Genomic DNA, 109,528 nt, shown 5'->3' on the forward strand with positions numbered 1-109,528 from the left:
AGAGTGAAGCTGGTGCTGGCCTGAGTCTGCCCTGCCCCCAGGCCCTGGAACCTGCACAGGGATGTAGCCCCCTCTTCTTAGAGAACATCCAAGGAGTTCCTGGGACCAGGGGGTCTTGGGATAAGTGGTGTCCATGTGTCTGCAGGGTGCGCCTGCCCAGCAGATTGTCCCCACCAGTCGGACTCAGGCCTGCGATGTTATTAAAAAGGCCTGTTTGGCTCTGCCCTCCTTGGCTGGCTGGCTGTGCATCCTACCCCTCATCTTCAACTGTGAACAGGCTCACTTTATCTGGATTCTCAATCTAGTCCCCAGTCTGTGCCTGTGGGGCTGCTGAGCCCTGGGCTCCAGTGGGGCGCAGTGGGGCATCTGAGCAGGAGGACAGGAGATTTGTGCACCTGACCCAGGGATGGGGGAGAACCCTGGCCCAGATCTGCCCCTGTCAGCGGGAGCGTCCCTGGCTTCCCTCCGCCTACGTTCCCAGGCTAGGCTTGTGGCCTCACAGGGAGGATCCGGTAATTCTCCAGCAGGAAGTTCCTGCCCAGCCAGCCCAGGGACAAAGCCAGGAAAGCAGCCCTGGGACCATGGGGACTGCCTCAGGGGCTAGGTGGGGGGCAGGTGAGGGGTTCCTGGGGTCCCTGCAGGCCCTGTCCTGCTGCCCTCGGTTTCAGTCCACTCTGCCATGCCCAGCACCGGGTGCCTCTGCATGTCATGGGTGGAGGAGGTACAGACATCTAGAAGGTCAGGCAGCAAGGGTGGGCTTGAGTTGGGGGCTCACGATGCTGTGCCCCTACTGGCCATGAAAGGGCACGCCCTCACACCGGTGATCCAATGGGGAGGAGGGCCAGCCCACTTTGCACATCCGAAGGTGCTGTTGTCTTGAGGTGCTGTTGGCTCTGGATAGAACCAGGGTTCCTCTCTTCCCTGTGGGTCCAGCCTCTCAGACTCTAGCACACGGGGGAGGGAGATCTCACATTGCCCCTAGCTCTTCTCAAAACACACAACTGCTCTTTACAGACACTGTGTGGCCTTTTCCGTGGCCCACCCTGTGTCTAGCCTGAGGCCTGTTGCAAAGCTGAAGTTCGTGGTGACCTCTCTTAATCATGTGATTGATAACAGCTATTTGTGGGATGGACGGCTTGTGCTTAGGGCGGGGCTAGGGAGACCGCAGTGACTGGCCTTTCCTCTGTAGCCCGGATGAAGGTGATGTCCCTGCCTCCCATCCCCCAGCCTTGGAGAGAGCAGGTGGTCCACGAGTGGGCTGGGGGCTTTGTCCTGCGCTTCCTGGCCCCATGCCCTGGAATCCCTGACTCAGCCTCTGAACTGGAGGCTGGTAGAAGGGCCCATTTAGACTGCCATCCTGAGTCAGCCAGGGAAAGAACCTTATGACCATATGACTCACCTGTGTCCTAATCATTTCCTCCCAAAGTGTTGGCTGTAGGGGAGGGCGGCCTATGCACTCCCTGGTTGCACCTAGACCCCTGCTCTCCCCTGCTCTAACCCCATGAGGATATTTCTCCTCCTTCCCCTTCCTGATAGGACCCAAACCTTGTGCCAGCAGTGCCTGCTTGAGTAGGGAATCCTGGGGCCCAGGGCACAACGGGACGGAGCTCAGTCCCCTCCCTCATTGTCCTGGGTGGGGCCAGCCAGCGGCTCCTGGGCCCAAGCCAGCACTGCAGTGGGTCGGGGAGGCCAGGCCCCACTGAGGCTAAGGCTATGAGGAATAAGGGGCAGAGTCCTTCGTTCAGTAAGAGGGACTCTGCTCCTTTCTCTCCCTCTTTGTCAAGTGAGGATCGTGCCACCTCTGTGCCCACCCCCACCTGCTTCCCATGATCTGTAGGGAGGGAGGTCTGTGCAGCTGGGAGGGGATGGCTGCTGGTGCTGGGGCAGGAAGCAAGCACAGGCATGATGGCCTTTCCCAGCACCTCAGGGTCCTGGGCTGGCAGTGGGGCACGGCTCGAGGACGTGCTATGGGAGAAGGCCCGGCAGGCAAGCGCGGAGGGCTGGGCTCAGGCCACATGGCTCAGGCTCAGGGTCATGCCACATGGACAGGGCCCTGGCGTTTCTGAAATGTTTCAAGGGAACTGCAGATGCATCTGTGGGTCAGACCTGAGGACTGGGTGGCACTTAAAGCTGCCGCTGCCTCCTGGGTGCACAGGTAGCCGTGGGGAGGGCTGCCATGCCCTGCTGTGCAGGTGGGCCCTGCACTGGGGTGCTTGGCTCAGGGTGAGAGGGCTCTGAAACCCAGTCAGGGTGCCTCTCTTTAACTGTCTCAAAAGGGCCAACTGGGATGGCGGTGGCCCTGGTCAGGCCGGGGGTTAAGTCCAGCTGTATGTCAGAACCTGCCAATCTCACGACTCTCCTCGTTCCCCATCTCCCTCTTCTTCCTCCATCTCTGTTGGTATCTGTCTGTGTGTCTCTGTCTCTTTCTCTCTCATTCTCTACAATACCTCCCATCCCCCCACCGCTTTCCCTTGCTTCTCTCTCTCTGTTACATAAAATGTTCCAGGATGGACAAAGATGGAAGAGAGGTTATGTTTGAGGCTTGTCTTGGTGGCAGCAAGACGATGTGGGTGTCCTCTGCATCACATGGCAGGCGCTAAGGGGTTATATAAAACAGGGCAGGATGAATAGGGGAGCGGGGCATGACCCGCCCCACACAACGTGTTGCCTGGGGAAGAGCAAGGGTCTGTTCCAGAACGAGCACAAATTGGCACTCGGTGGGGCACAGGGCAGGGGTCGATCAGACAGGCAATCTCTGAGGGCGTTTAGGGAGTAATTGCTGTTGTGGCAAGGTCAAGCTGGACTGAACTCTAGGGCCCAGCAGTGGTCAAGTCATTGAATGGTGTCTCCCTCATAGTCTTTGTCTCTTGCCTTTTTATCACTGTGCCTCTGGCAGGACTGAGGCCAGAAAGCACTCCCCAGAACCATTCTGAATGTGTTTTGGGGTCTGTGGTAGCTGAAAAAGTCAGTGGGGCGGGGGGAACCGGGTGGGTGGTCCCAGGGAAACGTGGGCAGTGTCAAAGCTGGACCTGCCTGCCAGGGGGAGCTGCCTTTCTGTGGACTCCTGGGTGGGACCTTTGAGGAAGGGGCCACCTCTGGCTCTGCTTAGAGTCAACAGTTGTCAGTCTCGCCTGTCCCAAGGGGGAGAAAGGGCAAAGCCAGCTGTATTATTTTTCAGGTGGGAAATGAGATGATGGAGAGCACACAGGCAGAGGGGCGGGACTGGGCTGGGTTTGAGCCCCAGCTCCAACTCTGACAAACTCATGTGGCTGCAGACAGGTCCCATACCTCTCTGAATCTCAGTTTCCACATCTGAGAAATGAGAGAATCATGGGCTAAAGGAAGTGCTGTTTGGCATGGAAAAAATATTTATTAAGCATCTACTACATCCCATTCTTATTCTGTACACTGAGGAATAGAGTAGTGAACAAAACCTCTCTTTTGAGCATTTATTATTGCCGGTAGGATAAATAATGAACAGATAATATATTGGGGAGTGACAAGTACTGTGCAGAAAGATGAAGCAGGTAATGGAGTGCTGTTTTACAGAGTGATGGGATGGAGAAGGCCTTTCTGAGGAGGGTGTGTGCAAGTAGCACCACCGGAAAACGAGAGAGGTAGCTGTGAGGGTGTTGGGGAGGGCCCGACAGCTGAGAGCTCAGCATGTGCAAATGCCCTGCGGTAGGAGCACCTGGTGAGTCTGTGTGGCTGGGAGTGAGTGGAAGAGGGAGTAACAGGAGGTGGGGCCAGTAAGGAAGGGGGAGGTCCTGTACTTGACTGATCTGGATTTTTTTTAAAGATTTTTATTTTTATTTATTTCTAGAGAGAGGGGAAGGGAAGAAGAAAGAGAGGGAGAGAAACATCAATGTGTGGTTGCCTCTCATGCACCCCTAACTGGGGACCCAGCCTGCAACCTAGGCCTGTGCCCTGACTGGGCATTGAACCCGCAATTGTCTGGTTCGCAGGCCGGCACTCAGTCCACTGACCCTTGCCAGCCAGGGCTGATCAGGATTTTTGAGGGGTTATTTTATCAGTGAGGAGTGACATGATGTGGTTTATATTTCAGAAGTCCCCCTTGGGCCCTGGCCGGGTAGCTCAGTTGGCTAGAGCACCCCAATATGCTGAGGTTGCAAGTTCGATCCTGCTCAGGGCACATACAAAAATCAGCCAGTGAATGCATAAATAAGTGGAACAACAAATCGAGGTTTCTCTCTCACTCTTAAACAAACAAACAAACAAACAAACAAGTAAATAAATAAAAAGTCTCCCTTGGCTGCTGAATAGGGAAGAGACTGTAGGGGCTTGGGCAAAGCTGGGAGGCCACTTAGGAGACTGCTGGATTGGTGGTTTAGGTCACATCACTGGCTGCTGTTATTATTATAAAAAGGGTGCTGACATTGCCAGGGGGGTTGTCTTTAGCACTAGGGTGCACCCCTTGTACCTCTGTGCAGTGGAATCTCCCATCCCTGGCCCAGAGGCTTGAGAAGAAGAGGGGTGACCTTGGGGCCTGGGGCCCAGGAGGGTCCCACTGAAGGCACATAGGCAACCTGGTCATGTGTGGGCAACTGTGGTGGGAGGGTGGCAGGATGTGGTTGGTGCCAGCAGGGTGTGTGGTCACCGAGGCACAGCAAATGCATCCTGGCCAGCATAGCACCCCCCTGCTGAGGTTAGGCCAGGCCAACGTCTGAGAGCCACGCTGCTGAACTAGAGGGTGTTTCTGCTCCCTGTCGCCCTGGGAGGACACAGGCTGGAGCTGGGCCTTCATCTGCTGATTTAATCTGCCCCTAGGTCAAGGATCAAAGACACCTGTCTCATGAAATTCACAGTCAGGGCTGCAGGGTAATAACAGACTGCAACAATAAAAACTGGATGATGATGTTGCTGTAACACAGGATGGGAGACTGCAGAGGAGGAATCCCTCAGGCTTCAAGGAGGGGGCACCATTTTTGACTTGGGCTTGAGGAGGAGAGGGAGGAATCTGACAGGTGAAGGAAAGAGAGAGGCCACACCTGCTAGCAGGATGGTCTGCCCATGACCCCACTTTCCACCTCTCTGCCCAAGCCAGGGCCGTCCAGGACTCTTCCTTCCTGGGCCTCCTTGTTCATTCCATCTCCTCACATTTAACCCTATGCTCCCTGCCATCAACCCCTCTTCACACTGCATTCTTAGTACGTTTGCTGGGGCCCAAGTCATAGCCACAGCTTCCCCATCCACTCAGACCTCTGCCCATCACTGCCAGTCTTCCCTGCTGCCCTCGACTCTCCCCACCCATTCTGTAGAGCTCAGCCTCTTCCTGGAGTCCTCACAGCTCTCTGGCTATGGGACTAATGAGACTCGCTCTCCCCTGCCCTGGACAGAGGGACACACCATGAAGGCCATCCCTGGGGGCTTTGTCTCCAAGTCTGAAATGTCCAACACTGAATGAGCGAGGGAGGGCAGGCTGGAGGGGGACTCAAGGATGAGCTGGAAAGATGGTCAGGGGCCAGACGGCATGGGCCCTGGATGCCAACCCAAGCAGCCTGGCATTTATCCTCAGGCCAGCGGGAGCCACAGAGGGCTCTAGGTCAGGGATAGTGGCATGTTAGGACGTGCAGTGGAGGATGGAGTAGAGGGGGTAGGGACCATTCAGGAGGCTGTCACAAGTGTCATAGTGAGAGGGGTGTGCATCTGAGCTGGGACAGTGGCAGATAGAGTAGACAGGAGGACACTTGGGCAGTGGTTCTCAGCAGGGAGCAATTCTGGAGACATTTTTGGTTTGTCATAACTTGGGCAGACTTGTCTGGTGTAGGTTTCCTCATCCTTAGTAAAGGTTATTGGGAGGATTAAATGGGTTCATACATGCTCAGTGTTTAAGAAAACTATTTAGAAATATTAAGCACTAGGTAGCATGAGCAACTCTCACTTTAAAACATAAATCCTCTGTTCAAAGTCCTGCATTGGCTCCCCACTGTCCAAGTGAGAGCTAAGGTCTTTCAAGGGCTGCCAAGGCCCTCAGCACCTGCTCCCTCTCTGTCTCCACCCCCGTCTCCTGTTGCCCTCTTGCTCTATGTGCTCTGGTCATGCTGGCCTCTCTGTTGTTACTTGGACACACTCAGCCCACTCCTGCCTCAAGGCCTTTGCACATGCTGTTTCCTCTACCTGGAGGCTCCGCCCTTAGGAATTTATGTGATTTACTTCCTTTCCTCCTCTAGGTCTTTGTTTAGTTGTCACCTTCTCAGGGGGATATTTATTAACCACTTATCTTAAAAAAAAAAAAATCCATCTTCCTTCTCCCCTACAACTGGCTCTCTCCCTGTGCCCGTGCCCTGCTTTATTTTTTTTTCAAGTCATTTTCATCATATCACAAATAAATTATCATATATTTAACTTACTTAAGCTATTGTCTCTCAACTGGAATATAAGCTCCATGAGGGCAGACTGTTGCTTGTCCTGTTTGCTGATGTCTCCTCAGGGCCTGGAACCTCACCAGCACATGCCAAGTATTCCTTAAATATTGCTTCAATGAATGAATGAATGAATGAATGAATGAATGAATGAATGAATTGGGTGAGTGAGAAACTCCACCAGGAGTCAGAGAAGTAGAAGGGGAATGGAGAGCAGGTATAATTATGGAGGAAGAGAGAGTCTGAGCGGACCTCTGAGAGGGGCCAGGTCCAGGCATGGCCTCGGGCACAGAGCCTTGCTCATCTGCCCTCCCTAGGCCTTCCATCCTCACCTGCTCACTGGGATTTTCCTGCTCTTCCCACCTGGCCCTGGACATGGTACCCCTAGCCCAGGCAGATGGCCAGGGCTGAACAAAGTGTCCTTTCCCTTCAATAAGCTGTCCCTTTCCAGGGACACGCAGGACAGTAAGTGTCTTGCTGCTGAGGAAGTACCTGAGGGCCTGGGTGGGCTCTGGAGTGGGCGCAGGGCCGGCTGGGGCAGCCACCCTGCCCAGAGACCCAGAAGAGGAGCAGGGGGCAGAGACCGGAGGCCAAGACAGACCCTTGCTCACCACCAACTCCAACACGCACCCATTCCTCACTCATTGACCAAATCTCAATTGACAGCCTGTCAGGAGTACAGCTATGAATGAGCCCCTGGGGATGAGGGGGACCGGGTAACAGGCTGCCACACACGGAGACACTGGCCCGCCTTGGGCACGTTGCCCTGGGATTCCATGGCAGGCAGCGGGGCTGGAGGCCTAGAGGAGCTTCTGGGACCATGGGGACAAGTGGGGTACTAAAGCGGCATCTCCCCTCCTGGCCTTAGGGAGGATTTGGGGGGACCATGGGTTTATTCTGGCTTCCCTGACACCCCATCCAGCCCCCACCCCCTCTCCACAGGTGTTTCCCTAGTTGACAGAGTGCTGCCAGGAAGCTATCAATGGTTTCTATTGATTGACCATAGCTCAGCTTCTCACAAGCCCTAAACCCCGAGACCCCAGGGCCAGAGCCCCAGCCCCTCACACCCCGACAGGACACTCTCTTGAATCACCGCCACCCTCCTGAAGCCCTTTCTTCCCCATGGTCCTGTCTCAACTTTCCCATGGTACCTGCAAAACCTGTATTTGAGGGGAGGAGTGTTTGGTTACTGGACACGACATCTTCTGGAGGGTATAGTAACTTTCTCCTGTCCATCCACACTCTCAAGTGCTTGTATGTACACATGTACACATTCAAATACCCCTGGGGCACATCTCCAGCCCCTCTGCATACCTCACCAGGTTGCTGATCTGCCCTGAGTTCTCAGGGCCTGAGGACTCCTTGGTCCTCCCTGGGACAGACAGGCACGTCTGGAGGGCAGAGCTTTGAATTCTCTGGGCCTCAGTCTTCAAATATGTAGAGTTGGTGCTGGCTTGAGGTCTCTTGGTGTCACCTCAGGGCCTGTGAACTGTGGGGTCCCAGTTAGCACAGGGAAAGAGCCCTGTTCTGAAATGTCACCATAGTTTAAAAGCATGACCCAGCGTCCTTTGGCACACTTCCTGGGGAGGGGGCTTTGTCTTTCTCCCCTGGAATCTGAGAAGGTTATGACTGCCTCCACCGATGAAGTACAGTGGCAGTGAAACTATGTGACTGTGGAGGCCAAGTTATAAAAGGCCACCCAGGTACCACCTGCTTCTCTTGGGACACTTGCCCTGGGACAAGCCAGGCCTGAGTAAGAAGTCAGGCTGCACTGAGATTGCCGAGTTGGAGAGACCACACAGCATTGCTCTGATTCACAGGCCCCGCTGAGCTCCCACCGAGCTAGTACTGCCTGCCAGCCGTGGGAGGGAGCCGCCTGCACATCCACCCCATGGAGCCTTCCAGATGACTCCAGCCTCAGCCAACATCTGATAGCAATCACATGAGACCCCAAGTGAGAATGGCCTAGCCAGGCCCTTGCCCAGTTCTTGACCCATAAAGCTCAGAGCAAAATAAAATGGCTATTGTTTCACACTACTGAGCTTGGGATTATTTGTTTTGTGGCAATAGCGATCAGAACACTGGCCCCACACTTTTCCTGATTCTTCTCATAATCCCCTTCCCACCTGTGTCCCTGGCTAAACCCTCCTGGACTAGACCAAAGCCTAGAGTAGCTCCCTGGGCTCTGGGAATTCAAAAGGGGAATTTGCCCACCTGCCCCCAGGAAATACTTGACTTACTCTGAGCAACTGTCAGAGACCAGCCAATCACCTGACAGTTGAGTTGGTAGCTGGCAGCTCCACACGAGTCACTTCTGTTTGGTCAGGACTAGAGTGTCCCTGGTGCCCACCTCTGTGCTCTTGCTGGCTCTTAGCCAGGCCCTACCCTCAGCCCCTGCCACCCATGTCTCCAAGGCCTGGCCTCCCAGCCCCGAGTCGGTTGGCTGAGCAGGGCTGGAGCTGGATGATGACAGGATAGTCTGTCACCAGAGCACAGGGCTGCGGGAAGCTGGGGCCTTGGTCAATACTAAAATTGGCTGGTGTGGGGAGGGCACATTAGAGACTGACTCAGCTCTCCAGCTCCCTGGAGGGACTGGGCTCCAATTGCCCCCAGTGGCAACTGGATGGGCAAAACATCCATTATTGACATCTATGCCTTCCCTGCCTTTCTACTCCTCAGCTGGCATTTATTGTGGTCACGTCCATTAATTTACATGTCCTTAAATCTTTATCTCAGGGTCTATATCCTGGAGAACCCAAACCAAGGCAGAGATATCAGGATGAGTCCTCGGTGAACTTAGAATCAGGCCTGGGAATGAAACCCACAGAGTTAGGGTGCTGAGGTGCCCATCAGAGAGTATATGTTACAGGGTTAACAATGACAACTGCCTCTGTTAAGCACCTGCTCTGGGCCAGGGAATGGTGCTGGGGCATGATATCTGCTATCTTGCTAAATATTCACCATGACCTAGGGTTGGTGCTGCATTATCTCCATCTAACAGATAAGGGAACTGAGGTATAAGGAAGTCCTTTATTCAAGGTCAAGAGCTAGAAAGTGACAGGTAAGCCTGGAGAGCCTGGGCTCCAAAAAGTAGTGGACCATGTGTGTTGACTGCTTTGGGAAGAGCAGAGGTCCTTGGCAGGACCTCTTGGGATGGAGGACATTTAAGCTGAGCCTTGAAGGATGAACAGATGTTGGGAAGATGGAGAGACCTGGAAAAGCCCTTGGGCTGTGGTTTCCTCATCTGTCAAGTGGACATAATAACAGTAGCCTTCTCACAGGGCTGTGTGATAGAGACAGAAAGCAGCAGTAGGAAATGTACTGTAAGTGCTAATTCTTACTAGTGTGAATGGAAAGAGTGTGAGCTGGCAGATGTGGTCCTGGTTGGAGGTCTGAACATGTTCTGGAGGTAACTTTCCCACTCCAGGTACTTAGGCCCTGAGGGGAGGGAGCTGGACAAGCTTAGGAAGTTAATTAGTATGGGACCCCTGATTTTGTATTTTTCACTCAGGCAGCATGGAATATTCCTCTCCTGAAGAAGTTCCCAACCCTTGCTAACCAATCCCTGAATCTCCTGTCCTATCCAACTAGTAGTCCTCCTTGCTGTCTAATCTCTTTTCCTCCTGCTATGCATTTTATCTGCTGGGACAAAGAGAATGCTGACGGGTCAGGTGGCATTGGAGTCAGGACAGGTGCAGCTTTGCATGGCCCACAGACCATGGTACCGGAGACAACCCGCCCTGGGTGTGGATGTCCACTTGGCTCAAGCTGGAGGGAGCTGGGAGGATGCACTCAGAGGAAAGATCTAGGTGGCAATTGTTGGTGGAGGCTGGAAGCCTTGGCCTCGGGACAGTCCCTGCCCCACGGGGGAGGCTCCTCCCAGCCACAGGGCAGGGTCCCTGAGGACAAAGGAACAGCCCTCTGCCTTGGGCCTAACTCCTGAGTGAACAAAGACCCCCTGGCAGATTGCCTGTCTATGACTTTCTGCAGAGAGAAGGTCAAGCCTGCAGGCTCTGGGGTCACGTCTTCAGGCATGTCTGAGTTTGAGCCCCATCTCTGTCACTTACTAGCTCTGTGACATTGAGCAAATCCCTTCACCCCTCTGGGCTTTCCTTATTTGCAAAATAGGGACATGTTGCAAGCTATACAAGCTTCACCAGCCTATTAGGTGGCTAAGTGTGATCCCTGTCTATAGACTGGGAGCGATCAATTTGCTGTTTTGTTGCAGTCATGTCCCGTCAGCCCTGGGAGCCTCAGTTTCCTCATCTGTAAAAGGGTGGTGACGATGAGCCAGACTAAGTGCTCTAATGCAGCCATAGCACCACCTAGGGGTGGGCGGCAGGTGTGGGCAATGGCTGATTATTATTGCTTCCCCTTCCAGCTCCAGCCCCAAGTCCCTTGTCCTGGGGACCCTCCCTTTCTGCTGCCAAGGCTGGTTAATGTGCTGGGGGCTGCTCTGGGAGTGACAACATTTAGAAAGAGGGTGTAGAATGATGTCAATGCCAACCAAAGGAAGGAGCTGCTGAGGTGTGTCAAAGGCCTGCTCAATCCAACACAGACTCAATCAATATTTGTCAAGTGGCTGGACACAGACCTCCTTACCAGACAGCTTGTCCCCAGAGGTCCAAGGCTGGGTTTGTTCTCTTCAGATCAGGACCGTCCCTCCCAGAGAAAAGCTGGCCCAGCTTTGAAGGTGCCGACCCACAGGGTTTGTGCAGCATCTTGACCTCGGGAAGGCAACACCTTGCTTAGCACTTTAAGGTGCTTCTGAGCAACCCCAGGCTGCCTGTAGAGGTTCGGCTGTCTGGGTGGGAGAGTGTGCTTCACCTTGCCAGGCCTCAGTACAGCCTCTGTCTTCCTCTCAGACTAGCCTAGGAGCTGGTGGGGGAGTTGGGGAGCGGGGGAAAAAAGAGGCTGATTGCTCAGCCCAGGAGTCCCTTCTCTCCCCCTGCTGCTTTCCATCTGGCCAGCAGCCTCCCCCGCTGCCCCAGGACAAGAGCTCCAGTGTCTGCTCAGCTCCTGGGCAAACAGCAGGCCTTTCTCTCCCTCTACCCTTCAGAGTGCTTTGGCCCTGACCCCTCCCTGCCCTCTTGGAAGGGCATGGTACACCCCTTGCTGCATGATCTTTTCCTTCTGAATGTTTCAGAGGCTGGCAAAACTGGTGTAGGAGCAGGTCCTGTTTGATGGCTGAATCCCTTTATTTTGGCCAGTTTGAGCTTTGGCTAGGCAGCCAGGGCAAGGGCCTGCTCGCAGAGCTGCAATCCTGCCAAGGTGGGTGTGAGATGCAGCTGGAGCCCAAGGCCCAGCCCAGGTGCATTGACGTCATCCTGTTGTCTCCTGCCAGACAAAGGCTGCTCCTGCCTGGCCCCAGCCTTGGCCTCAGGGAAGCTTTTCATGCTGGTCCCTTTGCCAAAAAGATCACAGGGCTGATGTTGGTCCTGCCCCCAACCTGCCTTCCTTGTTGCCAGGTGAGGTTTAGAGGCCTGGGCACATTCTCTGAGGCCAGAGCAGCTTCCTCTCACGGTGCAGGGCACCTGTCCTGAGTTTGAAAAGGGATGGAATTCCCTGAGACCTTCTCTTTTCTTGGGGGCTCCTGCCAAGGTCCTGTGACCTGGGCATCAGGAGTGGCTGACCTCACAAGACAACTGGAAACTGTAATCAAACAGCTTCCAGTGTAACCTCCACTGCTTCCCAATTCAGATTCAGAACTCAGGGGGGTATGCAGGCCAGCCCAGGCCCCTGTATCCTTCTGGCCAGTGGGTGTAATGGACACTCTATCTTATTATTAATTTGGGGATGGGACTCAGAGGCCTGATTTGTGGAGAACTCAGTAAAATTTTGTGTCTCATAAATGTCCCCTCCTTGGTCATCCTAGAAAACAAAATTCCACCATTAGAGGTTCATTTCTTTAGATCTCAAGCACTTCTCTTTATTGAGAACCCTGAAGACTATGAAAACAAAGGCAAGTACAGAGAATGTTTGCTGACTGAGCTGAGTGTTTTACAAAGTAGTTACTTATGCTGGATATCCTCTACTCAGCACTCCACGTCCACTGTCTTCTCTTCTGTGCTGGCTCTGTGTCCTGAGAGACCTGAATTCCCGGCTTCCTTACCCACTGAGCCAATGGGAGGCACTGGTGAGAGAGAGGAGGACAGGAGGAAAGAGAGGTGTGGGGTTCATTTGTTCTGTTGATCCTTTTTCAGGCAGGGGTGCTATGAGTCCAGTAGTTGCTAGCTCCAGGGCCCTTACCCCTGCCCACACCTTGGCAAGTCCATCCATTCATTACTCTTCCTTTAGTCACCTACTGGGCATGTGTTGCCAGTTTCCTACCAGGATCTTACTAATACAGCTCTCTCTCTCTATTTTTTAAAGATTTTATTTATTTGTTTTTAGAGAGGGGAGAAGGGAGGGAGAAAGAGAGAGAAAAAGCCGTCTGGTGTGGTTCAGTGGATTGAGCACTGGCCTATGAACCCAAACGTCACTGGTTCGATTTCCAGTCCAGGCACATACCTGGGTTGCAGGCCAGTTCCCCCACTGGGGGCGTGTGAGGGACAGCTGATCAATCTATCCCTCACACAGCAATGTTTCTCTCCCTGTCTTTCTCTTTTCCTTCCCTTCTTTCTAAAACTAACTAAATAAAAAACTTAATTTAAAAAAAAAGGGAGAGAAACATCGATGTGTGAGAGACACATTGATTGGCTGGCTGCCACTCGCATGGTCAGGGCCAGCTCTGTATTCTGATTTTTCACACAGAACACTGACGTGCAAGAGGCTGGGCAGCTTCTCTGTACAGCTGGCAAGTGGCTGAGCCAGGACTCGGTGGTCTTGCTCTAGGACTTGGCTTTTTAGTGATTATGAAGGTGCCTGGGGAAGAGCACACCTTACCTGCCAGCCAACACCTCAGGGCAGAGGAGGGGCACAACCAGGAGCAGGGAGGGCCCTTGGTTTCAGGACTCCAGAACCAGGGGGCTTCTCTCTCAAGAGGTCAAAGTTAGAAGTTGTGGGGGATGACACCTTCTTCTGCAACCAGAGGGAATCCCAGAAACAGATTCTTTTATCTCTTTTTCCACCAGCCCAGGACCACGTGTTAGGCTCAGCTGGCCCCATTCCTAGTCAGCTTCCTCTTCTGTCCCTTGCATGTGGCAGGAGGTCAGCACTGTCTGAAATAGATATGACATGATGACTGGCGCGTGGAGGTGAGGTAGAGGCCAGCAGAACAAGTCTGTCTCTGTTACCGTGGGAGTGTGTGAGGGAGTGAGAGTGTGAGGGAGAACAAGGGTGTGTGAGGGAGAGCGAGGGCGAGTGAGGGAGAGTGAGGGCGAGTGAGGGAGAGTGAGGGTGTGTGAGGGAGAGTGAGAGTGTGTGAGGGAGAGTGTTTGTGAATGTGAGTGAAGGCTCCTGGGGCGGTGGCCCTGACTGTGGCTAAGTAGTTACTGTGGGCTGGGGTGCCCGCCCAGGCCCAGGGCTGCTGATGGCATGGGGAAGGAATTCTCTGGGAACCCCAGTGGGCCTGGGCGGGTACCCCACCCACATCGGGTGACCCGGCTGGGTGGCTACTGCACTGAGTCAGTCCTTCTGGCCTGGCTCTGCCCCACTGATCCTGGCTCTGCTGCCTTATTGGGAGTGAGGGGCTGAAAAAGGCCTTGAGATCTCCCTATTTGTTATCTGCCCCAAACCACAAGATGGCACAGTCAGGGTGGGTTCTATCCTCCCAGTCATAGTTGGGGCTGGGAGGAAGGAGCTTCAAGAATAGTCAGAGCGGAGGTTGAAATCTGGGAAGCTGATGTGAACTCTCCCTATAAGGAGGAGCCTGAGACCAGCAAGGTCTGTACCATGTGCAAAGTCACACAAAAGAGCTGGAAGTAAGTCTCCAGAAGGCAGCTGCGCTGGTGGTGTGGGGAGTATACTGGTGGAGGAGGCCTAGGGTTCTGGCCTGGGAGCCCCTCCTCATACTCCAATTTAGTCATATATATGCCTCACCCCCTCCATACACAGTATTTTCTTCTGAGTCCAGGAAGAGTGTCTGCTCAGGCCCAGGTTGGATGGAGACAAGAGCAGGTGCATTTCCTGGAGGCCTTCCTGCTAGCTCTTGGAACATGGGGGTGATGCTGTGAACATCTTTTTTCTTATTCCTTTTTGGTTAGAGGTTGTAGTTCCATATAGTCCAAAATTCAAGTGTTTAAATAAGAGATATGGTAAAAAGTAATTTCCCTCTAATTCAGCTCCTGCCCCGCAGTTCCCCCTTCTAGAGGCCCCTGAAAGTGCTGGCTTCCTGTGAGCCTTGAGTTTGGGGTTTCTGATGAGAGCTCCCCATTTCTTCTGTTTTTCCTCTAGGAGAGGCTTCTTTTGTGGAGGTGGGGCTGCTGGGTCCGGGGAGACACCCAGCCATGAGTTGGGGCCTGGACCAGGCAGACTGATTGCCATGGGGATTTTGGAAGCCTCATTCCTGGGCTTGAACTTGGCCCCAGCTTAACAGTACCCCACTCAAGCCACTCAGGAGGGGTAGGGCCCATCGGTTTCTCCTTTCTAACTGCTTAGAGCATTTCTCAAAGCTCCCCACTTCCCACTTTGGGGCCCTGGTGCCTGACACCCAAGCTGGGACTCCCACAGTCTCCCTTTATCTCCTGGTATAATTTATATATATATTTCCCCACCCTCCTTCTTCTTGACAGTTCAGTTCCATTCAGATTTGTTTAGCATTTGTAACATGCCCAGCCTGGCCTGGAGACAAAAAGCGAAGTGGACACAGCCTCCTCATCCAGGAGCTCACAGTCTACTGTAGAGGCCAAAAAAGAAGAGATCATTGCAATTCATGATGGCCCATGGTACATTCTATGCTAGTTCAGAATAAGCCATTCCATGTTAAAAAGCCTGACAATACCAAGTGTTGGTAAGGGCGTGATTCTGGGCAGCACACTCCTAGTGGCTGGCAAGAAGGTAAATTAGAGGGGAGAGAATTTGTCAATTCTAGGGAGTTGGCAATGTACCTTTCCTATGATCCAGCAATTCCACTTTCTAAGTTCTCACTCTAGAAGAAAGTTTTTCAAACTTGTTGACAAGTACCCTCAAAAAGCATACACTGTGTTTCAGAAGGCACATACCACACACTTGCCTCAGACCCACTTTTACCCTAATAGTTACTGAGGATGCGTGATGCACGTTGATATTTTCTAATCAATTCTGAGTATTAAAAATGCTGGTCTTCACTCACTAAATTAATTTCATGGCTCAATACATCTCAATCCATAGTTTGAACAATGTTTCCCTAGATATACTCACATGTATGCACAGAGACAAAAATGTTTACTACAACATAGTTGTAATAGCAAAAACTTAGATGGGGCTTTAATGGTTACCAAGAAAATGGATAAACAAATTGTGATGTGGTCAGGAAGTGAACTATCACATGGCAGCTCCATGTATCAAAGTATACACACGTGGCGATGCCATTTATATAATATGTAAAACCCTACAGAGTGATAGCATACGCTGTGTAGGGATATATCCGTATGACACAGCCCCCCAAATCAGGACAGTGGTTAGCTCTGGGCGGCCGGAGGAGAATACAGGCGGGGAGGAGTTCCTAAGGAACTTCAACTGAATTTTTAAGGTTTCATTCTTCAAAAATATATTGAAACAAATTTTGCAAAATATTAAGATTTGACAAAGCTGGAGGAAAGGTACAGGTATATATTTTTAATATATAATTTTTATTTAATATTATTTGTTAAAGTATTTCATAAAAATATTTACAAGGCTTTGGCCTGGGAGCTCAGCTGGATAAAGCATTGTCCTGATACACCAAAGTTGAGGGTTTGCTTCCCAGTCAGGGTGCATACAACAATCAACCAATAAATACATAGATAAGTGGAACAACAAATCGATGTCTCTCTCTAAAATCAATAAATAAAAATTTAAAAACATATTTAGAAGATTGGTGCTCTAGTACTTCAGGGAAGGAGACTTTATTCTGACCATGGGAGATAAAAGGGAGAAATGTGGAGGGAACCACATTGTTGCAGATGGAAACAAAGTCCAGACTCTTGGTGGTTGCAAACAAAAAATTGAATGGACCACACAAAGATAAGGGAAGCAAGCAAGAAAAACTTTCTGGTATTATATAACTGATAAATCCTCTGAGAAACAGGAGAAAGCCTAAAACCAGGAACTCACACCGAGCCAATACTGACCATCAAAATATCTGGGGAAATAAGTGGAAAACCTGACTATCGGAATCCACTAAATTAGAGAGAGACTAACTCCTGAAATGGCCCCATACCTTTCTGCAGCTGAAGTGGTCAGGCAAAACAGCAGGAAAAACCCAATCCAATGAAAGTGGAATGCTATGATCTGTTGTATTTACAGTTTTAACATCACAAACCAAGGGGCATAACCACTTGGCAGAAAGCACATCATTACAGTCAAGAATTGCATTTTACCAGTTAAGAATTATGTGCAGAAATGCAGTCATTAAAGTCACACTAAAATATTTAATTCCAAAACAAACACATATCTTACAACTTCCAAAGTCAAAATCATCCTGACTCACAAAATCCCCATTTCTTCCAGGAACCAAAGGGATAGTAGCTTCAGTCTCGGTTTTCTGGGCTTCATCATCCCAAGATGTGGGAGTGGGCCATCTCTGGCCAGGGTATGGCTCTCTTCTACTGAATGGTTATAGGCTTTATAAGATTTTTACTTAAGCTTCTACACATGCGATTTCCCAGAATCCTTGATTGCCCACTTGGGAAGGAAACCACAATGCTAATTATTATAATGAGGCAAAGGTGAAACAGAAGCTCTGGTGTGCAGGTCTGAAAATCAGGACACTGATTTCTATTCTATCTCCTGCCTCAACATGAGCCCAGGGACAGGGACAGGAGTAGGTGAGGCCTGGGGACATGAGAATGAACACACCCAGACCTTTCTAGCTGGGACTGTTCTGCTGATGGCTTTGTCCATTTTCCCTACATGTTGGTACCATACTCTCCCCATTTAACATATGAGAAAACAAGCTGAGAACCATCACTGGAAAGTGGCAGGTCTGGGACCTATGAGAGTCAGAGCCTGCACTCTTGAGCTATTGACAGGGTAAACAATAATATCAATGGAGCCACCTTAAAATGGAGCTTGAGCTGCCATGCCAGAGGAACTGCCTTGCATGCCTTATGCCTCAAACCTTTGGATGTTAAAACAAGGCAAACAAACCTTTGGCCTGGGCATAAACAACCTTGTTTTCCCAAGAACAGTTTTGCAAAGATAATAAGAAATCATATATGACTACTGGACTGAAACTTAAAAACATTGTTTAGAATTAATGTCACCATGTTATCTTATCTGAACCAATAGAAATGCCTTCTTTCTTATTCACCTTCCTAATTATTCGCTTTTCCTTCTCGTAAATACCATTGAGCTTGTCTCCTAATCAGAACATTATTTGGGCTTTTGCCTGAATCAGTGCATCTCGAATAGCTACTCTTACTGATCTCAAATCAATGCTTGTTACCTCTCACTTTGAAAGGACTTTTATTTTTAGGTTAACAACAGCATGGTTCCTCCTTGAGAAGCAAACTTCATATGTGCCGAAGGTGCAGGGTTGGGGAGGGTGGGGGACAGATGGGGCGTGGAGTGCTGAGCTAAGGCATATAGACTTTATTCTGTGGGTGATGAGGAGATATAGGAGGATTTCAAGCAGAGGGGGAGGGAGTGAACTCATTGGAGCTGTATCGTCTGTCTCAAAATTTTTTTGTAACTCATTGAACATTTCTTTAAACAAAATCTAACTTAGAACCCAGATACAGGGTCCAGCACAAATAACACCGCTTTTTTAGTATGAAATCTTTTATTACAAAATCATAAGCATTTAATTCTGTAACATAACAGTATCACACTCAAGCACATCATATGATATTTTAGGTGAAATGATCAAATTAAAACTATAAATTATTATACCCATATTACTACCCTACCAACCACATTCCAGGAGGCCTCACTTCTGCTGGACCGTGTCTATAAGTGAATTTACAGGGAAGTCAACTTGACAGAAGCAGGTAAACCAGGGGTGGCTCCTTTGGGAATGCAACATGGACATCATTTTCCAGAAAGATACCTAGAAGCAGTGTGGTGGTGGGAGACTGGCACTGATGTCCTGATGGGGACTTCTCAGTCAGATGGCAATTGTGCTTCCTGCTCTGAGGCTTAGTTGGGGGGGGGACAGATGCTCAGAGCAGTCCCAGGTTGAGGGTGGAGGGAGAAGTGGTTGCATGTGCTTTTTTTTAAAAAAAAAAGATTTTATTTACTTATTTTTAGAGAGAGGGGAAGGGAGGGAGAAAGAGAGGAAGAGAAACATCGATGTGTGAGAGAAACATCAATGGGTTGCCTCCTGTATGCCCCCAACTATGCAACCCAGGTATGTGCCCTGACTGGGAATAGAACCAGTGATGTTTCAATTTGTGGGATGACACCCAGTCCACTGAGCCACACTAGTCAGGGCATGCATGTCTTTGGGTGAGATAGGCCTGACCTCTTCCTGGCTGAGAGAACTTGCTGGGTTCTGAAACCATCTTTTGAGACCTGGGAGAGGAAGAGCATGATTCCTGGATGTGGCTGGAGTGAGAAAGACATGTCCTGAGTGCAGCCACGGGAGAGAGTATTGCCAGAATGTCCCTCTTCATCCTCATTGCCTGGGGAAGAGGAAAAGAAAATTGGGCTGGGACTGGTGGCTTGATCAGAGCCTGGTGACCAGCAGAGGCCTGGCAGCCAATATATGCTTATGGAATGAATGCATATATTTTTATTGCAGGGAAGTCAGTGGAGGCCTGATTTCTGGAAGCTAGTGAGCTTGTTCCAGGGGCTGGCCCTTCCCAGAAGTCTCCCAGAATAGACAGCTGCAGTTTAGTACTGTGCCTGGTTGTGGAGAGGAGAATACACATAGGGCTAGGAGTCAGGGACTGGGCTTTGGGCTCCAGTTGCCATGAACATGCTGCCGTATCATCTTAAGGTTGGTGCTCCTTCTGTGGAATTTGGTCATTTCTTCTTGGCATGGTGGTCTGGGTGAGGTTTTCCAAACTGCACTTTGCAACCCATTTGGTACATTTGAAGAAGCAATTTAGTGGGTCACAATTGGTATTAAAAAACAATAAACACTGAACTGGAACAGAAAATATCAGAGTGCATCACAGGTCATAAGGGTAACTATTGTTTTGAGAAACTATTGTTTTGCTTATACACAGATCAAGGTGTGGACTGGCCTGATGTTAAACTTATCTGTTACTGTAGGTACTGTAGGAAAGTAGGTCCTGGTGAAAAGCTGTGAAACACTGAACTAGCAATCTTGCAGGTGTCCTTCCCTCCCACGGACCCAGGGACTCTTCTCTCCCAGCCCCTGAGTCATCAGCCATCGCTCTGCTCTTAGCCGCCTCATCCCTCCCGGGTCTCTCTTCTTCCTTCTTCAGTATTTTATGCCCCTTCTCCCTTTCTCCCAGGGACAAGCCTCCCCTTTCCCAGGAAGTCGGGTGAGGAAGAGGTGGTTCAGAAGGAAGTAAATGTGATCAAATTCGGGTGGCAGTGAGCATGCTATGCCACTGCTTCAAATAAATGTACCAGGAAGCAAACACCCAAGCACCCGAGATCAGAACAGAAAGTAGCGAGCTGGGGTCGCGAGTTTGAAGGTAGGACTTCAGGAGCAAAAGTTTGGCGGCGACAACGCAGCGGGTCACTCCCAGAGGCCGGCTATGGCCTTGTCATTGTTGGCAAGGTGCGCTATTGAACTAGTGAAGGTAGCTCCCCCGCCTCCTCCTTTTTAAAGAAGACGGCCAGAGCCAAGAGTTTGGGAGCCAACTTCTGGGGAGGGAGCGGCTGAACTGATTCGGAAGTTGGATCTCTTTGTACACAGGAATGCGGAGAGAAAAAAAACAAAACCCACCCCATTGCTTCATTTCCCCTCCAAGCCAAAGCACTTTCTATTGTGCAATGAAAAGGCTGTTCACATTGAGAGAAATGAATCCCGATTTGCGATGTGAAGGAATGAGAGAGCCTCTGGGTGCGAGACAGCAGTCTGCTGGGTGCGAAGACAGCCAGGTGGCCGGAGTGGGTAGGGGTGGTGCCTGGCGGTGGCCAGGGTGCTCCCGGGTCCTCCGCGGGCGGCCCAAGGTAGAGCCTTCGGGCCGACTAGCTGCCCCTTTCTTGGGCGCCTACACCGGCTCTCAGTGACCTAGGATGGAAAAGTAGATGGTCCAGGGAACCCAGAGGGCGGACCGCCCGTACAAAGGCTGGGCCTCCAGGGTGGCGGTTCCGCAAGTCTGTTTGGGGATTTTCTGGAGCTGAAACTCCGTCGCGAGAAGCCCACTTTCCTTCGAGTTTCCGCGATCCGGGGGGCTGTAGGGCGCGGGAGGCTGGCCGGCGCACGTGGGTGTCTGGGGCGGGCCGTGCGGAGGGGTGGTGGTTGGGGGCGGGGGGGGAGTCCGGGGTGTGGTTTCCCCGCCTCCCGGGCGGGATTTGCATGTGTGTGTGAGTGTGTGTGGCTGCCCTAGACTTCCTGCTCCTTCTACGCTTCAGGTAGGCGCGGGCTGGGTCGGCGGGCTGGCAGGCAGTCGGCGGGCGCGCCGAGACGCGGGCACCTCCTCACTCGGACGCCACCGCCGGCTCCCAGCCACGCCGCGCCGCGCCGCGCCGCCTTCCGCTCCGGTGGCCGCTAGCCAGCCCCGGCCGCCCCGAGCTCCCTGCTCCTAGGTGGGGGCGCGCCCCTCCCCACCCTGCTGGTCACCGCTGTCCTCCGCGCAGAGCCCCGTCTCGCGCCCTTGGGCGCCCTCACTGCTTCGGCTCCCCCGAGGGCCGCAACCATGAGCGAGATGTCCAGCTTTCTTCACATAGGAGACATAGTCTCTCTGTACGCCGAGGGCTCTGTCAATGGCTTCATCAGCACTTTGGGGTAAGTGAGTTCGAGGGGGCGCGGGCGGGGAGGTGGCGCCGTTGGTCCTGGTGTCAGTTGCCTGCGTCCTGCCTCCGTCCTCCGACAAACGACCCGGACGTTCCCATCTTCAAGGAGCAGGGGAACGACTCGCCTCCTGCTTTTAGAGAAAGGAAGTTAAATGTTTGCCCAGGTAGGAGACGGTGCCCTGCCGGAGTTGGCAGTCTCCACCCTTGAGCGCTTGCCTCTCTGACGGGGCGGAGAAACTTCCTCTGCAGGTGGACCTGGGGCTGGGCTGGTGGGTGCCTGGGGCCTGAGCTGGGGAAAAGGCGTCCGGGCTGGACGTGACAGGCGCTGGGCGTAGGGCGGGGCTGTGTGGGGTGGGTGGGCTCAGCCGAAGCCCGTAATTCTCTATTTCGGGACCTATTGCACCTTTGAGAAGTTGCACCTTTTTCTCGTAGCTCTCTACTGTCCTTCCCCCTTCAGTAGGAGTGTCTTCTCAGCCCTCCCCTTCCAAGCGTCCCAGGCCGGCTGCCCCCCTTCTCCCCGCCTCTCCCTGTCAATTTCCTGCGCGGCTCATCTGGCGCCCCTGGGTCCCTGGTCCCAGTATCTCTGGGGCACTTTACAAATATTAATTAATTCTGGCGCCACCCCCCAGGGTCTGGGCTGGATAAGCAAGAAATCAATTCGAATCCCCGGAGAGGGCCGGGCCTGAAGCAGGCAAAGGGCGGCAGAGGAATTAGGCAGAGGGAATGGGTTCTCTTCAGAAAGCAGTTGGGTGGTCGGGTGAGGGTAGGGGTGGGGTAGAGTGTATTCTCCACCTCTCTCCCCAGGCCCTAGGTCAGGGCCTGCTACCTCTGTCCCACTTTCAGTCAGAGGACCTGTGTTGTCATTTGCTTTTCACCACCCCCAGCCCACCAGTAGAATAAACCCAGTCTCCTTTGCTAACCCTACCTCTCTGGACCCCAGCCAACCACCAGGTGCCTCCTCTCTGGGGGCTTTGGAGGACTACCATAGCACCCTCAGCCCAGAGCTGGCTTTGGACCTGGCCTTGCTCACCCTGAGCTGAGGGGTGGGAGTCACCTGGCTCCCTTGGTGTCTCCCAGTGTTGTTGAGTTTCGCTTTAATAAAGGGAGTCAAACAGGACCGTGGGGTTGGAGGGCTGGCTTTGTTGGCTGAGGACTGAGTAGGAGTTCCCTTGGATCTTGCTTTCCTTATCTCAGCACCCTCCAGGACTCAGTCCCTTCCCCAACTAGATCTGACTTCTGTGCAGGTCCCCTGAGGACAGGGATGGAGGCACATCTGGCCCTGTACCTGCCAGCCTCCTAGCAGTGACAAGGCTGCCCCTCAGGTCAGGGCTGCTGATTGAAGTACGCACACAGTAAACACCCCTGCTAATGCTAAGGGAAGGAGAGAGGGTGGGGGCTGTGGGGGACGAGGGGCAGATGGCGGAAGCTCTCGTCCTAGTGGCTAAACAGCACTGGAGGCTTGGGGGAAATGACCGTCTTCTCTGTTGCTTTGGGCCTGGCTCATGGCTGAGCACCCAGTGGGTGTTGTGTGTGTGTGTGTATTTAAGTCCTTACTTGAGGATATGTCCATTGATTTTAGAGGAGTAGGGAGAGAGAGATGTGAGAGAGAACATCAGCTGGTTGCCTCCCATACATGTCCCAATAGGCATCAAACCTGAAACCTAGGTATGTGCCCTGACTGGGAATCAAACCCACAACATTTTGGTGTATGGGACGACGCTACAACCAACTTAGCGACCCAGCCAGGACACACAGTGGGGTGTTTTTAAGTACCTGTGACATCTAGCAGAATCATCTTTTCCCCTCCCTGCAGGCTTTGTCCCCTCACAAGGGATTCTCTGTTGCTTCCTAATAGTTCCCTCTTGCCTTGGCCCTTCCTGCCTAGGAAGCTGCTTTCTCCAGTCCACTTTGACCCTGGGCAGGATCTGGTGACTTACAAGAGCCTCTGTACTCCAGGGTGAAGGTACCCTCTGCAAACACCTATAGCTCCCAACTTTCTCTTGATAGATGCCTACCCTCCCAGCCTGGCATTCTAGCACCAGCATATGCTAGCCCCAACTTAATTTTCTGGCTTTTTTCACCTACCTCTCAGACCTTCCCCAGAGGTGTTCCACACTCCTCCCAGGCCCTGGAACCTACCCCATGGTCTCTTTACCTTTGCTTCTGTGTTGTTCAGCCATTCTCCACTTGGGTAAATCTGACCCACCCTCTAAGACCTAGTGCAAAGTGGCTTCTTTTGAGAGATGCATCCCCTCCCCACCAAACCAGCAGAATTATCCCTTTTTCCTCTGTGCTTTGCACTGCTTTGTACAAACTCCCCTCTGATGTTCATTGTTTTATTTTGCAATTAGTTGGAGGTTTCTTTGGTCACCTAATGCTGGGCACCTCACCTGGATTAACTGATAAATTACACCATTTGTCCACTCAGCATGCCCACAGGCACTATGTTGGACACTGGGCATTCAGGATCTGATGAGGGAGCTGTGTGTCTCATGTTCTCGAAACTTAAGAGTCAATAAAAGAATGTTTCTAAGCACTGAAAGTCATTACTACTCAAAGTCTAGTCCTTTGGTAAAGCCACATCAACATCACCTAGAAGCTTGTTAGAAAAGCAGAATCTGAGACCCCTGCCTATTCTGCTGAGTCAGAGTCTGCATGCTGGTCACCAGGAGATTTGGTGCCTTAAAATGTGAGAAGCATTTCTCCAAGTTACTCTCGGCTCCATCCTCACCAGGATCTTTCTGCCTCTATCCTCAGCTCTGGCCCCCTTTTGCCTCCACTCTGGCTGTTGGTGCCCATGTCTGTGAACCCTGGAGGCTGATTTGACTGAGTTCTCATGTTAACCCAATGCTTGATGTCCAAGAGATACCCACAAAGGGCTAGGTGAAATGAATTTTTTGGAGATAGGGGTGGCCTTGGAGGACAGAGGGGCTGGCTCAGCTGGGAGGTGGGAAAGAGGGCAGTGTTAGAGGGGGTAGTCTGGGGCAACCTTCAAATTTCAGCCAGGCTCTGCAGGATCAAGTGGAGGAAGCCAATTAGATCTACTTGGATAATTAGAGCTTCCAGTGAAAATTGTACATTAACTCTCAGGAGGGAGGACAGGAGGGATCTGGGGAGTGGATCCTGGAGGCAGTCTAGTATGCCTTGGCCAGGAAGGCAAAGCAGGCCTATGCCTGTTCTTGGCAGGAGAGCGTGGCCAGGGCCACTACCTTGTTCCTAACCCCCGATGGGTGGCAGACACCAGGACTAGAGAGGCTGATTGGGTCTAGTGAAAGGTGAAAGATTTGATGTGGCTTCCGGCCAGTGACTGCAGGAAACTGGCCCTGAGTGTGTACTGTGGGCCCTTTTCAAGTCTTAACATCCAGTCCCTTGAAGACCTCATTTTATTGCTCTGAGGCATGGCCCGTGGACCACAGGGGAGTACAGGTGAGCTGTTCTTGAAGCTGAGCTCCCAGCATTTGTCACAGTGCTTCTGCGCACCCACACACCAGCGTGTTGGAGCACCATTTGGGTGCTCTCAGGGCTCCTGGACCTATAACACCAGGGCCAGGTGGTCACAGGGAGTAGGGTCATAAGGGTCCCCCACTTGGGGTTCCCTGTCCACCTTGTAGCCTGATCCACTTCCCCAGGAGGGTCGGTACTGAAGGTCAGGATCCAGAAAACATGGAGGAAGCAGGGTTCTTTGGAAAAGACGATAATGCTGGGAAGGATGGAAGGCAGCAGGAAAAGAGGAAGACTAACTATGAGATGGATTAACTCCATAAAATCCATGAACATGAGTCTACAGGAGCTGAGGGGGGCTGTAGAGGACAGGAGCGTGAATATCACTCACTCATAGCCTTTTCAGGAGTGGAGTTGACTCACTGTGAGAAAACATCAACAAATGTGGAGGAAGCCCCAGGTCAGCAGGGTTGGGACCCTTGTGTTGGGAGCCAGGGCCATGGCTCCCCTGCTTTTTCACCACTCTCTGGGTGATTTGGTAAGGCCCTGCTTTCTCAGAGTGTCTCCTTCAGCCTGGATGTCCTCTGTGGTGTTTTGTTTGCAAACAAAATTACCTGAGGATCCCTGGGGAGTATTTCAAAAAAATTTCATCTCTGAAGTCCCATTTCAGACCAACTGTATCAACATTTCTAGGGCTGGGGTCTGAGGGTTGGACTGCTTCTCGGGTGATTTTAATGGCTTCCAGGGGCTGGGATCCCTAATCTGAGCACAGCCCCCCCCACCCCCCTCCCCGCCCACTGGCAGGCTGACATGTCTACCTGTTGGGTCTACCTGCCTTTTAGTCCAGAGAGTCCATCTCTTAGTCTTTGTCAGATTTCATTAAGTCAGTGAACAAACATTTACTGAGCACCTACTATGTGTTGGGACACTGTTCTAGTCACCAGGGAATCAGTGGTCACTGAGACAGAGTTTCAGCCTGTTCTAGTCTGCACAATGGAGAGCTGGGACAAGTGGTCTGTAAGAGCCCTTTGGGCCTTCTTTCTCTGAGACCCTGGAATTAAGGATGGGGCACCGCCCCTCCGGCGCAGACCACACTCCTTTGAAGCTGATGTCAGACCTGTCCTTGGCTGTCATTGTATTGTGACTTCACTGGAATGAGCTGATTTACCCTGTCCTATGCACCAAGGCAGGGGCTTGGCCTCAGCTGGGCCAAGCCATGCAACGAATTTTTTGAAAATACCTTTTTTTTTTTTTTCCCCCTTAAAATGCAGTATATGCTCCATGGAGTTAACCTGGAAAACTCAAATAAAAATTATCTGTAATAATACCACTGTGACTTATATTCACATTCTGTATGTGGACCTAGTCTTTTCACCTACACAAACAAACATTTACAAAATGATATGAAACCGCACATAGGTCTTCATACCTTGTCTTTGGGGGGATATATTAAGATGTATTCTCCCATGTCAGCACTCCGCTGTTAGGGTTGCATAGCATCCCATGGTATGATGCACCTGAATTTGTTTAAGTAACTCCAGTGTTGGGCATTCAGGTATGAAACCAGAAATGCCAGCGTTTGCGCTGGTGCTGCCTGTCCCCACCAAAACCAATAAGTAGAGACAGGGACTGAATCTTTATGGACGTTTTATTTAGATGACCAACATCTGAGAAGATGGCAGGTATGTACCCTAACAGATTGTCTTAAATTCCATTTTAAACTGACCCTTTTTATAAAGAGAAGAAAAGTGTAGGTAAGGGGTTTGGAATTCAGGAAAGAGGTTAATCAGATAAAAGCTGCAGTCCAGCAATTTTCCTAACATCCTTTCATCTGCTGACTGGTCATTTTCTTTATCTGTGTCCTGTGTCCTGGGTGATTTTTTCTACCTGTGTCCTGGGTGGTGGACTGTCTCTCCCTAGAACACAATGGCTCGGATATCACCTTGATTGCTTATGGTCTTTTCTGGAGCACAAAGGTCAATCGCTTGTGGTCTCCTGGAGTCTGGGTGGGCTGTACCTGCAGTTCCTGAAACAATAGCTTTTTATGGGCATTAGCTACTAGGCTTATTAACTATTAACTTAAACTAAACTGTTCCAACTCTTGAGTCCCCCATCAGGTTGTTTCTCAATTTTTGCCATTACAGGCAATCAGCACTGAACATCTTAGTCTGAACATGCCTGAACACTTGTCCAATTATTCTCTTAGGATAAATTCCTAGAAGTGGAATTCTGAGACCAAAGGGAAGGCACATCTTTTATTTCACAGGTTATCTCTGGTGATAGAGGTGTAGAAATGGGGACCCTGCGCTCCATGGGGTATGGCTCACTTCTTGTTACAAGTTTGAGAATCTTTTACTGGGGGCGTGAGAGAGTAAGACCAGCCTGTGCCCTGGAGGTTGGGTGTCGTGGCTGTGATGGGGAGGGGGAAGTGGAGGGAGGGGCCTTGTGGGACAGAATCAGTCCCAAGGTTCTACCACAGGGCTTCAGGGACCCAGGCCTGGTATGACTCCTCCTCCGCCTAAGGAACCCTGCTGTAGGCCACTTGCTCACTCTGTGCTGCTCTCCATTCCTGAGCCCACATCCCCTCCTGGCTCAGTCCAGTTGGGCTGTGGGTTGGGTGGGCCAGCACCTCGGATTGGAGGTGGGATGATGTGCTGAATTTTAGGGTGGGGCCACACTAGTGTTCTGCTCTCAGCTTAGGGGGAGGTTTCTGGGTTTCGATTACCCCTGAGCCCACATCTGGAGTCCCTGTGGTCCACCCCCAGGCCTGCTCTTCCTACTTCATCCCGTGTGGAGCTGGGAGGCTCCCCCCTGGAAGTGGGGCTGTGAGAGAGGAGGGAAGAAGACACGGAGGAAGGGGAGGAAAGCAGAGCCCAAATCTCCAGTAAGTTTATCACCTGTGAGCCCTGAACCCTGATGCCCTGAGGGTGTCATACTGTTCAGGCCTGGAGTGGCAATGGTACCCATCCCTTTACCTGCAGTGAGGACCCCTGGCTTTAGTGAGGCTAAATGAGCAGGGTCACATAGCAAGAGTCTTCAGAGTGAAGACTATAGGGCCTTTTACACCCGGGACTGGGCACAGAAATGAGGCTGGGCCCTGACAACACGGTGAGCCCAGGGTGTGGGCTGGGGCTGGGTGGGGACACACTGCAGAGTGTGTCCACTTGTGCAGACAGGCTAGAGCAACTCCTTGCAGGGGATTGAGTTGGGGAGTAGAATGATTACAGTATTTTTTTGTAAGTATTTTTTGCAAGGGAGGTATTTTTTTGGCTGGCCGGTGGTCAGAGCCAGGAGAGGCATGGGTCATGAATCTCAGCCTGGGGGCACCTACAGGTGCTCTGGGTGACACCTGTGCACATTTGGTTTGCAAATTGCTGTCAGCCAGCCAGCCAACACCCCCTTGCTCCAGCCTGAAGGAGTGCCTTCTCCTCTGGGATGTGGGTCTAGAAATGGGTGATTTAAGTCATGGAAAGGAGAATTAAGTCTGGGTCTCAGAGATGCTGCTGCTGATGGCAATGGGTAGAGTTGACAGAGGTTTTACAGTTGGTGGCTCAGGCCTTTACTCTTAGTTTGGCTTCTTACCACCAGCCCGAGGCATGAATATAATTCAGGAAAAGTAGAGAGAACAATTTATTTATTTTTAAAAAAAGATTTTATTTATTTTAGAGAGAGGGAAAGGGAGGGAGAAACACAGGGAGAGAAACGTGGTCAGTTGGCTGAGTTGCCTCTCGGCTGCAAGACCTGGCCCGTAACCCAGGCATGTGTCCTAATGGGGAATTGAACCTGGTTCACAGGCCAGTGCTCAATCCCCTGAGCCAGAGGATAGAAAGAACAATTTAGGACACCCGTATATCCACATCTTAGACTTAAAAATTGTCTATAATTTGGCATGTTTGCTGCATCTCTTTTATGCTGAAGTATTTTATGGTAAATTACATACATTGTGTGTTTTCACCTCTAAATGCTTCAGTGTACATCTCTAAGAAATAGGGATATGTTCCTATTTCCTTTTTTTATTGTTGTTCATTCCTATTTCCATAATACTGTTATTACACCAATTCATAATTTCCTAACATCATCCAGTGTGCAGCCCATAGTCAGATGTGCCCCTTTGTCCTCTGTCTTTGACCACTGGTTTCTTTAATTCTGGGTCCAACTGAGGTATACATGCTACATTTAATTCTTATGCCTCTTAAATCTTCTTTAATCTAAAACAGTGTCCTGACCCCCACTTCTTTTTTTTTTTTTAATCATCATCCAAGAACATGCTTATTGATTTTAGGGAGTGGAGAGAGAGAGAGAAACATCGATATGAGAGGAAAAAAATCATATGCGCCCCGACTGGGGATGGAACCCGTCACCTAGGTTCATCCTGACCAGGATCGAACCCGCTACCTTTCGGTGTACGGGGACAACATTCCAACAAACTGAGCCACCTGGCCAGGGCCCCACCTCTTTTTTTCCCACCTGATACTGAGTTCCTGAGACAGGTTGGTTGTGCCATAGACTGTCTCACATTCTGGATTTGTCAGGGCTGCTTTGCTAATTTTCCCAGAGAGCTCTGTGGAGGTAGGAGCTGGGAGGGGCATGCCTCAGTCACCTGGGGCAGGCTGAGTCCAGTTCCTGGGTATGGAGAGCAGGAGAAAGGCCCTGGCCTGGCCCTTGTGTGAGGGGGTGCTGACTGGTGGCCCCTGGTTGCACCTCTTCTCTGTCTCAGCTTTCCCTCTCATCTCTGCTGCTCCCTGTCCCTCTTCTCCTTGGCCTAACAGATACATGTTTCCATGCTCCCAGCAGCCCTGTTGAGACACCAGGACTTGCCAGGGCCCACTCAATCCTGAGTGAGAAATCTAGGCCTCAAGCAGAGGCAGCACCCTGAAGACTTGCATACTAGCCAGGGAACTTTATTTCTGTTGGCCGAAGTTTAGCCATTTTTGCTACCTCCCTTCCTCACTGGCAAGACTCTTGGGATTCTCTGAGTGAGTGGCTTTCTGTCCTTTCTAGGCTCAAGCTCTTTGAAGGGATGAGGCGTGCGTGTGTTGAAACTGCATGTACAGTCTGGCCCCTCGAGTGGCACAGGGTGGAACCTTGGTGAAGAAAGATAGAGGTTAAGTAAATGGGTGTTTGTGCAGGGCTGTGGAAGGCAATTTCTTTTCTCTGATGAGCTAGGGACCCCCAGCCAATGAACCTGGGTTCTTGACCCAACATTCTTCCTCACTTCCGCCTCGTGGGTGTGACTTTGGCTATCTGGAGAAGGGGACTCCAAGGCTCCCCATCCACTACCAGCCAATCCCAGTATTCTGACAGTGCCTGTAGAAGGAGTGGCCTTCCTCGGCTCTGGCCTAGATTTGTGGGGCGGTGGCCAGTGCCCTGAGCTGGCAGTCAGGAGACCTGGGGTCTGGAGCTGGCTGTTCCTCTCACTTGTTGCATGACCTGCACTACTGTTTCCCTCTCCTTGCCACACATTCTGAGCTGGATTGGGGAGGGGCTGTCTAGTGTCCCTCAGGCATTTGCCCAGCCTGTAATTCCTCCAGTGGTTCCTTGGCTGGGGGCTCTCACAGGTGCAGACTTTGGTTCAGGCCTCTGGGATAGTCACCCACCCCAGTCCTAGCTATTCCTTCCTCCTCCTTATCTAATCTTTCCAGTTAGCATTGACCTGACCCACTGCCTTTCCATGGCTCCCACCTGGATCTCAAAGTCCACCCTGGGCAGAATGGGGCCACCCAGGTCCCTGCATACAGTCTACCTTCCCTCTCGCCCTTAGACCAAGCTGCAGGCCCCATGAGCATTTTGGGGACAGTGCCTTCCTCCATGCCTTTCTACAGCAGAGTTGTCAAACAACTTCTCTGAGGGTCCTGCAAGGGGTGGGGCAGTGCAAGGCTGTAGGACATGGCTTCCATCTTCAGGGCACTGGCATGGTGGGTAAGAGCTTCTTGAGCGTAGGCACCACACCCAGTGCATAATCTGCTGATTGAGGTTTTGTTGAATGGAGGGGGCCTGAGTTCTTTAAATTGCCTGGGTGCCCTCTTCTCTGTGAACCTCACACTGGACTGTGGTGAGAACGGCATGCAGTATTGGATATAAAAATGATTTTTAAATTAGAACGTGTTCTGTACATTGGAGGAGCAGTTTTTCTAACGTGATCGAGGCCGGGGTGCCACCAGCCTGCCTTTAGATGAGAGGCAACACCTGTGGTGGGAATGGGCCAGGATTTCTGCAGGAACTTCAAGCGCAACCTTGAAATTGGCCAGACTAGACCGGACTTCAGCGGACAGGTGGGATAGTTTGACCTGTGGGCTGGCGGAGGGCGGGAATAGGCCCTTCCCAGGACTTTGGGCGGAGGCGTCCGCGGTGTGGTGACGGGAGGAGCCACCTCCCTCTGGAGAGCTTGTCTCTTGATTACAGCGCCAGGTGCGTACCGGAAGCCCGACACCAGCGACGAACTAGTTTAATAAACACAAATGCCCCTGTGAAGGGGGGAGTTACGGCCCGGGACGCGGGTGCCACGAGAATGGGGACTGGTCCCTCGGGGCGGCCCTCCGTGGGCAGCCGAGCGCGGGAGAGAAGGAAAGCTCGAGCGCTGGCGGCGCGTCGTCAATCTGGGCGCGCGCCAGGCGGAGCGTCCTGGGTTGGCAGGCGGCGAGTTTCGCTTGGTTGCCAGGGGCGGGGGCGGGAGCCGGACCCGGAGGCCTCTGCGCGCCATTGTGTGTGTCAGGAGGCGGGGCCTGGTGGGGTCCTCGTGCGCGGCGACTCCCACAACGCTGGTCCCTGCACCTGGGACCGCCTCGCACTTTGAATCAACACTTCATCAAAAAACTTACCGGTCTGGTGTCCCCGGCTCGGGCCTCCCTCCGGGCCTAGGGTTCTCTGCAGCCCATCTGATAAGACTTTCCTGCTTACCAGTTAATGGCTTCACGCAACACCCTTCTGGCCCACTCCACCCCCTCCACCGCGTACTGCCCAATAGCACCTTCACAGGAAACCGCAGCCCTAATGAGGAATGGAGGGGAGGAGGCTCTGCTGGGGCGCTTGGGGACTTTTGGGCCTCTCTCAACCTGTTGCAGATGGCGGCCGTTTTTGCCTACAGGCTAGGTCGGGGGCTACCCAGAGCACCAAATGGGAAATAAAAAGATGAGATGTGCAGGGCACCACCCCTAGAGGTTCCTGGGAAGGGGTGCAGAACAGTAGTCCAGAATTCCCAAGCCATGCAGATTCTGCGAATTTACGACCCGCATGTGATGGACGGGGTGTGGAATGTCAGAGCCGGAAGGGACCTCTGAAAGTCCCATTACTGACCTTATTTTCCTGATACCTTAGGGAGCCCCCACATGGTTTGCTTCTCTGTTGTGATCCCTCATACAGACCATTTCTGTGCGAGTCTGGGGTGTTCCCAACCGTGTTTGAAATTCTCCTCCTGCTCAGTCCATCCTCTCCTGTAAGTGGCTTCAGCTTGCACTCCCAAAATACTTTCTAGACCCCTGGGCACTGGGGAGGGGCTGAGTTGGAGACATCAGGGCTTCAGAAGCTGTGCCAGAGTGGATAGGGACAGATGGACACCCACACAATGGTCAGGTAGATTTGTGCCGCAGGGGGATTGCAAATAGCAAGCCAAGCATCTAATTTCTATGTCTTTGCGGGGCACGTGTGAGCCAGACAAGGAGTTGCCAGGGGAGAGAAGGAGTCCTGGTGAGGATGAGATTCTCTGACAGGGAGTCTCTGGGAGGAGCCTCCACAAGGCCTTGTGCACTGGTCAAGATGGGGGCTATAGGGCCCTGCCCCAGCCTCTCCATTCTTCTGTGTGGCTGTCCAGCACCTCTGGCAGTACCAGGTCCCATGCGGTAGCCAAAGCTCTTTCCCCTCCCCCACCAAAATTTATCCTCCTAGGTCCCCTCCTCTCAGGGCTTTGCTGAGAGACAACCAGCTAATCTGATTCACTAATGTCTTAACAGGAAATTCTATGAATTATTCAAAGCTCTGCACAGTTCCTGCCTGTTTTTTCACACCTTCGCTGATTGGCCAAGCTCTGACCTCTCCCTTCCCTGAATTCCCACGAAATCCACAGCTGGTACCACCAGTTGGCACCTATGCATTATTCCTTATATCATTAACTTTTCTGAGTATGTGACTTGTCTGCCTAATAAGATTTAAAATCCCTGAGTCAGGGACCTTATATTTTGCTTTTTATGTACTTCCCTCAGCAGCTAGTAAATTAATTCACTCAATATGTACTTTATGTGTGCCAGGCAGTGGTCTAGATGCTGGGGATATGGAAAGGAGCAAAATAGACATTTCCTTGTCCTCATGTATCTTCCATCCCATGAGGCTGGGGTGACAGTAACCAAAATAAATAAGTACAATATATAGCAGGTCCGGTGGTGATAAATGCTGTGGAGAACAGTGAGGCAGGGAGGTGGGTAAGGAGCATGGGGAAGAGCAGTTTACAATTTTAAAAAGCGGAGAGGAGAGAGGGTGTCCGGGGAATGGGGCATTTGAGCCAAGATCTGAAGGAGCTGAGGGAGGGAGCCAGGAGGCTATCTGTGGGCAGAGGGTTTCAGGGAGAGGGAAGAGGCAGTGCCAGATGTCCTGGAAGGTTTGAGGGGCCTGGAGGAGGGCTGTGGCTGGGGCAGAGTGGGCAAGTGAGGAACCGGAGGGATGAAGTCAGAGAGGTGAGAGGGGTCTTGCAGGCCATTGTGAATTTTTGGCTTTTACTCTGAAATGAGTGGTTCTAGAGTGCTGAGCAGAAGACTGCTCTGATTTGACCTACCTTTTAAAGAGATCCCTATGCTGCTGTGTGGGGAAAAAGCTAAGGGGGGTGTGGTGAGAGGGTTCAGCAGGAGACCAAGGAAAAGGCAGGACAGAAATCCAGGTGAGGGCTGGCGGGGGCCTGGGTGTGGAGGTGGCGACAGTGATAAGAGGTCGGGTTACGCACATATCTTGTAGAACCGCAGGGCTTCCTGACAGCAGGTATGAGTGGAAGACAGGAGCCAAGGGCTGGTCCAAGGTTTTTGGCCCAAGTAAGGGAGGAAGGATGGACTGGGATGGGGAGCACTTAAAGGGGAGCACATTTAGGTAGAAGATCATGAGCTCAATTTTGAGCTACCTAGTTTGCGATGCCTGTGGACATCCAAATGGAGATGCAAAGTGGCAGTGAGACCTCCAGGTCTGGACTTCGGGGAAGAGGAACCGGTTGAGGGTGCGGGGGGAATGCGGGGACTCATCAGTGAATATAAGTGGTGCTTTGAACCCATCAGTGTGGCTGAAATGACCCAGAGTGCAAGTGCAGATGGAGAAGGGGAGAGAGCCAGGGCCTGAGCCCATGCTGGAGGCTGGGGAGGGGGTGGAGACCTAGAGTGTCCTCCCAGCTCAAGCCACCCTCTCACTGTGAGTTTCCCACACAGTGCCCAGGTCCCACACAATATCCAGAAAAATAAACGTGATTTGTAGTATCTATTTCTGGCACTAATATACATGGAGGTTATACCATGCCCATTCTACATATTTAACTTTCAAACCCAGTTTTCTCCTCTGTAAAATGGTGCTAATGACTAGCCCCTTGTGGGGAAGTTGATGAGAATTCAGAGGTAACAGTTGTGAAGTGCTGAGGTAGAGTTAGCCTCTGAAATGGTGGGTTATCATCATTACTTTATTCTTGAGGCTGAGGTGGCATTGAAGACTTAAATGTAGATGTGATGGATGGGTGGGTGGATGTCCTCCAGAGATTCAGGATGAACCCCTGGCTATTGTTAGGAAGGTGCAAGGTGTGTTGTCCTATCTCTGAGACCCAAAGTCTTGTCCCCCCAGTTTGGTGTCTCATGAGCTTCTCATCTGTCCATCTGCCTTTAACCTCTCTCTGCCTCTGTTTCTGATCCTGTTTATCGTTTTGTCTCTTATTTGTCTTTTCCATGTCTCTCTGTCTCTTCCTCCCTCCCTTGCTCTGACTCTCTCTCCCTTGCTCTCTCTTTCTCCTTCTGATTTTGTCTCTCGGTTCCTTTCTCTCTCCCTTCTCCATCGCCCACTGCCCTTTCAGATCTGGAAAGCAGGGTGTTCAGGTTATGGCAAGAGTTACACCCACAGTGTGTGACAGCCCCAACCGGCAGCAGACCCCCACAGGACAGCTCTAGCTCCGGCGGAGGTGGAGGGGTTGTGTGTGTCTCTGTGCTTTTTCCTATGGGCTCTCCCATCCCCACTCCAAGATATCTTGCCTTTTCACCAGGAAAGAGAATGACTTGGTGATGAGAGGTTGTCAGTGATGGAGAGGTTTCTTTGGAGGCCTCCCTGATACCCTGGAATCCCCTGCCCCGAGGGAGGGATGCTGTGGGGAGATGAGCCTTTTTTCTCCTGTTGACCCAGCTGCCTTGTCCCCCAGGCTGGTGGATGACCGCTGTGTGGTGGAGCCTGCTGCTGGGGACCTGGACAACCCCCCCAAGAAGTTTCGAGGTAAGACCTCCACTCCCACTGCGAACTCTCCTCCCAGACACTGAGTCCTGGACCTGGGACTGAGTCATTCAACCCCATTCAGCACCAACTTCGGGTCAGACAAGGCGGCCCGGAGGCCTCTTGCTGTTGTCTGCGGAGACCCCCATGGCCTGCACTGCTGCCCTCTTGGCACTGCCACTTCTCCTTCTTTTCCTGGGGCCACGCCCACTTCTCAGAGCACACCCACTTCTGGCAAGGGCTGCCCCTCCCCCCCAGTTCCCCACCAGCCACAGGGCTTTCTTTGTCTCCTTGACTGGGCGTTTTCTGAGGGAAAAGGAGAGGGAACTCGAATTTCCCCAGGCTTCCCCAGGCATTAGGAGGCCCAGGGTGATAGCCCTTGTCTGTGCTGAGTCTCCTCATCTCATTGGACCTGATGGTCTTCAGGTCCCTTCTCCTGACCCTGGCTTTGTCTTCAGCCCCACGCGGGTGGATGACTCCTGCCCTAGGGAGCTGCGGAGCCCAGACCTGGCTCTGCTGAATAACCCTGGGCAGGGGTTTCTGTGCCCTCTGGTCAGGGGCTCCCCAGCTCCGCTCCAGAGGCCCCAGGGCCCCTGTGAGGATTAAAAGTTATCCTGCTGTCACTGTGCCCAGCCAGGGTAAGGTGTTACTGGGATTGCTTGTGAGGCTGAGACAGCCAGACAGATGCATCCTGGGCGTGAAGGGCAGGTGGGAGCAGGCAGGAACATGCCAGGCCACTGCTGCCTTGTCTGCCCACGTGGCTGCTCCTCTGGGGAGAGATTAGCTGCAATTGCCCTGGAGAGGGATGCTGGGAGGGGAGCAGGATTTAAGATAATCCTGTGGCATCCTTGGCTGTCTGCCTTGGGCTTTGCCCATCCATTGGAGTGCACAGAAGATGGGGAGGGGGCTCCTTCCAGCCTGCAGAGGGTCCCCATGTTTACCATTCAGTTCCTGCTTCCATCACAGGCCTGTGAGTGGAGGCTTTGCGTGGGGACGGGGTTCTTTCTTAGCGGATATGCCTGGATATGTGGAACTGCCTGTGGCACTGGACTTTCCTCACCACCATAGACTCCTCTGCCCTGTACCCTCTCCTCTCATCCTCTTCCTCTTGTCTCTCTTATTTCTTCCAGTTGCACCATCCTCTGCTGTTCCTCACATGTATCAGCCATGCCCTCACTTCTGCACCTTTGCACCTGCTATTCCCTCTGCCTGCAAGGTACTTACCCAAATATCCACGTGGTTCATGCTGTCCGTGACTTCAAGTCTCATATCGTCAGCGGGGCATCCTCTGACCACTCAGTATAAAATTGTCCCTCCCTCCCAATCTCCCTTCTCTGCTTTCTTTTCTCCATAGCATGAATCTGGCTTACTCCATGTGTCTTAGTTATTTGTTTGTTTATCATCTGTCTCCTCAGCTAGAATATCAGCTCCACCAGGGCAGGGATTTCTGTCTGTTTTATTCACTGCTTTATTTGCAGTGTCTGCCACATAGGGGGTGCCCAGGACACATGTGAGGAATAAAATCATGTACCAGCCCCTCCTCGGGCTGCCTCTGCCCGTGCCACTTCTCTCAGGCCTGGCTGCTCTGGGTCTTGTGGACATGACCCATCAGAGTCCTTGGTTGAGCCCACACATGAAGGCACTGGGCTCAGGTTCTGGGGGCTTAAGGGTGCTGGTGCAGGCCTCCTGCTTGAGGCATAGCTCTGACTGCACCTGCCTCTGGGTCCTGAAGGTTATGAATGGATAGAGCAGGGACTCGGGGCTCTCCTGCAGCCAGAATCAGGAAGGCTTTGAAGCTGCTGCTGGAGGGGGCAGATTTCCCCTCTAGCTGAGGGATTTAGGTAACTCTTGGGAAGAGCATGGTGAGAGAGAGAATGATGGGGGTCCCGAGGGTGGGCTGTGCCAGGGCAGAGAGGGACCGGAGCTGAGAGGAGGAAGTGTGTGCAGTCCGCTTTGCGGTGTGACAGGCAGTGACACAAGTTGGTGTGGCAGAGAAAGATTTGCCCTAGAGTTTCAGTGGTTAGAGTTTGGGGCCAAATTTTGATGACAAAAAATGCCACTTAGCAGACGAAATGCTCCTTTGACTCTCTGCCCTCTCTTATCACTCCTTCCCGCTCCCACCTTTCTCGCCCATTTCCCAGAGCCTATGAGCAGGGCCCTCGCCAGGGTCTGGGGGTGGCTCCAACTCACTGGGCCCAGCCAGCTCATGACTCAGCCTCCCGTCTCCTCCTGCCTCTGAGCTGCAGACCCTGGCCTGTGGTATTGTAGGGAGGCGTGCAGAGGTCCCTCTTGGCTGGTGGGTCCATGTTGGAACATTAGAACTTGGCATGAGAGATGGACTCCAGCCTCTTCAGTTAAAAGAGAAAGGTGGAGGGAGAGTGCTGCTCTTTGTCCCCTGACTTCTCCAAATACCCTGGCCCGGGGAAGGTTCCAGCAAGGACGTGGGGCTGAGGCAGGCTTTAAGAAGTTGGCTAGGGGTGGTCAGGATGGCTGTGTCACAAGGCCACCCTGCGGTGGGCTGGCCCTTGCTGGGACGGTGGGCTGTCCCTCTTCCCGCGGTGCCCCCCCCCACCAGTTCCAGGCAGGCTTTCCTTCACCTGCTAAGGGAGAGACCCCCAGGCTGGGCTGACCCATGAAGCACCTACCCATCCTCTCTCTGCCCCTGATGGGTGCCTTGTTTGTGGTTTCAGCTCTAGCCATCTTCCAAGGCCATCCCAAGCCCCAGCATGTTCTGGGAATTTTTTTCCAGAGTCTGCAGAGCCCTGGGAGGCCCAGGCTGCTGGTGTCCCAGTGTGTAGAGCACCAAATGCCAGCCCAGCCTCCAGGACCTCTGCTTTACTGTAGCGGTCTTTGGGTTGTGGCTGCTCTGAATTGTGTGCTGCTGGCTGGCCCAGGGACTGGGTGTGTTCCCTCCCATCCGCCCCTTCCTCCTCTACAGGCTGGAGCGTCAGGTGACCTGCACCTCCCCCTCTACCTCATGGAAGTCAGCGCCCACAGCCCCAGCTACAGCAAGCCCAGCAAAATGTGCAGGGGTTACTTATCCTCCCAGACTGGTGGGGGCAAGCCCTGGGGAGGGGCTGATGAGGTGGCCTCCCTGTACTGGGGTCGCCCCTACCATCCTTCTGCCTCTGCTCTACCTGCTCACCTTCCAAGCCCATTTGTTGGTATTTTTATTATTATTAAGACATCGTCTCTACACAAAAGAGAAAAATAACACATACCTATGTACCCACTACTGTGCTCTATCGAATCCTTTTAACCATGTTTATTTCAGATCTTTGCATCTTTAAAAACATAACCATCGTGTCTGTGGCTTAAGCCCCCTGTATCTTCCATCTGATCTTCTCCCCTCCCTCTCTCTCCAGGGGCGAACACTCTCAGAAACTGGTGCGCGTCATTCGGCGGCCTGTTTTTCTGCATTTGCTACTAAAACAGAGGGCTATATCCAAGAATGTTATAGGGATTGTTTTCTAGTTTTACACTCCTGTATATTAAAGGTAGCCTTCTGTACAAATCTTTCTGCACATTTTTCATTCTGCACTGTTTTTGAGGTTTATCTGTGTTCACCATTGCAGCTCTAGTTCATCTGTTTAATTGCTACATAATAATATTCCAACTGGTGAACAAACTGCAATCCATTTATGCGTTCTCCTGTTGATGGCCACTTAGCTCATTTCCAGTTTTGGTAATTGCCAACTAGGATGTGGTGATTGAGTGTTTGTGCTCATGTGTTCTGAGGGTTGGGGGGTCCTGGGTGGGAGGAAAGGCCCTGCTGCCTTCCATGGGGGCTCTCTCCACTCACCCCCTTCACCCTGCTCACTGCCCCTCCTTATCCCAACAGCCTGTGGGTTCAGCCCCTTTCTCCACCTTTCTCCACTCTTGCTCACTTGGTTTTGTCCCCCTTATATTTCTTCCAGCCCTCTGGATGTGAAGTGCCATCTTATTGTGTTTTAAATTTGTATTCTTCTATTAGAGAAATGGAGCATGTTTTCATATGTTTATTGGCCACTTAAAAATTTGTTCTTGTCCTGGCTGGTGTGACTCAGTGGATTGAGCACCGGCCTGTGAACCAATGGGTCGCTGGTTTGATTCCCATTCAGGGCACATGCCTGGGTTGTGGGCCAGGTCCCGAGTAGGGGGCGCGTGTGAGAGGTAACCACACATTGATGTTTCTCTCCTTCTCCTTCTACCTCCCTTCCTCTCTGTCTAAAAAGAAATAAATGAGCCCTGGCTGGTGGGCTCAGTGGATTGAGTGCCAGCGTGAACCAAAGGGCCACTGGTTCGATTCCCAGCCAGGGCACATGCCTGGGTTGCAGGCTGGGTTCCCCTGCTCCTCGGTAGGGGGTGCATGAGATGCAACCACACATTGATGTTTCTCTCCTTCTCTTTCTCCCTTTCTTCTCCTCTCTAAATATAAATAAATAAAATCTTTAAAAAATAAAAAGAAATAAATGAAATTAAAAAAAATTTGTTCTTAATCTTTTTTGCCTTTAAAATTGTTTTTTAAATTTTTATTTTTAGAGATTGGGGAAAGGAGGGAGAAAGAGAGTGAGAAACATCGATGTGATAGAGGAACATCCATCAGTTGCCTCTCACACGCACCCTGACCAGGGACCCAACTGGCAACCCAGGCATGTGCCGGGACCAGGAACTGAACTGTCAACCTTTTGCTTTGCGGGATGATGCCCAACCAACTGAGCCACACCAGTCAGGGCTTCTCCCCAGCCCCTTTTTTATAAAAGTAACACAAAGACGTGTTCTAGGATGAAGATGGACGCAATGGTGCCCCCACCCCACCCTCACTCTCCTCTCTCCTGTTCCCTCTTCAGGGACAACCATGTTAGAAAATCTGGCTAGGTAGTTTATTCATACAGTTAAAACCTCAAAACATCATGAAAATATAGGTAGAGAGTCTGCTCCCCACCCCGCACCCATTGTCCCTTCAGGTAACCACTTCCCTTGGTTTCTCCTGTGTACCCCAGTGGTCCTTCATGCAAATACAAACATATAGTCAGATGGCCCCTCTTTCCTTACACAGAGGTAACATTCTATGTACGCTGTTCTATTCTTTGCTGTTTTACTTTATAAATCTTACTATGCATAGATCCCACTGGATATCCTTCTATATTTGCATATAGAAATCTTGAACTTTTCCTCTTTGTTTTTTACAAGTTTATTATCTCATGATTCTGTAGGTCAAAAATTTGACACAGGTCTCACTGGGCTTAATTCAAGGTCCTTGCTGGGCAGCATTTCTGTATTTTTTTTTTTAATCCTCACCTAAGGATATGTTTACTGATTTTAGAGAGAGAGGAGTCGGGGGAGAGAGAGAGAAACATTGATTGGTTGCCTCCTGTACGTGCCCTGACTGGGGATTGAACCCACAACCAAGCAAGCCACCTGGCCAGAGCTCGCCCTCTTTCTTTTTCATTTAAGAACTCATTTTTGTTCCATATCCTGGACAAATTGAAACTAGTGTTCCTACCGATTACATAGTTTTAAGCATTTAAAAAATGTTTATTTTTTAAATTGTGGTAAATATTCTTAATATAAAGTTTACCATCTTGACTATTTTTAAGTGTACAGTTGAGGGGCATTAAGCACATTGTTATTTTTGTGCAGCCCTTGCCACCATCCATGCATAGAACTTCCTTCATGTAAAACTGAAACTCTGTACCCATTAAATAATAACTCCCTATCTGTTCCCTCCACCCCTGCCCCTGGCACCCACCATTCTGCTTTTCATCTCTACGAATTTTACTGTTCTCAGTACCTCATGCAGGCAGAATCACACAGTGTTTGCCCTTCTGTGACTGGCTTCGTTCACGTAGCACGGGGCCTTCAGGGCTTACACGTGCTGCAGCCGGTGTCTGCCTTTCTGACCGCTCTCTTATAGCCATAGTGCTTTCTGTTAATATGGCTCTGTTGTACTATTTAACCAGTCCCTCCGATGGACACTTGGGCTGTTGCTAATCTTTATCATTCCTGCCGGTGCTGCATTGAGGACCCTTGTCCCTTGTCACTTGGTACAAATGCAGGTGTGCTCTTAGAACGAAGGACCAGTGGTGAGACTGCTGAGTCAAAGGGTGGGAGCACCTGTGATGCTGAGCAAGCCTGCCAGTTGCCCCTGCTGGGGTTGCACGGTTTTGCAGCTCCTCGGGCAGTGCGGTAGGAGAAAGCAGTCCCACCAAATTCTTTCCACTGTTTCCTTTTCCAGCTACTTCCAGGTCTCCACATGTTCGGCTTATTCCTGGAGAATTTCACACCCTTGTGCCACTCCTCCACTTGTCTCTCCCCTGCCCTCCCAACAGCATCCTGATGCTGTTGTAGCTTCTCCACTGTTGCCTCTATAGACCCGAGTATCATAGTTACACCTGTTTCTCATTCTGTCCACTCCGCATGCACGCTGCCCGCGTCTCCTTCCCATCACTGCCGTGCACACATTCAGTTTTACAGCATCGAGGCAGAATAAACTTTACATTCTCTTTCATAACCACCCTGAAGTCTTAGGTGTTTTGTTCTTTAAGTCTAGTCTAAATGGTGAAAAAAATTAAAAACTGCTGTTTGCATGATTTGTACAGAGCTTACACATTATTGTGAATGTGGGACTTTATTCCCTGTGCTGTTCTTGCCTTGAAAGCCCCTACTGGTGCTTTTCAAACTTTTCTGAATATCAGAACCATTTTGGGGGTGTGTGCGGAATGCCATTAAAATGCATGTTTCCAGGCTCCGTTCAGACTTGCCAAGCTCTCAGGGGGATCTAGGAGTTCCTGCCAGATGATTTATGTAGGAGCAGTGGCTTTTGGAGTGTTAGATACCTTAGTCAGTTTCAGGGAATGGCACTTGATCTTATTTAATAAATGAAGATCCTGTTGTCTGCAGCCTTGCAAGCCAGGTGCCCCCTCACCCACAGGCACATGCTCCTCCCCAGCACACACAGTCTTTACTGTAGGAAGTGCCCAGACCCAGAATTTTCTCCTGGCCTTTGATGCTGCTGCTCTTGTGTGGGCTCAGCCTTCCTCCTCTCTGCCTCTGCCCTGCGGTTTGGTGAGAAGGAAGGATCTGGCCCCTGTGGGGTTCTGACAGGGCTGCTTTTGGGTAAAAAGCACAGCACAGTAAAAGCACAGAGATGTGCATGGGCTGGGCCACAAACATTTCAGAGGCCTAATTATTCACTCCACAAACATTTTCTGACATGTTTGTGGGCAGGGCTCTAAGGGAGGTGTCTGTGTAAGAGAAAAAGATGAATTTGACAAGCTAGTAAGTTTCCAAGAAAGCTAAAGAGGAGTTGGGAGCAGGGAGGGATCACATCTGGCTTCATCCCTCGGGTGGGATCCCAGCGCAACGTGTTTCTCTCAGACACAGCTTCCAACAGGATGCACTCTTGGGCTGTAAAGTCCCATTAATGGGGCTTGATCATCCTTTAACAAGTTGATAGAATAGAATTAGAATGCATCAAATACAGTAAGAGTTGTTAGCATTTCATTAATTCTTTCTTAAGCTCTGTCTATTCTGTTAAATATGTTCAATGAGTTTTAGGTTTGGTTATTGAAGCTTTTTTATTTCTAGAAATTCCATTTGGTTCTTTTTCAGTCTGCTGTGTCACTTTATAGTTTCCTATTCTCTGCAGGAATCCTCAAGTGTCTTTTTTTTTTTATTGATTTAAGCAGAGTAGGCATTTCCAGTTTACTGATGATGTCTGTCTGAAGCCTCTTCATGTCTGGTTCTGGTGTCTGTTTTGTGAGTTTGTTCTCTCTTGTGGCATCTAGTTCTCAAGTGTTCCTGGTTTGTGGCATCTTTAACTGCACACTTGTTGCATTTGAAACATTTGGTATGAGTGATCGTGGAGTGGGAGGAAGTACTCTCCTCTGGGGAGGGTGTGATGCCAGATTCCTGGGGGCACGCCGGGTGCAAGACCACCACTGCCAAACTCAAGTCTGGGGCTTTGCACCACCCAGGGGATTCCAGCAGGGCTGAAGGAGCAGTTTTGAGGGGAGGGTCTCCCACCTGTCGTGGGCCTGGGCTCGGATTTCTGTCCCTGTCACTTGTGAAGCTGTCCTAATAAAAATTAATGTCTTCTGGAATCAGCAAATACCCTCAGGGTGAAAGTAGCTTGGGGGTGTATCTCCCTGGTTTCCCCTTCGACCTTCTGTCCTGACCAGATGATCCTCACTGTCTCATCAGTTCTTTCAGAAGTCTTCAAATAACATCTGTTTGAAAAATCTCGTTGTCAAGTTGTTTTCTGTTCCATAATGGAGTATATCAGAAACCCCGTGTTGTTTCGTGAAAGGGTGACCTGAATATGTATTTACTAGACAAGCTGAGTGACCTGGGGAAACATCTCTCTTTCCTCCTTTTGTCCTGTCTGGACTAGGAGTGCAGGGAGTTGGGCTGTGGGAGCCCAAGGAGACACGATGGCCAATGCCTGTGGTTGCTCACCTGATCACCCCTCCCCTCCATCTCAGAGCCTCTTGCCTTATCCTTTTCCTCCCTTCAAGGCTAAATTCAAGCCCCTCATTGCACATGAGGGAGTCGTTCTGCTTTTGATTGTTAAATTTTTGTTGTTGTGAGGAAATTGTTCTAGATTCATGCGTTCGTGTGGCAGACAGTCCCTGAGCCCTGGTCTAGGGGCTGGGAACACAGTCATGAGCTCTACCCAGCCCTGCCCCTCAGAGCCTGGTGAAGGCGGCAGAAACAAGCAGAGCAGCCTGTCAGGCCCAGAGCTGGCTCCTTTAATATTATGAAGGGGAATCCAAAAGTAATACAGCCTGTCCATATCCATAATTATATAATATAAAATGGGGCGGGGTCCAGGGTCTGACTGAGCCTGGAGCTGGGGGGAGGTGGTAAGGCCAGTATGATGCTCTAAGCATGACAAAAAAAGAGAAATAAAAGGAAAGCAATATATAACAGTCTCTGTCTCTATTTCTATATAGTAAAATAAATACATAAAAATTACAATGTACACGCGTATTTTGGAAGTAAACATTGGGCCCAACTGGAAGACCCAGGGGAGCAGTCAGGGCTTGCCTCCGAGTCATGAGCTTGCAGCCACAGATGCAGGCACTGAAGCGTGGGGTGGCCATGAGCAATACATTTTCTGAAACAGCGAAATCACCTGGTAAAGTTTGAATGATACAAAGTACGGTGTTCCCTCTGTGTATATCGGAGTTGCATCCCTGGAAAATTCAGTGTTTGCTAAAATAATGCCAAAATGACTTTGTGTGTGTGTGTGCCACTCTGGGCCTAGAGCACTGCTCATAGCTGTTCACCTGCAAGTGTGCAGCAGGGCATTTACGGCAGGTGGCACACCAGACAGTCTTTATGCTGCAGGTGTCCAGCATCTCCGTCTTGACTACTAAGTGCCAGCTGTGACCTTATCACTGGGCTAATCAAAATCACCCCCACCCCATTTATTTATTTATTTATTTATTTATTTATTTATTTATTTATTTATGTGGTGGTTAAAATTACTTTTTATTTTATTTTTTCCTTTTTTAAATACATATTTTATTGATTATACTATTACAGTGATCCCAATTTTTTCTCCCTTTTATTCCCCTCCACCCTGTACTACCCCTCCTTCCAACATTCCCCGCCCCCCCACCCAAGTTCACGTCCATGGGTCGTACATATAAGTCCTTTGGCTTCTCCATTTTCTATACTATTCTGACCCCCAATCCCCCGCCGGCTATTTTGTACCTATTTCTGCTGCTTCTTCCCTGTACCTTTTCCCCTATTCTTCCCCCTCCCCCTCCCCTCTGATCTCCATTTCTATGATTCTGTTCTTGTTCTAGTTGTTTGCCTAGTTTGTGTTTGTTTTTGTTTTTGTTTTTGTTTTTTTTTGGTTCAGTTGTTGATAGTTGTGAGTTTGTTGTCATCTTGCTGTTCATAGTTTTTTATCTTCTTTTTCTTAGATAAATCCCTTTAACATTTCATATAATAAGGACTTGGTGATGATGAACTCCTTTAACTTGATCTTATTTGGGAAGCATTTTATCTGCCCTTCTGTTCTAAATGATAGTTTTGCTGGAGAGAGTAATGTTGGATGGAGGTCCTTGCCTTTCATGACTTTGAACACTTCTTTCCAGCCCCTTCTTGCCTGCAAGGTTGCTTTTGAGAAATCAGCTGATAGTCTTATGGGAACTTCTTTGTAGGTAACTGTCTCCTTTTCTGTTGCTGCTTTTAAGATTCTCTCCTTATCTTTAATCCTGGGTAATGTAATTATGATGTGCCTTGGTGTGTGCTTCCTTGGGTCCAACTTCTCTGGGACTCTGAGCTTCCTGGATCTCCTGGAAGTCTATTTCTTTGGCTAGATTGGGGAAGTTCTCTTTCATTATTTTTCAAATAAGTTTTCAATTTCTTGGTCTTCCTTGTCTTCTGGAGCCCCTATGATCCAGATGTTGGAACATATAAAGTTGTCCCAGAAGTTCCTAAGCCTCTCCTCATTTTTTTGAATTCTTGTGTTTTCATTCTGTTCTCACTGAATGTTTATCTCTTCCTTCTGCTCCAAATCGTTGATTTGAGTCCTGGTTTCCTTTCCTTTACTGTTGGTTCCCTGTATATTTTTCTTTATTTCACTTTGCATAGCCTTCATTTTTCCCTCCATTTTGCGACCATACTCAACCAATTCTGTGAGCATCCTGATTATCAGTGTTTTGAACTGGGCATCTGACAGGTTGGCTCTCTGTTTATTGCTTAGTTCTATATTTGGAGCTTTGATCTGTTCTTTCATTTGGGCCATATTTCTTTGTCTCAGCGTGCCTGTTACATTGGGAAGGGCATAGCCTTAGACAGTCACCAGGGGGAGGCAACCCAGGTCCCTGCGATGGGGGTGGGGTCTGTAAAGGAACAATGCCGCTTGCTCGGCTCTTAGCTGGCTTTCAAGTCCCTTCCCCTGCTACCCACAAGCAAATTGATCCCTTCTAGTGCTGATTCCTGGGTGGGTTGGTTTGTGCACATTCTAGGACCCCGTGGGTCTCTCCAGTGGACTCTTCTGTGAGGCTGGGAGTTTCTCCCACTGCCACAACCCCCACAGGTTTTTACCTCCAGAGGTTTTGAGGCTTTCATTTCATGCTCTGGAACCCTGGATTGCACGGTCTGTCTTGCTCTCCAGCTGTTCCTCCCAGTTTATCTGCACGCAGATGTGGGACTGCCTGGTTCACCAGCCCCCACCTCACCCGCCTGGTCTTCCAGCTGCTGCTTTGCTGTGCGTCCTCTAGCCCCGGCTGCCCATTTCCACCCCTCCTACTAGTCTGGATGAATGCTTCTTTTTTAGCTTCTTGGTTTTTGGACTTCCATACAGTTCAATTTTCTGGTTATTTTTTGTTTTTAAATTTGTTGTTGTCCTTCTTTTGGTTGTGAGAGGAGGCAAAGTGTATCTACCTATGCCTCCATCTTGGCTGGACCCACACCCCTATTTAAAAAACTCCCCTTGGTGTGGCCCTACTTCCCCAGCTCCTGCTGAGAGCCAGTGATCTCTAACAAGACAGTGAGATCTAGGTAGTGACCAAGGGACCTAGGAGCTCCAACTCAGCCAGAAGCAGCAGGAGGACTTCCTGGAGCGGGTAACACCCCAGCTTCTTGAGGGCTGAGCAGAACCCCATAAAGACATACTCTCTTTAAGAAACCGAGTGTATGTTTCTGGAAGTGAAGCCCCCTTGTGCTGGTGTTGCCAAGGTGAGCTGGGCATGGCAGCCCTGGGTGGCTCCATCTGCTTTTGGAATTGCCATTTCTCCTTCCCTTCATGGAAGTTATGTCTCCTCTGAACTTTGACTCACTCGGTTTCTCCTCCTGGTGGCACTAGGGGGCCTCTGCCTGCTTGTGGGCTAGACAGAAAATCCAGTTTCACTTTTAGTTCCCAGGGGCTGGTTGGCCAGTTTTACCAGAGCAGGGACATAGCCTTCCTTTTAGAGGGTAGGTGAGAGGGGCTGAAGGAGAGGGCTCCCGGTGCCCGCTCTCCTCCGCCAGTGGCCAGGTCCCGGGCACACCGTCTCTCTCCTGCGTTCCATGCTGCTGGAGTGCTGCGCGACTGTGGAGGCACAGCCTCGGGGCTGTGAGCCCACTCCCTTGCCCAGGATGTGATTCCCTCTTGTGACAGGGAACTTGCTGCCACCCAGCACAGCCCCTGCCCTTGTCAGATAGGCCCAGTCTCCTGTGCCAGCATTTCACCATGACCCCGAATCCTCCATCCCCTCCCACCACACTTTAGTATAAGGTTATCCAACTTATGCCTTCCAAAATAAAAATTGTAATAGTGAATTTGTTCCTGGATTTTTTTTTTTTTTTTTTTTTTTGGTGGGAAAGGAAAGAGGTCTTTATTAAAATGTTGCAAATTTGGGAGGCTCATCTCTTCTGCAAAACACAAACAAAACCTAACTCTTCCCCAAAACACCAAAGCCCAAAACTATGCCCAGAATTCCCACCCCATTCTTATCTGTCCGTTGGAGCCTGAAGCTGCTAAGTAGGCGCTTTCTGGTTTGTTCCTGGAAGTTTGATTGTCCCTGTCTTAGGTCAACTTCCCTAGGTTGGGAGAGTTATTGAGGAGAGGTGTCAGGGGAGTGAAGGAGCTTCGCTCACCCAGGCCAGGGGATAACAGAGGAAGGGGGTGGTTTCAGGGGAAGAGAAACCTCAGCCTGATCCCACTGGGAGCTGGGAGTCACTGGCACACAGACAGTCTCCTAGAGGAGGGGCTGTTAACCTCCCTGCCTCAGACACTGGATGGGCTGCCCCTTGGGAGGGGGCCAGAGGATGTAATTTCTGTCATCTGTGGGCAGGATGGCAGTTGGCCAGAGAAAGATGCAGGTGTGAGCTGTCAGCTGCCAATGTCCATGAGAGCTGGGCACAGAGAGGGCAAGGGGGGTGCCCAAGAGCTTCTGATAAATCTCCTGTGGGGCAGAGGGCACGTGTCCACGTCCCAGCTGAGATCCTGCTTTCAAACCTGTATTTGGGACTTTCCATTCTACTCAATACAGGAGGCTCCAAGATCTGTGGGGTTCTTGTCTCTTCTGTCTCTCACAGGGAGCTGAGGTGGGATTTGAGGGCAGGGCAGGTTGGGGTTTTCCGAAGGGAGGGCCCTGAGCCCCACGTGAACCGATGTCCTCCTTCACTCGCCCTACCATAGACTGCCTCTTCAAGGTGTGTCCCATGAACCGCTATTCGGCCCAGAAGCAGTACTGGAAGGCCAAGCAGACCAAGCAGGACAAGGAGAAGATCGCCGACGTGGTGCTGCTGCAGAAGTTGCAGGTGTGTGCACACAGGTGTGCACCATGTGTGTGCATCAGGACCCCAGACGCACACTTAGGGCTGCTGCTCACCAGAGCTGACGGGCCCCATGGCGGGGTTCAGTGGTTTTTAAAACCCCAATATACAAGAGATAGGTGTTTGCTGCTGTAAATGAGGTGAGGTCGGGGGGCATACTGTCCTCCCAGAGACCCGTTCATCCACACGACCACTTTGTGTGTCTTGGAAGAAGACATCCCTTCCTCCAGGCTTGCACAATGCTATGCCAGGGCACATGGTTCAGTGAGTGGAAGGTGGATTGGAGTTCAGCTCCCACCAGCCCTTCAGCTGGACACCACGGTGCAGTGAACAACCTGTACTGCTATGCACGGAGTTCCAATGGCTCCGAGAACCTGACATGAGAACTAGTCTTAACTCCTCCCCTTGTTTTATAGAGTTGGGGCCTGGAGTCCTTAGAGGGGACTGTGCTGTCCATGGTCATTCTGTGAGTTTGCAATAGGGACTAGATGGTGCCTAGGTCTCTGAGCCACTTTTGGTTCCTTGGACACATGATGGTGCCTGGTGCGAGGGCCTGGTGGTTGCTCATGGGCCTCCTGGGGGCAGTGACCCAGTTCACAGTCTGGGTGGTCCTCTCTGGACAGAGCATGGGGCCCAGAGTTAGGCCCCATGGAAAAAGGAGTAAGAGAGTTTGGGTCCACAACTTTGCAGCCTGCTTTTGAGACCCTACTTTGCCCTGGAGCCTCTACCCCTGTGCAGACCTTGCTTACCTGTGTCCTTTGTCCTGAGGGGTAGGTGTAAGATGGCGGAAGGGTGGCCCTGCCCCGCAGCTGTGAACTGGGCTGGAGAGAGGGGGCTGGGATGGGTTGCCTGAGCTCTGGTATAAATACCCGCATCTCCCTCCCTGAGCTGGGGGCTGTCATAGGCTCCTCCCTGCTGCTGACACAGCCCGAGTCTGAACTGGGGATCTAGCCTGGGCACGGGGTCCTCAGTGTGCACCAACACACATTCAAACTACATGTGGTCACAGCTACACACTGTAGGGCTGTGGAAAGTCACGTGTACACAGTAAGGCCCCCCCCCCCAGCAGCCACCCTCACCCCAGTCTCAGTCATGAGACCAGGGTAATGGGACTGAGGAGAAGAAAGGGGTAGAGGGGCCAGTGCTCTCAGTGAGTGCCATTCTGATGGAGGAGACAGAGTGCCTGCCTCTAGGAACCCCCAGTCAGATGGGGGAGACAGAGCCTGTCCTCAGGCAGCTTGCTGTCAAATGTAACAGAAGTGCCTAAAAAGGTGTCCTTGATGGGATACAATCCAACTCCCTGAGTCCATGAGAGCTGGATCCACCAGAGTGGGACGTAGCCAGTCAGGGAAGGCTCCCAGGAGGCAGTGGCCTGGGATCACACACAGTTTTGGGTGGGAGGATCACAGAGGAGGGGGGTGGAGGAGGAGGAGGCAGTGGCACCAAACATGCCTGCCAGCATGTGGACTGGGGCAGGGGTCCTTTTCTGGGGCATCTGGGGTCTGGTGAGATGGGGGAGGCTCAGCATAGGTGCCTGCCAGGGGGCTCAAGTGCTGGCCAGTGTGCCCTCTTCAGAGAGAGGTGGTGGCAGACCCTAGGCTGCAGGCTGTATGACCTCAGGCTGCCCCTTCACACCGGGAGCCTCACCCCCTCTCGGTAGTGGGAGGGAACGGGCCAGGTGGCCTCTGTATGTCACTCTGGGTGCAGTGTCCGGAGCTGTGTGTGTCGCCTTGTATATGTCTGTGCAGCACGCAGCCCAAATGGAGCAGAAGCAGAACGACACAGAGAACAAGAAGGTGCATGGGGACGTGGTCAAGTACGGCAGTGTGATCCAGGTGAGACCCCTGCATCTTCTCCTGAGGATGCCTGGGCTGCTCTTGGGTGAGGGGTGCCAGCTGACCTACCCTCTGGGGGTTTTGTCTCCAATGGGTGGCTCTGGGACCGTTTCTGTGACTGAATATCTACTTCTGCACGTGGCATGAGTAGCTGTGTCCAAGGGTGTGTTTTTGGTGCAGTGGCCACCAGCACAGATTTTGGAACCATGTGTTCTGGGTTCAGATCGTGGTTCTGTGACTTGGGCAAGTTCCTTAACTTCCTGGCGCCTCTGTTTCTCTATCTGTAAAATCAGGCCAGTGACAGTACTTCCCCCTTGGTTGCTGTAAGATTGCATGCAATGATACACTTAAGGTATTTAGACCAGTGCTAGCTTCTATTTTTGTGATCACCCAGGTGCCCTACTGGTATGTGTTTGTGTGACTGCATGTCTCAGTCTGTTTCTGTGTGTCTGACACTGTGTGCATCCAGCTGTGACCAGGGTTCAGTGGGTCCCCCCAGGGCCTCCTTCTCTGATGGGCTGGCCTCTTAGGGCCCCTCACCCACACCCTGCCTCCCCCCAGCTCCTGCACATGAAGAGCAACAAGTACTTGACGGTGAACAAGCGGCTGCCAGCCTTGCTGGAGAAGAATGCCATGCGGGTGACGCTGGATGCCACGGGCAACGAGGGCTCCTGGCTCTTCATCCAGCCCTTCTGGAAGCTGCGGAGTAATGGGGACAATGTGAGGATGGGGCTGGGTTGAGGGGGCCTGGTGGGAGGAGCAGGCCACAGCTCTAGAGGGGCTTCTATAGGGTCTTTGATGTGGGGAGTGGACAAGGTCATATCCATTTCTTAGAGAGGCAGACTGAGACCAGAGAGGGGCCCGGAGGCTGGGTCCTCCCCACCCTTACCCTGTTCTACCTGTCCCCATAGGTGGTCGTGGGGGACAAGGTGATCCTGAATCCTGTCAATGCCGGGCAGCCTCTGCATGCCAGTAATTATGAGCTCAGCGACAATGCCGGCTGCAAGGAGGTGAGTGGGGTGGCAGGGCCAGCCCTGCAGGGGAGAGGTGACCCCACGCCTCTGAGGGTACAGATCCCCTTCCCCACCTGTCTCCCAGCACTGCCCTCATTTTCCATGCCACAGGTTGGCAGCCTCTGGGCAGCTGGGCTGGTGTCTGAGGGGCCTGGCTGGAAGAAGACACCCCCTTGTGTCTATAGTGGGGCTGGGCTGGGCTGGTCCTCCCCTCACCCCTCTCCAGGCCTTCAGTGCTGCCCACTCCCCAAAGGCTGGGGGTCTGCCTGACATCAGGGGTCTCTCTGCCCTTTCCCAGGTCAACTCTGTAAATTGCAACACCAGCTGGAAGATCAATTTGTTTATGCAGTTCCGAGACCACCTGGATGAGGTGTTGAAAGGGGTAAGAATGGGGAGCCCCCACCACTGCTGCCCTGCCTGCTGGCTGCCCAGTCCCTGCCTCACAGGTCCCCCCTCCTGCCCTGTACCCAGCTGCTCCCTGTCTGACCTTCCTCTCCATGCACCCCCTGCTCGGGCTTTGCAGCCCCTCCAGCCTCCCTCCACCCCAACAGGAGCCTGCTTACCAGCCCCATCCAGACCACCCGTTTTCTTGTCTCTGGCCTCACAAATCCCATTTACTCTCTCTAAGTCCTGGCTGCCCTCAGTTTGCTCTCTTGATAAGGGGATGTCAGTAGACTGGGGTCCCTATCACCCACACTGGGGTGGGCCAGATCCTTTAAGTACTCTATCCCCTCTCCAGCATCTGCTCCATGGATCTGTGCTGGGCTCCCTGCCCTTTGCCCCGTGCCCTCTTGGGCAAGGACATGCGCCTGCTAAGTCAGGGTCTGTGCCCTGGTTCCAGACCTACTGGTGTGGGCACAAGAACATAAGGCGTTGGCAGGCTGGGGGGGGGGCGGTGCATGAGCCTGCAGGCGGCACTGTACTGGGAAATACCTCAGTAAAAACTGGGAGGGACCAGAGCCAAGGGTGAGAGGAGGACTGGAGAGACCGAGTAACCCTGAAAACCAGACGTGGGGCTGGAAAGAGGAGGAGGCTTCAGAGGCTCCTCAGGGGTTGTAGGGGCAGAACCAGCCTATTGGGGTGCAGGCAGTATGTGGAGGGGAAGGTGGGAGGGGCAGATTAATAGGTAGCAGAGAGGGTTGAGCTCCTCAGGTAGGGGGATCAGCAGGTGCATCGGGCCATGATACCTGTTAAAGAGAGGTGACAGGCCCCTGAGCAGTCACCTCAGGAGGCCACCCTGAAGCCTGCATTGCTCCCTTTGCCCTCCTCCCCCAGCCAGGCTGCTCTGTCAGGCTTTCCTGTCCACCTCAGGCTGTCTCACCCTCCTCCTCCCTCCCATCTCCCAGACTATTTCCCACCTACCCAAACTCTCTGCCTTTCCCTCCTTAAACCTGTGCATCGCCCACATCCATCCATCAAGGCTCAGCCTCTGTGCCACCTCCTCCAAGAAGCCTTTCCTGTTATATTTTCCAGCTCCAAATCTGTGTAGAAAAGGAAACATCACTGGGCTGCACCCTGAGGTGCTGCCCAGAGTGGTTTCGGTGAATCTGTCATGGCTCCAATGTTAGATTCCAGGCAACTTGGAAGTGAGACTTAAGCTAACAAAGCCCACCCCTTGTTTGCTGTCACTGTGCACTGCCTGGGTACAGAAGTCACTAGCTTCTGCCATAGTAACGAATCCAATCTTTGCATATTCATTCATTCCTTCATTTACCCACTCATGCGTTCACACCACAGATGTTGGCTGAGAACTCTGTGTCCAGCACAGTATGGGAAAGACAGATAACACTACTTAATGATAATAATAGGCGTGACAGCCATGCCCGGAGAGCCTGCTGGGTGCAGGCGCACTGTGGGAGGAAATGTGGTAGAGAGATGAGCACATGGATTCATGTCCCATTTGTCACTAGCGTGTGACCATCGAAGAAGGACACTTAGCTTCTGTGTACCTGAGTTTCCCCACCTGTAAAATGGGGATGATGATGTATGTGCTCAGAGGGTTAGCGTGTGGATTAGTGAGGAAGCTCAAGTAAAGCGTTCACACAGTAACTGGCATGTGATAAGAGCGTAGTGTTACTTCATTATACAAACTAGAATCCTCACAAATTCCACAAGGCGGTTGTAGTATTCCCATTTTACGAAAGAGGAAACTGAGGCTCAGAGATAGTAAGGGACTTATCCAAGGTCACACAGCCTATATGAGCGGAGCCAGGATCCAAATTTGGTCTTGGTGTCCAAAGTTATGGAGGTGAACAGGCCGCAGTCCCTGCAGTCCAGCTGCTTCAGTCCAGCAGGGAGCAAAGTAAATGGGCACGATGCACCAATAGCCAGTCAGGAAGGGCTCAGGAGAGATGCCCCCAGGTCCTGGGAAGATCCCTCCTGCCTTCATGGAGGGGAGACTTGAGATTGGCCTTTAGAGGTCAGGTGGGGTTTCTAGAGGTACTGACTGGGGAGGGCAGGTTTGAACATGGAAGGCTGGGAGGGCTCTGGGTGAGAGCATGTGCACCTCAGCTGAGGATCTTGGCTGCCTTCTCCTTGCTGGCTCTGGAAGGAACAAGTGGGGCCCAGCCAGCTGTGCCTGCGCCTGGGGCAGGGGGGCGCTGGACCTGGGAGGCTCCTTGTCCCTCCTGAGCCTGCATTCTGCTGCCCGCAGGGAGATGTGGTACGGTTGTTCCACGCGGAGCAGGAGAAGTTCCTGACGTGTGACGAGTACAAAGGCAAGCTGCAGGTGTTTCTGCGCACCACGCTGCGCCAGTCTGCCACCTCGGCCACCAGCTCCAACGCCCTCTGGGAAGTGGAGGTCAGAGCCCTGCTTCTGGTGCCCCGGACCCAGCCCTTCTCTCCAGCTCTGGGCTCCGCCCCTCCCTCTTACTCCCACCTTGGTGGCATGCGGTGGGTGGTTGCCTTCTGTCTGTCCTCTGAGTCCCTCTGGAGCCAAGGGGCCAGGAAGGGTTCAGGAGCTACCTACCCAGAGCTCTCCAGGCCTTCTGTCCATGCTTCCCCCTTTGAGCACCCTCTTCCCAGATAGCTTCACCCCTGTACCCTCTCAGGTGGTCCACCATGACCCTTGCCGCGGAGGAGCTGGCCACTGGAATGGTCTGTACCGCTTCAAGCACCTGGCCACGGGCAACTACCTGGCTGCTGAGGTGAGTCGGTAGGGGGCAAGTGGCATCTGGGAGCTCAGGCTGTGTGTGCTTATGGGCACACGCAAGCATGTGTCCCTTGGTGCATGTACGTGTCTATGGACCCTGGCTTATCTGCAGTCATGCATTTATTTAACAAATGTTATTAAATAATTGCATGATTATAAATGAGCCTAATAAATATTACTGTCTCTACTATGTGCCAGGAGCTGTTCTAAGCACTGGGATACAGCAGTAAGCAAAGTTCCCAGCCCTTGTGGAACTTTGACATTGATGTCTGTCCATAACACACAGGCTTGTGTGTATTGGGGCACTCGTATGTGTGAGTGTGTGTGTGTTCATCTGCGGGTCTATGGAGAAGGGCCATGGAGGGCAGGGTGGGGCTGCCTACCCTGAACCAGCACTGTATGTGGATTTTGTCTTGGGGTGGGGGTCATGTGGGTATAGCTGGGTGTCTAATAGTTCCCCCATTTTGTTTCTCTTTCTAGGAGAACCCCAGCTACAAGGGTGATGCCTCTGATCCCAAGGCAGCAGGAGTGGTGAGGACCCAAGCAGTGCTCTGGGGCCAGGGGAAGAGTGAATGTGCATTGCTTTGGGGGTGGAGCGGGGCACGGGGAGGCCATGAAACCCTGGGAGGTGGGCTGGAGGGAGAAGTTCCCTCAAGTGGGATGCTGGTGGTTTCAGGGGGCCTGAGAGGAGGGAGGGGCTCCTGCCTGAGTTGGGGTCTTCACCCCAGGGTGCTCAGGGCCGTGCAGGTCGCCGCAATGCTGGGGAGAAGATCAAGTACCGCCTTGTGGCTGTGCCCCATGGCAACGACATCGCCTCGCTCTTTGAGCTGGACCCCACCACGTTGCAGAAAACTGACTCCTTTGTGCCCCGGTGGGTAGACGCCATGTGCCTTTGGCCTCAGGACCTGCGTGACCTGTCCCTCTGGGGATTGAGCTCTGAGACATGTAGACAGCTAACCACCATTGAACCCTTGCCACGCTCCGGGCCCTGAGTGTGCCTCCTCTCCAGGGTTCTTTATCAGCTGCTTGCCCCAGTGGGTCTGGGTGCTCAGGAACAGGCCACACCAGTTTGCGCAGGGTACACTGAGTGGAGCGCTGGGATCCCTGACCTGTAAGGCCCCTAACCCTGAGATTCTAGGACGCAAGTAACATGAAGAAACTCCCTAGGTGTCAATCAGGCATTAGCCTATGACTTCGGGCAACTTACTAAATTACTATGCTCTGTCAATTGGGAATATCAAGTCCATCCATCACCTTGCGGATGGGAGAATAAATTGAGCCACTATAGTACCATAATCCCTTACCTGAAGCTTTTGGGGCCCGATGTATTTGGAGAGTCAGACTGCTTTTCATTTCAGAAAGGTAATTATATTTCATAATCAAAGACATGAGTATTTCTGCGGTGAAACGCACGCACATTAACACTAAATGGGATAATAGTCTAGACGGCCTCATTTGTCCAAATGAATTTTGGTCCCAAATTTACAAACAAGCCTTGGCTTTTGGAGCGCTTTGGGTTTGCGGAGCGTGGATGGGAAATGGAGCAGCTAGCACAGGGCCTGGGGTGTGTGCTGGTCTCTCCTCTCTGGTTCCTCGCCTAGAGGGGACAAACCCCTGTCCTGTGGTTACTGGGTGTGGTGCCAGTTGGGAGATGTGAAGGGGCTGGGGATTGGAGGGCAGATGGCCCAGACGTGCCTTGGTACACTCCATGCCCTGCCTGCAGGAACTCGTATGTCCGGCTGCGGCACCTCTGCACCAACACGTGGATCCAGAGCACCAATGTGCCCATTGACATAGAGGAGGAGCGGCCCATTCGTCTCATGGTACAGGCCACCTGGGGCTGGGGGGCTGGGGCCAGGTCCCAAGCTTGTCCCTGAGTGCCCTAGCTCACCTCTGTCCCTGCAGCTGGGTACCTGCCCCACCAAGGAGGACAAGGAGGCCTTTGCCATCGTGTCAGTTCCTGTGTCTGAGATCCGAGACCTGGACTTTGCCAACGATGCCAGCTCCATGCTGGCCAGTGCTGTGGAGAAAATGAACGAGGGCTTCATCAGCCAGAATGACCGCAGGTGGGCCGCAGGAGAAGGTTACTGAGATTTTCTGAGAGGCCTGTCCTCTCAGGGTCTGCATTTCATGAACAAAGAAGTCACAAAGCGGAAGCTAGGCAGGCTGGGCTGGGATGGGGGAGACAGAGGTGAGGACTGGTCCCTGTGGGGTCCTGACTGGCCCCGTGCCCCTGCCTTACTGTTCATGTGCTCCCAAAACTAACCCTGGGATAGAAGTATCACCTCTGTTTTACTGATGATGAGACTGAGGTTCAGCCAAGGCCACACAGTTAGTAAGTGGCAGAATGGAGATGCAGAGACCCTTGCACCAAACTCCCTGCCTTGTGCCCTGTTGTTTCTTTTCAGATGGGTGTGTACTGAGATCTTACTCTTATGGGGCAGTTGGGATTCCTGGGTGGGAGGGGCGAGGGGTATATTTTGAGAGCAGGTCAGCATGAAGCTGGGGAGAGAAGTTAAAGGCCAATGATGGGCTTTGTGCTTTGGACAGCTGTGTCTGGGGAAGGGCTGGTTGCCCATGGAGGTAGGGCGGAGAGCATGAGATGGGTGGTTTGGGGAACTTTCACAGGATTGACACCTCACGCTCGTCACCTCTTATATCCTTTTGTGAAGGTTTGTCATCCAGCTGCTGGAGGACCTGGTGTTCTTTGTCAGCGACGTCCCCAACAATGGGCAGAACGTCCTGGACATTATGGTCACCAAGCCCAACCGGGAAAGGCAGAAGCTGATGAGGGAGCAGAATATCCTTAAGCAGGTGGCTGTGACCATGTGTGGGACCTGCAGCAGCAGACTTTGGGGACAGGGCTGGGTGACAGGAAACAGGGGCCTTTTAACATGAACCTGCCTTTTCCTGTCTCCAGTTGAGCTGCAATCTCTCTGCAGTTTCTCATCACCCCCTTTTATTTTTTTTCATTTTATTTATTACTTTGAGAGAGAGAAAGAGGGGGAGAGAGAGAGAGACATCGATTGGTTGTTCCACTTATTTATGCAGTCATTGGTTGTTTCTTGTATGTGCCTTGACTGGAGATGAAACCCACAACCTTGGTGTGGCGGGATGATGCTCTAACCACTGGAGCTACCCAGCCAGAGCTAGTCATCGCTGCCTTTTAATAAAAAGAATATTTATCGAGCACTTATCATGGGCCAGGCACTGCCCGTAGTACCCTACATGCATTGGCTCATGTGAGCTTATCAACCTGGGGGAGGCCTATTATTATCCCATTTTACCCATGAAGAAACAGAGCCCCACAGAGGTTGGAATACACAGCTTGGAAGCAGCAGGGCCAGTATTTGAACTCAGAATGTCGGGTGTAGAGCTTGTGCTTTAAAAATTTTTTTCTAAATTTTTATTATGTCAGTTATTGAGACAGTACTGAAAGAATAGTAAAGTAAACACTGTACATCCACTGCCTGAATGCACTTGTTACCATCTGCCAGTCTGGCTGTGTATAGCTCTGTGCCTCAACATCCATCCTCTATGCACAAATTTAGAAGTCAGTGCACCACACCCCTAAAGTTTTCAGCATGCACCTCCTGAAAATAAGGACACAGTACTGTTATCACACCTAAGAAAATTAGCAGTAATGCCAAATTCATATCAAATTTCTCTTTTCTAAAAATGTCTTTTTAAAGCTTTTTAAAAAAATATTTTATTTATTTTATTTTTAGACAGAGGGGAAGAGGGAGAGAAAGAGAGGGAGAGAAACATGAATGTGTGGTTGCCTCTCATGCACTCCTGACCAGGAATTTGCCTGGAACCCAGGCATGTGCCCTGACCGGGAATTGAACCGGCGACCCTTTGATTCGCAGGCTGGCATTCAATACACTGAGCCACACCAGACGGGGCAAGCTTGTTTTTTTTTTTTTTGTTTGTTTTATTTTGCATTTTTTTTTTGCACCAGGCTATCCACCTAAAGTTTTCTCACTCCATTCAGTTCTGTCTCTTTGGTCTCTACTCTTTTTTTTTTTTTTAAGGTTTTATTTATTTATTTTTAGAGAGAGGGGAAGGTAGGGAGAAAGAGAGGAAGAGAAACATCAATGTATGGCTGCCTCTCACACGCTCCCCACTGGGGATTTGGCCTGCAACCCAGGCATGTGCCCTGACTGGGAATTGAAGTGGCGACCCTTTGCAGTCCGGCACTCAGTCCACTGAGCTGCACCAGCCAAGGCTCTTTGGTCTCTATTCCAGAACAGTTTTTCACTCTGACCTTTTAAAATGTTTATAATTACATTTTTAAAAAAATGAGATAGGCCTGTGTCTCCTCTTTTAAGCTCTGGCCACTCTGGCCTGGCCTGCCTTTTCCCTTAGCCTCAGACTCCTTTGCAGACATTGAGCCAGGCCCAGAATCTGAAGTGGGATTAGAATGCTCATCGGTGAGGGGTGGGCTGAGGCCAGCAGGAGGGAGTGAGGGCTGGAACTGGAGCTGACGGTAGATGGGCTGGGGTTGTAGTCCAGCTTCAGGTAAACGTTGAGTGGCTTTGGGGCAGGGTCAATTTGGGGCTTAGAGTTCCTGGGATAATTAGGGGTTCAGGCAGGTGTGAGGTATCCCTCCTCATTCTCCCTGCTCCCCCAGATCTTTGGCATTCTGAAGGCTCCCTTCTGCGACAAGCGGGGTGAGGGCCCCTTGGTGCGGCTGGAGGAGCTGTCAGACCAGAAGAATGCCCCCTACCAGCACATGTTCCGCCTATGCTACCGGGTACTGCGACATTCCCAGGAGGACTACCGTAAAAACCAGGTGCCCACCGCCCTCCTGCCCTGGCCTGAGCTCTCCAATGCCCCTGCATTGCTCGCTGGCTTGCTCACTCCCTCACTGGTGCTTTCCTCCATTCAGCAAATATTTACTGAGGCACACACTGTGTGCCAGGCACTGTTTTAGGCCCTGGGGGCATGACAGGGCTGGCTTCATGGGCATGTAATCTGGCTCTGTGCTCAGAAGGGCCTTGTGCTGGCTTTAATGCTCTGTTGCTGTCTTGCAATTCCTCTCTCTCTTTTTTTTTAACAGTTGAAATCAACCCCCCATTTTTTTTAAAAAAAGATTTTATTTATTTTTTAAAGAGAGGGGAAGGGAAGAAAAGACGGAGAGAAAAGCCGGTTGATCATCTCTAGCACACCCCCAACTGGGGACCTGGCCTGCAACCCAGGCATGTGCCCTGACTGGGAATCGAACCACAACCTTTCAGTTCGCAGGCCAGAGCTCAGTCCACTGAGCCACACCAGCCAGGGTGCTATCTTGAAATTCTTAATTTTTGAACAAGGGTCCTGCTGTTTAATTTTGCACCGGGCCCCACAAATTATGTAGCTGGTCCTGCCAGACAGACAAGGTCCCTCCCTCGTGGAGGTTTCACTCTAGTAGGAAGACAGACAGTGCACCAAACAGCTATATTGTATAACCCCCTCTTCTGCCCAGTATGGGCTTCCTCTCCTGGACCCCCGCCTTTCTAGGGTTGGGGCGCCCTGCCAGTGTCAGGCCCTGTGTCAGGCTTTGGGCACTGCTCTGGAGGAGAGCTGCATCCCCGTGATGCCCAGCTTGTCCACCCTGCAGGAGCACATCGCCAAGCAATTTGGGATGATGCAGTCCCAGATCGGCTACGACATCCTGGCCGAGGACACCATCACCGCCCTGCTGCACAACAACAGAAAGCTCCTAGAGAAGCACATCACTAAGACCGAGGTGGAGACCTTTGTCAGCCTGGTGCGCAAGAACCGGGAGCCCAGGTGGGCCCGCCGCCCTTCCCTGCTGTGCTCACTTCCTCCCCCCTGCCCAGGGCAGAAAGTCAGCCTGTGCTGGTGGTTAAAATACTGACATCTGCCTCTGCTGGTAAACTGCCTCCTTTTTGAGGCCCTGGCCTCCCCAGCCACTCCCAGAGCCCCATCCCAAATCGGGCCCAATCTAGCTGCAAGAGGGGTGCTGCCTGGGGAGGCCTGAGGCCCTCAGACCCTCCTCTGGTTGCAAAGTCAGTCCTGTATTGAGTCAGTTGTTAAATATTTTGAATATCACTCCTGTCCTGGTGCTTCTTTTATCCTGATTCCCTGAACCAGCATAGCCTCCCCCTCCCCAGGATGGTGCCCCTGACAGCCTCTCTCTAAGCTTTGGGGAGGGGCCTGGGCAGCGAGCTGGGGAAGGGGAAGGAGGGCTTCGTCCCCTGGGCCAGCTGCTGAGGCCCTTCCCCAAACCCTGCTGTCACCACCCCAGGTTCCTAGACTACCTATCCGACCTGTGTGTGTCCAACCACATCGCCATCCCCGTCACCCAGGAGCTCATCTGCAAATGTGTGCTGGACCCCAAGAACAGCGACATTCTCATCCAGACTGAGTGAGCAGGCGTGATGTCCCCACTCACACTGAGGGTCCTACAACTTGGCTTGCACCCTGCTTGACTCCCCAGTTGCCTCAGAGCTTGGGCCCCATCTGGGTTCAGGCTAGAATTGGCACCTGCGCTCTCCACACATATGTACCCAGTACTTGCTGTGTGCCTAGCTCTGGGCTGGCACGGGGTGGAGGAGGAGGGGGCACAGGAGAAGGAGGGAAGGCCCCTGCCCTTGAGATGCTCATGGTTGGTTTGGGGTTCCAGGATGGAGGTGGGTCCCCATGGGAGGCAGCATAAGAGCCTGCCTGGCTCTCAGTCAAGCTCTGGGAAGATAAGATGATGTGGCCAGGTCTGCTTGGGAGGGCTCTGGGACTGGGGTCCTGCCCCAGCCCCGCTCCCTCTGATGGGCGGCCTTGGTCTGCAGGCTTCGGCCGATGAAGGAGATGGTCCAGGCCCATGAGTACCTGGCCATCGAGTACTCAGAGGAGGAAGTGTGGCTCACTTGGACCGACAAGAATAACGAGCACCACGAGAAGAGTGTGAGGCAGCTGGCCCAGGAGGCGCGGGCCGGCAATGCCCATGATGAGAACGTGCTCAGCTACTACAGGTGCCCTGCCCCCTCCCCCGCCTCAGTGCTTCTGTGCCCTGTGGCCTGCTCAGGAGGCCTCAGCCAGTCCCTGCTGAGGTGCGAGCTTCCGCAGCCTCAGTGGGGCTTCCGTCTCCACCTGCCCGCAGCACAGCCTTCACCAGCGACGCTACCTGAAGGATGACTGCGGGGCCTGAGGAGCGCTGGGTGGCCTAGAGGCCAGGCTTAGCTCAGTGACGGGCCTGAAAGAAACCCAAACCTGTCTCCACACATGTATTGTAAAAACAATAATACTACATAACACTTATCCAATGTTTACTACATACCAGGCACTGTTCAAAGCCCTTCACCCCATCATTCACCTAAGCCTCAACAACCCTGAGAAGCAGGGACTGTCATTACCCTGTGTGAAGTTGAGGAGGCAGGCACAGAGGGGTAAAGGAACTTGCCCAAGGTTACAGAGCTGTGAGTGGTGAGCTGTGGTTCTGGCTTGGAGCCCATGGTAGGTAATGCAGGGCTGAGCCGGAAGCAGAGGGCATGACATCACCTGGTGCCGAGCAGAGCTTCTTATAGTCCACATTTCTTCAGCCCCTACTCTCCCGGTTCTGCCCCAACTCCTGCCTGAGCCTGGCTCCTCTCATTGCAGCCTCTCCTTTTCTTTGTCCCAGCTTTTCTCTCAGCCATCCCTCTCTGCCCACGAAGACCTGTCCTGGTTAAAGCCAGAAAGCACTTTCACCCTTAGCAAGTTGGAAGAGACTTGCAAATGCTCAAATCTAGACTGCTTTTCCTTTCACCTCTCTTACTCAGAATTGTCTTTTCTGTGACAGTGGCCACGCATAGTTTAGCCTAAGTCCCTTTGCCACTTTCTTGACTGCCCACCCAGCAAGCCCAGGCCACGCTAGTAGCCCTCGGTAGCCCACCTGCCAGGTCCTCACCATCCTCTCTGCCCCAAAGGTACCAGCTGAAGCTCTTTGCCCGCATGTGCCTGGACCGGCAGTACCTGGCCATCCACGAGATCTCCCAGCAGCTGGGTGTTGACCTGATCTTCCTGTGCATGGCGGATGAGATGCTGCCCTTTGACCTGCGCGCCTCCTTCTGCCACCTGATGCTGCACGTGCACGTGGACCGAGACCCTCAGGAGTTGGTCACGCCTGTCAAGTTTGCCCGCCTTTGGACTGAGATCCCCACTGCCATCACCATCAAGGAGTGAGAGGGGTGAGGAAGGGTGGGTCAGGTCAAGCTGAGGTGGGACGATCCCAGGGATTCTCATGCCTCACTGTCCCCACCCCCAGCTATGATTCCAACCTCAATGCCGCCCGAGATGACAAGAAGAACAAATTTGCTAGCACCATGGAGTTCGTGGAGGACTACCTCAACAACGTGGTCAGCGAGGCCGTGCCTTTTGCCAACGAGGACAAGAACAAGCTCACCTTTGAGGTGGGTGGGACTCCATGAGGCTCCGGCTTGCTCCTTCACTGGGTGGGCTTCAGATGCTCCCTGGGGTGGAGTGTGGGATCTATGACCCCCCTTCCCTCAGTAGCCCCAGCCAGTGCAGGGGCATAGACTGCTGAGACTCACCAAGAGGGAGGCTTCTCTCCTGATCGTGGAGAGCTCTTTCTTCCCTTTGTCCTCTCACCAGATCTATTCCCCGCTTCCCTGTAGGTCACAGGCCACTTCCGACAGCCACCCCCCTACTTCCTGCATGTCGGTTCTATCTCCCCCACAGTAGCCTCCTTTGCAGGCCTCTTTTCCTCAGTAACTCACTAGGGCCAGGCAGCTCTTGTCTGGGACCCTTGATTCCATGTCCACGCAGCCTCACTGTCTTAGAGGAACCTCACCCTCATTACACCCTCTTAGCCCTGGTTTCTAAGACCTTACACTGGCTTACACTGGTTTCTAGACCTGGCCCTGCCTGTCATGGCCTGTGGGCACACTTTTGCCCTGCCCAGGCTAACCCTGGCCCCGCCCCTTCCCCACAGGTGGTCAGCTTGGCACACAATCTCATCTACTTCGGCTTCTACAGCTTCAGTGAGCTGCTGCGGCTCACACGGACGCTGCTCAGCATCATCGACTGTGTGCAGGGGCCACCGGCCATGCTGCAGGCCTACGAGGACCCGGGCGGTGAGGCTTTGCCGCCCAGGCCAGCCCCACCATCCTCAGTTCCTCCGTCTCCTCTTCATCCTCTCTGATCAACCCCCTGTGCAGCCTGCCTTCTGGCTCTGCTATGAGGGGGTGTCTTTCGGCCCAATCCCCTTCAGCCCAGGCTGGACCAGAGGGGCGTCTGCCCAGGCGCTGTGGAGGTCCCAGGGTCTGGGCAAGATGTCTTCCAATGCAGCTTTGTCTTGAGGGAGTGATGAGGGAGGAGGGGAGACAAAGGCCCTGCCTGGGGAGCTCCTGGTTTGATGGGGAGAAACAGTCCTGCCATGGAGGAGTGTGAGGAGGAAGGGAGCAGCCTGAGGGATTGAGCCACAGCCCTGCCCTTAGGGACACCTCCAGGTGGCATAAATTTCTTTAAACAGAAAGCGCAAAGAGACTGACACCTGGCTTTTAGTGCTTTCTACACAGTGTCCCCTCAGTACCCCATGTTCTGTAGCAGCTGTCATGATGTGCCATGTGAGAATTCTCACTGATTTTCCCACACACTTCACCTTTGCCCTGGCCCTCCCTTTTCTCAGATTTGCTTTAGAGCTTACCTCACGCAGAAAACCTTCCTGGTTTAGCCTTGCGCCTGAGCATGGCTTTGCCCTGCAGCTGAGGAAGACAGAGTCAGACTGGGGGCCCCTGCTTTGCACCTTCTGTGACCTCTCTCTGTTCTCTGCTCCTCAGGCAAGAACGTGCGGCGGTCCATCCAGGGCGTAGGCCACATGATGTCCACCATGGTGCTGAACCGCAAGCAGTCCGTCTTTGGTGCCCCCAGCCTGCCTGCCGATGCCGGGGCTGCTGAGCCGCTGGACAGAAACAAGTTTGAGGAGAATGAAGACATTGTGGTGATGGAGACCAAGCTGAAAATCCTGGAAATCCTGCAGGTGGCTGGGCCAGGAGCATGGTGGGAGGTATTGGGAATAGGGCAGGAGAGTGGAGGCAGGTACGGAGAGGTTGGGTGGGGTGATTCTTCTTAGGTCACAGTATCTGGTACTGGGAGACTCCACAATGGTTGCCTGTTCAGTCCAGTGGGTCTCAATGTGTGGTCCTCTGACCAGCAGCATCAGCCTCACATGGGGACTTAGAAATGCATGTTCGCGGGCCCTGCCCCACACTTATGGACTGGAAACACTGGAAGTGGGGCCCAGTGTCTGTGCCCTGACAAGCCCTGCTGGTGATTCTGGCTCCACCCCCCCGCCCCCCCCCCCCGCCCCCCCCCCACTGCACAGGTGAAGAGAGGAACAGGGGGAGGGAACTTTTTCATAGAAACAGATTTTGAAGCAGAGCTAGAGATTTAAGAGCCATTTTCCTGTCAGGGAAGATGCTGTCTTTCTTCTTCTGGGTCTCTTCTGAGACTCCCCAGCCACACTTGGGGAAGGGGTTGGTAGGAGGGATGAGGACCCTTGCTTTTGCCTTGCTGCAGTGACTTCCATCAGAGGAGGGGGCTTCTGACTCAATCCCAGGCCTGGGGCATCCAGAGCTGAGCCCTAGGTGTGGTCAGAGGCTCTGTGCCCCATGAGGATGCAGGCCGGTCAAGGGTGTGTGAAAACCCTGTGTCCTTACTCCTTACCCCACAGTGGCCTCACAGTCTGCACAGCCCTCGGTTTCCCCCCATCTGCCCCTGGGAGCCTTAGGGTCCATTTGGCCGGGCAGGATGGGAGGATAAGAGTTGGCCTTTGGACCTGGGGAGCTTCCCTTTCCTGTCAGTGTCCGGCCTGGGAAAGAGGCTAAGTGGTCTTGGGGATGTGGGAGTGGCTGCGCCTCATTCTGTGAGGAAGGACAGAAGCTGGGGAGAGGGCAGCCTAGACCTCCCTGGGGAGAAGCGTCTTGATTGTTTTGGTGATGATATCCTGGAGTATCCCCAAAAGCTGTGCTCAATGCTGGAGCGCACCCGGGGTACCTGTCACCATCCCCCACCCCCAGAAGCAGGATTGTTTTCCTGTCTTCAGACCAACCCTCACCCCGTCCTCCCCCACTCCCTTCCCCAGTTCATCCTCAACGTCCGTCTGGATTACCGCATCTCCTACCTGCTGTCCGTCTTCAAGAAGGAGTTTGTCGAGGTGTTTCCCATGCAGGACAGTGGGGCCGATGGCACAGCCCCTGCCTTCGACTCCACCAGTGAGCCCCACCCCTGCCTTTACCCTGCCCCAGGCTGAGGCCGACTCACCCAGTGGGACAACAGCCGTGAGCAGAGGCTTGAGGGGACACTCTGGCTCCCCAGCTGTGCCCTGTTTCCCAGCCTGCAAAGGCCTTTCCCCTCCATGGTCTCACTTAAATGCCATAGTGAGGGGAGAAAGGCAGGAATCATTCCCTTCATTTCCTAAATGGGGAAACCGAGGTCCATAGAGGGGCAGGGATTTGCCCAAGGTCATAGCCAGTCAGGAGCTGAGCCAGACCAGGACCTCCAGCCCAGACCTCTGCTCGCCCCTGCAGGACAGCGGCGCCGCCCTGGTCCCTGCCTGGTTGGTTCATCTTCGCCCCAGGAAGGGGCAGGCAGAGGAGCTGCCACCCAACGGTGTAGAAGGGGGCAGTTTGGGTGTGTCCCTGCTCCCGCACCCCTGTGGTCCCCGTCTTTCCGGCACATGGTTCCCACCTGTGCCTGTCTGCCTCTCTTGCTTCCCACAGCTGCCAACATGAACCTGGACCGCATCGGGGAGCAGGCGGAGGCCATGTTTGGAGTGGGGTAAGGGTTGAGGTAGAGGGTTGTGGGGGGGGGTTGGGTAGCTGGTCCCAACACAGGCATGAGGCCCCCTCAGGATGGTGTGCATTTCACAAGACTGGGCTGGCCTCTCCCTCCTCTGTCATCCCCCAGATCTGTGCTCTGAACCTCCCTTGTCCAATGATATAGGGGACACTTGGGCCCCAGTGACAGTCATGGTCGTTCCCCAGCTTCCATGAAGGGCATCTGTGCCTCTGTGCATCAGGACTTGGCCAGGTAGCTGGAAGGATGTCCCCCACCCCCTGCCCTGGGGATGTGCGGCCTGCCCTTTAGAGGGCTGGAGTCGGGAGAGGGCCAGGAGCCGGGGGCTCCGCCATTTCTGTATCATGCCCTTGCATCAAGTGAAGCCTTTGGACCCCTTCTGAGAGGGCATTTTAAAATTCATAACATAAATCACATAAAATTACAAAGGAAACCTGTGGCATTGAGATACAGTTATCAAAATATTGAAGAAAACAAATCTGAAGTGACAGTTTTCTATGTGCCTGTTTATTAGCACATTAAATAACAAGTTGTGCGAGGGTGTAATTAGTTCCATTCTTTGAAGTGGTGATGGATGTAAACAATTTTTCACAATTTCTGTAACAACTCTAAAGTGATGTGAAACATCTATGATGTTTCAGTGTCACAGGTACTGCTAATTTTTTCTCATTGACGAAAGTGCTACATTTTGGTTAGAGGTTGATAAAAATAAAGATGGAGCTTTTCCTCATATGTGTTCATGGCCCCAGCGCTGTCCATGAATCCTCCTGAATCTCTGCTTCAGCCGCTTAGTCAAGGGGAGTCCTGTGGGACCTGAGGGGGCGTGGGGGTCACTTCGGGAGCTCAGGGCCATGGCTATTTATAAACTGGTGAGAAAATGTCAGTAGTTTTAGCAAATATCACATTGGGCGCCGCGTCTGCTGAATGGGTGCCAGGGAGCGCACCGGCCTCACCCAGCCCGGTGCTGCAGGAAGACAAGCAGCATGCTGGAGGTGGACGACGAGGGCGGCCGCATGTTCCTGCGTGTGCTCATCCACCTCACCATGCACGACTACGCGCCGCTGGTCTCGGGGGCCCTGCAGCTGCTCTTCAAGCACTTCAGCCAGCGCCAGGAGGCCATGCACACCTTCAAGCAGGTGCTGCCCCTGCACCCGGGCCCTCAGGGAGTTGGGGGGGACACCTGAGGACCACCTGGCCCCTGCACCGAGCAGGCAGGCTGCCCTGGCCACGCGCTGGCCTGCGCCGGACACTGGGGGTTAGCAGTGATGGAGGAGGAGCTCACAGCTCACAGCACATTTGGGGTCCTCAGCCTTGCTGAGCTCCTTAGAGGTGAGGGCCAAGTCTTGGGTACTTTTATCTCTTCCCATTCTGGCTCAAGACCTGACATTTCTAATGATGTGGACAGCACGTGACAGTTTGCAAGCTTTATCACGCGCACCTTTGCTAAGTGCTTCAGGTCACACCCGGCACGCAGTCAGTCCTCACTAGGGTTTTGTTATTGTGATATCATGTGGTCTTGGCGGCTCCCTGTGAAATAGGACTGGCATTTAACAAGTGCTTGCCGTGTACTAGGCACTGGGCATTGGGCTTGCCCTTATGGAATTCCTGCAGCAGCCCTGACAATGTGGTTACTCTTCACTGTTGTTCTATAGAGGGGGCAAATCGAGGGAGTTGGGGTTCAGGTCCCTCTTTCAGCCAGCATTCAGTGCCGCCAATATGCTCTGCCTTGCCCTGGTTAGGGTCCGAGTGAACAAGTGACAGGCCATAGCAACATGTGACACGAGGCAGTGAGTAACTGAAGCCAAGCGATGAGGCAGCTCATGGCAGGGGGTGCAAGGAAGGCTACAGCCACAAGGGAAGTCTTCCTGGAGGCACTGGACTTATAAACACTGAGCAGGATTTGACTCAGTGGAGAGGAATGGTGGAGTGGAGTTGCCGGGAGCAGAAGCCTGAACAGGACAGGCACCGGGACTCTATGAGGCAGTGGACCTGGGGTGCCCGCCTCACCAGGCAAACCCATCCTCCACCTTCAGGTACAGCTGCTGATCTCAGCCCAGGACGTGGAGAACTACAAGGTGATCAAGGCGGAATTGGACCGGCTGCGGACCATGGTGGAGAAGTCAGAGCTGTGGGTGGACAAGAAGGGCAGTGGCAAGGGCGAGGAGGTGGAGGCAGGCACCGCCAAAGACAAGAAGGAGGTGTGTGGGGTTGGGGAGAAGCGGGACAGGGCCCTGGGAGGGCTGGGCCTGGCTAACCCCAACCTCCTGTGCCCCCAGCGGCCCAGGGATGAAGAAGGCTTTCTGCCCCCACCTGGGGAGAAGAGCAGTGAGAACTATCAGATCGTCAAGGGCGTGAGTGGTGGCGGTCGTCACGTGGTGGCGGTCCTCACGGTTGGGTCTGCCTGCCCTGGAGGCTTCGGGGGCTTGACCTCTTCCTCCTCCCGGTTCTACCAGCCACTGGCCCTTAAAATAGGCATCTTCTACCTTTTTGTGAATGTGAAAAACAACCCTGCCAAAGTCCAGATGGAATTATTTTAGAGCTGAAGGAATTTAATGAAATTCTCTTTCACAGTCCTATTGGGCTACTTACTTTCATGGCCGGAATTGGGTTTTTAGTGCTCCCCTGCCTTGTTACAGTGATTTGATTCAGTGGCCGTGGCCCCTTCCCCCTTCCTGTCCCCGATTTGAGCTGGGACCAGGCTATGGTGGGTTGGGGGGAGGGGAAGCCTGATGAGGAGGGACGGGGCCCTGGGCTCACCCCTCTCTCCGCAGATCCTGGAGCGGCTGAACAAGATGTGTGGTGTCGGGGAACAGATGAGGAAGAAGCAGCAGCGGCTGCTCAAGAACATGGATGCCCACAAGGTCATGCTGGACCTGCTGCAGATCCCCTACGACAAGGTGACCCCTGACTTCTGACCTCTGACTGCTCAGGGCAGCTTCACCCTAAACCATGACTGGACCCAAACCACTAATACCTAATGCTGACCTAACCCATACTCACCCTGACCTTTTACCTGACCTGTCCCCAGACATACCGTGGCCCCCCAATACAATCTTAATATCATCTCAACCATTGATCCTCTGCCTCTCATCCTGATCCACTTTGACCTTTATTTGACCCCAGCTTCACTCTTGATTCTTGACCTGGACCCCAGCTTCTGTCTTCTTCTCTGGTCTAATCCTGATAGGTTCAGCTTGGTCTTAACTTTTGACCCTCAGCCTCTCTCTGACCTGTAATGTCAACTCTGGCCTCATCCTAACCCCTGACTTTAGTTCCTCACTTGGCCCCTGATTCTAGACTTAGCCTCATCTCAACCTCTGTCCTTTTCACCCCTCACCTTGGCTGACCTTGGTCTTGAAATGTCTCAATCCTCACGCTGACTCTTGACCCTGACATCATCGCAATGCTCACAGGACCCTGACCTCCTTACCTTTGTTCTCCCACTCCAGCCTCATCTTATCTTCTGACCTTTAGCCCCCCACATTCCATATCCTGACCGGGAGGCACAGCTTTTACCTAGAACCCCAGCCCAGATCCACTCCCACACCTTTCCTCCTGGGCCTTTCCTGGGCACAGGAGGCTCAGCATCCTCTCCCCTCTGTGCCCAGGGTGATGCCAAGATGATGGAGATCCTGCGCTACACACACCAGTTCCTGCAGAAGTTCTGTGCGGGGAACCCTGGCAACCAGGCCCTGCTGCACAAGCACCTGCACCTCTTCCTCACGCCAGGGGTGAGGGGCAGGGCGGGGCGTGGGGCAGGCTGGCAGGAGGGCGGGGCAGCCCAGACCCCCTCTCTGATGGATGCCTGCTACCCAGCTCCTGGAGGCAGAGACCATGCAGCACATCTTCCTGAACAACTACCAGCTCTGCTCCGAGGTCAGCGAGCCTGTGCTGCAGCACTTTGTGCATCTGCTGGCCACCCACGGGCGCCACGTGCAGTACCTAGACTTCCTGCACACTGTCATCAAGGCCGAGGGCAAGTACGTCAAGAAGTGCCAGGATATGATCATGACTGAGGTGAGGGCAGGGCCGGGGGTCACATGTGTGCTTGGGTGGTGGGCACGGAGAGGGACTTGAGTGGTAGGGCACAGAACCTGGGCGGCCAGGCCCAGAGTTAGTGGGCCACGGAGGGAATACCGGGGTGCTGGGTGTGGAGGGGCTGCAGAGGCAGGTCCAGCAGAGCTTAGGCTGCGGACTAACAGAACTCAGATAACGGGCCTGAAAGAACTCAAACATGCATTCCTTCATCTATCATTTATTATCATTGATTTAAAAGTCCTGAAGTACCAGCTTGGTGCCGAGGACCTTGTGTACGTGGGGAAATCAGTCGAGTATAAGCTTGGGGGTGGGGGGTGGGGGCCATGTCCTTTGTGCTCATTGCCAAGGCCCCAGCACGTGGCACATTGGGGGTACCCAGTAAACACCTGATGGCTGAAGGCATGAAGGGTGGGGGCTGAGATTCAATCCGGAGGAAACATGGTCTCACAGCAGTGGGGTGGGCAGGAGAGAAAGGAGCCAGCACTAATGGGAGATGGGGGAACTCGCAAATGACACACCGTGGACTGGAAGTGCTGTGCAATATTCATTACTCACTGCTGTTAGTTGCTGTGGACAACATAATCGCTGACGGGGGAGGTGCGCTTGTGCTCCTTGATGGTTTAAATTACACACCGTGGGAACACGGGGGAGGGAGGAGTGAGCTGGTGGGGTGGGATTAGAAAGGTGCCTCTGAGACAAGCCCAAGTGGGACCTGTTTCCCTTAGTGGAAGAGAGGGTGCTTTCTGGGTCCAGGGTTTGGTGCCCCTGATGGCAGAGGGCCCCAAGGGCCAGGAAACCCCAAAAACTCAGGTAGGGGAGGGTTTCCTGAGTGTTGGGTGAGAGCAAGGGCCAGAGTCCCAGTCTCTCCCTGGTAAGCACAGGAGAGGGGTGGGGCCCAGGGCCTGCTTGCCTGAGGGGTCTGACACGTATCCGCCCCCTGCCTGCAGCTGACCAACGCAGGTGATGACGTGGTAGTGTTCTACAATGACAAGGCCTCGCTGGCCCACCTGCTGGACATGATGAAGGCTGCCCGGGATGGCGTGGAGGACCACAGCCCCCTCATGTACCACATCTCCCTGGTGGACCTGCTGGCTGCCTGTGCGGAGGGCAAGAACGTCTACACTGAGATCAAGTGCACCTCCCTGCTGCCCCTGGAGGACGTTGTGTCTGTGGTGACGCATGAAGACTGCATCACTGAGGTGGGCCTGTGTCCACGTGGGGACAGTGGGGACTGGGAGAGGTGGCTGTGGGTGGGGGAAGGCTGTCGGGGATGGGTGCTTGAGCCAGGCCGAGCAGCCTATCAGCCCTGGGAGGTAGAGGGAGGTGTGGCAGTGGATGGGACTTGGGAGGGTGGTGGGGATGTGCGCAGAAAACACGGGCGAGGGTTTGGTGAGGTGCAGAGACAAGAGCCTGGGCAGGCGGCCCTGCGTGTGCCCCTGACATCCCACCCCGGATCCCCAGGTGAAAATGGCCTATGTGAACTTCGTGAACCACTGCTATGTGGACACAGAGGTGGAGATGAAGGAGATCTACACAAGCAACCACATCTGGACACTCTTTGAGAACTTCACCCTGGACATGGCTCGGGTCTGTCCCTGTGGTGGTTGGCAGCACAGGCAACCTTCAGGGGTGGCAGTGGCGGGCCCATGTGTTGGAGGGCAGCCCCAGGCATCTGCCTCTCCTGCCGCAGGTCTGCAGTAAGCGGGAGAAGCGCCTGGCTGACCCCGCCCTGGAGAAGTATGTGCTGACCGTCGTGCTGGACACCGTCAATGCCTTCTTCAGCTCCCCGTTTTCTGAGAACAGCACCTCCCTGCAGGTGAGCCTCTCCTGTCTCTGACAGCTTTGCGCAGCAGAGAGGGAAAGTCAGAATACATGTTCATATTTGCTGGTTGTGCATAAAGATATTGTGGAAGGTTATACAAGAATACTAGTTATCTATGCCCATAACAAATTACCCCAAGGTTTACAGTTTAAAACAAAAAACGTTTCTGATCTCACAGTTTCTGTGATCAGGACTAAAGTGGGAGCTGTACTGTACCATAGGACAGGAATGCCCAAGTTCACCCGGTGTGATGGATCCCGGGGTGGCAGGGGAGGCCTGGCTGCGCTGACTCACCGAAGTCAAGGTGGGCGTGCTGGCCACAGTGGACAGCCGAGCCAAAGCCGAAATCGGGAGGGTGACACACAGAGAACCTCAGTGTTGGTCGTGGTGTCCCCAGAACTGCAATAGGTGGGCTGGCTGGTGAGCAGAGCTTAGACTCCACTCACGGAAGGAGTCATAGCCCCTCAGTCGATGCTCAGACTTCACAGCCGCCAAGCCCCAGAATGAAACAACCAGGTTCCCTTGGGGAAGGAGCCACTCCCCCTGCAGGAAACCAATGGAAGGGGCTGCCTACAGGTGGAGAGACAGGGGCGCAGAGGGGACAGTGCTGCTGAGAGCGGTCAGGAAAACGTTGGTCCCCTCACAGCAAGGCTGGGTTTATTTTGACACCCGTGTGTTTGGGCCCTGGGATCTCTTTGGGACGGTGGGACTCTGGTCATTTGCATCAGCATTCCCTACCTCTCATCCGCCCCAGGGGCAGAATGTGGGGAATGGGGATGGGGTCAAAGGTAGGGATGAGGCTTCTCAAAGTGTGCCTTTTTATTACCTCTTGGTTTTTGAACCACGTAAATATATCACCACTTCACATCAATTTGTTTAAAAATCTTTTAAAGTAAGAAAAGGGTCAGCAATAGGGTTGTAAGCCCCAGACCTGGACCTTGGGATTTCTCACGGGGCTGCCGTGAACAGTTGGCAGGTTGTGCACAGAAAGGGGGTACCTTTTCCCCACTGGCACAGACACGTGGTAGCTGTTGGAGCCTGCGCCTCCGCCCATGCCTGTTCTCAGTGGGCTCTGGGCCCTGGGCGGGCTGCCCAGGGTGGAGGGTGGGCCAGGCTGCAGCAGCTGTTACTTCTCGCAGACACACCAGACGATCGTGGTGCAGCTGCTGCAGTCCACTACGCGGCTGCTCGAGTGTCCGTGGCTGCAGCAGCAGCACAAGGGCTCGGTGGAGGCCTGCATCCGGACCCTCGCCATGGTGGGTGAGTGTGCTGGGGTGCTGGCTGGCTCCCACCACCCCTCCTCTCCCCGCACCCCAGGGACACCTGCCTCACAGCAAACACATTACCCCTAAGCTCACCCGTCCTCTGCTCCCAGGTGCTTCTCAGTAAGTCCTTCTTGGTGTCTAACTGGCATCCTGGCAATTGAGAAGCAGCTTTTTCCCCTGAGTCAGCTCCCTGGAGGAGAATGCTGGGTGATGTTCCTCAACCAGAGTTACCCGTGCTTGCACATGGTCTCAGGCAGGAGGGAGGACTGTAGGTTGTTAGGGAGAGTGGGGAAGTGGAGGGGTCAGGCTGGATCCAGTGTGAAATTAAAGAGGCAGAAACTCCCTCTTTTTATCCAAAAAGGGGAAGAGGGTACCTCAGTCCAAGTGGGGCCCGGGTGGGGTTCCCTGCACCCAGAGCCTCGGTGTGGTTCACCTTGTTCCCCAGTATGGCAGACCTGGGCCCGGCCCCTCTGGCTGGCTAAGCCTCTCCACCCTCTCCCCAACCAGCCAAGGGCCGGGGCATCTCACTGCCCATGGACCTGGATGCCCACATTAGCTTGCTGCTCAGCAGTGGCATCAGCTCTGTGGCTGCCGCCCAACGGAGCGCTTCCAACTACAAGGCTGCCACGCGGACCTTCCCTCGAGTCACCCCCACTGCCAACCAGTGGGACTACAAGAACATCATCGAGAAGCTGCAGGTGGGTGTGAGGTGTCCACCACAGGAGTGGCTTTGGAAAAGCGTGTTCTCAAGGAACACCCCTTCCTGTGCTGCCCACACCCCCAGGAAAGGGGGCTGCTCAGCTCGGCCCCTCCTTGGAGGCTGCTAAGTGCAGGCTGGGGGAGAAGACTAATGGCATCATTCTAGGGGAACCAGGAGAAATCCAGGAATCCGCTAGTGGCTTTGGTGTTCATAGAGGGTCAGGACCCCCCACAGTCCTGGCAGCACCTTTTTGTATATGCCATGCACCTATATCTACGGTCTTGGCCTGCAGAGGGTGTGTGGTGGTTTATTACCCCCACGTGGCAGGAAGCAGGCCCAGAGACGGCGAGGGGCTTGCCCCAAGTTACAGGACTAGAGGACAGCCCGCCGTTCCCAAGCCAGATGTCATGCTTTGTGCAGGGCGGCTCAGTGGGCCCAGGATCCCCGGATCTGTGCAGGGCGATCTGTGGGGCTATTTAGTGTTGGGGTGCAGGGATGGCAGGCAAGCTGCCATCACCTCGGGCCTGGGGGCCTGCATCTTGCATGGCGGTGACCCGGTCTTGCCCACCGCAGGACATCATCACGGCCCTGGAGGAGCGCCTGAAGCCCCTGGTGCAGGCTGAGCTGTCTGTGCTGGTGGACGTCCTGCACTGGCCCGAGCTGCTCTTCCTGGAGGGCAGCGAGGCCTACCAGCGCTGCGAGAGTGGGGGCTTCCTGTCCAAGTGAGGGGGACACCCTGGTGATGTCGGGCAGGGAGCCTGAGACAGGGAGGGGCCTAGTGGGGACCAGGATGGGGCGGGGGTGGGTGTCTGGAGGGAGGCAGTGGGACTGCCCCAGCGTGCCCTCCTTCCCGCTGCCAGGCTAATCCAGCACACCCAGGACCTCATGGAGTCGGAGGAGAAGCTATGCGTCAAGGTGCTGCGGACCCTGCAGCAGATGCTGCTCAAGAAGGCCAAGTATGGGGACCGGGTGAGTGCCAGGTGGCCCACACCAGGGCACAGGGGCCAGGACTATCGGGTCAGTGGTTAAAAATGGTGCGAAGTGCACTGTGGGGCCTTGCTCCTTTCCCCCAGGGCAACCAGCTACGCAAGATGCTGCTGCAAAACTACCTCCAGCACCGCAAGTCCAGCTCTCGGGGGGACCTTCCTGACCCCATGGGCATCGGTCAGTACTGCTTCCTCCACTGTGCCTCTGGGTGGCCTGTTTGCCCAGCCCTGGGCCCTCCCTCCTGCTCTCCCGCCCAGTAGCCCCTCTCAAGCCAGTCTTCCCACTCCAGGCCTAGACCAAGACTGGTCAGCAATTGCGGCCACCCAGTGCCGGCTGGACAAGGAGGGGGCCACCAAGTTGGTGTGTGACCTCATCACCAGCACCAAGAACGAGAAGATCTTCCAGGAGAGCATTGGCCTGGCCATCCGCCTGCTGGATGGCGGCAACACCGAGATCCAGGTGTGGGGTGGGCGGGTGCGGTGTGCCAGGGGGCTCACCTCATTTTGGTGGTGAATCCTGCTCAGGAGGGGGGCAGTGTGCCAAGTTACTGAGGCCCTGGGGCCTTGGCTGCTGCGCTGGGTACCTGTGGGCAGCTCCACTGCCCACATCTGCCCAGTGTCATGTGGTCACTCTTCTATCCATGCACACTTCTCTGCTGCAGCCAGGTGTGAGCCTGTCTCCCCACCATCCTGCCCTCCATTATATCCACCATTCTTGCCTCTCAGCCTCTGCCCAGGCCTCCTTCCCTCCTCTTCCACATCCTCCTCAGCCTTTGGTGCCCAGCTAGAGGCCTACCTCCTCCAAAACGCCCTCTCTGGTTGCTTTATCCCCATTCATTCTTCCATTCTTTCCATAGGCCTGCATCTAGTGCCTTCTTTGTGCCTGGCAGTGTTTTAGGCAGTAAATATTCAGCAGTGAACAAAAGACAAAACCCACGTGCTCTTGGCACTTAAATCCCAGTGGTGACAACAGTCAATAACTAATCCCTACGTAACATGGAGGGCATGTCAGACGGTGATCATTCAGGCAGGGGTATCTTACATGGAGTATCTGGGAAGACCCCGGAGGTGAGCACGTGGACAGTGGACAGGGTGCACCAGGCAGAGCAGGCAGCTGACACAAAGGTCGTGAACAGGAAGGGGCTTATGTGGCTGGAAGGGGTGGAAGAGGTGTGAGTGGTAGAGCCCGGGGTCAGAGAGGTGGCAGGCCATCACGTGGCCTCGTGGGCACTGTGAGGCATGGCTTTTCCTTTGAGTAAGATGGGGCCATTGCAGGGTTTTGAGAGAGAAGGGACGTGACTTAGATGTCAGAGGAACCCCTGGCTGCTGTGTGGACGCAGATGAGGGCCAAGGGCAGAGGCAGAAGGTGGTCAGGAGGCTAGTGCCAGCCTCCATCTTCACAGCTGCAGCGGTCATAGGCCCTTGGTTTTCCACCCCCCGCCCCAGCCAGCCCTCGTCACAGGGTGCAGGGGCGTCTCTGGCTCCCTTGCCTTGTTGGTTTGGGCATGTCTGGAGGGCCCAGCTGTGCCCCATCCCTGTCCCTGCTGCATAGGACCGAGGCCTCTCGGGCCTCACTAAGGGCTGCTTAGAGCCAGGCCCCGTGCTGGGGCTGCCCATCCCCCCACTCACTGCCATGTAACTATCCACCCCTAGAAATCCTTCTACAACCTGATGACAAGTGACAAGAAGTCAGAGCGCTTCTTCAAGGTGCTACATGACCGCATGAAGCGGGCCCAGCAGGAGACCAAGTCCACAGTGGCTGTCAACATGAGTGACCTGGGCAGCCAGCCCCGAGAGGACCGGGAGCCAGCAGACCCCACCACCAAAGGTCGGGGTTGGGCCAGGGACAAGGGGACAGCGTGGGGGTGCTGGGTGGTAGGGTCAGAAGGTGCAGGGGCAGGGCATCACGGGTCAGGGATAAGGGCTTTGGGTACACAGAGGGGGCTCAGGGTGGGAACACAGGGTGAGGGTGAGGGTCCGGCACTCCAGCAGCTCCAGCCTCACCAGGCCTTGCTCTGCAGGTCGTGTGGCCTCCTTCTCCATGCCTGGCTCCTCCTCCCGCTATTCACTGGGCCCCAGCCTGCGCCGGGGGCATGAGGTGGGCGAGCGTGTGCAGAGCAACGAGATGGGTACGTCTGTACTCATCATGCAGCCCATCCTGCGCTTTCTGCAGCTGCTGTGTGAGAATCACAACCGGGACCTGCAGGTGAGTGCCTTGCCACACACCCGCCCCTTCCCCACTGCCCAGCCAGCCTGTGTACCCCTTCCCCTGCCATCTGGCCTGGGCACCTCTCCTCTGCAGCTGATGGTACCCCCAGCCCTGCAGCACGCAGGATTGGTCCCCTGCCTTGCCACATCCACCTCATCTGTGCTCTGCAGAACTTCCTGCGCTGTCAGAACAATAAGACCAACTACAACCTGGTGTGCGAGACGCTGCAGTTCCTGGACATCATGTGCGGCAGCACCACAGGAGGCCTGGGGCTGCTGGGGCTCTACATCAACGAGGACAACGTGGGCCTTGTCATTCAAACCCTGGAGACTCTCACTGAATACTGCCAGGGCCCCTGCCACGAAAACCAAGTGAGCAGCATGGGGCATGAGCAGCAGCTGGGTGGTAGCATGGACGTGCGGGAGGATGGAGCAGGCTGGGAAGGGGAGGGGCTGAGGCCCCTGGAGCTACCGCAGTTCTGAGGGGCCTGGGCCCTGTGTCCCTGCACTGCTCTTGCCAGACCTGCATTGTGACACATGAGTCCAATGGCATAGATATCATCACTGCGCTGATTCTCAACGACATCAGTCCCCTATGCAAGTACCGAATGGATCTGGTGCTGCAACTCAAGGTAGGGCCCATGGCAGCCCATGAGAGTGCACAGGTGTGCATGTGACATGTTACATGCACGCTGGCATGTGTGATATGGGCACCATGTTTACCAACATGTGATGGGTGCAGATTGCATGTGTGCAACATGTACGTGTTTATACACACGAGTGAATGTGTGAGCAGCTACTCTAGAAGCAAACATATTCGTGGTTTACCCAAAGGCCTCCTGTGTATGTGCCTGCTGTCTGGGGGGTTGAGTGTACCTGCCACAGCGTCAAGGTGAAGGTGGCCTGTGTGTGGCCTAGATATGCAGGACGCTTCTCAGCAAGCCTCGGGTCAGTGGGGGGTGGGGAGGCTGGGAGAGGCTTTTATAGAGTATTCAGCAGTAAGGAAGGGGGCTCTCAGACCTTGGACTGTCTTCCTCCTTCCCCTAGGACAATGCTTCCAAGCTGCTCCTGGCTCTGATGGAGAGCCGGCATGACAGTGAGAACGCTGAGCGCATCCTCATCAGCCTGCGGCCCCAGGAGCTGGTGAGGCTGGCCTGGCAGGCACATGGGAATGCGCCCCTGCTGGGGTGTGTGGGCATGGGGATTAGGGCCCAGCCTGCCCTACACCCTCGGAAGAGGGCATTCAAACAGGCACTGCCCCGCCAGGTGGACGTCATCAAGAAGGCCTACCTGCAGGAGGAGGAGCATGAGAACTCAGAGGTGAGCCCGCGTGAAGTGGGCCACAACATCTACATCTTGGCACTGCAGGTACCAGCCTGACCCCACGGGCCCCACCCCTGACAACCCTGTCCCCCAGCAACTACGCTGCAGTGACTGCACACTGCCCTCTCTCAGCTCTCCAGACACAACAAACAGCTGCAGCACCTGCTGAAGCCTGTGAAGCGCATCCAAGAGGAAGAGGCTGAGGGCATCTCTTCCATGGTGGGGATTGGGACAGGGCTGGGCGTGGGGGTGGGGCTTAGGTCTAGGGGTGGGTGGCGATTTGGTGAAGTGGGGTGGGGCCAGAAACTCGGTGGAATTCTGGCCTGCCGGTGTGGCCTGGATCTGAGTTAAAAGCAAGGATCAGTGAGCCAAGCTGGAATTGAGGGCCTGGAGCTCAGGGGTGAAAGGAGGATTTAGAAGCAGGAGCAAGGCTGGAGCAGGTGGGTCTGCACCGGGTCGGCAAGCCCAGAGCAGGACCTAGGGTGCACCTGGGCAGGACTGAGGGCACTGTCATGGGATTATCTGGACATGGCTTTCCCACTCCCTCCTACCTCCTTGGGGCTGGGGCTGGGCTGCCTGGGGATGCCGCTCACTGGGGTATAGTTCAGAGCTGGGCTCCGGCCTTGTCAGGGGATGCGTAGCCTGACCTCAATGCCCTCATGACCCCCAGCTCAGCCTCAACAATAAGCAGCTGTCGCAAATGCTCAAGTCCTCAGCACCTGCGCAGGAGGAGGAGGAGGACCCCCTGGCCTACTACGAGAACCACACTTCCCAGATTGAGGTGGGGACTAACGGTGGTAGGAGCACAGGGAGTGAGGGCCATGAGCTGGGCCCTTGGAGGCCTCAGCCCAGGTGCGACCGTGTTCCTATACGCGCCCAGATTGTGCGGCAGGACCGCAGCATGGAGCAGATTGTGTTCCCAGTGCCTGGCATCTGCCAGTTCCTGACAGAGGAGACCAAGCACCGGCTCTTCACCACCACGGAGCAGGATGAGCAGGGCAGCAAAGTGAGCGACTTCTTTGACCAGTCCTCCTTCCTGCACAACGAGATGGAGTGGCAGCGCAAGCTCCGCAGTGAGGACCCCAGCGGGGCGGGAAGACAGGGCTGGGCCTGAAGCCGCTTCCCCAATGCCTCCCTCACCTGCCCCACCCCCACTCCTAGGAGGGATGCAATGTTTTCCTTTGAAGTGGGGCTGAAGCTTGTGCGGGCAGTGGTCCCATGTTGGGTGAGCAGACAGGGTTGATCAGGGACCCCTCACACCAGCCTCCTCCTTCAGGCATGCCGCTGATCTACTGGTTCTCTCGCCGCATGACCCTGTGGGGCAGCATCTCCTTCAACCTGGCCGTGTTTATCAACATCATCATCGCCTTCTTTTACCCCTATGTGGAGGGCGCATCCACAGGTCAGGACAGGGTGCTGGCAGGCAGGGGCCTTGGAGCTCACAGGCCTCCTCCCTGGGTTCGGGTAGAGCCTGGGGGCCAGCCAAGCTATGAGGGGACCAGATGCAGACTGGGGAGAAGCACCTCCCTGCATTGCCCTCTGGGTTGCACACCCCATTGAGGGGAGACACAGGTGTGGTTCAGTGGGACGGACAGGGTCCTTGACCTCTGGAGACAGCTCACACATGTACACACATATGAGCCAGAGACCGCATATGGTGGCAGCAGCTGGAGAGTATCTCCCACCTTAGGCCTAGAGATGCAGGTGTATGGGAGGCCCTAAAACCAGGTGACCAAGAACTTAATAGAGAAGGCTTCCAGGAAGGGGTGTTTCATGGGGCCGGTTGGGGTGTGGGGGGCTTGAGCAAGTCATGCTTAGCCCTGCTCCCTGCCCCAGGAGTGCTGGACTCCCCACTCATCTCGCTGCTCTTCTGGATCCTCATCTGCTTCTCCATCGCTGCCCTGTTCACCAAGCGCTACAGCGTCCGTCCGCTCATCGTGGCGCTCATCCTGCGCTCCATCTACTACCTGGGCATTGGGCCCACGCTCAACATCCTGGGCGCCCTCAACGTGAGTGCCGGGGGAATCCCCACCCCAAACCAACCTGCTACCTCCCAGCAGCCACTGCTCTGCCCCACCCCCTTGTCCCTGGGTTGGGACCCCAAATTCATTATGGACCTTCAGTGAGGACCCTTCTGTGCCTCCTCCATCTCCCTGGACAACCTGGGAAGCTTGCACTAGAGATAGCCATTCAGCCAGGAGTCACTTTGGAGCCCCGGCTTCAGGGCTGCTGTGCACACGGTGTTAGCTGCACTGCCCACATGCACTGTTCCAATTGAGGACAGCAAAGATTTATATACTATGGCAATTTCCTGACAGATAGAAATAAAGTGCCTTGAACAAGAGGGCTGTCTTTTCCTAACTTAGTTGCTATAAAGGCTAAGGATGGTCTTCTCCCTTTACTTATATCACTTTCTTCCTGGAACTGGGGGACCCAGAGGGCTTCTCCTTTATTTTAGTCCTAGGAGCCCAGGTACGTTTCTGGAAGTATTTTCATTAATGCTGTGTCTGCCAGGCTGAGCAGGAACAGCTCAGCTCCACTCCACGGAAGACGTGGCCTCTAAGCTGGGCACACAGTGGGAAGGATGGTGGGAGTGGAGATTCAGGGTGGGCAGTGGGGCCTGACCCCCATGCCTTGCACTTCCCCCCAGCTGACCAACAAGATCGTGTTCGTGGTGAGCTTCGTGGGCAACCGTGGCACGTTCATCCGGGGCTATAAGGCCATGGTCATGGACATGGAGTTCCTCTACCACGTGGGCTACATCCTGACTAGCGTCCTGGGCCTCTTTGCCCATGAGCTCTTCTACAGCATTCTGGTGAGACCTGCTGAGGGGTCGGGCTGGGTGGGGCGCTCGGGCAGTTGGGGCAGTGCAGGGTGAGTTGCTCATGGTTCTACAGCACCAGTCTCTGTCATGTCCTTCTGCTGCTGGGCCTGGAGGAGTGGATTGCTGGTCCTCCTCAGCTTGATCTCAGCCTGGCCTTCAAGGCTCTGGTGGCTTCTCCTGGTTCCTGTCTGACCCATCACTCCTGTATGGTGCTGGTTTAAGCCTGGACTCTGGCACCGGACCATCCTAGTTTGGCTACTATTGGCTGTGTGACTTCGGGCAAGATTCTTCACTGCTCCATACATCAGTTTCCCCATCTATAAAACAGGGATATTTAATAGTACCTAGAATAACTTCTAGAATAACTGTAAGGATGAAACGAGCTAATGCACATCCATCACACATAGCAAGTGCACTGTCAGAGTTGGCTGTCCCTGTCCCTCTGTGTGTGGCATCTGCCTGCTGCTTGGCCCATCCCTTTCCTTGGGCTTATAACCCCAGGTTCCTTCAAGAAGCTTCCACATGGGGCCCAAGAGTGGGGCTATGCCTGCCTAAGCACAGGCCGCTGGAGGAGGTCTTGGGAAACCACTGGCAGCCCTGCAACCCTTGGGTCCAGTGGCATCCCCGGGCCCTCAAGGCCTCATCTCTGCCCTGCAGCTCTTTGACCTCATTTACCGTGAGGAGACTCTGTTCAACGTCATCAAGAGTGTGACCCGCAATGGCCGCTCCATCCTGCTGACCGCTCTGTTGGCCCTCATCCTCGTCTACCTCTTCTCCATCGTTGGCTTCCTCTTCCTCAAGGATGACTTTATCCTCGAGGTGGACCGGCTGCCCAGCAACCACTCCCGAGGTCTGGGGCCCCTTTCTGGGTGGTGTGGGATGAGAGGACCTTTCCAGGTGACTGACATCGGGACCAGGGCCTGGGACTGCTTATCCCCCTGCCTTAGTTTCTTGTGCTGGGTTCGGAGGAGGTCTAGCCCACACCTCCCTCTTTCCTGGTACAGACTGAGGGAGTGGGAGAGCCTTGGGTCTCTGGCTGCCTAAGGAGCCACTTAGCTGAGCCACTTAACCTTATCATTCATGTTAAGCTCAGTATTTGCAGGGGCTGCCCATGTGCCAGGCGTGGAGTTGCACAACCCGGTGGGGGCAGTGGCATGAGGACCCTTCTGTTGTAGCCAGACAGAGTGGGGAGCTGGCAGGGTCAGGGAAGACCTCCCAGGGATTATAGTGCTGGGGAGGTTGTGAACCAGGGGGAAGATAAGGCCAGGTGTTTGAACCTCCTTATGACCTCGTTCATGTCCCTTCCAGCCAGCCCCCTGGAGATGCCACATGGAGCTGCCACATTCATGGGCACATGCAGTGGGGACAGTATAGACTGTGCCTCAGGGGTCACAGTGCCCGAGGTCCTGAAAGGTGAGGGCAGTGTGTCTCTGGAGTCTGGGTAGGGTGGGGGTAGAGGCAGGTGGCCTGGCCTGAGCATGAGCACACACACTCTGCTTACAGAGGACGAGGAGCTGGACCACACGGAGCGAGCCTGTGACACTCTGCTGATGTGCATCGTCACTGTCATGAACCATGGGCTGCGCAATGGTGGCGGTGTTGGTGACATCCTCCGCAAGCCTTCCAAAGATGTGAGCACCACCTGCCCCACTTCCAAATCCAGCTGGCTCGAGCCCTGGCAGGGTCAGCAGCTGTGAGCATCCTGCCCTCAGGTCATAGCCAAAGAGAGCAGCTTGGCCCTTCAGTCTTCTGTGTTATAAGCCTCCTATTGTATCCTTCTTTCCTGCTTTCCCACTCAGTCAATATACAGTTACATTATTGGGCCATCCTCACCCCAGTCTGCTCAGACACCCTATCAGCTCACTGTAGATGCTGTAGGGAAAGACCTTGGTAACCAAGCTTAGCCCAGGCTGGGGAAAGCCTGAGTCAGCCCGTGGGTGAGTCCCCGGGCCACCCTGGCTTCATCTGCTGGCAGAGCTCCCAGCAGGGGAGCTGAGTTGGGCTTCACAAAGAGGTCTCAGGATTTCGCTCGGGCAGCCCAGCCTTCCCAGAACAGCAGTCTGCCCCCACTCCCATATGGGTGAGAAGCCATCTCCCTGGTCAGACAGAGGGTTTCTAGAACATGTGAGGCCTGGTGTAATGAGAGTGGGGAGAGGAGTTTACCTCTAGCTCTTCCTCTGACCAGAAGTTAGCGGTAGGCACAGGCCTAGCCTTGAAGCCCAGCTCCTTCTCCAGGGCTTTGTCCTCCTGGCCTCCTTTCTGAGTCTGCTGTTTACTCCACTTTTGCCTTCTTCCTCCTGCTGTGGGCTGGGCTCCTCCATCATGGCCCTGACCCCACCAGACTGCCTGCCAGGTGACCTGGGGACTGCTAGGCTCAGTCTCTCTGCCTCGCCCTGCAGGAGTCTCTATTCCCAGCCCGCGTGGTGTACGATCTCCTGTTCTTCTTCATCGTCATCATCATTGTGCTGAACCTCATCTTTGGGGTGATCATCGATACATTTGCTGACCTGCGCAGTGAGAAGCAGAAGAAGGAAGAGATTCTCAAGACCACTTGCTTCATCTGTGGTGAGGCCTCGTTCCTGCCCTGCAGACGCCACGGCAGGGCTGGGCGGCCCTTGGGCTGGGACATCATCTGGGCCACTGGCGGCCTCAATTTGGCCCGGCCCCGGGTTCCTATGGCCACTGGAGCCGATGGCTTGATGTCTGTTTGCTCAACTCAGAATTGGGACAATCGGACCCTGCTTTAACTTGGAGTAATAGAGGGAGTGGGAAAGGCCTCAAACCATTCCTTTAAACTCTCTCAATTTACAGAGGACACCAAAGCCCAGTCAGCCTCTAGTCTCAGTCCAGGGCTTTTCCCATGCCTGGTATGAAGTGCTAGTCCCCTCTCCAGCCACCTCACGTTAAGGAACAGGTGTCACCGGTGGGACAAATCCTGCTTGTCTGGGTTTGAGGAATTCCGGTGTTTGCGCCCATAGTCCTTAGCCGCTGCTTCAGAGGGCTGCAGCTGAGGCAGGGCAGAATCTCCACGCTAGGTGGCTGGTAGAAGAGAACTAAATAGCCTAGAGAGGGCTGCTGCCTGTATTCATCAGACCTAGCCTGGGGACAGATGTGCCTACCGCAGAGGTGGTATGTGCTGCCCAGGTGGCCCACAGAGATTCTTGGAGGCCGATGGTTTCACCCTCACTCTGTATCCTCAGGTCTGGAGAGGGACAAGTTTGATAACAAGACGGTGTCATTTGAGGAACACATCAAGTTCGAGCACAACATGTGGAACTACCTGTACTTCATCGTGCTGGTCCGTGTGAAAAACAAGACGGACTACACAGGGCCTGAGAGCTACGTGGCCCAGATGATCAAGGTGTGGGGCCTGGGAGGGGTGGCAACAGCCACCTGCACTGGCTCGGGAGGCCTGGGGGAAATGTGGGACAGCTGTGGACACTTGTTGACAGGTAAGCAGAGGAGCAGAGGAGCAGCAGGAGCCAGCCCATGGGGGCTCGGAGCCTGGCCGGCTGCCTGGGCTGCAGATGGTCCTGCTTGGGCTCTGTTGTCAAGAAAATGCCATGGCAAACCCATTGGCCCAAAGCACAGGAGTGAAGTCCCTGGGCCGTGGGTGCATGATTCTGTGGCGGCACGGAAGCAGGGCAGACCCTGCCATGGCCGCTGCTCTGAGCCATTCCGAGGGAATATATATATATCACGTTTTGGGCAAAGGAGAGCATCAGTTCCATCTGATGTGGTGCATTTTCAAACTGCTGCACAGCAGATAGATTGCAGGCTGAAAGGAAAGATCTATTTAGTGGTTAAAAAAGTCTTATATGTTTTTTAAGTCTATAATTTGAAATGATCTTTGAGTGCAGGTTTATCAGTTGGTCTGAGAATTCACAGCTTGCCGCAAGGAATCAGAAAGCCGCTTGGTAGCCCCCTCCCACCCTTCCTCTATCCCGGGAACCACGGCTTTGCCTCTCAGACACGTGTGGGGTGCCAGCATCCTCAACAGGCCTCCTGCCTCCTCATCGTGCCATCTGTTTGCCTTGAATCTTCCTGGGGTGTAGGGCGTGGGGCATGCATGTCAGGGGGGAGGGGAGAAGGGCAGGAAGGAAGGAGGTTTAGGGTCTGGTGCAGAGGCCTCCCTCCGCCCCTGAGGGGTGTTGTGAGAGGGAACAGATGGTGCTGATAGCAGTGAGAGACCGAGGCAGCCTGTCACAGTGCTGGGCCTTAACCACAGAGGGTTCACTGCCAGCTCTCTGGCCCCGGGGAGGACCCTGGCCGGTTCAGGCTTTCCCATGACCCGTCCCTGGGGAGTGCTTTTGTCAGGGATGGGGCAGCACTGCTTTTCTCAACAAAGCTTTCCTGGGCCGGGCGCAAGCTTGCTCACCCGTCTGGTGATCTGTTTTCAGAACAAAAACCTGGATTGGTTCCCCCGGATGAGGGCCATGTCCCTTGTGAGCAACGAAGGGGAAGGGGAGCAGAACGAGATCCGGATCCTTCAGGACAAGCTTAATTCCACCATGAAGCTGGTGTCCCACCTCACTGCCCAGCTCAATGAGCTCAAGGAGCAGGTGTGCACCCCAGCCTGACGCAGGCCCCACCCTCGGGGTCCTACACTGGGCAGCCTCAGACTGTCACTGAGAGGTCACAGCCCAGCCTGCCATGGGGGAGGAGGGAGTAGGTGCTGGGGCCTTCAGGTCTCCCCTTTCTCCTTGGCCCCCATGCTTGGGTTTGGGGTAGAAGGCAGGTCCCAAACCCACGCTGCCCTCTGAGGAAAGCTAGACTGGCAGTGGCGGCTTCCGTCCTTGAGCCTCTGAGAGATATAGCTGAACAGAACGGTGGCACGTCCTCCTCGCCATCTGGCAGTGACAATGAGGTTAGGCAGCCCCTTTTAGGTCTGGTGGTTTCCCAGCTGCACCAAATCAGGGGCTTGTGACATGCTAATTGAGGAGAAGAGTTTGGGGCTGACACCCTCACAGAGCCCCGAGGGCCACCGCCTGCCACCAGTGCTGAAAGGCAGCTGGGTCTCCGGAGGGAGGGTGGGCGCAGGCCCCTCGGCAGTGCCTGCAGTGACGGTGCTGGGCGGCCTGACCCGTTGGCATCTGTTTAACCATAGATGACGGAGCAGCGGAAACGCAGGCAACGCCTGGGCTTTGTGGATGTCCAGAACTGCATGAGCCGCTGAGGAGAGCCGCTGCAGGCCCCATCCAAGGCCCAGACAGGTCGTGCTTGTACCAAGAGCTGTGACTGGGAATACTGCCCCTTCCCTCGGATAGGGTGGCCCAGCCAGCCCACCAGCTCTCAAGGCTAGGTGCCCACCGAGCCTCTAGCTCCTGCTCTGCCAGACAAGCGAACCCAGGCTCTGACCAGCACAGAGCGGGGAGCCACAGAGCTGACAGCCCTGCGTAGAGCCTTTGAGGTTCAGGAACGCACCAGGACTCAGTTTACCTTAATGCTTTAAAGAAAAATAAGTCCTCTTAAAGGACTGCTGCTTTGCCCCTTAAGGCAGTAACTGACATTCCTTTACATCCCTCCTGTGGGTGATTAGGACTGGGGTCACCTCTTTATTCCAAACACTACATATTGGTTGCTGTCGCCTCTGGGGGAGGTGCAGTAATGCTGTTGCTAGGGATTCTAGGGCTTTATTTAACTTATTCCCAGGCTGTGCTCAGCCCTGCCCCCAGCCCACACAGCTCCCTCCTGTGCCGCAGATCTGCTATAGACAGTGTAGGCCTCACTGTGTGTCCAGGCCACCCCTCGGCTCAGCCCCAGATGTGCTGCTGACTCGAGGGTGGAGAGCCTTGCTCCTGGGACCTGCCTCTTCCTGGGGCTGCTGGGGAAGAGTCACAGGCCCCAGTGACAGGGCTGGGGTACATTAAAGTGACTGGTTTTTGACGGCTTGTTTTTCCTCCTTTTGGTGTAATATTTTACAAATCTTTGGCCTCAGAACTAATGTTAATTACCGTAAATAAATTAATGGAAATATAGAAACGGATGCTGTTTCCTGTACCCCTGGGGCTGTGGGGGCTAACGTGGCCTGCTGGTCCAGCCTCACCTTGGGCTCTTGGGAGATGGTGAGTGACACTGTCTCACAGTGATTTCTAACGGGTCCCTGGACAGAACTAGAACTGTACTGTAGTATAACTGATTTGGGTCATAATTCTATGCATCTTATTGTGTGCATTCCAAAACATTGAGGTGTCCAGGTGCAAAAATGTCAAAGAACCCACTTCCACTTCTTTCCCACAGGGTGCTGGTCCTGCCCTACCCCTTCTCAGCTTGCTTTTTTGACAGAAGCAAGCTCAGGTGTGAAATGTGAAGGTTGCTAGTAAGAGCTAGGGTTCCGCGAGCAATAATGTGACTGATGCATGTGTGACCCGCCAGGGGGCCCTGCCCTGTGGCCTCCCACAGAACCCGCCCAAAGTGCTGACACCACCACAACTCAAAGCCCTGCTGGCCAAGGCCTGTCTGTAGCTCCACTTTGTCCCCTAAACCAACTTGGAACAGAGGCTTTCTGCAATGCCAGTGGCAGAGGACCAATCTCTGTCTTCCTGAGTCATGGAAATGGGCGCCAAGCAGACGTTTCTCATCTCTGCTGACCCCTTCCTGCCATTTGTGACAGGATGCCTTCTTTGATGTTTACTGCTATTTAGGCTATCTACCAGAAGCTCCTACAACAGAAGGGAACTGGAGAACCCTGCCAGAAAACAGTCAGACCCCCACTGACAGGCAGGGCTCCTATGGCTGCACGGGAAACACCTAGGCCAGAGGCCCCACCTCAGGTCCTGGCAGAGTCCCTTGTTTCCTCTCTCCCAGACACTTGCCTACCCTGAGCCTGACCACAGGGGGGGGGGGGGGGGAGGTGCGGATGCTCAGGGGCATCCCTCTCAGGCTGAAGCTTTCTCTGGAGCCATAGGTCATCCTCTCTGCGGAGGATAGATGAGACGCCCAAGGAGCCAGGGGAACCAGGGCAGTTTTATTTATGATGGCAACATACAACTCCATGCTTAGGTTCGCGGGCGAGATAAAGACTGGGCCCAGGCCTTATGCTTCTCCTCAGGACTCTTGGGGGTGAACTTCTCCTGTAGTTTCTTCCACATGCCTTTATTCATTTCCTTGAACTCTCCCAAGGTGTCTGCAAAAGGGCAAGCCAAAAAAGAAGAGACTGAAGTCTAAAATTTGATTACATATATCAGTCCCACAGGCCTTCACATGAGCATGCCTTGTTTTTCACATAGTATGTCCCTGAGAAAGGGAACTATAGACCCACCTTGTGAAAATCCAATCAGATAGGCCGTAGGGAAATATAACTGCCAGCATGGACTGAGCACTTGCATACCAGCACACGGCACCTCACACCATTGGCGTCTAAGCCACACTCTTTATATCCAGCCCCGCATGTGTGGGCAAAGAAACACTGCTGTCCGCTGTGCGACTCACAGGCCCAGGTGCTCTGTCTCAAAACATGGCCTATGCCACACATAACTTACTGTCTCCATTTTTCAGACACAGAAACTGAGGCAGAAGGAAGTTAAGTAAGTTGCTCAGGCCACACAGCTAGGAAGTAGTAGAGATGGGATCTGAACCTGGGCCGTGTGGGTCCACCACATGCCATGGAGTTAAGCCAACACCAGGGAGGGAGATGGACCTGAGCCATTATCCCCACCCATCATTTCCCGACTGGGTCCCCTCAAACACAGGTTCCTCATTGGCAAAGTAGAGATGAAAATACCTGTCTCAAAAGTTGTGAGGACTAAAGGAAATCATGGAGGTAGCTTGCCTGGCCCCTGGCCTGCGCCCCAGAAAAGGCGGCCATCTTCACAGCTATGAAGGCAGCAGGAGCAGGTGGAAGGCAATGGGGCCCTGGTGTAAGCGCGCGCGCACACACAGCCCCAGAGGAACCAAAGCTGGGTTTCTCAGTCTTGGCGCTATTGATATCTGGGACCAGGTAATTCTGTCACAGGGCTGCAGGAGGTTTAGCAGCACCTTGGCCTCTCCCCACTAGATGCCAGCAGCAGAACCTCCCACCCCACTCCTAGCTGAAAGTGTCTCCAGACATTGCCACATGTCCCCTGGGGGGCAAAACTGCCCCCCCAGTGAAGAACCACTGGTCTGACGTCTCTTCAGGGCTAAAATTCTATATCTAATCTTACCTGTATATTAAATTTAGATTTCCTCATAATATTACCTAAATTTCACAGCCTGGATTTTTATGTTAACAGAACTTCTAGAGAAAAGGAATAGTTTTTCTGAACAAAAAGGTGACTTCATTATTGTTAGTGGTCTTGTGACTAAATTAGGACACATATTCTCCCTCAGCCACGAGCCCAGCATCCCACCCTGGAACTTTCGAGAAGTCCAGGTTCCACTGTGGGACACAAAGCGGGATGCTGAAGGATGGGCCCCTGATCTCTTACAAGCCGTGAGGTCTTTTTAGTCTCCCATGACCCCAAGTCCAGGGTGGACACACCTGGAACCCAGACCAGGGCCACTTTCTAGGCCTCAAGTCCTCTCACTGTAAACACTGCAAGGTGTTTTCTTAGCCTGTCGGGGGAAACATTTGGTAAGCTTATTCCACACAGTCACAACAAAATATGAGGACTGTGGTGAAGACAAATTATCAGCGATTTCCCGGAGCTGATCTCCTGGCCAGAACACGCTGTGGCACAGGCCGGAGGTTGGGAGTCTACAGCCTTCCTCCTTCACTGCGGCCTGACCCCTCCCCACTCACAGACGCCCCTCCAGGACTTACTTCCATTCTAATTTCAAGTTCAAACTTTGCTCAAACTCTCAGGTCCTCACAATGACATTGTGCATCAATGCTGGTAATTTCATGGCCCAAGGGACGTAAAAGGATCCTGCTGGGCAAAAATATCTTTACCTAGTTTTCCAGTTACTGTAATGGAAATAGGATCAGCGTTGATACGGTAGCAGGTGACACCACCAGGTCTGAAACTGCTTGGCAGGTAAGAGTTTTCTGGAAGGCCAAAACCCTAAAACATAGTTGTTGAGGCTGCCAGAGAAGTAAGAAAGAGAAATTTCTAGAGTGCCACTAGAAGGCGGACGTTTCAGGGCCATGCCCTCTCAGAAAAGGTTAGCCTATTTTTGTATATGATATCCTTGGCAATAAAAATAGTAATTTTCCAGAACCTGCCTACTTCAACCCAGGCTCCCTCTGTCAGTGACAATGGAGATGGAAAGTAAAGAGGGATGGGCTAGGCAGGGTATTTCCTTTTTTGTTAATCACGGTCTATCAAGGACTCCAAAACATACCTAGTTAAACCCACTTCTAACCACAGACCATGTCCCCTGGGTCAGATAACTCTTAGTGAATATTCCCATACATGTTTATTGAATGGCTTTTTTGTTTTAATTAAAACCCTTATTGTTTATAAAGCCCCCTTAGGACCATAAAAATAAAGTTATTTTCCTTGTATTCTGATTACAACTACTTCCATTTGGAAAATACATATTTCCCTGTTTCCTGCTGCCCAGCCTTGAATTTAAAAGCTCTAAAGATGGATTTTCTTTTTTAAAATAATGCCTTTGACCTTCTTCATATGCTATGGCCAAAGTATAAGCCCTGTAGCTTCAGAATTTTGTCTGGGCTATTCCACAAGACTTTACATCAAGCAAAGCTGTCTTACTAGACAATTCCCTTACTAGACAATTTATTCTTTGACCACTGCAAGAATCATTTTCAACCCAACCAGAAAGGGCAGCTGTGCTTTCAATACCTGTGGAGAGGATCAGTTTGTACTCTTCCAAGGACAGGCCACTGAAGCTGGTGTCTCTGGGGCGAGGGTACTGGTCACATGGGGCAGATGGGAAGAGAAGGGAGGGAAGAGAGGATTAGTTCTGCAACATGGCCTACAACCTGAAGATCCAACCCAGAGATCCTAGGAGAAGCCTGCCTCTGACCACATTGCCTCGGCTGCCAGTGTAGAGACCAGAGGCCCAGCAATGAGGAGAGCAGCGCCACCTGGGGGTCAAAGATGTGGTGTCGCAAGAACCGGTATCATGAGTCAGGCAGCTCCAACTTAAACATGAGCAGGAATCCCTCTGGGGAACTGGCAGACTGTGACTCAGGAGGATGGGTGAGCCCACAATCCTCATTTCTAACCAGCTCCTAGACAATGCCCCTGCTGCTGCTCTTAAACCACATTTTGAGTTGCGGGGATTTAGAAGAAACCCTTTTCCATGTAGGTTAGGCATTTGGCCATGTACAGCGTGGGGCCAAAGTAAGTTTACAGTTGTTCATATAGAAAATAATACAATAATTAATAACTAATCATGCAAGAATAAGCTGTGTTTTGCATATTCACAACTGTAAACCTACTTTGGCCCCACCCTGTATATTTGGGTAATTACTGAATGAACACATTTTTTAAGCCTAGGATAAACTATACTCAGTGGAATTTATTCTGTCTTTCCCAATCACCCCATCTTTGTCACCACAGTGTGGAGAAATGCCACTTCCACCAGAGTAGATGGGAAAGTCTAGGATCCAACAGCTGGTTATCAAATACACCCAGAAGCACACACTTGGCATATAGAATACATGGCTTTAACTCAAGATTATAAATAGCTTTTATTTAAGTGACCTAAAAGCCTCTACCAGGTCCCTTTGTTGGCTTGTTTGAAATTACTGGTTACATTTGAAGGTAGCAAAACCTCAATTCTTTACAAAACACTGTATAATCATATTTTCACTTGTTCTTATAGGTCCTCTCCGGTCAGAGGGCTGGGAATATAAAAGACTGGCCCACTCACCTTGTGTTTATAATAGTTTGAATGGATTCGTGCTAAACTCTGGTACATCTGATCACAGACCTCAGGCTCCGCAATCTGAAAAACAAAGGACCCCAAAGGCAGTGAGCAAACAAGTCCTGCCTCCCACACCAGACTGTAACTCCAGGAAGCACCCTCCTAAAATAAGGCATTCACATGAAGCAGGGCAACAGCTCAGCACTAGCCTCTCTGCTCCACAGGAAACAAACTTGGCCTAAGTCCTCTAATTCCCCGCAATTATTCAACAGATATCACCTTTTCGGGGTAATGGCTCCACCTCATCAAGTCTCCAATCTGCAGAAAAACACTATTAATCAACTGGCTAAGCAACATTTGTTGAGTATCTGTCTGAACTTTGTGAGCCACCACACCAGTGGCAGTGGGAGAGGCCACAATGAAAAGGCAATACTGGAAGGGCATACCTCACATAAAGAATGCTAGGGGCAGTGTGGGCTCCAAGAAGTCAGAGGAGGGGGTGTCCTCATGTGCAGACGGCCAGGGTATGGCGACGTAGGACTAAGCTGGGTTCTGAAGGATACGCAGGAGTCAGCCTTCCTGATGGAGGGCTTGGTGTGGGCAAGGCAGAGGCGGCAGGGATGTTATCTATGCTTCAGACCAACCCACCTGGCTGAGGGCCTGAATATGCAGATAAAAGAAGCTGAGCTGGAGTAAAAGAGCTTTTTGAGTTAAACTTTCAGTATGAAATGCATTATTCTTTTATGAAAGTAAAAAAAATCATCTCAGCCTTCAACTGTGGTTAAGTGGGGGGCTCTTGAAATTTGCAAGGAAAGAACATGAAGAAATAAGTACGTTATGACGAGATAAGTGAGTCAAGGAGAACCAAGAGAATGAGTTCAATTAGGTCCTGCTAGAAAGGACAAGGCCCCAAACACTGAGGCCTTGCGAACAGAAAAAACTGAGAAATATTCTGGGTGCCCAAGACAGAGATGTCTCTGCTGGAAATTCCATGGAAGACACAGATGAAAGTAGTTATTTACCTTTCATACCTTTTTTTAGTTTAACCCTTCCCTCTGCCCTTGCTATAATTTATCTGTAGACCCTTACATTATTCAGCCAAGAATTTGAAAGCTCCCTAGAACAAAACTTTCTCTTTTATGTTTTTTCCTAGAATTTGAATGATGCATTTTTCCAACTTATTTGGGTTGGCTAAAAAGTTCGTTTTTTTCCTGTAAGATGGCTCTAGTAGCACTTAGTTGTCTTTAACTTCATTTGAAACAATTTTCTAAGACTGTATTGTGACAGCTGTCATATCAGCATGCATTTAAAAAAAATTATCCAAATTGGTGCATTTTTGTGTAGCCATTTTAATATTGAAAACGGAAGAAAATACACAACAGTTTCAGCATATTATGCTTTATTATTTTAAGAAAGATAAAAATGCAACTGAAATGCAAAAAAAGAAAAAAGATTTGTGCAGTGTATGGAGAAGGTTCTGTGACTGATCAAACTTGTCAAAAGTGGTTTGTGAAGTTTCATGCCGGCCATTTCTCGCTGGGATGGTCAGGCAGACCGGTTGAAATTTATAACAATCAAATCAAGACATGAACTGAAAACAATCAATGTTATATCACATGGGAGACAGCCATACTCAAAATATCCAAATCAATAAAGTTATTGGTGAAAATGAAAAATGTGTCTTCTACGGAAGAAACTAAATGGACTTTTTGGCCAACCTAATAAATCCTTTTTCGAGGAAGGCAGAGCACAAATAAATCAGTAGTTAAAGCATTTTACTAAGGCAACTCTGCTTCTGCCTCTATGTATGTGTCAAATGAGGTTCCCACTTCACAGCAAACAAAAAGAGCACTCACTTAGTTCTACTTGATCCATCCCTGGGTGCAGGCCATTCATCAGAACGGCCTGGTAGCACATCAGAAGAGCAAGGATTTGGGGCTGAGGAGGTAGCCAGTGTTTGTTGAATAATCAGCAAAGGCATTATCTAAGTGGATTGGGAATGAAGGCTGAAAAAGAACTGATTGAAAACTGTGACTGTGACTGAGTTCTGAGTCTCTGCCAGGCAGGCTGCGTTTCCAGGGAAAGTCCAGCTGCGACAGAATTCTGCAGTACCCATTCAGGAGGAGCAGAGTGAACATTATGTCTTCCGCAGGGCATGTGTAATGAAGAGCTTACACGGAAGACAGAGGAACAGAAGGTACAAGACACAATCGGAAAAGGAGAGCACCACCAGCACAAAGTTTTAAAGACTATTATGTAGATTATCAGAAGATAATTGTGCATTTCATCTTTTGCTTGCTCTCTACATTCCTGTAGAAATGTGTTTGCTTATAAATTTCAAAGACATGCCCTGAGGACCTACAGTGAGCTGGTCCCAAGAATGAGCGGTCTCCGAGGCTGTGGAGAGCAGTGGCGTCAGACCGTCGGGGCCTGAGTCTTGGCATCATCACCAACCAACTCTGGGATATTGGGCAAATCCCTCAATCTCCTCCTGTCCCCAACTCGTAAAAAATTTTTTTGTCAGATTTGTTTTATCATTCTGTATATGTGCATATACATATTTTTCTTCTGATCCATTTGAGAGTAAGGTGAAACATAATGCTCCTTTGCTCCGTAAGATTTCAGCATGTTTCCTAAGAACAAGGACACTCCCTTATGTAACCACAGTTCAACGATCAACTTCAGGAAATTTCACATTGATACAACACTTTCATCTAGTCCATCATCCATACTCCAATTCTGTCTCCGTAATAATCTTGAGAAAAAAAAGAAGAAAAAAAAACATTCTTGGTCAGGGATCCCCTATCGCATTTATCTGTCACATACACCTTTCTTTTCAACTGGGACAATTCCTGGGCCTTTGTCTTTCACGTACTGACATTCTTGAAGCTACTGGTCAACTTAACCTTTCCTTTAACAGAAAAGTTAATAATAACCCCTATTTCTGAGAGTGAGAATAACTGAGGAAATGCCTGGGGTGCTTTGAATTTGGGACCAAGAACACTGATGAGTGCGAGGGACCAGCTTTGTTACTATTATTAGTAGTAAACAGTTGTATAAACTCGGGCCTCTTCCTCACAAACTACAAGGGGAAAGAGAAAAGCTCAGGACGAGCCTGGTGATGGTGGAATGAACGGTGCTGTGGGCACATGGAGGCACTCATGCTGCCCAGGGGGCCAGGGAGGACCTGCCAGAGGGTCCCAGTGGAGGACTGGGGGTTACTGGGAGGAAGTAGGGCTCTCCAGGCACAGAACCAGTGCAAGCACACGTCCAGGGATCAGCAATTAGGACATGATCAGAAGATCAGTGACTAGAGGCTGGGGTGTGGCTACAATGAAAGTGAGGAAGGGACGGAAAGTGACTGAGGCTCACTCCACACCTGGCCACACCTGCGGCCCAGACCAGGAGAGCTCGCGGTGGCCACCAAGCACTCCAGGGTCGTTTCAGGGGGGCCCAGACACCAACCCCCGGGCTCTGCCAGGTGAGCAGCCACCAGCCGCACCTGTCTTCACCTGATGGTTGCTCTTGTGGATCATCCCCTCGTACCACCATCTGACCAAGCTCTTAGGAGAGGTACCACAAGGCTGACCTGCCCACCTCCCAGCACCTCTCCCAGGTGCCTGCTGCTGGACCACTGAAACAGTGCTTCCTCATCGACCCCACATTCCTACCAGACCTTTGCCCTCAGAAATCTTAGCAATGCAAGTTCCCTTCCTGCTTCTTCTCTAATTTCTCTAATGGTGAGAATAGTTTCTCAGAGGGCTGCTCAGCCACCTCCTACCATACCTTCAGCGGGTGAGTGAGGAGACGCAGAGAGGGTGGGGTCACCCTTACAGAGCATTGCTCCCAGGAGGGCAAAGACCAGAGGGTTTGAGTAAAAAAAAACAGTGACCCTCTGGGCTCCCTCAACCTCTTAAAATTCCTTCAGTAACAAAGAGACGGTCTGCTAGATAGTTCACATAATGCCTGGAGCTCAGTTAACAATCCGAGAAGGAACCAAGGAACTGAACACCTAAACACATAAAAATAACCAATCACCAAAAAATGAACTTGTAACCCAACTTCCCTTTTGAGGTCAGGTGTCCCCGATGAGGCTGTGGAAGTGTCTCTGTGGAGGTGATGAGCGTTTGCACAGGCCAACATCTAGCCAAGTTATTCCTGCCTGAGGAGGTGGGGCCGCAGCCACTCGCAGTTCCAGTAAAACCCAAACCAAGCTCTGCCACTAAAAAAGTCTTGTTTGCTACATTTTCTTCAGACTCCAGCAAAACCATTCCTGAATTTTGAAATATGCAGTTTTCCTGATGAAATGTACCATGCACTTAAAGAAATTTTATTTTTTAAAGAAATGTTCCTATATACAAGTTTTAAATTACCTGATTTTGCATTCATACCTAATGAGATTACAGACATTTGAGGACTAACGGCAATGCTGGGTCTGAAAAATGCAGCAGTGGGACATTGTGAAAAATTCAGCTCTGCTCTCTAAATGTGAACAAAATAGACGTTCAACTGACAAAGTGTCCTTTATGGCCCTACTTTTGCTCCTTTGCATTTCGCCTGCTCAGCCGTCAGTAAATTCTCTTTTCCTTATTAAACTTTTATACATACGTATCTACGTTGGTGCTGCAGGCAATGATTCCGATTTTCAAAATTGAATTTTGGGTGGTGACAGGAATTGGTATAGTGGCTGCCATTCTAGTCACACAAAGGGAAGCATAAGCACTTTTTGGGAAAGGGTGTTGCAAATTGCTTTGCTAATTAAGGTAGAGCTGGATTCGGTCCAGGACGATCTATGAAAAAAAGCTTTCATTATTTGGTAATAAACTTATGAAATGAGTTCATTTTGTTGTGGAAACCTAGTCCCTTAATTCAATCGATAATGGATTTCTTGAGCACCTACTATATACAGTGCTCTGCTAGGAGGCAGTGGGAGGATATAAAGACCCAGCCTTGGCCCTGGGGAAGCTGGCAATGCCTGAGACAAGACAGACTCAAAATAAAAAAAATCAAACACGGCCCAGGGCAGCATGTACCTGAGTGCCAGTTATAGGAGATCAGAAAGTGGAGCTAGTCACCAGGCCCGCCTAACAGGCCAGGGGTAGCCGGAAAGGTCTTGAGTTTCACTGCAGTGACAGTTCAGAGTGAGAGGCTGCAACTCCCTCACTTTGAGGGATGAAGACTTCAGAGCTGGACCTGGGTATGGGGGGAAGAGGAGTCAGAGGAGCGACTGGAAGGAGGAGGCATGAAAAGGCAGGGGAACAAGGATGTTCCCAGTGGACAGGGTCTTGAGCCAAGGAGTGCTTCAAAGGCCTTGGGAAGCCACCAAACTCTTGGCACGCTGTGTCTGTGGGGAGAAGGGTGGTGTTTGCGGTACACTAGATCATCAAAGGTTAAGAACTACTTATTTTATGGCCAATTTGGGAGGCAATGAGAAGACAAGATTGTTCAGGCTGGGCATGTGCTGGGGTGGGGTGAGAGGTGAAATATGGGCTGAAACCAAGGACCAGAGGACAACGAAGGCCTCCCAAAGCTGCCTGACACTTGTCCAGGAGGCAACAAGCGGAGCCAAAGATTTCTAAGTAAAGTGGAGACTCACTGAAGGAGAATTTTTCTCTCTAGAAGGAGCACCTACAGCTTTACACATGCACAGAAGTGCCAGCCCTTGGTCTAACCACTGCCTTACCTGACTCTAGCTCGACTGGAACTGGGAGAGAGAAAGAGACGAACACTGATTCTCTCACAACTCCTGTTTTGCATTGGATTCAGTATTACAACTAAAAATAGCATAACCTGTCCTTGGGCCGCTCCTCAAAACAGTTGACGCCAGGGGCCCACACATGGAGGTGGGCAGCGCTGAGACGGCTGGTGCCCCTGCCGCCAGTTCCCCGTCACACCGGGGAGCGCCAAAGACTGGGCCTCAGCTGGATGACTGAGAAAACAAGTCTGTATCAAACCTTTGAATTCTCCTCTGAGAAGCTGGAAATATCATTTACATTACTGCAACCCCACGACAGAGTTCAACTTCTCTCAAATGGGGCTGATATTATTTAAACCTGGACAGAATGCAAGAACTCACTGGCAGGCTGAACCCCTTCCTGGGTGGCTGCAACGCCAGGCAGTTCCTCAGAGCTGTGCCCCATGCTAGGTAAGCGGGTGCTGGTGTGCAGGCAGGGATCTTTTAGGAAGCTGCTTGTGCACCTAATTAGCTTAACAGAAGGATTTGCTCCATTCCCTGTACTTAAGTCAACAATGACAGTTGTTCTGCCACCTTCCCCCACGTGGCAATTCTCTTATTAAATTCTCGGCGCTGCAGGGAACACACATTCTCTTAAGAAAACTGTATTCAAAGGGGGCAAAGCCCATAAACATTACCGCACAATAGGATGGTAGGTGTAAGAGGTGTCAGGTGTGTTCCTGCTCCCCACCCCCCGCCCTCCCTCTTGGTGGGTTTGGGGTGGACTGTGACTCCCCAAAGGGCAACCTGAGGTGGAATAAATAGAGGCGGTTGTTTTTGGATTCTGGTTTCGTATCTGAATGATGAACTTGTTTTCTGGTGAGTCTGGCTTTTCGGCACTGTGTCCTGCCTGAGGACCGTTTTTCTTCCCACCCTCACCAGGGAAGACAGTGACTGGGCCAAAGAAAAATAGGTGGGTAAACACAGGGAGATGTTTCTTTGCCCAAACTGTCCATGGTCCAGAAAGGTTTGAGGAAGGAATGAGGGGATAAGAGTGGCTTGAAGTTCATGGAACAAGAGGCTTTTCTAACAGGAAGAAATAAGTCAGGCGGACCGGCAGCTAAGGCAAGATTGGGCACCAAGGAGACCAAGCCAGATCAGGCAGGACAGTGGGGTCTGTCGCTACTTATCTTCTCCTGCCTCTTAACTCCCAGAGGACCCTGAGTAAGTTGTTTTATTTTATGATTTTGTTTCCTCACCTATAAAATGGGAATAGTGATGGCTACTTCACTCAGCTGCACGAAGGATTAAATTAAATGAGATCATGCAAGCAAAAGTGTGCTGAGCATGTGTTCAGTGTTACTGTCAAGGTGTAGGAGGCCATGAAGCTGCCAGCTCCTCTCCTCTAGAGGAACAAAAAGGCTGCGGAGCAGAGCTGCCTCCCCTCTAGTCCTGTCTTCCTGGCAACTGGCATAACCAAGGGGGAGCTCGGCACTAATCAGCCAACTGGGTCTAATGCCTGCTGCTGGCTGTTGGCTTAACAGTCTACCAGGCCACCTTTCTTCTCAAGGTCTTTATAACTGATCTGGGAATGTCAGTGGTAGTGACTCGCGGTGCTGTTCTCAATTCCAGCAAGGGCTGCTCCTTCCAAAAATGGTCACAAAGACTTAAGAAGTCCATGCGTGTTCTCAGGTGACATCAGGATGATGTGCCATGACAGTGGTCCTGAGTAATGTGCCTGCTGCCACCATGATGCACTGGTTCACCCTGCCAGGGCTGTGTGCATCGGCTGCTCTGGAGCCAGCAGCTGAGCCATCGACTGAGCCAGGACTTGCACCTGTGGTCATGACTCAAATCTGTGCGGACTTCTATTAATCAGGACTATCTCTCTGATTAAGATCAGATATCATCTGATGACCAAGGATGGTAACTCCAAAAGAGAAAGCTCTACTCCTTTTCTGGCTTGTCTTACAGTCAAGTAGGTGAATGTCACTCTCTCTCGCCTCCCCAAGGATCTAGCTTATGTTGGCCTCTCTGCTGCCTGGGTTCACCATTTGAATTTCATTCAAGTGATGTGTCTGCTCAACTGCCTGCTTCTTGGTGGTAGGGCCAGGTTCTGCCCCTCGTCGGTGGTTCCTGCAATTCCCTGCACAGTAAGCTCTCCTATCAGTCCTCACCACTCAACTTCATAGAACACACAGATACTACCTTCTCACTCCTCACTAACTCCCTCCATCTAGTTCTGCTACACAAGCAACTAGATTCCAATGACATGTGTCATGAGCTGTAAACAACCATTTCTTTATTCATTCAGACATTTACTGAATGTCTTTTATGTGGTGGTGGTGGGGGTGGTAGAAATGGCAACATCTCTATTCTCGGGAAGCTCACATTAAAACTATGTAGGAAGCACAACCTTAGAGGTTTGAAGAGTTGGGACTAGGTATGCTTCTTGCCTTCAAGGTCTTTATGCTTTGGGCCACTGAAGACCAAGAGGTGCGAGGGCCCTCAGTGTAGTATAATCCCGGCCCCTCAAAGCTCTGAGCCAGGCACTCCATCCTGCCTACCACCCACTCAGTGATCGGTTTCAGTGATGCCACTGGGCATGCTCTTCCTCCAGGAGGTGGGCTGACTTGCTCTATATTGGGCTAAGTTGCAAAAAAGCAAGTTCCTGCTTTGACACGTTGTAGCTAAATTTCACAAAAGTCATTTCTTCAGGCTGTGTGTGTGTATCACATTTCATATCTCTGACCTCTTGCCGAGTCCCAGGCTCAAACACCACACTGCCTACTTGACATTTCCACTTGGAAGTAAGTGCACTCAGCAGCTCAAGTTTAACATGTCTAACACCAAACTCAAGATGTTTTTCCATACCCCACCTGTTCCTCATGCAGTGTTTCCCATCTTGTAGACGGTACCACCTTCCACCTAGTTGCTCAGGCCCAAAAAACCTAGGTGTTAGCCTTGGTTCTCCTTTCTCTTTAACCCACATCCAATATATCAGCAAGTTCTGTGATGTACCCTTTCCATTGCAACCCAAATGCAGTCCATTCTATCTTCCTGTGCTGCCAACCTCATACAAGCCACCACCTTTTATTGTCTGAACTACCATGATGGCCTTTTCTCCAGTCTTGTTTTATTCTTGTCCCTTGTAATCCACTCACCACATACAACCAGAGTTATCTTTTTTAAAAAAGTAAATTAGGTCACATCAATCCCCTGACTACAACACTCAATGGCTTTTCACTGGCTTTGTGATAAAATCTAACTCCCAACCAGAGCCTATAAGACCCTACCGTGCCTGGCTTCCCTGTCCTCTTCTGATCTCAATTCTCAGCAAACTCCATTTCATGCACTACTCTCCAGCCACTATCACTTTCCTTCTGTCCTCTAATATGCCAATCGGCTTCCTGCCTCAGGACCTTTGCATTGCCTGAAGTGCCTTTCCCACCAAAAGCACATTGTTGGCTATTCTTCCCTTAGGTCTCATCTATGTGTCACCTCCTCACTATGGCTTTAGCTATCAAAACTAGTATTACCCCCTTATGCTACTCTACTTTATAACCATTATAGTACAGTTGACCATTGAACATCACCGGTCTGAGCTGCATGGGTCCACTTATATACAGATTTTTTTCAATAAATATGTACAGTACTGTAAATGTCTTTTCTCTTATGATTTTCTCATTAACATTTTTTATCTAGCTTACTTTATTGTAAGAACACAGTATATAAAACATATACAAAATATATTAATTGTTTATGTTATCAGTAAAGCTTCTAGGCAACAGGCTAATAGTTTTTTCTTTGAGGGGCGGAGTCAAAAGTTAAATATGGATTTTCAACTGCTGGGAGTAGCTTCCCTGTCCCTAATTCCCACGTTTTTCAAGGGTCAATTGTACTTACCTGGACTCTCATGTATGTCCACTTGCTTATTGTGTCCTGAACTAAAATGTGAACTTAATCTTCATGTGGTAAAACCTCACCTGTCTAATTCATTGCTGTCTCCACAGCACCTAGCACAGTTTCTGGAACATGGTAGGTGCTCAAAAAATGTCATGTACAGATAAATGGATGCCAGTACTGAACCAACCTGGAGGACAGCAGGAACATTAAGTCTAGGCCTCACACACAGGGGTATAGTTGAAGACAAAAACCTGCTACACTGACTCACAGGGACTTAGAGGAGGCATGTAAACCCTTAGTGGGGACCCTTTGGAGGTTCTTAGGGATCAGCTTAGTCAGTGCACAACACTGTGAGATGAGATCGTGTCAGGGTAGAAATAAGCCTAGTAATGTCACCATCTACGACTGGTATTGTGGGTCTCAACCCTGGCTGCACCTTGAATCACCTGGAGGGCTTTTTAAAATACTAGGACCAAGGCGCCACTCCCAGAGATTCTGATTTAATGAGGCTGAATGGCCGAGGCATCCAGGTTTTTAAAAAGCTGCTCCGCTAATCCCAAGGTGCAGCCAGGTGAGAGCACTCTATATAAGGTAGGGTCGTCGCTCTGTAAAGTTACCCAAGGGATAGTAGGGTCTGCGCGCAACGTGCAGGCAGGGAGCGAAGGTAAACGCATGCGCAGCGTCGCCCCTTGCCTGCTGGTTGACTCCGCCCCTGCCTCATTCTTTTCCCCCTCGTCCCAACCGCCTTCCCGCCGAAGGCGGGCCCCACAGCCCGGTCACCTGGGTGTTCTCTCCCTCCCGAAAGGCCTGTGCTACCCGCTGCCGAAGGAAAGCGCCCAAGTCTCGGCCCCGTTTGGTGTCGTCCACTGGCCATTCCTCACAGAGCTTAAGAAAACGCCGGTAGCGGCTGGCTGCCATTTTGAGCCCCTCGTGTGCCCGCCCTTACGGGAGGAGTCAGCGGGACCCCTGGCGCCTGCGCAGTAAGCCTCCCAGGCCTCCTGAAAAGGAGGGGCGACAGGGAGAAGTGAGCACGCGCGACTTCGCAGGCGTTCTGCCGTTCCCGGGTAGGGGCGCTGCTGGGCTGTCTCTGCGAGCAGAGCAAGTGCATCCGTCGTTGTCCTGGAACCGGCCCAGCAACCAGGGCAAGTCCGACGTGGAAACCCCAGGGACAGCTTTACTTACTTATCTTTTTCAGTGACCGCACAAGCTCCAGGCTAAACAACCTTCCTTGGGGAACGGTGTACGGTAATTTGTATAAATGAATACATTGGCATGTAAGTACTGGTTGTTACTCGGTGAAGACGTATTTGAACTTAATCAGGTAGCATGCACACGTGGTTCGTACCCCACCCCCTGCCTTATTCTCCCTCATCACAACCCAGTACCTGTCACTACCACTTGGTGCTTTGCCACAATTCCTCCTCCAGTGCTTCTCTGCTGTCTCCCCCGCCCCTATTAAATCCCCTCTGAGCGCTTCTTCCCCAAACCGGATACTTTTCCTTGGGAGGGACAGATTTCCTAGCTGATGCAAAAATAATTGGAAAAACTTTATTTTTAATTTTAATTTTTATTAATTATATTTTATTGATTATACATTACAGTTGTCCTCATTTTTCCCCCTTTGCTCCCCTCCATCCAGCACCCCCCCCCCCCCCCGCCACTCCCTTAGACAATCTTTCCACCGTTGTTCATGTCCAGGGGTCATGCTTCCTTCACCAAATTAGGGAAGTTTTCTCCATTATTTTTTCAGATAGATTTCCAATTTCTTATTTTCTCTTCTCCTGGCATCCCATAAAGCAAATGTCGGATTGCTTAAAGTTGTCCCACAGGCTGCTTACACTATCCTTGATTTTTTTGGTTCTCTTTTCTGCTTGTTCCGATTGGTTGTTCCTTGCTTCCTTATGTTTCAAATTATTGATTTCATTTTCACCTTCATCCACTCTACTGTTTCCCCGTAAATTGTTCTTTATTTCATTTAGCGTATACGTTTCTGACTGGATCTTTTCTATGCTGTTAAAGTCCTCACCAAGTTCCTTGAACACCCTTATAAGCAGTGTTTTGAACTCTGCATCTGAGAGATTGCTTATCTCCATTTTGTTTAGCTCTTTTTTTCTGGAATTTTGATCTATTCTTTCATTTGGGCCATGTTTCTTTGTCTCCTTGTTTTGGCAGCCTCCCTGTGTTTGTTTCTATGTATTAGGTAGAGCTGCTTTGATTCTGTGTCCTGGTAGTGTGGCCTATTATAGTAGGTGTCCTGTAGGATCCAGTGGCACAGCCTCTGGACTCTATCACCCAAGCTGGGTGCTTGAGGTGCACCCTTCATATGGGTTGAGTACACCCTCCTCTTGTAGTTGATCCTTGATTGCTGTTGGCAGATCAGTGGGAGGCCAGGCCAGTCAACTGCAGGGACTGGCTGTGACCACTGACCACCAACCTCCACCCTCCATGGAGGATCAGCTGTGCAGGGGCAGGGTGGTGGTGCTTCGACATGGTCTGTAGCTGTCTACTGGGTGCGTTGGCCCTGGGGTTTCCTGGGTGGTGCAGCCCTAGGTCAGCCCCCACCTGTTTTGCCTGGGGCCACTCTGCATGAGTTGTAAAGCAATCTAAGGTGGCTGCTACTTGTGCTGGGCTTGGAGGTTCCCAGGCGAAGCCAGGCTGTGAATCTAGGCTGGCTGCTGCTAGTGCCGGGCTTGAGGCTCACCAAGGACAGTTGCTGCTTGTTTGAAAGGATTTAGGAAGCTGTGAAGCATGTGTCAAGACCAGCCATTCTTATGGAAAAACAGCTTGGATGGGCCTTTTAGTTGAGTGGGGCGGGTCTCCGGGGATCTCCAAGGAGGATCAAACAGTGTTAGCTAAGATGATGGAGTCTCAGATATGACACCAGGTTTAGAAAAGGGACAATGGCCTCTGTTCACCTTGATGCCAGACACTTCAGTTTCTCCCTGTGTGCCGCTGTGCCTTTCAAGCTGCTACCCTGGTGCTAGAGCTCAGAGGGAGTGAGTCTGAGTAGGTGAGTCCGTGGATGGTTTCTTTAAGAGGAACTGCTTGGGGCTCCAACAGTTTCTTCCACTGACTCAATCCCCAGTGGTTTTTGCAGCCAGAAATTATGGAGACTTATCTTCCTGGCACTGGTAACCCTGGGCTGGGGGGCCTGGTGGGAGGTTGGGACTCCTCACTCCTGAGATATCACTCTGGAATTTTTATTCACCACACATGTGAGGAACAAGCATGTTGTGCATCTGCACCCCTCCTACCATTCTGGATGGATGTGGTTTCTTTAATTTTTGTAGTTGTCAGACTTCCATTCATCTTGATTTCTGATGTTTCTGGGTGATGTTTGTTCTATGTTTTAGTTGTAATTTTGATGTGGTTGTTTGAAGAGGTGAACCATGTCTGCTTATTGCCACTGTCTGGACCAGAAGTTCCTTTCTTTTTTTTTAAACCAAGCCTTCACTTACACATCTCCATCACATGGAATGTCCTGATTTTTCTTTTCAAAAGATACCCTCATCTTCCAGATTTTCCTAAAGAAAGCCTCAGCCCCCTCTGTGTCTTCGCTGACCTGCATTTAGCCAGAGCTGTCCCGTGCCTACTGCACTTGACTTCCCCCAAACTTTTTTCTTCTCGCTCTACCTACTTTGTCAAGGGTTGTCCAAGAGACTCTTGCCTTGAGTAGGGGAGTGAGTACACAACTGAAACACAAAGTTAAAAGCAACAATGGCTTATATGGAAGTGTTAGAGAATGCTAAGGAGTTTGGAGAAAGAAACAGTACTTCTAACTGTTCAGGGAAGCAGGGGAGAAAGATCAGGGATGGCATCTGAAGGAGATGGCATTTGGCTGGGCCTTGAAGAATGGTTAGGGTTTGGGTAAATGGGAAAGAAAGGACACTGATGTTGTGGGCAGATGCACGGTGGAGCATGGGGCTCCTGCATCTGAGGGTCCCTGTTCCATGGGGGCCAGCTGAGGTGGGACGTGCGGACTGATTCCCGCAGAGCCTGTTCCAGGGTTGTCACGGATGAGGGGAATAAACACAAGTCATTGTAAACACTTCTCTGTTTGCCAGGAGAGGGGGCATGGCTCTTCCCTCTGGTGGAGAAGGCATCTGAGTCCCTTTGTCCATAGGCTTTTATTAAAAGGATTATCAGTGGGGCGAGGTAATAGGAATGTCCAGGTGATCTTATTACAGCAGTATGTTAATGTTTACAGAGAATAGATGATGTTTTGAAGAAAACAAATGGCAGGAACACACCGATTTACATGGGTCCAAGAAGAGACTAGTAAACATAAGAGCATAAATATGAGAGCGCCAAAGGGTTTAGGGTTAGGGTCTGTGAATAATGTAAATTTCCTTCCCAGCATGAGCTGGCTATCATAGCTTTTGAGGGAGAGACAAAGCATGCTTTAAAGAATTTACTTCTAGGCCTGATTTCCCCTGGAAACTACCAGATCCCGTTTAGGACTGTCTCCAGTATTGTTTCAAGCCTGAGCCAGGCAGGGGGAGGGAGCCGCCAAGAGACAAGGAGACTTCTTTCAGATGGAATGAGGACCCTGGCCATGTCAGGGCCAAGCCAAGGGGTGCAGGTCTTTTTGCCCTTTCTCCATGTCCCCCAAATTCTTTTCTCCTGATGGCCATCAGCTGTGCCTGGCTTAGGTTGTCCCTTCCATCAAGGGGTCTTACCTGTCATTGGCTAACCAGCCATCTCAGGGCCCATGCAGGGTGATATGAAGGAGACAGGGGCTGCACCCCCTGCCAGGGGCACAGGTTTTGTCTCCTCAGTGTCCTGTTTCCCCAAGGCCTCCTTGATTAGTTCAGCCTTGGGGCCCTCTCACCTGTAGGCGGGGCTGCAATTCCTGAAACCAGACAGGGTGTTTCCCAACACACTGAGCCTCAAGAGCCAGGACTGGTGCAGGAATGGGAGAGAGAGGAAGAGGGAGGACACTAATTTGAGGAAAGATCAATGGATGGTTTTAACACAGACCAGCTTTGAGCTATTTTGGAGGTGTTAAGAGTGAAGATCTTATTGAATCAAAACCTCTGGGGTCCCAGGGTGTTCAATGCCCACGTGAAGTGAGTGAGTTTGGGGTACAGAGTGCCCACTTGAGATAAGGAGAGTTTAGGGGGAGTGGAAAATGCACTCAAGGGCATCCCCGCCATGTTCCAGCCCAATAATACCTCCCTGCTCCATCCTCACTGTATTTGCAGAGACACAGTTTTGATGGTTGCCCCACAGCCCAAAAGGCCAGGGTTTTATCTATTTACTGTTAAGCTCCAGGCACCTAGAGCTATGGTGGGTGCTCCGAGGCCTTGTCATTCTGCCTTAAGTTGTGCTGCAACTGTGACTTTGAAGAGCACCTGGCTAGCCAAAGACAGCTGTCCTGGGAGGCAAGAACTGAGGTCCTTCTGTCTCCAGCAAGAAGAAGAGTAACAGCAAATCGTTTTCACCCCACTTGAGACACAAGTGCAATGAGAGATTGAGAAGAAAAACTGGACACCAGGGGAAACCCAGACCTTCTCTGAAGGCTCTCCTTTCCCCAGCACAGCATTTTCTGGGACACACTGGGATTGTCCCTGGTCCAGTGCTCTTTCCCCCACTGGAAGCATGTTTTTGTTTTGGTGGTTCAGTTTGGTGGTTCATTGCATTATGGAGAAGCTTTAGAGTCTCTGACAGACCTGGGTTGGAATGTGGGCTTGCTCATTCACTCTTTCATTCATTCATCTAGGATCAGGCTGTATAATTGGAGGGGGGCCCATGCAAAATGGAAATATGAAGCTCTGCACCAAAAAATTATTAAGAATTTCAGGACAGTAACAGTAAAGAATTAAACCCAATGTGGGGCCCTTCAGAACACAGGGCCCTGTGTGACTGCACAGATCACATACCCATGAAACCAGCCCTGAGCTGTGGTGGACAAGACTGATGTGGGTCCTGATCCTGGGAGTTTTACACGTAAGTGTGGGGAGACAGATAACAACCAAGCAAACATACACTAACAATAATACTAGTGCTTTCTGTGTATGAAGTCATATACTATGTGGGTCCACCATGACGGGGCTGGAAGTGAGGTCTGGGTGGCCTGGAGGGGGCCTGTGTTTGAGAGAGATCTCAGTCACCTGTGGGGCAGTGGTGGCTTCCAGGCAGAGGGGAAGCCAACCTTGGATGGGCTATTTAATCACTCTGAGCTTCAGTTCTTCATCTTAAAATGGGAATTATAGTGATAAATTAACACTGAGTATTTGCTATATGCCAGGCACTGTTCTAAATGCCTTACACACATTGACTCATTTAGTCCTCATAATGGCTCTCTGAGATAAGTACTACTACTATCCCCATTTTACAGAAATGGAAACTGAGGCATAGAGAGGATAAAGATTTGCCAAAGTTACCTGCTGGTAAGTGGCAGAGCCTGGACTCGAACCCCAGCTGGCTGGCTTCAGAGTCCATGCTTTTGCCCACTTGATGCCTCTTCTGGCCTCCTTGAAGCATTATGGTTATGAACTGTCTGCATGATGTATTTCTGTACATGTCGGAGTTTTCTGAGGGGCTCTAGGGCCCTCTCTGGCTTGTTTTACCTAGTCCCTTTTTCCCCATGCCCCTGTGCCTATGGGTGGTTGGAGCCAGAGTCTGCGCTCATTGGCTTATGAGCCCCCAGCACCGTTCTGGGCCCATTAATAGCCACTGCCTGGGATGTGGCTTGGCCAGTGCCATTCCCCAGGGAGTTGATGACCCTTTAAACACCCACCTGCTGGCTGTCACTCATTCCACAGCAAATGAAGATTGCAGCGGCCCTCTTGGCTGCTTGAAAACCCCACCAGGGCCTCCCCTCTGAGTCCTTTGGAATGGGTATTTGGGCCTTTTGGAGCTGTGATCGCTCTTTATAGAATCTTTATGTAAAGGAGACACTGTTGGTGAGGAGGAAGGGGGGAAGATGGCTTCAGTTTTTCAGTTATAATGACCCCAGAAGCTGAGACGCCAAATTGCACATTTCAGTTGCTTGAAAGTAAAAACATTGTTTTGAAATGCTGGTGTTAATAATGGAAATATTAAAAAGAAATGAAATACTTAGCTGTATTGTAGGGCATGGTTGCCTCATTTTTCTTCTTTTAACTTACCTGGAGGAAATGATTGGCTGCAACACCCATACATTACCATAGAAAGTGGGTCTGGGCCTGCATCAGCGCTATTGGTCATATCATGCCCCATGTAAAGGTGACTGTGGGCTTATCTGGAGGTATACTCTTTTTCAAGATACACGGGTGTTTGAGGTGTGTCAGGATAGGCCACAGGGTGTCCTGAACTGAGCCCTAATATCTCCAGAGCCCCTCAGCTCTGTTGACACATCTTGTCATCTGACTCATGGATCCGCCTCCCTCCCTTCACTCTGCCCTCTGGTCATGTCACCTCAGAGAAGCCTCTGTGGCTTCTGGCCCACAGCTGAAGTGGCAGCCCCACCACTTCTGGTTCCTTTTTTGCCTCACAGTATCAGTTACTGTTTGACCACAGACCCTGGCCCATGGTAGTCTTTCACTAAAAGAATTGGACGAGAATGTCAGAATATACAGCCAGGTCTCCTCACCCAATTGTCCCCTGCCCACATCCCTGCCCCTAGAAGATACTCATCTTTGAAGTGATGAAGTTGAAGGACAAGCAGGAGTGGGTAGACTTCTGGGTTTTGTTCTTGGATTAGCTGTCAAACTTCCTGTCCCATTTCAGAGCAGTTTAGTAATGGAAGGGGGAAGTTCTGAGCAGTGCATAATGAGAAAGACCCGGCCTGGCT

At 52.2% G+C, this 109,528-nt stretch overlaps 2 protein-coding genes across 2 annotated transcripts; one reads left to right on the forward strand and one right to left on the reverse strand.

The window, feature by feature from the left end:
- Positions 1–21,082: 21,082 nt before the first annotated feature.
- ITPR3 (inositol 1,4,5-trisphosphate receptor type 3) lies at positions 21,083–86,833 on the forward strand. Its single transcript, XM_054569226.1, has 58 exons — positions 21,083–21,312; positions 35,125–35,195; positions 48,316–48,437; positions 50,201–50,287; positions 50,849–51,007; positions 51,199–51,297; positions 51,599–51,682; positions 53,954–54,100; positions 54,351–54,446; positions 54,932–54,982; positions 55,180–55,322; positions 56,175–56,274; positions 56,357–56,517; positions 57,124–57,265; positions 59,085–59,246; positions 60,054–60,226; positions 60,705–60,824; positions 61,243–61,425; positions 62,359–62,610; positions 62,697–62,841; positions 63,384–63,525; positions 64,231–64,430; positions 65,535–65,664; positions 66,172–66,229; positions 67,218–67,383; positions 68,281–68,445; positions 68,524–68,598; positions 69,019–69,144; positions 69,856–69,978; positions 70,064–70,264; positions 71,233–71,484; positions 71,747–71,872; positions 71,976–72,101; positions 73,247–73,367; positions 73,880–74,070; positions 74,646–74,794; positions 74,933–75,041; positions 75,146–75,236; positions 75,349–75,518; positions 76,712–76,886; positions 77,080–77,264; positions 77,438–77,638; positions 77,788–77,898; positions 78,314–78,409; positions 78,533–78,634; positions 78,722–78,808; positions 79,260–79,370; positions 79,470–79,662; positions 79,866–79,991; positions 80,426–80,598; positions 81,240–81,404; positions 82,071–82,263; positions 82,722–82,826; positions 82,917–83,044; positions 83,813–83,978; positions 84,614–84,774; positions 85,814–85,975; positions 86,521–86,833. Exons 1-58 carry the CDS (start codon positions 21,224–21,226, stop codon positions 86,587–86,589), a joined length of 8,016 nt encoding a protein of 2,671 aa, XP_054425201.1. The 5' UTR covers positions 21,083–21,223; the 3' UTR covers positions 86,590–86,833.
- Positions 86,834–88,361: 1,528 nt separating this feature from the next.
- On the reverse strand, positions 88,362–102,716 carry LOC129067387 (ubiquinol-cytochrome-c reductase complex assembly factor 2). The gene is made up of 4 exons (XM_054569227.1): positions 102,532–102,716; positions 92,178–92,252; positions 91,142–91,211; positions 88,362–88,539 (listed from the first exon to the last, which is right to left on the reverse strand). Exons 1-4 carry the CDS (start codon positions 102,667–102,669, stop codon positions 88,412–88,414), a joined length of 411 nt encoding a protein of 136 aa, XP_054425202.1. The 5' UTR covers positions 102,670–102,716; the 3' UTR covers positions 88,362–88,411.
- Positions 102,717–109,528: the final 6,812 nt, after the last annotated feature.

The sequence above is a fragment of the Pteronotus mesoamericanus genome, unplaced genomic scaffold (genome assembly GCF_021234165.1).
Source record: "Pteronotus mesoamericanus isolate MK-2021 breed Mesoamerican mustached bat unplaced genomic scaffold, CSHL_Meso_final contig_20, whole genome shotgun sequence".
In the NCBI taxonomy this organism is placed as follows: Eukaryota; Metazoa; Chordata; class Mammalia; order Chiroptera; family Mormoopidae; genus Pteronotus; species Pteronotus mesoamericanus.

Bases quoted from the DNA above. Each gene is read 5' to 3' on its own strand.
- LOC129067387 (XM_054569227.1), bottom strand. From the start codon at position 102,669: ATGGCAGCCAGCCGCTACCGGCGTTTTCTTAAGCTCTGTGAGGAATGG. The intron at 91,212-92,177 runs GTGAGTGGGCCA...CCATGTGACCAG, and splicing joins CAAACTATTATAAACACAAG to TACCCTCGCCCCAGAGACAC. The intron at 88,540-91,141 runs GTATTGAAAGCA...GCCCTTTTGCAG, and splicing joins CAAACTGATCCTCTCCACAG to ACACCTTGGGAGAGTTCAAG.
- ITPR3 (XM_054569226.1), top strand. From the start codon at position 21,224: ATGAGCGAGATGTCCAGCTTTCTTCACATAGGAGACATAGTCTCTCTG. The intron at 71,873-71,975 runs GTCTGTCCCTGT...CTCCTGCCGCAG, and splicing joins TCACCCTGGACATGGCTCGG to GTCTGCAGTAAGCGGGAGAA. The intron at 79,663-79,865 runs GTGAGGACCCCA...CTCCTCCTTCAG, and splicing joins GTGGCAGCGCAAGCTCCGCA to GCATGCCGCTGATCTACTGG.